The 142,084-nt window shown below is 43.1% G+C and overlaps 7 protein-coding genes across 12 annotated transcripts; 4 read left to right on the top strand and 3 right to left on the bottom strand.

The window, feature by feature from the left end:
• The first annotated feature begins 681 nt into the window (after positions 1-681).
• Positions 682-4,434, top strand: LOC147333186 (uncharacterized). 2 transcript variants are annotated; one of them, XM_086290755.1, is made up of 3 exons: positions 682-897; positions 2,837-2,992; positions 3,409-4,434. In XM_086290755.1, the coding sequence occupies exons 2-3, from the start codon at positions 2,867-2,869 to the stop codon at positions 3,640-3,642; spliced, it is 360 nt and encodes a 119-aa protein (XP_086146881.1). In that variant the 5' UTR covers positions 682-897; positions 2,837-2,866; the 3' UTR covers positions 3,643-4,434. The 2 variants fall into 2 exon arrangements, with proteins under 2 accessions (XP_086146881.1, XP_086146882.1); XM_086290756.1 differs by lacking the exon at positions 682-897 and adding an exon at positions 2,146-2,703.
• Positions 4,435-9,420: 4,986 nt separating this feature from the next.
• Positions 9,421-47,985, top strand: gsg1l (gsg1-like). 2 transcript variants are annotated; one of them, XM_086290177.1, is made up of 5 exons: positions 9,422-9,981; positions 27,435-27,482; positions 40,405-40,557; positions 43,533-43,644; positions 46,469-47,985. In XM_086290177.1, the coding sequence occupies exons 1-5, from the start codon at positions 9,645-9,647 to the stop codon at positions 46,827-46,829; spliced, it is 1,011 nt and encodes a 336-aa protein (XP_086146303.1). In that variant the 5' UTR covers positions 9,422-9,644; the 3' UTR covers positions 46,830-47,985. The 2 variants fall into 2 exon arrangements, with proteins under 2 accessions (XP_086146304.1, XP_086146303.1); XM_086290178.1 differs by lacking the exon at positions 27,435-27,482 and having other exon boundaries at positions 9,421-9,981.
• A 15,004-nt stretch (positions 47,986-62,989) lies between these two features.
• Positions 62,990-64,340, bottom strand: hoatz (HOATZ cilia and flagella associated protein). Its single transcript, XM_086290754.1, has 2 exons — positions 63,759-64,340; positions 62,990-63,327 (listed from the first exon to the last, which is right to left on the bottom strand). Exon 1 carries the CDS (start codon positions 64,250-64,252, stop codon positions 63,788-63,790), a length of 465 nt encoding a protein of 154 aa, XP_086146880.1. The 5' UTR covers positions 64,253-64,340; the 3' UTR covers positions 62,990-63,327; positions 63,759-63,787.
• A 4,245-nt stretch (positions 64,341-68,585) lies between these two features.
• On the top strand, positions 68,586-96,341 carry LOC147333183 (uncharacterized). 2 transcript variants are annotated; one of them, XM_086290173.1, is made up of 42 exons: positions 68,586-68,866; positions 69,507-69,677; positions 71,159-71,315; positions 73,342-73,369; positions 74,493-74,592; positions 75,119-75,145; positions 75,283-75,375; positions 75,464-75,527; positions 75,607-75,705; positions 76,715-76,858; positions 77,182-77,277; positions 77,364-77,482; positions 77,569-77,721; positions 78,805-78,978; positions 79,814-79,987; positions 80,629-80,743; positions 80,830-81,023; positions 82,136-82,257; positions 83,145-83,214; positions 83,322-83,482; positions 83,950-84,058; positions 84,179-84,310; positions 84,394-84,600; positions 84,855-84,992; positions 85,085-85,208; positions 85,600-85,771; positions 86,201-86,413; positions 86,868-87,012; positions 87,171-87,377; positions 88,265-88,369; positions 88,453-88,605; positions 88,722-88,970; positions 89,167-89,379; positions 89,469-89,681; positions 90,122-90,283; positions 90,482-90,610; positions 90,953-91,041; positions 91,392-91,515; positions 91,625-91,833; positions 91,925-92,033; positions 92,118-92,290; positions 93,927-96,341. In XM_086290173.1, exons 1-42 carry the CDS (start codon positions 68,711-68,713, stop codon positions 94,159-94,161), a joined length of 6,027 nt encoding a protein of 2,008 aa, XP_086146299.1. In that variant the 5' UTR covers positions 68,586-68,710; the 3' UTR covers positions 94,162-96,341. The 2 variants fall into 2 exon arrangements, with proteins under 2 accessions (XP_086146299.1, XP_086146298.1); XM_086290172.1 differs by lacking the exons at positions 68,586-68,866; positions 69,507-69,677 and adding an exon at positions 70,855-71,020 and having other exon boundaries at positions 93,927-96,339.
• Positions 96,276-110,214, bottom strand: LOC147333182 (nuclear distribution protein nudE homolog 1-B-like). Its single transcript, XM_086290174.1, has 9 exons — positions 109,791-110,214; positions 109,021-109,144; positions 107,172-107,325; positions 104,411-104,559; positions 102,029-102,165; positions 101,680-101,946; positions 100,551-100,636; positions 100,048-100,193; positions 96,276-99,698 (listed from the first exon to the last, which is right to left on the bottom strand). Exons 2-9 carry the CDS (start codon positions 109,104-109,106, stop codon positions 99,650-99,652), a joined length of 1,074 nt encoding a protein of 357 aa, XP_086146300.1. The 5' UTR covers positions 109,107-109,144; positions 109,791-110,214; the 3' UTR covers positions 96,276-99,649.
• Positions 110,215-111,463: 1,249 nt separating this feature from the next.
• On the bottom strand, positions 111,464-120,541 carry LOC147333181 (mpv17-like protein). Its single transcript, XM_086290176.1, has 4 exons — positions 119,490-120,541; positions 118,953-119,023; positions 117,744-117,773; positions 111,464-117,505 (listed from the first exon to the last, which is right to left on the bottom strand). The coding sequence occupies exons 1-4, from the start codon at positions 119,794-119,796 to the stop codon at positions 117,290-117,292; spliced, it is 624 nt and encodes a 207-aa protein (XP_086146302.1). The 5' UTR covers positions 119,797-120,541; the 3' UTR covers positions 111,464-117,289.
• Positions 120,542-120,952: 411 nt separating this feature from the next.
• crlf3 (cytokine receptor-like factor 3) lies at positions 120,953-140,777 on the top strand. 3 transcript variants are annotated; one of them, XM_086290169.1, is made up of 9 exons: positions 120,953-121,112; positions 131,008-131,136; positions 134,450-134,657; positions 134,803-134,890; positions 134,977-135,154; positions 135,842-136,070; positions 136,712-136,850; positions 136,972-137,084; positions 138,319-140,777. In XM_086290169.1, exons 2-9 carry the CDS (start codon positions 131,020-131,022, stop codon positions 138,582-138,584), a joined length of 1,338 nt encoding a protein of 445 aa, XP_086146295.1. In that variant the 5' UTR covers positions 120,953-121,112; positions 131,008-131,019; the 3' UTR covers positions 138,585-140,777. The 3 variants fall into 3 exon arrangements, with proteins under 3 accessions (XP_086146295.1, XP_086146296.1, XP_086146294.1); XM_086290170.1 differs by having other exon boundaries at positions 120,971-121,112; positions 131,011-131,136; XM_086290168.1 differs by lacking the exon at positions 120,953-121,112 and adding an exon at positions 130,757-130,775.
• Positions 140,778-142,084: the final 1,307 nt, after the last annotated feature.

Raw genomic sequence — 142,084 nt, 5'->3', positions numbered from 1 at the left:
CTGCTCAATCGTGTCTACACCCATCTGGACCAGCTGGCAAGCACTGGGAGAGTCATGTTTTTTCACTTCAACATTGTGTATCTGAGAAGGTGATCAGCAACACAAGGGCACCACAAGTTACCGTCCTCCCCCCCTGGACTGGGTTAAACTTCTTCAGGGTGGTGTCAGAGAGGCAGATGTTGTCCAAGATAAGAACAATGCTGAACAATACTGTCATGATACGCTGTGTGGCAGGCAGGAGAAGGACCCAAGATGCAGATTCACAGACACGGGGATAAACTCAAAAACACAGCTTTATTGCTGGCCACGAGAAGCAATACAAAATAAACTAAAATTGGGAAAACTAAAGCATGAGCTGTACAAGGAACCGAACCACGGGGAGAATAACACACAACATGAGGGAGAACGCGACGCCGAACAGAGGGAGACTCAGACAGAAATACACAGAGGGTAAACGAGGAAAGTGGGCACACACGGGGAACACAGGTGACACTGATAATCATAACGAGACAGGGCGGGGTGAACTGAACATGACATGTACAGGCACAGAGGTTCAGACAGGAGGAGAGAGAGCACGGGGAAAACACAGACATAACGGGCTGGGGAAACACACTGAAAAAAATACAATAGGGTGGTTGTTGAATTTGCATAGAATTACTTCATATATCCAGCATGACTAATTTAAATTTCACATCTAAACATATTTTTGTCTTTTAATTTTCACATATTCTTTAAGAATATTGATTCTTTTAGAACAAATCATGTTGAAAAGAAACAAGTTAGTCGTGTTTTATCCTCAAGCTCCGCCCCCTGGAAAGGAAAAATCGGCTGCGCTGTCCGCCATTTTTGTCTCTCGCTTTGGAAAATCTACTACCATCTGGAGTTTTACACTTGAAGGTAAATAAGATTTTAAAGCTTAACACACCAGTGAGAACGAGTGTAGACCCTTTATATATGTGGACTTTTACTGGGTGTTGTTATTTTACAGGTATGTGGGCTGTTTATCGAAAACCATGAGAGGCCAATGTTAGCTAGCTCCAGTTAGCTAATGGTAACCGAAATTATGCGATAAGCAAATTAGTAATTAACATATATAATGTGAGTTAATATTGTTTCTATATTCTTTCAGTCTAAATTAACAGACTATTACAAACTTGCATCGGTGTCTGTAGTAAGTGGTGGTACCTGCAGTGTCTTAACCATTAAACAAGCTAATGTAGGGCCGGGATATGACTAGTTTGTTGAAACATGTCTGCTGCCAATGTGACTTCTCACACATGGTAACATTACCAGCACATAGCCACAGCCGCTATAAACATGCTGAAAGGTCAATCTAGCTTCTGTAGTCAGCAGCTGGAAGACTCAACACAGACCCAAGATTCAGTGTAACGGTTATCTAAATGTTGTGTGTCCTGTTTGTAAGCCCAGAAAAAGAAATTAAATAAAATGACGACCTTGAGCTTCAAGCTAATGTAAGCGTAATGCTATAGCATAAAGCGACTAATGCAATGATGAGGTTGTTAAATTAGTAAAAATACAGTAAATATATCCAACATGAATCATTTATATTTTTGGTCTAAACATAATTAAGTCTCACGCCTTTCACTTGTTTTAGAAGGATGTTCAGTCTTTTAAAACCAGTCATATCAAAATAACAGAAAATAGTTATGTTTTCTGTTGAAACTCCACCCCCCGGGTGTGTTCTACGAGGGAAAATTCACTGTGGCGGTCCGCCATTTTTTGTCTTCCCCTCGTTTACGTTTGGTGCTGAGCTTTACTTTGTCAAGGTAAACTGAAAACTACATGTTTGAGAGGAAACGAAGAGAACATCCATTAGATGGGGAAGTTTTTCTCATGAATTGCTGTTGAGCAACATAATGTAAAAAACAAGTCATTCCTTAAGTTAACTAACGATAATGCTAGCTTAAGCTGCGGGACAATATTATGTGCATTAGCTTTTTTTCAGTGTGTGCCCAGTCACATCCGCTTGTTTTTTCTCAGTGAATACAGACTAACAAACTCGTGTCCATTTAGTTAACTGGTTGTACCTAAAATGTTTTAGTTAAACAGTTAAATAAGCTAGTTTGCCATGGGGTGGGCTCTGTGTGTGTGTGTTTGGGGGGGGGGGGGGGGGGGTGTCTTCACTAAAGTCGGTTTATTTAGGGCATGACACCTATGCAGTACTCATTAGGAGAGGAAGTGCATGACGTGGGGCTTTATTTCATGTTCTGGGGCAGTGAATGTAATCTACTGATAACATGTTAAAGACACACAAAAACCCAACAAATTGTTTTAACTGATTTATAGAGAGACTGAGAGGAGGGCTTAAAGAGATAAAAATAATGACAATATAAATATGTTAAATTTATTTTTTCTGTATCGATATATGGTGCTTATCCCTGCTGAAGGGCAGATTGGTGTTGCTTCAGAACAATTGTCTAGCACTGTTATGTAGAGGTGTTACAGTTAAGGTTTTAATAACATTATTTTATTTACTAGTGAAGATTTGCATATCTTATCTCACATTCTGTAAGGTAAATTTTCTGGAAAGGTCAAATTAACTAATTTAACTAAGTATTAATGAAAGACCTTGATGTGTATATGACAATATTAGATGTAGTTTCTGGGTCATTTGGCAGAACTGCAAAATGGCCAGAAGGAGGCAACTGCTGTGGTTGCAAACAGGCTTTGGGTGGTTTGGAAGTAAGGGCAACTATGGAACTGCTCAGCAACATGGGACCCATAGCTAATAAATAGTAATATAACTTTGTGTGGATGTAACCTTGTGAGATTTGAGATTTTGACAGCATTTTTATGTGACAACTTCTCTTTTTAGATAAATGCAGAGTTTAAGCACATTACCACCATGCCACTGCAGTCCAGATTACTCTCGCAGATAGATGTGCTATCTGACAAACTAATAAAGGTCTTCAAAAGGCGAGGAGGACAAATAGGAAGAAGACTTCAGAACATTCTGGAGCCCACAGCCCAGGTAAGAAAAAAATAATTTGTGTATACACTTTAGGGAAAATAATAATTTTAACAAAATGCTGCTTGTCACTCTATGCCAGGAGTATGTTGAAAATCACCTGGGATTTTCACAATTTACCATGGGTGCGTTTTTTTTCTTTTTCTTTTACCTGCATTAGAACTATGTGTGGAGTTGATAGTTGAACACCTCTCTGTGCTCTGACAGTATTCTGCTTCTTTGCATGGAGATTTCACTTCATTACCTTTTTAAGCATTCTGAGGACTCAAATCACATGCTGTAATGAATCCATTTTTGTTCACCTAATGTGTTAATGTTAACATTTTTTGGAATAGTGACACAGATTAAAATAAGATTTGGTATAATGTTCTTTGACCAGTGTTCTGTTTAATTAAATTTTGGAATTCTGCATTTTCTAGGCCACAGATGAAGCCATTATCCAACGATCTAATAAGGAAACAACCATGGGAATTTACATCATAAAGTCAAGAGATGCCAATGGCAGCCCTGAGGACATCGGGATAGTCCTTGAAGGCCAGAGAGTCTGGCAGGATTTGGATAACTATACCCTAGCAGCAGCAATGCTGTTTGGACTAATGTACACTTTGAACCTCACCTACCCACTGGAAAAGTATACCTTCGAGGTATTATAGAAACTGGTTATGGAGCTCAAAAGAAACAGCCTTTCAAAGAAGGCCCAGGTTTTCAGGACCAGACTGTACGATTGAACAGTTTTCCAGTTATGATGTGGGAACAATATGTTTACCTCTTCGAATATGTACCATCCTTTCCTTTAAGCCAGCACTGGTAAAGTTGCAGGACATAGTGAAACTTATTTTTCTGGCACTTTTCAACTTGGGGCCTTTATTCCTGCAGTTTTCACTTTTCAAGCCATGACTCTTTTAAAAAAATTCAAACTTTGAATGTCCATTTTTCTCAATGGAAATGGTGCCTTGCACCAATTTCACCAGTTTGCAATTTTTTCCCCAAGGTGCACCACTACAAACAGATTGCATCGTCTAGTATAGTGATTGTGATGTTGAGTGATAGAAGCAAGCCAATACTAATCAGTTTAGGTCTCTTGGTTGTGTGCCTGTGGGTTATAATGTTATTTTAAGTCTCTTCTTTGTGTCATTTTAATAATTACACCCCTGTTGCCATATTACCTCATGGCTCTTACATTTAAAAAACAATTTTTTACATAAGTGCGATGTCATAAGGCCCCACAATGTTGAATTCAGGTTCCAGCAGATAACTTTGAGGAATGTTATGGAATGTTTTTCAAGAGATGCATTGTACAAATATGACTCATGTATATTTTGGAAGCCTGAATTGAAAGTCCATTGTTACAACTGTGTAGTATTTTCAAAAATACAGGTCATTGTTCAAAAATGTTTTGCTTATTTCTTTGATTGAAGAGAAAGTGTACAGTACATACAGTAAGATCAGCCTTAATTTAGTTTTATTTATTGAACACTCAATTATATACTATATTATATATTAGAAATTTGTTATAAAATAAAATAAGCTTACCATAAAATAATCTTGTCAATATAACACATAGTAGTCCAATACAATTAACACAAAAAGTTCATGTCTGATAAACAAGTGGTTTCTATAAATATTTGACCGGAATGAAAAACATAACAACAACATAAAAAAGTCATGTTTGTGTTACCAGAAAAATGTGTGCAGGTATAACATAAAAAACTAAGGTTAACCAAACATAACTTAATTTCGTGCAACCGATTACAATAATTTTTTTACGTTTATACCACTGATTATTTTTTTCAGTGCATGAAACAACCACAAAGGGAGACGAGGGCTCATAAATACATAGAGGGCACACAGGGGGGAGAGAGAGCACGGGGAGAACTTAGACATAATGGGCAGGGGAAACATGGAATAAAACATAAGGAGAGACGAGGGCTCACAGATACACAGAGGGGCACACAGGGGGTAAAAGCCATGAAGGGAAAACACTTAGGGAACAACACAACAGGGCAACTCAGAAAACATGGCCTAAATAAGGAACGAAATACAAAAATACAAGGAACTAAGAATACTGGGCCCACATGGCCCAGGACCATGACAAATACACTGAAAATCATCCCTGCCTGTGGCTATCTCTGTACAACTCCTCCATCTGATGCACAGCACACACTGCAGTTGTAACACCCCTTTGCACATCCTCTACAGTAAAATAACAAATAACAATGCTTTACAGTTTAGAGTAAAATGTCAATCCTTGCAGGCAGCTTGCAGCTACAGCCACCATCCACCCGTCAGTAAAAGATGCCACACCCCTAATAACGCAAGCTTTAAGCAGGTGAATTATAAGAAAAGCCCTCCCCCTGTACAACTGTTATAATGGGGGAAATTATAGAGACCAAAACATTTCTGTCTATAGCAGGGGTCTGCAGCCTTTAACACCCAAAGAGCCATTTGGAGCAGGTTTCCACGCAAAAGAAAACACTGGGAGACGCAAATACTTTTTGACATCTAAAATGAAGATAACACTGTATATATTGTTTCTTACCTTTATGCTTTTTGTGAACAACTAAGGTGTGTTGCTTATGAAATCCATGAAGTGCTACAGAGAAAATTACATTTTATTTATGTAATGAGCACATTTTGAACTCTTAAAGAAATATAACAAAAGGAAAGCTGAACTTAAAATGATCCAGCAAACAAAAACTGCTGTGAGCCGCCATCCTTATATTGCCTTTGGGCTTTTGGAGCCTTCACCTGACTTTTAAAAAATAATTGAAGAAAAAAACATTCAGCCTAAATATGTATTTTACCTGGTTAACGTGTGTGTCGGGGCGTGGTCTGCAGCGGCGCTGCAGGGGAGGCGGACGCACCTGAGCGGCACCCGCAATCACGCCTCGCCGCCTTAACGTCTGTGCCATCTCGGGTACACCGGCGAGTGTGACGCTTATTTTGATCGATGAAAAAATAATAGAATATAATTTTATTTTTATATTTCAATATTACAATAATCTTCCAATTTAGAACTATTAAAAAAAGAACTAACATAAATAAAATACACTTCAGCTAAATACTTAATTTATTTTCCCAAACCACGCGGAGCCGCAGTATAAGGACTAAAGAGCCGCAGGTTGCCGACCCCTGGTCTATAGGGACTGACTTACTGCTGGAACCCCTAGTGGACATGCAAGGAACTGCAGGGTTTTTTGGCACTTCTGTGTTGGTTTAAGTTTTTTGCTGCTTGGATAAAAGTAAAATTTCCAGTCCTTGTTGCAGTTTCAAATCCCTCTGTGGTCTGGTGATGAAGTGAAGGGATGGCCCATTTTCATTCCCAAAGTGTTAAACTCTGCTGTACCATCGAAACTGTTGGTGTCTCAAAGTGTCCTTCTGTGTCCATGTGTCATGGCACCAACACTGAAAGCTTCTCATGCTCAGCTTGTCATGAGCATACTTAAAAGGGTATCACAGTACCCCAGGATCACATTTAGAAGCAACTGGTAAGCTTATTTTCTTGTTTAGTGCCTTTGAAGCCAAGCCAACATCTTTTTCTGAACATAACCAAGTAGTCTTTGGTGCCCAAACCTTACCAAGTTCATAAAGAACACACAGACTTACTTGACTGTCAGAACCAGAAAACCAAACACCTCCAAATTTATAATTAATCAATCCTTAAGAGGATTGTTCATTCTAATATTGCTTTAACCCAGTTCACTAACATCACAAAGCATCTTATACATGTCTCTCTGATGTCAGCAGCATCTTTCTCATTTCTGGCAGCCTGTGACTGATAAGGTGTGACGAGCAGTCCCAGCCAAAATACCCAAGTGTGCGCTATCTGCAGAGGGCATGGATGTGCATGTGGCCTCACGGCTTCACAGCTGTTACTGACTGGATTTAGGGATGTTTTTCTCAGATGGACAATTAAAGAAAAAGCACAAAAACCTGAGGTTTTTATTGCTGTTACCATGACGATGATGGTCCTGTAACCTTAGAAGGTAGTTATTTTAACCCTGGCTGTGATCGTTCTCTCAGTCTAATCAAGTTGTTTTTGTGTTTAAACCAAGTTTTCACCACTGCTCGGTCACATGGTGGCTGTTTATCTCCTGTAGCTGGTGTTTTTCCCCTCCAGCCTCTCTCTTCACGCCCTGCAGAATCAGAGCATCACTTTGAACTTTTTACTGCAAACATGGTCATTGTCCTCTCTTTCTCCTGTCTCAACTCAGAGAATCAAAGGGTTTTGTTTTACTTGAGCTGCTGCCAACAGTTTTTGTTTAACTGTGGAGATCAATCTGCATATAATGAGACACTGTGAGGAATTTCTAAAGCAACTAGTAGATGGATATGTAGATGTGGACACAAACTATCGTGCAAAAGGAGTAACTTTAAAGAACTTAGAAATAAAGAAAAACAGCAAAAACAAAATGAGAAACTAACAAATGGAAACAAAACCTTCTTAATTCAAGCAATTAACACACAATTAACACACAATGACTAAAGTAGGAGTGTCGTCACATGGACTTACCGGAGGTGCACACAATCATCAGCAGTAGGACTGAAACCAAGACAAATAATTTTACAAGTGAAACTGTCAAAAGAAATCATGAAGAATAATCAAAACTGAAGAAAGACTGAACTAAATGCTGGAATCACAAGAAGATCAATATCAATCAATATCAGTTTTCTTTATCACATTTAAAAGCAACAAAGTTGACCAAAGTGCTCACAATTAGTTAAGAACAAGAGGATCAATAGAAGTTAGATGAATCGAACTCTGTGATGTGTTTTTACTGTTTCTGGGTTTTTGATGTCTGACTGCGGCTCCTTGTGTTCTTGAACTGTTTGTCATCCTGTCTCTTTGGTGGATACATTTTTATTTGCAACAAACTCAAATGAAACTTTGCTGGTATTTGGTCATAAACTGGAACAATACAACCCGATGATGGTCCCAGTTATTAGAAGTCATCCTGAGTGAAACGAGTCAGGCTCGTCACTCTGGAGAAAAAGTCTGATCACCAAAGTCGCTGAGATTCTTCTTCCAGGGAAGGTTGTGACTGACGCTGTAAGGACTCAGTTAAACAGAAAGTAAGGTTAGAAGTTGAGTCTGGTATCCAAATGTAGGCAAAAAGCAGAGCTTTAATGTGCTCTAGAGCACATTAAAGCTCTGCTTTTTGCCGGGTGTCTGCTCAGAACATGTTAGACTAAGATGTTCTGAGCAGACATCCGCCCCACGAGGGAATCTTTAAGGTTTACCCAGAATACTCTTCTTGTTTTCTACAGTAAATGATCAGAAAACAGAGAAAATATCCAGGGTACCAATGCTTCCGCTTAGTGAAATTATAATATTTAATCTGATGCTGAAACTGATGTTCAGAGAAATGAGATTTTGCCTTTGCATTGTGACACGTGGAGAAAAACTGATTTGATGACATTCACAGTTTGTAACAGAGCCTAAAAGTGTTTTTCAGTCCTGGAAATTTCACGTGGGCATCTACTGTACTTAAAAAGCATCAAATTTTAACCTTGCAGATGTTTTTATGGGGGCTCTTACACTCATCATTTATATGCAGGTAAAACTTAACTTGGCTTCATTTGATATGCAAAAGTTTTTATAATAAAAAATCAGCTCATCTTTGGGTTTTTTCCATTTATGATGGATTTTGTTTTGGATTGACCCAGTAGCACTGTGTTTACATACACTCACTGCCTGACTGGGTCATTGTGTTAGTGGCTGTCACAGTTGGGTTCTCACTTCTATAACGTTACAGTAATACTAACTGTGAGTTGGTTGTCGAGCTGTTCCTGCGGCTGAGGTGGGAATCGGTGCCCTTTTGCCAAAACTTTTTTTAACCTCAAACCAAAGGCGCTTGTTAGAGCTTAAACCAAATGTTTACGCAGTTTTTACCTTCTAGTGTCAACCAGGAAGGTCAAGTCAAAGCAAAATGAATGAATAAATAAAATAATTTAAATAAATAAACAAAACAGATTAGATTAAACTAGGAGAGTAAATTAACAAAATAAGCCAAAGGAAAAAATTCACAAAAGTGCGAAACACAGTGGTCCCAAACTGGAGCCTCACCTCTCCAAGCTCCTAATGCACGTTGTCATTAAAAGTTTATCAGTTTATTGAGTCTGTTGGGATCTGTGACCCTTTGTCTCTGAAATGAGACTAAAATTAGATTTTTGACTTTCGCAGGACACCTTGAAGGTGGAGAGGAGATGCAGGTAGCATCAAACAAAATGATATCGTATTACCTGCTGTCATATTTGAGCTGGGTTTCTTTGTGATGGATTCAACACCCCCATAAAGAGTCACAGATTTAATACCAAAAGATCCAAAATGACTGATTTCTAAAAGGGAAAACGGGAGTAGGTGTGGCTGAGGTGTGAGCTGTCTGGGTGACCGGTCACTGTGATGACGCACACGCAGGGAGGGAGAGCAGGAGAGAGAGAGGTGCTCCGCTCTCAGCATCACGTCTCCTCAGTGAGCCTCCTGCTCTGTGACGGAGGAGCAGCTCCCCGTCTCCTCTCCGACGCCGGAAGCTCTGATGGAAGATTTAAATTCTGGGTCCGGAGCTCCTCACTGAGGACACGCGCGTAATTCTCTGTGCGTCCTCGCAGCGCCATGCCGCTCTTCCTCGTCTGACCTCCTCGCTCTCCTTCTTGGATGAACTTTCTCGCTGCCTGCGGGGACGCGGCCGCTCGCTCCGAGATCATGAAGACGACGCGGAAATGCCGCGCGCTGCTGTCGGTGGGTCTGAACCTGGTGGCCCTGTTCTTCTCCACCACCGCCTTCATCACCACGTACTGGTGCGAGGGCACCCAGCGCGTCCCCAAGCCCAACTGCAGCAAGCAGCGGCACCACAACTGCATCGACTACGGCGTGAACGAGACGGACCAGAACAAAGTGCACTACAGCTGGGAGACCGGGGACGACCGCTTCCTCTTCCGCCGCTTCCATACGGGCATCTGGTACTCCTGCGAGGAGAACATCCACGAGTCAGGTGGGTCCATCAGTCCGAGAGGCTGGGGAGATTCTGGGGTCGCTTAAAGTTGTTAAGAGAAAATAAAACTAGAGCAGTGTCGGCTTTAAGATGAGTGTGAAGTATGTGGAATACTTTTCCCTCTTCACTTCAGTTTTTATTTATTTTATTTTTTAGCTCACCTGCAGTAACAGGTCAGACAATGTCCCCCTGAAATTAAAGCTAACACGCCAGCCACGTCATTTTTACGCACAACCAAAGGAAAATGTTTGTGCGTAAAACCTGTTTTCACTTCGAGTTTGAGCCGCACTGATGTTTGTTTAGTCTTTGGACAGAATTTTAAAATGATAGGATGTGGTGCGTTCAGAGGACACTGCTCTCACTCATTGCACGCTGATCGATGTGGACAATTTAAGTCAATGCGCTCTCATTTTTCAAGCAGAAATTGAGCTTCTAAATCTCCGTTTCCCTCAATAAGAGGACAACAAATGAAACATTTTTAGATTTACATTGAAAATAAATATTTTTATGCTTTTTCTTCGGTCTGTGCTTCTTGTCATAAAGATAAAAGTTGACAGAATTCAGGGAATTTGTTAGTGCCAGAAAGGAGCACAAAATCTTCACTCCAAACCACGTCTGAAGTCAAGCAATCCTAGATGGAAATTCATCAGTTAGGACCAGAGAGTGTGGCTGCACTGAGACTTTAACCTTTCATGTGATGGTGGATGATGCTGGTGTGGGTCTGCTCTGTGCAAACATGATGTATTCACACTGTTTTGGATAAATGTGGAGAGCTGGGTGATGAATATGACTGAAGCTGGAACTCTGAAAAGAACGGCCCCGTTTACCTCCATACTCTTCTCTGCTCTGGTTAGTTCCTCAGAAAAGCAGAAAGATCTCAGCTTAAACACATTCAGCATACCTGCTGCTGAATTGAAAAGCATCATAAGGAGTGCAGTGAAGGAGATGTGAATGTTTTTCTTGTGAGGTCTCTGGTGGGTTTTGTTGTGGGTGTTTGTATTTTGTATAAATTGTTGTAAATCTTGAATTTTCTGTTGTACTTGGTGCATTTTTAGCATGTTTGCATCATGGCTGCTGTCTTGGCTGGGTTTCTTTGTGAACCTCCTGGTTAAATAAAGGTAAAAATAAATAAATAAATAACACATGAGGCTCTCTGCTCACATTTTCTCTTCCTGCTGATGAGACGTTTAATGGAAAACTCAAAAATTAAAAGTTCAGGTCTTCAAATCACTTATTTTCCCTCAGTCCACAGTGAGGAGGCGCTCAGGTGATGTGCTGGACGCCCTCACATAGAAGCTCATACCAGTGGGACTTTTTGCTGTAACTGTGTTATCCAAACGGTGTGTTGAGGAGGTGCTGCCCTCTCCAATCTCCTGGATTTCCTCTCCTGTGTTTTTGGATTTATAGTTCCAGCAGTTTGTTTCCTGAACTTTGTTATCAGCTGCTGAAGCTGGCTTCCTGTTGAATGGTAAATGGCCTGTATTTGTATAGCGCTTTACTTGGTCCAGTTCTGGTTAGTTCTAAAGCTGCCAAACAAAGTGCTTCACAGGGGAAACAAACTTCATAACAAGCAGGTTTTAATAACTCAAAGTTAACTTCTGGTCTTTTGAATGAAAGATGGCAGAGGATGAAAAACAGAGATCACTGATCAGATTGTTTTTGTGAATGCTCTGATGGTGGACGGCTTTGAACTGTGGGGTGGTGTCACCTCCTTACCTTTCAATAAAGGATGGTCTAATGTATCCTCTGCCAAAAGAGGCAATAACTCTGAAGCATTGTTCTTAGTATTTATATAATCCGGTGAGACTTATTGTGGCTCCCTCACAGACATTTCCACATCTGTCAGGACTCTTATTAAGAAAACTGTTTCTACCTCAGCCAGTGTCCCTTTACTTTCTGACTTTCCTTCTCTGTTTCCATCTTTGTGATGAACTTCCTAAAACTGCTCCACGGTGCAGTTTTTGACCAAACAGGAGAAACCTCTGCTTGTCAGGGACTACTTTCAGCTGCGGATTGATCCCCATTACTTGGAGCTTTAGCTGTGAAGTCTACAGTGAGCTTTGCCTCTGTGGGTCCTGTAAGTGTTTCTGATATTTTGTCCCATGTGAGAAGCTGTAGACAAACAAACAAACAGGATCTGTTCTGTGCAGAGACGAGTGGGAGTGAAGAGGACAAAACAGTCTGTGTGTGGATCTGTGCGCTGTAACTCTGTGAGAGTAAATAAACATCCCAGGGACACAGAGGTGTGTGTGTGTGTGTGTGTGTGTGTGTGTGTGTGTGTGTGTCCGTGCGTGTGTGTGTGTGTGTGTGTGTGTGTGTGTGTGTGTGTGTGTGTGTGTGTGTCTAACTGATATTATGAGCTTTCCTTCTTCTCCACATTTAAAGTCCACACCATGCAGGAGCAGCAGCATCTGTGAAGTTAAAGTGTAAAAAACCAGCAGATTTTCTAAAATCCTGTAAAGAATCATTATTTGCATCAGTGGCACGCGCCATTGTTCAGAATGTGAATGCATTTTTAACCTTATTTCTCTGTGAGAATTTTCACATCAGCGGCAAATAGGAAATAAAATGCTCAGCCTGAGGCCTTAAGTCCTGACTGATGACCACCAGTAACCCACATGGGAGGGATCCTTTAATTCTGCAGAAGCACAAACGAGAAACTCGTATTTAAGCTCTTGCTGTAGCGCCCACTTGTGTTTTTATTGTGGTCTTTTAGCTTTTATTGCGATAGGAAGGTGGAGGACAGGAAAGCTGAGACCAGGGGAGCATTTCTAAACATCACAGCACCTAAAAACTATTATTCATGTTTAATACATTAAACCATATTCATATATATTATGTAACTGAGACTTAAACGCTCATATCTCCTCAAGCATGACTTAAAATAAGTTATTTATGAGTTTATTTAGACACAAGCTTTTTTTTTAGTTAGTTTTAATTTTGAGCTCTTTCTTTGCATTATTTGATGTCAGAGGTCTCTCCTCTGTGACAGACTGGATATCTGGGGGCTGTGCTACAAACTTCAACATACCCAGGATAACTTTCTTATCTGGCTTCACTTATCCTAACATCTGCAGTCAGTTTGAGCTCCATCTAGTGGCTGTTTAGCGGCCTTGCACGGTGTGACCAGGAGTGTTGCAGATTCGGCCTCAGGAAGGTTGAATCTGTTGATCTGCTCTAAAGTTTCTGTTAATACATCGACTCAAACTGAGCTCTGACAGCTCAGATCTCAGTAAGTACAAAACTAAGAAAGTCTCCCGTCCAGCACATCAAGTATTGAACAAACACACATCCCGTCACGCCCCGAAGCTTAAGCTTGTTAAATTCCCCCCTCACATTCTGAAAGGATCGGTTTGTTCCAGCTCTTCATTAAATCTACAGGATGTTTACACTGAGACCAACACTGGAACAGAAGCTGCTGATGGAGCAGCACCTTTTTTGTTTAACAGGGTGTTTATATTTTTGCTCTCGGCCCTGCTCTCACCAACAGGAATGCACATTTTATTAGACTTAAACCCAAAGCTGCATTTTCATCAAAGATTTTATGCATTCATCTGTTTGTATTTTAGATCAATCCCAACATCCAGTCTAAATTATTTGTTGTCTTTGAAAACTTTGGGATTTGCACTAAGATTTCTCTTTGCTCTGCTTTGTTTTTCACTTTCTTTTTGCCTGATTAAATTTTGTTGCTATCGATACATGTGTATTTGCCAACTGCTCTGTTGCTGCTGGGTGAAACTGGTTGCAAAGAGTGTGGTGCACCAACCTCAGCAGGAGCTTGCAAGGAAACACTCCCCAGCGGACTCTCAATGAATAAGTTTCGAAAAACGCAGCTTTTATTTTGAAGGCGACAGTTTCCATTTCCAGCTTGCATCAGGTTTTTTTAGTCTCATTAACATTGTGCATGTAGTTGGTGTCACTGGAATCAGTTTGTAGTGTTTGGGTCTTGGGGTAAAGTCTGATTCCCACTTTGGTCTTGAAACTTACCTGAACTTGCTCACCTGTCTTCTCCGAGTCAATACTTCCCTGTTAAGGATTCTTTCAAGGAGTCTTACCTTCTTGCCTCACCTGCCTGCAGACCCTCCTTACAAACCTCAAACAGTTCCTGGAGAACAAACCAGCACCATTCTCTGAGATTACATTCACGATTCTTTTAAACTGTCTTCGAAGCAACTCTCTGTGAACCATCCAAACACCATCTGAACTGGGTCCTGCTTAAGTGTCCAGCTGCCTGGCCTGGCCTCCACGGCTTTCCAGGAAAGCTGGTGTCTTCCATGAAAACTGTGGGTAACCATGGCAACCTACAAGCAACCGAAACAATCGTGAGGAAGTTTTTTTGTCCAACACCGTGCACCGACCGGTCTGTAGGCCGGTGTGACTGAGGCGCTGGGCGCTAAAACTTCTTGGTTAGGTTGAGGAATGCCAGTTGAGGTGATTGGATTCAAACTGAGTTGAAGACCGCTGATAATTTGTATTTGCACTTTTTAAAAATGTTTACAGCGCCTGTCACTCTTACTAGTCCTGATGGCTGAACTGAGCGTGTGCCGACTTTAATCAAACCATGTAAACAATCCACATTAATATGCAGATATTATACATGTGCTGCAGAGGCTGAATAATGATGAAAGCAACTCCAAACACCAGCTGTTTAATTATCAGCTGATAAAGATTCAACATCATACCCGCCTCCTCATTTAACCTGATGCGTAACAGACCAAAGAGAGTGTTACCTGAGATCAGGTACGCAAACACCTGTGACAGCGCGGAGCTTTGGGAAGAGCCGGAGAGTGTGTGTGTGTGTGTGTGTGTGTGTGTGTGTGTGTGTGTGTGTGTGTGTGTGTGTGTGTGTGTGTGTGTGTGTGTGTGTGTGTGTGTGTGTGTGTGTGTTCTTCTGTCCCAGTGATGATGAACTCTACAGAAAAGCCCAGCAGCAAAAATATGGTGGATTTCCTGCCAAGCCCAATGTTTTATTCAGCTGTTTCCTCAGTTCTGGAACAAATTCAGAATACTGGAGATGCTGGCTGTCTCGACTGTGATAAAACAAGTATACGTATAGTTTATTTGTCTGGATGACTTCTTTGGCGTGACGCAGCACTTGCTGATTTGCAGCTTGGCCTGGATGATAAAGTTGATGTTTGGACCAAAGGGTTGTGGATTTTTGCCTTTTTTCCTCACAGATTCGAGCTGCTGATTGGTGATGCATATAAAACTAATCTTGGCTCATTCTTTGGCTCTCCCTGTGTTGTTAATGATAAAGAGGACTTAAACCTGTTAATGTGTGGTAGTACTGGGGGGCTGTGGATCATAATTCCTAAACCTAACATGTTTTCCCACCATGAAGGCTGCTGCAGTGATTCCAGACAGTTTAATGAAAAGGCTGGGATGAAGCTTTGCTGTGTGGCTGAGATGTGCTGCAGAACCTTTAGACTAAGTGCAATAACATCAGTGTCACTGGGTCATTATAACAAGCCTGCTCCGGTCCCTGAGAGGGAAAAGATTGCTGTACTTTATCCAAGTGTTTCCTGTTGTCTGCACGTGTAGCGCATTAGCTGTTGCTAACATCAGGTTAATGCTAACCAAAGCAGGAGTAAAAATCATTTCTTCTGTGTGGGTTCAAGGTGCATTGTTTTGGTATGAGGTGTTTGCACTTCTACAATTTCATTTGCACTTTGTGTATGTTAACATGAGTCCAGTGGGAACCTCCAGGCGGATGAATGGGGTTAAATGTAGAACTGTCACACGAGACTGAGGTTAGAGTCTAGTATGAAGTCAAACATCAGTAATGGCTCATTGTTTTTAGTACATCACAGCCGTACGGGGGAAATGTTTTTATAATGCATCTATTTGGATTTTGTTAAGGCATAAATTTAGGAGCATGGCAGCTCTGGTTAGTGGGTGGCGACACAGGCGGCTGTAGCTGCTAGCTGTCTGCTCGGCTTCACCTCAGCTAACTGGAGTCCCTGAACTGGACCTCTGGACTGTGTTTGTGCTGTCGGAGCACCGTCCAAGAAAATTAAAAGAGGACAAAAACTGTCTTTAAAAACACAAATCATCTGTAAAGTAGGGGTGGGCGATATAAACGATATACGATAGAAACGATATAAATTTGGCCAACAACAGAGATTTTGACTATACCGCTCTATCGCGATAGCGCATGTTGATGATGTCATCAAGCTGCACCTGTTTTGGTCAAAAGCATCGCAGCGGCTACAACCATTATCATCTGCAAATTATGGCGGGCGACAGTCATAACAAAGAGATGAAGCACTTTTGAAATATGGGGAAAGCCAAAAACTGCGCTTCCTCCACTTCGGTAACATTGATTCATTAATGTGGAATTCTCTCGCAGCTGCTCTGTTCCCATGTTGTTGCAGTATATTAATAACTAACCTCGTATTGTGGATGAATGATCTCAGTTGTTCTCCTGACTGAAGTTTGGCCCGTGTATAGCATCCTGCTATGCGATTGCATTTGTCCCTGACCACCAGAATCCCTCATGTTAACTTTTATCGAGTGGAAAAAAAGTTGGCGTTCATCCTCCAGCTTCACTGTGCTAATGTTATGCTAACATAGCTGTGTCGCTAGCAATCACGTAGCACAACATTATATACCAGGTAGTCCAACTTCAGTAACCCTACAAACGCCACTGCTGTTTAGTTTTCTGTCTTCATTTATGTTGGAAGTGGCAGCAGAGCTGTACGTTTGAATTAGTTTCAAAAATCTCAGTCAGAACATGATATGAAATGTTTAGGTGGAAGCTAGCGAGCTAACTTCCTGCTAACTTCTAACTCCGTTAAATTTAATAAATTCTGTTTTCATGGATGCCTGGATGTTAAACTTAATTGTTACACCTGGTAAAGCGTTGCTGCTTTACCAGGTGGAATTTAGACTGTTTTTAACTCTTAGTGTTCGTTTGACTTTGGGACCTGAAGCAGACGGAGTTTTGGACCCAGATTACTCCGCGAAGCTCCTCACTACAGCAGCCGTAATGCTCTGACAATCCATCAAGCAGTGCAGCTTACCAAAGTTGTACTAAAACATTTTTTAACAGATTTCTGCAGCCAAAATCGGTTCGAGGTCAGTAAGCACAACCAGAATTCATACATAAGGCACACTCGATTTTTGAGAAAATTAAAGGATTTTAAGTCCTTATAGTGTGGAAAACACGCTATACAGAAGAAAAGAATATATCGCGATATATATCGTTACCGCACATGCTTCAAATTATATCGCAATATGAATTTTAGGCCATATCGCCCAGCCCTATCGATTATTTCCCGGTCTGCACACAGACTGTGTTCACTGTGCTGTTGATGGGATATAACTCACTATGAATTGCCTGTTAGTAACTGGTAATTTCTCCTTTCAGTGTGATTGGTCTGCGAGCTAAAGGCCTGTATCTTTATTACAGTGTGGTTCGCCCAACAGTGCTGGATAAAAAGGCATTCTGGCATCGCTGAGCGGAGAGTTATGATAATAAAATTTTACAGTGTGACTCCCTCTCTCAGCCATCGATTCCTTTTTCTTCTCTGACTTCGCTCTGCTTGTTTGTTTTTACAGAAATAATTATTAGCATCACCTTTGAGGATTACGAATGAGATCATCCTGGGGAGGTGATGGAGACACCGAGAGCATCACTAATTAACATTGATTAACCTCCAAAGATGTTAGGACTTAAAATTACATGTACGTTATACATAATTACTGTATGAATATGACACTGTCTGTCACAGATTTAAGCAGACTCTCGGTTACCTTTGTTTGCAGTAATATTCTCTATAATATTTTGACACCACTTTTATCAGTTTTGGGCTCTGTGTTGCTGCTCGTGTTGTTCACTGAAAGCTCAAGAAGTCAACAGAGAAGCGCCAAAAGCTGCAGTACCTCTAGTGTCCAGCAGAGGTCAGTCCCCATAGACTCCCATGTTCAAATGTCCAACTTCACAGCAGAAATAAACACGTTTACAGCCTGATACAGAAACAGTTTTGGTCTCTACAGATAATTTCTCCATTTATAACAGCTGTACGAGGGTGAATTCCTCTGTATAAAGTTTGCATTATTATGGGCGTGGGCTTTTGGACTGACAGGTTAATGGTGACACAGGCAGCTGGAGCTGCTAGCTGTCTGATAGGCTTCACCTCAGCCAACTCAAGTGTTTGTTTTTGTTCTGTTGGAGCTTCCTGTTTGGGATTGAAGTTCTGCTTGCCTGTCTACAGCTTATGGATCCTGCTTTTAAGCTACTAGAGTCCACGATATAATATAATTCTACAAATGTATGTGAGTTATGCAACTTCCTGATGAAGCTGCACACAAAACACAAAAACAGCAGTATTTTATTTATTCATCGCAATGTCATGAATTTCTTAGAAGAAGTGTTTCAACATCTTTATCTGTTTTTTGCATTCAGCACACCTTGGACTTGAAAATAGGATCCACTTTTAAAATGATCACGCCGATCCTTATCTCTGATGATACTTTAACAGACATATGGGCCTTAAGTTCACCAGTACTGAATATGCTGTTGTGTGTTATTAGTATTACTTAGTAAAATAAAATTTTCTTTTAATATTTTCTTTTGTTCGAAAAAATATTTGTAATTGTTGTAAAGCGGACCCGCTGAGCTCAGTGTAGCTCTATTAGAAAGTGGGCCAATTCATCCTCTACCTGAAACAAGCCATTTCGGTGTGTTTGATGGCTGCACATACGCTGAGCCCATTATTGGAATACGTGGCCATCAGCCATTGGAGCTGGAGCTATATGTGACCTGTTGCACAGCTGGTCCGTATATTACAGCAGCTTATTATTAAAAATAGATTAATAATTGAATTAATGATTCAAGCTTTTCTGCTTGTGTGAAACTTATCCAAGCACTTCACAGTAATTATTTATCAGTCTGCTTTCCTATGAAAGGTCCGTACTTTGGAGCCACTGTGAAAAATGACACATGGAGGGAAATAAATGATTCAGTGGGATTTTTTCCTTTAAAAACAGCCATCGTCTCAGAGCTTTGGACTGCTTCAGAAGGGGCCAATCTCAGAGTTACTGAAGCCCGCTCGGGCTGATCGATGCGTACGACTTTACTGCTTCTCTTCATCAGTCTCACTGTGCTGCTCCTCACTGTCCCTGTTCTCTCCTCAAACACCCTGCTGGGAGACTCATGTTGGAGTCTCGCCGTCAATCCAGACTTCACTGAACTTTTAAACCTTCTTTGACTATGATTTGATATCGCATCTGAATCCAGACATGCTGTATTCCACCCAGGCAATAAGAGGTTAAGTGAAAGCATGCAGCCATGGCGTCATGAAAGCTTCAGCGAGGCTTATTCACTTCATTACATCACTTCAATCTGGCACGACTGGCAAACAGACTCCTAAGGAGCTCATCTCGCAGTGACAGCAGTAATGAGAACAGAGTCGGTCGCTCCAAAAAGAGGCTTTAATTTGCAAAAAAGTTCAATTTACATCGACGTGACCTTTCTGTGAAATCCTCACTGTCACTGTTTGAGCCTTTTAACAGCCTGTTTCATGTCTTTTCTCTTTTTATTATATTGTAGAAGGAAGAACCTGTTTCACCCCAAGACCAGAGTGCGTAATACTCAGAGAAACTGCAAACAAACCCAAGAGCTCCATCAAAGACTCTTCAGGCTAGGCTAATGGTTCAGGACAGCACAGTTAGAAAAAGACTGAACCCACATAGCAAAATTGGTATGGCCCGGATCTGGCCCACATAATGTGCTTACACATGGTCCACATACTGCAAAGAATGACGGCCCATGTGTGGCCCAGATCAGGTTTGCCAGATCTGGGCCACACGTGGGTCAGCACAAGGCCAGTTGAAGACACACTGGTGGTCCTGTGCTGGCCCATGTGTGGACTACCTCTGGCAAACCTGATCTGGGCCACCAAAGGGCCGTCATTCTTTGCAGTATGTGGACCATGTGTAAGTTGTGTGCTGGCCCAGAACAGTTTCAGCTCTGGCCCCAGATGTCAGCCTAATGTGTATCTTAATCAAGCCATGTAATAACAACATGTGCCAGAACATGCAAAACAGTGCAAAAGTAACATGATGAGACTCTGTTCAGACTGACTTTTATATAGCGCTTTTCTAGTCTCCCGGATTACTCAAAGTACTCTATACAACATACCACATTCACACACTTTCCCTACACGGAGTGCTTCCTAACTACATTCATACACATTCACACTCTTAACATGCAGACTGGAGGAGCCAGTGATCGAACCACTAACCTTCCGATCAGTAGGTGACCTGCTTTACCTCCTGAGCTACCGCCACCCACTGGCAAAGATGAGTAAACCGTCACTAGGTTTTGGATAAAGTGTACACAAACCTGTCAAACCTGCATTTGAAACGTTGGCTACCATAGCAGTATAGTATTGCAACATGGCATTTGGGTCTTTTAACAAAAATAGGAACATAAACAATGGCATCATTGCGGTTAGAAGTGCCAGCTTGATGCCGGATCTGGGGAAGACCTGTTTTCTATGGGCCTGGGCCACATACACTAAACCACAATCGGGCCAGATATGGCATGCCATCACATAAGCAGTGGCATCATTGCCAGACCTGGCCCATATCTGGTCGACATACACTCTGCCATGACAGTGGTCAATCAGAAGTGCCAGCTTGATGCCAGGCCTGGCCCATATCTGGATGACATATGTCTTTACATGCCAGAATTCAGCCAGCAGTGCCGGCTTGATTCCAGATCCGGGCTAGACCTGCTTGCTATGTGGGAACAAGTATGGCTGTGTGGAAGGGATGCAGGAGAAAACCTCTTCTCTCTATAAACAGCATGGCAGCATCTGAACTACCAACAAGACATCAGGACCAATGAAGTTCAAACCCAGCCTTCACCACAGCGGTGGACCGATCATGATTTGGGCACCTTGCAGTCACTGAGTGTACTGTGACCTCACCAAAGTGTTCTAGAGCCAAATGTGAGGCTGTGTCCCACAGCTAAAGCAAACTGGGTCATCAACAGGACGACGATCCCGAGCACAGCAGCACATTTCCAACTTAAAAAAAGGAGGAGCTGCAGTGATCCAGACCTCAGCCTGACTGAGATCTTTTCAGTCTTTTCTGTGCATAAATGAATGTTGCAAACCTCAATGATCTGATCGACGCTATAAAGAAGAGTGGGCCAAAACTCCTCCACAGTGATGTGACAGACTGATGAAGTCACACAGGAAACCATCACTGCTGAAGGAGGTTGCATTTGAAAATGATTAGGCACATTATCAAAGATGCACAGCAGAGGTTTGTGCAGACATATTTACTCATTATTGTAGTGACGGTGAAGGTAAAAGTACCGTTCTTCCTTCCCGGACCCATAACGTGAATCAGACTATTAGTTGTGCTCTGGTGGGCGGAGCTGGAGATGCTGATTGTGTTGTTGCCGTGGATGGAGCCTTCAGTGAAGCTGTGTGACTGTGACGTAGAAGTATAACCTGTAGAACAAAAAAGTCTTTAAAATGTTGCTTTGAGGCAAATCCACCAAACCTTTGGAGCTGATGTGACTGATGATGTTTTCATATCTGTGAGCACAAAAGTTATTCAGTTACAAGCGAGACGGCTCAGGATGGCTGCTGAGGACTCTGGCATGGAGCAATGTGTGAAATACTGATGTTCTGTCAGATGCTGCAGGCGTCTCACCATTGCAGACAAAGTGTCCTGACTCTTGGGTTTATTTGTGTAACCTTGTGTTTTCCTTTTGCTCCTGATTTCGGTGCTCACAGTTAGTTAATTAGGTTTAGGTAGAAGTTGTAGTTTCAGTTCAAAGCACCGTCCTTCACAACATTAAGCTTGCACACTGCCACTCACCAGTCAACACAGACAGCCAGTCAGTCACACCCTATGGGTACTTTAGAGTCACCAGTTAACCTAAACCCACTAAATGTATGTCTTTGGACTGGGAGGACGTCGGAGTACCCGCAGAGCAAACACTGGAAAAAGTGAACACAGCCACATGGTTGATGTTCTTGCTGTGAGGCAACGGAGTTAACCACCATGCTGCAACTCCTCGGGCTTCCACTGGTCCGTTGCCTCGCTCTGTGGGCCCAGTAAACACTTTCCTGATGGGTTTATGGTCTCAGTCGCTGGTTTGAAGTCTTGTTGAATAAAACGTGGTGTTAATTTAGAAATTTATGATCCAATTAGAGATAGAGGAGGACGTGCTTTAACGCAAGTCATAATTGTGTGACTGTGCAGCGTTCCTCAGTTTCTCAATCACGTCCATCGATCACTCTGCACGTCCAGTTTTGAACTGCGGTGTTGGATCAGCACAAATGAGACTGGAGCCTTTATGTTCTTCAAGTTCATTCTCAATCTGACGTTTTATACGGTCTGTTTTAAATGTAGAAGTAATGGCACATTAGGTGTTGTTTCACAAAAGCATTCATACTCATTACAGCTGCAATTAACCCCCAAATGACATCGGATCATTGATTAAACAGTCTGCAGAGCTGCAGGAAGGGAGAATAATGAAAGAGTGGTGCAAAAGTGAGAGCCGGGACTGTGAACCAAAATTACAAGAGAAGACACCTGAAGCTTCTTTAAATGGATCTGTTTCATTACAGCCTGATAGACTGCGAGCGTGATTTTCTCTCTTTTTTTTTTGATAATTGACATTTTAGAGCAGCGCGGGCTTCTGTGTGCAGCAGGAAGGCGTAGGAATACTGATTGTGCTGTTAGTCCTGTCATCAGGTCACAGACGAGCCCGCTCACTCTTTAATTACATTTTAGATTCATGTCCTAATCAGACGCTGAGACGCTCACCTTTTGGCTGCATCACAGCTTCACTTCAGTTCACCAAGGTGTGAGCAAATTCACATTTAACCTTGAAAAGATGAAATATGACCATCCTCTTCAGATTCTGTCAAACAGGCGCTTGGAGGAAACAATCAAAGAGCTGATTTTAGCTACAGTCATACATTTATTCTTATTTCAGTTTAGTTCCCAACAGGAAGCCAGGGGAGAACAGAGGAAGGAAGGATACAAGCACCAGGTGGAGAACAGGTAACAGGAAGGAGTGGGTTAAGGGTCATTCGGCTCATTTCCAGCAGCGTTTTCACTCTGTTATAGGAGAAGCGGAAATGGCCCATCAGTCATGAGATGGGGTAAGTGTTTCATGGTTAAGAGGTGACCCAGTTGCCAAAGAACACCTGAAATTTGGTCCATGTGAGCTGAAGCTATGGATAAATTTAGTCAGCCAGACCGACCCTGAATCATAGCTGTCAGCCAAGTCTGAATGCAGCCCACATTTAGGCCAAACACCGATTGCTCTCTAGGTTAGAATAACTGCCCATAGGTGATGCAACAGTAGATTAACAGGAATCATGTGAGCTGAAACTGTAGAATAAAAGTACCAATTAGACATAAAAGCTATTCTTCTGAATGCACTGTTGAGCTAACGAGACTTCCAGAATCTCAGAGAGTTTCTGCAGGACTGACGTTGAGTTTCTGTTCTTTTTCTTTCACCACAGGAAACCTAAATCGTCCTCAGCATCAGTGTGATCAGAGTGTGTCTTCATCTGCTGTTCAGCGAGTATGGCTCTGTGCGTGTGTGGGCGTCGGTGTTTGGGCTGGTTATAGATGGGCCCGCCTGCTGCCCGTGACACTGCACGGGCTGAATTATAGCTCGTGTTGTGGCTGCTGATCTGTGACCTGCAGGGTCCCGTGAGCTCTGATGAACTCACCGAGGCCCGAGTGTGCCAGGAAGAAATATAATGAAGCCAAGAGGACACTCGAAACTAGAACAATCTGAGAAAGAGTCACACTTTTTCTTTTTTTACACATTCAGTATCGCTCCACATCACAAAGTTATGAAGGTTAGCAACCACGAGCAAGAGAAGTTTAATCACATGACAAACTTGTAATTGACAATTAGTCAGCCAATGACCGTTCCCACTTCTTTCTGACTCTCAATAATCCCAGAACATCCCATGGAGCCCAACCTGTCCAAAATCCTCACTCTGATCTAAATACAGTGGGGCAAAAAAGTATTTAGTCAGCCACCGATTGTGCAAGTTCCCCCACTTAAAATGATGACAGAGGTCAGTAATTTGCACCAGAGGTACACTTCAACTGTGAGAGACAGAATGTGAAAAAAAAATCCATGAATTCACATGGTAGGATTTGTAAAGAATTTATTCGTAAATTAGGGTGGAAAATAAGTATTTGGTCACCTCAAACAAGGAAAATCTCTGGCTCTCACAGACCTGTAATGTCTTCTGTAAGAAGCTTTTCTGTCCCCCACTCGTTACCTGTATGAATGGCACCTGTTTGAACTCATCATCTGTATAAAAGACACCTGTCCACAGCCTCAAACAGTCAGACTCCAAACGCCGCCATGGCCAAGACCAAAGAGCTTTCGAAGGACACCAGGAAAAGTATTGTAGACCTGCACCAGACTGGGAAGAGTGAATCTACAATAGGCAAGCAGCTTGGTGTGAAAAAATCAACTGTGGGAGCAATCATCAGAAAATGGAAGACATACAAGACCACTGATAATCTCCCTCGATCTGGGGCTCCACGCAAGATCTCATCCCGTGGGGTCAAAATGATCATGAGAACGGTGAGCAAAGATCCCAGAACCACACGGGGGGACCTGGTGAATGACCTGCAGAGAGCTGGGACCAAAGTAACAAAGGTCACCATCAGTAACACACTACAACGGCAGGGAATCAAATCCCGCAGTGCCAGACGTGTTCCGCTGCTGAAGCCAGTGCATGTCCAGGCCCGTCTGAAGTTTGCCAGAGAGCACATGGATGATACAGCAGAGGATTGGGAGAATGTCATGTGGTCAGATGAAACCAAAGTAGAACTTTTTGGTATAAACTCAACTCGTCGTGTTTGGAGGAAGAAGAATACTGAGTTGCATCCCAAGAACACCATACCTACTGTGAAGCATGGGGGTGGAAACATCATGCTATGGGGCTGTTTTTCTGCCAAGGGGACAGGACGACTGATCCGTGTTAAGGACAGAATGAATGGGGCCATGTATCGTGAGATTTTGAGCCAAAACCTCCTTCCATCAGTGAGAACTTTGAAGATGAAACGAGGCTGGGTCTTCCAACATGACAATGATCCAAAACACACTGCCCGGGCAACAAAGGAGTGGCTCCGTAAGAAGCATTTGAAAGTCCTGGAGTGGCCTAGCCAGTCTCCAGACCTCAACCCCATAGAAAATCTGTGGCGGGAGTTGAAAGTCCGTGTTGCTCGGCGACAGCCCCAAAACATCACTGCTCTCGAGAAGATCTGCATGGAGGAATGGGCCAAAATACCTGCTACTGTGTGTGCAAACCTGGTAAAGACCTATAGTAAACGTTTGACCTCTGTTATTGCCAACAAAGGTTATGTTACAAAGTATTGAGTTGTATTTTTGTTATTGACCAAATACTTATTTTCCACCCTGATTTACGAATAAATTCTTTACAAATCCTACCATGTGGATTCATGGATTTTTTTTTTCACATTCTGTCTCTCACAGTTGAAGTGTACCTCTGGTGCAAATTACTGACCTCTGTCATCATTTTAGGTGGGGGAACTTGCACAATCGGTGGCTGACTAAATACTTTTTTGCCCCACTGTACAAGAGAAAGCGAAGCACTTCCTTAAAAACTGTACTCAAAAACACATAAACTAAAAATGCTGTTGGATATAAATTGCTAATGCTACCCAGTCATATGCAAAGTGTTAAGGCTAATATGTGACCCACCTGCCACTGAGACAAACCTTAATACAAGAGCAGTAAATCTAGGTCAGAGCAATGAGTAATATCACAAACTAACCACCTGCTGTTACCAGTTTTAAGTCATGATAAGAGGCAACGAGTCTTTTACAGCTGTGGAGGAATTTTGGCCCATTCAGCTTTGCAGAATTGTTATAGTTCAGCCACACGAGCCGCCTTCAAAGGTCATGTCACAGCATCTCAATCGGATTCGGGTCAGGACTTTGAGTGGCTTAAGAAAAGCAAAATGAAGACTCTGGATCGGCCTAGTCAGAGGTGGACTTGCTGGTGTATTATGGTTTGGTGTAATGGGACACACACCTTCCAAAAACTTCAGCTTTTGTCTCGTCAGTCTACAGAATATTTTCCCAAAAGTTTTGGGGATCATCCAGATATTTTTCTTTATGTTCCTTTTGCTCAGCATTGGTTTTCTGCCATGCAGGCCATTTTTGCCAGGTCTCTTTCTTACGGTGGAGTCATGAACTCTGGCCTGCAGTTCTTTTGTCACCTCTTGGATGAGTCGTCGCTGCGCTCTTAGGGTAATTCTCTTCAGCTGGCCAATCCTGGGAAGGTTCACCACTGTTCCATGTTCTTGCCATTTGTGGAAATTGGCTCTCACTGCGGTTTGCTGGAGTCCCTCTGCTTTAGAAATGGCTTTATAACCTTTTCCAGTCTGAGAAATCTCAGTTACTTTGTTTCTCATTTGTACCTGAATTTCCTTGGATCCCGGCGTGATGTCTGGCTTTTGAGGATCTTTTGGTCTGCTCCACCTCGTCAGGCAGGTCCTATTTAAGTGATTTCTTGATTGTGAACAGGTATGACAGTGATCAGGCCTGGGTGTGGCTAGAAACTGAATTCAGCTTTCCAAAGATGTGATACATCACAGCTAATTTATGTAATGATGGGTCGGTGACAATCGGTTTTTCACACAGGGACACGTAGGTTTGGATTATTTTCCTTTTAATAACAAACACCATAATTTAGAAACTGCATTTTGTGTTTACATTTGTTATCTTTGTCTAATATTTGAATTTGTTTGATGATCTGAAACTGTGACAAACATACATTCGAAAAACCCCATGACATAACACAACAATGGAGGACATCTAGGCGATGTTTTGTCAGACTGCCGGAGAGATCGGGTGTCTTGGCGACACCTTGGTGTCCCCTTAGAAATGGTGGAGGAGGTGACTGTGGAGATGGGTGGATGTCTCTGCCCTCGTGACCATGACTCAGATTTTTGTCAGAGAATGGATCAACAGATCGTTCTAATCATTTAACTGAGTTCTCTGCTTTGGGATTTTCATCCTGACTCCAGCTCTGTGCTGTAAACATCTTTTGTTTAATGCGATGGAACAAAAGCAAATGAATGTGACTAATACAGCTTTTAAAACAACTTAATAATGCCTGGCAGTGTGCAGCAGTGTGCAGAGGATCATCTTGAGTCACTGTGTCTTTATTTGTGAGCCTGACGTGGTTTCAGTTCGTATCAGTCCGCCACACTAACGTTCATTTTATCCTTTTCTCTCCCCCCTATGCATTCATTTCCATCCTTGTCTCCTGTCCACTAATCGCCTCATCCTCTGCACCTGCTCCCCCCCCCCCTTTATTCCCAACTCGATTCACCTTGTTTCCTCCACCTCTTCTTCCCTCTTTACATCTACACCTCCCTCTCTCCTTCCTCTCCCTTTCTCTCTCCTCTCAGGTGAGAAGTGTCGGAGCTTCATTGATTTGGCCCCGGCATCGGAGAGAGGTGAGTGATGATGGTCATTAGGCAGCTTCGCCACTCCCTGCCGCTCCCCACCTGTTCACTGGGCCAAGGGAAAAAAACCAAACACACACACACACACACACACACACACACACACACACACACACACACACACACTTTTGTTTTTGGACTCTTTCACTGTTTCAGAGGGTTTTCACCTGTGGTGCACTAAGAAAAATGTGAATTCTGGGCTCTCAGAGTTTTTTATTACCTCTCACCTCCTGGACGACTGTAGTGCTGTGCCCTTGTGTGTTATGAGTTCACATCTAAAATGACAATAACAAGCGTGTTTGTGTGGGACACGTCACCAACGCTGCATGGTCGTTTTGACATATCAAACTTGAAATAAACTCACAGTGGAGGTTACAGGTTTGGTGTTTACCTTGTGATTTTAATCTGAAGGAGACTTTTCCAACTCTCTCTGGAGATAAAAGCTGAAGTTTCTTTCTTCTTCCTGCATATACTCTTTATTCCCTTTTTATATCACTGAAACTGTTAAACTTCTTTTAACTACTAAGTAGTAAGTAAGTAAAATTTATTTAGTAGTTAGTTAGTAGTTAGTATTTATTTATTGTCATTGTCAAGAACAATGAAATTGCGTTTGGGGCTTCAATACAACCCAAAAAAAAAAAAAAAAAAAGAAGAAGAAAATAATAAATACCCCTTAAAACCCAAGTGTACATATTTAACCCAGTGTGACTCCAATGCAATAAGACAATCCTTAACAATAACATGAGAACATGACAAGTAGTGTTTGTAGAAATTCAGACAAAGACCTGAGAAACATGACAAAGTACAACAATGCAACCCATTCAATATTATTGTACTGTGAGATATGATATCAGATATGATAGTTATCTATTTAAGAAAGAGGGGGGGGGGGCAGGAGGGGGAAGAGAATAAAGATATGATGCACCAATGCAGACCAGTTCATTGCTATTAAGAAGTTGGATATGGTTATTGTCCGTGAGAGGGGGGCAGAGAGTTCAGGAGCCTCACAGCCTGTGGATACAGGCTGTTGGCCAGTCTGGATGTTCTGGCCTGTATAGACCTGTACCTTCTCCCTGAGGGCAGCAGATGGAAAAGGTGGCGCGCAGGGTGATGTTGGTCCCGCAGGATACTGTGCACCCTCCTCAGACAGCGAGTGGGGAAGATATTACTGATCTCTGGCAGACTTGTTCCAATAATTCTGCCAGCTTCTTTCACCACCCGCTGGAGTGCTTGCTGATCGGCCTTGGTGCAGCTGGGGAACCACACTAGAAATCCATACGTCAGAACGCTGCTGATAGCACAGTTGTAGAAGTTCAACATCAGAGATCTGGGAATGTGTGCGCTCCGCAGTCTCCTCAGGTAGTAGAGGCGCTGTTGGGCCTTCCGTACAACTGAGGTGATATGGTTGCCCCAGGACAGGTCCTCGGTCACAGTTACCCCCAAGAATTTAAAACTGCTCACCCTCTCCACCGCCTCACTGCCAATGAAGAGAGGCAGATGGTTATTATGACCCTTCTTCCGGAAATCTACAATGATCTCCTTGGTCTTTTTGGTGTTTAAGACCAAGTTATTGTCGTGGCACCATGACTCTAGTTGTTGCACCTCTGTCCTATAGTTTGTCTCATCGTTGTTGGATATAAGTCCGAGCACTGTAGTGTCATCTGCAAACTTAACAATGAGATTGGACGCGCAGGAGGAAATACAGTCATGGGTGAAGAGAGTGTATAGCAGAGGGCTCAGAACACACCCCTGAGGGGCACCGGTGTTGACCACAAGGGTGGAAGAGGTGTTCTTACCCACTCTGACACTCTGTCTACGGTTAGTGAGGAAGTCCACAATCCAGTTGCACAGAGAGGAGTTAAGTCCCAGTTGGTGGAGTTTGGGACGGAGTTTGTATGGCCGGATGGTATTAAAAGCCGAGCTGTAGTCTACAAAGAGGAGCCGTGCATAGGTGTTCCTGTGTTCCAAGTGCTTCAGTAATGTGTGCAGCACTGTGGCGATCGCATCCTCGGTTGACCGGTTCTCCCTGTATGCAAACTGGTGCGAGTCCAGGGATGGTGGAAAAGCAGCTCTGATGTGTTTAATGACCAGTCTCTCCAGGCATTTGGCGGGAATGGGGGTGAGTGCCACAGGTCTGAAATCGTTCAGACATGTGACATTTGACTGTTTTGGGATGGGAACGATGGTTGCTGCTTTGAAACAGGATGGTACCAGTGAACAGGACTACGAGGTGTTATATATAGAGGTGAAGACGTCCGCCAGGTCTGCAGCACAGTCTTTTAGCACCCGGCCCAGCACTCCATCCGGCCCGGCCGCCTTCCTGGTGTTAATGCTCCGGAACACACGCCTCAGCTCATGAGTGCTCAGGACTGGAGCAGGATCGGTTGAGGGGACAGGACAGGGTCGGTGTTCTCCCTATCAAAACGGGCATAAAAGAGATTTAGATCCTCAGCCAGAGTAGAACTGTCGGCTGAGGGTGATGGTGTTCTTCTTTTGTAGTCCGTGATAGCCCTGATGCCCTCCCAGACCTGCCTTGGGTTTGTGTTGTTCTCAAACCTGGCCTCGATACGCCTCCTGTGCTGCTGCTTGGCAGTCTTGATGCCTCTTCTCAGGTTGGCCCTGGCAGCACTGTATGCCTCCTGGTCCCCGGATTTGAAAGCGTTGTTCCTTGTTCGAATAAGTTGTTGAACTCCATGTGTCATCCAGGGTGGATTATTAGGGAACACACGGAATCGTTTCCAAGTTGTTACATTGTCCACACAGAAACAGATGTAGTCCAAGACAGTGGAGGTGTAACTATCCAATGCGACACGATTGTCAGTGTCCTGCACCTTGAATACATCCCAGTCTGTGCAGTGGAAACAGTCCTGAAGCATCGGAATAGCATCCTGCGGCCATGTTCTCACGGTTTTGGTTGTAATCCCAGTGCTCTTGATCTTTTGTGTGTATATTGGGTGTAGCAGAAGGGAGAGATGGTCTGACAGACCCAGGTGGGGATAAGCCTGGGCTCTGTACGCATTCGCCATGTTGGTGTACACCTGGTCCAACGTTCTATCTCCTCTGGTAGCACACTTCACATTACGGTGGAAATTGTGAAGTACAGATTTCAGGTCCGCGTGGTTAAAATCCCCAGCCGCAATAAAGACACTGTCCGGGTGTGCTACCAGGCTGTTATTGATGCTGCTGCGCAATTGTGCTAACGCTAGCTTAGCATTAGCATCTGGTGGAATGTAAACAGCGCAGATGTAAACGGCAGAAAATTCCAGAGGGAGATAGAATGGACGGCACTTTAACACCAACAGTTCTACCTCTGTACTGCACAGTTTTTCCGTTACCGTGACGTTCGTGCACCAAAGGTTGTTAATATAGATGCACAGCCCCCCGCCAGTCTTCTTACCCGAGTCCGCAGACCTGTCGGCTCGATAGGCGGTGCGGCCTGCTAGATCAATAGCCGCATCGGGAATGGCGCTGTCCAGCCAGGTTTCAGTGAAAATCATGCACGAACAGTTATTAAAAGTCCGTCGAGTGGCGATCTGCAGTCGTATTTCATCCAGTTTGTAACGGATTGAACGGGCGTTGGAGAGGAATATGATCGGGAGTGGTGGTTTAAACGGACTAGTCTTTAGCCGTGCCCACAGGCCTCCCCGCCTGCCTCTCTTCTGCCTCCGCTCGCAACGTCTCCTCCTGCGGCTTGCTGTTGCGGGTAGCCCCGGGGGTTGCTTAACGATCTCCGGGGGGATGAGATACTCGGATGTTAGTTGAAGATCTCCACGGCTTAGTTGTAGTAGATCATCTCTGTTGTATTGAAGTAACCCCAGACTGTGTGAAATAATACACAGTACCACCAAAAGTACAAAAGTGTAGGAGCTCCGGGCCGCTGCGTCTGTGCGCGCCGCCATCTTGCCAATAGAATTATATAGCATATTTCACAGATAAAAATCACAAAGTGCTTCAGAATAAATTCAGAAATACAAATAAAATAATATAAAACAGTGAAAAAAAATGTTTGCATAAAAATGTCTTCAGCTGCTTTTTAAAGGAGTCGATGGAGTCTAGACCGCGTAACGACAACAGCAGGGAGTCCCACAGCCTGAAAAGCCCGATCCCCACGTGTTTTAAACCTAGTACCAGTAGCCTCTGACCTGACGACCTAAGTGCTCGGGATGAAGCATGAGGTTTCAGCAGGTCAGAGATATACTGGGGAGCTTCACCGTGCAGAGCTCTAAAAGTTACAACTAAAATTTTAAAATGACCCCTAAAATTTACAGGCAACCAATGAAGAGAAGCCAAAACTGGAGCAATGTGTGACCTCTTGTTTGTGCCAGTTAAAAGTCTTGCCGCTGCATTCTGTACAGACTGAAGGCGATCCAGAGCTGATTTGTTGAGACAAGTAAAAAGACCGTTACAATAATCCAAACGTGAAGAGATAAAAGCATGAATCATCTCAAGTTCTGCCTTTGACACACGTCTGAGTTTAGAAATGTTTCTTAGATGATAAAAACAGTTCCGGACAAGTTGTTTAGTGTTTCTCAAGAGACATTGAACTGTCAAATATACGTTTCTGAGACGCGACTGAAATGAAGGGTCTAAAAAAACTGAAGTGCTGCTTATTTTCTGAGAGCATGTGATCAGGTGCAATAATCAAGGTTTCTGTTTTATCTGCATTTAACTGGAGGAAACTGTCATTTAACCACTGTTTGATCTCAGACAGACAATTATTTAAAGACGACAATTTATAAAACTCAGAAGCTTTGAAAGAACAGTATAACTGAATGTCATCAGCATAGAGATGATAAGAAATATGTAACGTCTGATAATTTGGCCTAGAGGGAGGATATACAGCAAAAAGAGAATCGGACCTAAAACGGATCCTTGAGGTGCCCCAGAAGGCAGAACTGATGTTTCAGACAACACATTATTCATACAGACAGTAAAGGATCTCTCAGATAGATACGACATAAACCATTTAAAACAACACCAGTGATCCCAAACGAGTCCTTCAGCCTATTTATCAGGATGCTGTGATCAACAGTATCAAAAGCAGAGCTGAGATCCAACAGAACCAGAACGCTGTACTCTCCTGACTCTGCTGCCATCAGAGACACTTTAAGCAAAGCGGTTTCAGTGGAGTGTAATTTGCAGAACCCGGACTGGAAAATACCTGTAACTGCTTGGAAGAGATGGGTCCAAATTAGGTTTCTTTAACATTAGTTCAACAATAGCTTGTTTAAAATAGCTGGAAACTGAGCCAGTATAAAGAGAAGTATTAATTATTTCCAGAATGCAGGAGCCAATAGAGTTAAACACACTAACGAAGAAGTACATCAAGGTGGCTTGAAGTCAGTTTCATCTGACCAAGCAGACACTGATGTCTTGTAAGGTAACAGGAGTAAAAGAGGAGCAGGTATCAGAGGTAAGCACGTGTGATACTGAGAGGATGATGGAGAAATATTCGACCTGACGGCAGCGACCTTATTAACAAAATAGTTTAAAAAGTCATTACAATCAGATTTAGTATAGACTGGTACATGAGGAATATCAGGAGAGACAATGTTCTTAATCGTATCAAACAATACTCTGGGATTTTTCTTTTTTTAAGCTATTAGATTAGCAAAATATTCATTTCTGCCATTTTTTTATCCTGTCGTTAAGTGAGAAAATTGATTCCTTGAGATGTACCCTATGGACCTCAAGCTTGGAAGCCTTCCATAAATGTTCTAACGGCCATCTCCTGCTTCCAATTATCTCTGTCAGGTCAGCGGACAAAACTCAGTGTCTCAGTATTCCTGCTCACTTGACTGTCTTTGTGGTATCTTCCATCGTATCCATCTGGAATCATGGTGATCTGCAACTTTCACTGTTAAGCTGCAAAACCCAGGTTAACTTCTACTTTACTGCTTCCTTCACATCCATCAGGAAATAAAACTCACTGCAGGAAAGTGAAATTCCTTTGAAGCCGATCAAAATGTGGGACATCGGCTGAATACATCAGACAAGGAGGCTGAATAAAAATGTCCCACATAAACTGTGACATCTGCTCGGCCAGACTGTAGAGCTGCAACTGCCTTTCCAAAGCTCGTTCTACAGGAAGTATGCGGAGAGTTGGGACATGCTACCTTAAATAAGGTCACGTGGACTAACCTTTGACCCCTTTCTGTAATTACAACTGGTGCTGAAGTTTGTGGTACCATGCAGGTAAGATTGATGCAATCTTCCAAAAGTAACATAGCTGCATTTTTGTTTTGCTTTTTAAACTGCATTTACCACAAACCCCTCTGTCTAATTATAAAAACAACTCAAAGCACTTTAAAACTTGTGATTAGAAGATTCCAGTCATTACCGCCGTCATTGCAGAGGAAAGAGTGTGTATTTATTTATATGTTCAGTTTACCAAACGTAGCAGGAGATGACAGTTAAATATATAGACTGTATATAAAGGTTGGACTTTAGTCCTTGGATACTTTTAAACTTCATCTTTCACATTTTCCCCGAACAATTTAATATTTTTCTGTTTTTAAAATACCGAAGTTCTGTATTTGGACCAGAGGGTGGCTAATGTTAGCTGTCGTGAGTAGCGTGTCAGATCCTTGGACGTATGGGTGCAGCAAATAGACACAGATACCTGCTACCTGGTGCTAATCAACATCCAGTCAAATTCATGAAATTTTACTCACTATAACTGGAGCTCAGACTCCTTGGACAGCCTGTTAGTCACCTCACAGCGGCCATATTATTGGACAGATGATGTCATTAAAAATGCTCCAAAAGGCTCCAACAGCACAAACACGGTCCAGAGGTCCAGTTCAGGGTCTCGCCAAGAGGCCGCACCCCTAAAAAAGGAAAGAAATTTAAGAAATGAACTAAAGTGACTAAAACAGTTTTTGCAGATTTACTGCTGGAGCCTCTAGTGGACATTAAAGGAACTGCAGTATTTGGTAGATCAAAATAAAAGTTATGTCTCTTTTCTCCAAATATTTAGACAAGAGCTTCTAAATAACTGTCAAACTGCAGCCATGATGCGATACCAAGAGGCTTCTAGAAGCACTTTAGTTAAACCAGCAATACCAGCACCATTACAGCACTGATTAGTTAGAAACTGGGACCAGTGTAAGACCAGTTCCCACCACCGAAAAATGCAATGAGAAGTTTGCTGTCACAGCTGGAATTGAAATATAATGGAGCACATCTGTAGATAGTATATATCTAAGGAAAGTCATAGTTGATCTATGAGTTGAAGAAAGAAATGGGAAAATGAGGAAAATGGTGGAATACATCTCTAAACTGGGTGTTCGGATTTTAAGATTCTGAGATTCATTCGAAGCATCCTGAGGCCGTCATCGTTATTATATTGACAAAGGAGGGGGAAGAGGCAAAGTGACACTTATTAATTGATATGAAACAGGCTGAGTCTTTTCCTGTGTGGTGTCACTGGTGATTTATGGAAGTTATTGGAGCCTGTCGCCTAACAAAGGTGAGGATGTGGCCGTATGTTCACATCAAAATTTTAGACAGATTTTAAGCAACGTTTCCAAAGTTTGCTTTTGCCGACTGTAACCTGACCAGAACATGAAAGGCTTACCTCATGAGAAGGTCCTCTTGTATAACGTTAAACTCTTTTTAAACCCAAATGAAGTGCAGAATATATTAAGAAGAGGATGCTGAATAATGAGGGAATATTGCAGCTCATCAAGATTCATCCTAACTGCAGATAAGAGCAGATTATTTCATGTTGTTTATATCCTGCAGCGAATGAAAGGAATATTTGAGCATCCAGAAGAAAGGGAATATTTTGGTGCATGTGGGGCGTTGCCTCTAATTCTCTGCTTCATGCAGAGCAGGTAGTTAATAATGAAAGTTCTGCGATGGTTTCATCTGTTAATGCCATCTGGAAGAGCAGGAGTGATGCATGGAGCAGAGGTGGATGATATGATGTATTGAGCGGGGTGACCTTGCTTCCCACACAAGGATACGATATGTTAATCTGCCTTCCTTTGGGCCCGACATGCCTGCTGCTGGGTTTTATAACACGCAGCTGCTCCTCAGTCAGATCCAAGTCTGCTCTTAATGAAAAGTGAAACAAAAAAAACAACTCTTAATTTGATTAGACGGAAAGAGTCAGCGAGAGCGAATCGAAGCCAGGATTCAAGTCCCGCCCACTCCAGCAGAACCAGACCCACTTGAGAGATGACATGACAAACGCCATTTATTTTTCTTTACATCTGTGTGTGTCATTAAGATCAAACATACAGATGATGCGCGAACATGTAGCTGGCTATCAGTGGTGACTGCATGGGTGCTGTAAACTAATATAAACTCTTTGGAACAGGGAATTATGAAAACTGTGACTGGGACTCAGACGTGCGTACCATAGGAAAAGATTACAGCAGGGGTGTCAAACATGAGGCTCGGGGTCCAGAATCAACCCAGCAAAGACTCCAGTTCAGCCTCACTGGACATCGAAAGGAATAAGCTTTGGACTCTAACTGTATTTTTATGCTACACAAAAGTTATTCGATTATAGATTAAAATGTTTTTTTTCTATCTGCTATAGAAATGTTTTATATTAAAATATCTGAAGGATCAAATGTGTAGCTAAACTTCTTTAAACTGACACTTAACATCAAAGTGTGCTGCATCTGATCCACGATGTAAGATGAGTCTGACATCCTGGAGTTTAAAGAGGTTCAGCTGTTGGGCCACTTCTGTTTATTTTCATATGCAAACAGACTTTTAACTTTTCATGAGACCCTTCGTTGTCTGCTCTCATCTTATTTGCCAAGTTACATTTGTCAGAAAGGTGTGGGTAGTTATCGTCTTTGGTCCCAAGACTTATTTTGTGTGAACATTTGCACTAAATTCCAAAAAAAAATGTAAATTTGCAGCCTTAGCTGCTGCATCTTTTTGCGTCTCTCAGCTTTCAGTTTTGTAACTAATAACTGAAAAGCTGGTGGGTTGAGATCAGGAAGCTAACTGGGCCATCAAATCTCATTTCGTTTCCTTGGGAAAGTCTTGAGTTGCTTTTGCAGTTTGCTTTGGGTAATTATCTGCACTGTGAGGCTCTGCCTGATCAGCTTTGGCTGAATCTGAACAGGAAGTTGAGCTCTGCTGCTTCTATCAGCAGTCGGTGATCAATAGGCACCAGTGACCCGGTGCCATTGGCAGCCACACAGTCCAGTGCCATAACACTACCTCCGCCATATGATGTGCTCTGCTTCAGATGATGTTCTCCGTTCTCTTCTTGTTCCATCATTCTGCTATAATTTCATCATAATTTCTTCATCTTTCCAAAGATTTCTTTCATTTTTCCAGAACTCTGCCGACTCTTTAGATGTTTTCTGACTTGCCTGATCTTGAGTCTAATCCATGGTTTGCATGTTGTTGTAAAAGTTTTTTCTTTTCAGTATGAGCTGACTAATGCATTTTATTTTTATTTTTAAGAATTAACCAGTTTGTTGAGTGTGTCACATCTAAAGGTTTTCCTGCATCTTTGAGAGACTTATTTTTGTTCTTTCAGCTTACTAATGGCCTTGTTTTCTTCCACTGATATCTCTTTGGACGTTGGATTCAGAGTTCCGGTGAACACTTGAAGCCAGCTCCAGATCTTTAATCTGCTTAATTTGTCATGGAATAATGAGGGACTTGGTCTCGCTTGGCAGTGAAACTGCTTGGCTATTGTCCAATTACTTTTGGTCCTCTAAAAATGGGGACTTGTTTATAAAAACGGCTACAATGCCCGAACAGGTAGTGGAGCACTTTGGGTAAATGTCTTGAATGAAAGCTGAAAGTCTGCACTGAGGCAAAATAGGGAAAAAATGTCATTTTCCAAAACCTGGATACATTTAATAAATGAACCTAAATATTAGCCAAATTAGAGGTAATATGATTAGATAACTGGTCAGAAACTCAGTCACTGGTCAGTCTCCACCAATGGCAGAAACAGATATTTTTACACCCTTGTACAAAAGGTCATTAAATGTTTACATTAAATGTTTGGTCATTACTGATAATTTTACCGTTCGTGGAAACTCGATGCTTGAAATAAAGGGCATGGCCTTAATGGCTGACAGCTGGATGGTGAAGCGGGTGGTTATAGTTGTAGCTGGTCCTGGTACTGTGCTCACAGGCCATCCAAAAGTCTCCAGTTTCTAGGAATTTCAGGAATTAATTTGGAAGTTACTGAGCAGGCCTGTCTGTCTGTGTCCTGCTCCCATACAGTCTATGGATAACTAAGCTAGTTAGTGTTGGCCGAACACTTAGCACTCCACCCTCTCATCCAAATTTGGACACTTTCAACTCCTAAAATGTGATAAAACTGAAACCCAGTTTGATCCCAGGAGAAGACACAAATCCCTTTGGAACACTCAAACCTACCTGCTGGGGTGACAGCAGGTAAAACCAAGTATCGAGTATCAGGTTAAACTGTTACAGCAGCATTAATTCATCAGAATTTGCATTTGATGACATGAAAATGTTTTTTAAAACTCTAAAACCCAAAAAATGAAATGTATTAACCCAAGAAACTGTTGACTTCACACACCACTGACAAGCTCAGGAAAACACACACACTCGCGCGCACAGAGTAATTAAAGGTGTAATTATATCATTTACATGAGACTTGGTCTGATGAGCTGCTTCCTTCCTGTTATCAGGAAGTGTTGGTTTAGTCCTTCACAGCACATTTTATTTTCTGCCTTCAGTCTAATGAAGTCTGCTCAGTCTACTGGTGCATATTCAATAAGACAGAAACAGGGGAGAAAATTGTTTTTGGTCAATATTGTTGCACTCTGAATTCCCCCGCAGGCGGTTATACCTCTGGAATTTGTTTGTATCGACTGTGTGGAAATTACAGCGGCGGCTAATAAGAAATCAGAGAGCGTGGAGTCAAATTCGTGCGACCTGCGGGGTCACACCGGTTACAGGGTTTCGAGTCAGAGCAGCGTCTCTTGTCATCTTTCATCTCTCGCTGGGAGTTTGATGTGATTAAATAAGCGGATTGATGCAGGACGAGCTCGGAAGCATCTGAATAAAATCTGCTCGTGTGGCTGATGAGAGAGAAAGTTTCCGAGCTGCTTCTTTGTGTCAGCGTTGGGCTGTCGCTGCACATGTGCTTCATTTTCCTCCTCTCAGCACTTACACTTCACATTGGGAGAAACTCACATGAGTAGAAGACACTTTGTGCGCTGAACTGATAACTGACACAGGGCACGCTGGCCTTGCTCGTACTGGGAGATATTCATCCTGTTCGCATTTCCGGGGTGTCAGATTCTGCTGAGCCGTCAAACCTGCTCGTATCTCCACAAGCACAAGGCGTCCTTCGGCATCTGTGCCCAACGAGTCTCGCAGCACCAGCTCGTGACATATAAAGCACCGGTGCATTTAGGTTCAATTTATTCTTTATATATTTTATTATATTTTCAGGTAATAACATCTTTAGATGCTTAATAAAGTTGGCTAGATTCTGGTTTCCGCTTCAATAGCAGATGTCATATGAGTCAGTCAGGTGCTCTTTTAGTTTGACCATCAGGTATTTTTATTCATGCGTTCATGCATCCCTCCACCTTTTCCACCTGTCTGTCTACCCTAGCCATCCATCCATCCTTTACCAATTATCAGGTCCCCATTGCAGCAGAGACGTCCTGGGTCTGTCCCAGGACCTCCTCCCAGGAACACTTGACCTAGGAGGCATCCAGGAGGCACTTTAGTCAGATGCCCACGCCACCTCCTTCCTTTTGATGTGGATTGATTTAGTCTGAGATCATTCCACATGACTGAGCTCCACCTTATCTGTGTCACTGCTCGTGTGAACTGTGATGTCAGTGCACCCGATAACTGTTGTTTACTTCTAAACAACAAAACAAACAAACTAAATTTGTTGTGCTGGAATGCGAACAGGTTTCTCCTGCTTATCTGACAGCAGTCTAAGCAGAGACACACAGACTCTTCCTCTTTATCTCCATGGTGCCAATATTCAAATGATCTGTATTGGCTAAAGTGGATGGAAGTGTCGTTCCCTGACTTTAAAGCAGTGCTACCACATGAAATACACAGTCTGGCTTCTCCTTTGCAGTTGTTTGAAGTTAAAGATGCTCGTTAAGATTCATTAAGGAGTCGGAAATGATTTTTAGACCGTTTGGAAGAAATATGTCCACGTGGAGACGATGACATGGATGAAAGGTTAGCATCCTGATGCAGAGGAAACAGTAGTTGGTTGCCACCTTGCCTAGAGAAAAGAGCAAAGACAAAATTAGTGATCAATATTCCCAGTTTGGGGGTTTTGAAGCGCCGCACCAAAACTCACTGACATTCAAATTGAAAATTCAGCCTGGAGGTTGTAATTTTACCTCCTCTTCATCCTCAGCAGAGCAGAGCGGAGAGGAGCAGATAATCCTGTTTAATTCTGTGTCGTGAGGAGCTTTTTGCCTTTTTAGAAATAATACGTGTGGAGAAAAGAAGCGTGGTAGTGAGAGCGGACCCCAAGGGCAGCTTCTGCTACAGGATGACATCTCTTCTGTGCTTTAAAAATGTCATACGGTACAGCGGGGTTGTAACAGCTGTTCATCATCCTTTATAATGTCTCTCTGAGCTCTGCAGGGTTTTTTTCCCTGTCTATGACCAGAGGGCTCAAACACCTTCCTGTCCTCCTCTGGGATGATGAGAAACAAATAACCTCACCTTGTTTTGAGCTCTAAGTGCATTGTCCTCACTACAGAGGAGAGATGTGTCATTATCCGAGAATTCATCAAAGTTTCATCACAGGTTTGTGGCTTATTGGACAGCAGATGAATGAATGGCTGAAGTTGGAACAAATGGGAGACAAAGTTTCTCTCCAGCGTTTTGAGCCCTCGTAGCTTCAGAAGTCCGGGACGCATCTATGTGAGGTCTGTCTGACTGAGCGGTCTGTTGGTGTCTGTAGGCGTGCTGTGGTTGTCCGTGGTGTCCGAGGTGCTCTACATCCTGCTGCTGGTGGTCGGCTTCAGCCTCATGTGTCTCGAGCTTTTCCACTCCAGCAACGTCATCGACGGACTCAAACTCAACGCCTTCGCCGCCGTTTTCACCGTGCTGTCCGGTAAGATGCAAGTTTCCTTTCCTATTCTTCTTCTTGCGTTTCTTCTTCTTCTTCTGCTTCTTCTTCTTCTGCTTCTTCTTCTGCTTCTTCCTCCTCCGTTCTAATTCTTCTTCTGCTTCCTCTTCCTGCTTTTTCTCTTTTCCCTCATCTAACTCTTTAGTTTTTTGTCTCTTAGTCCCTCTCCTCATTTTTTCTCTTTTTTTTATTCTTCACTTCTTCTTCTCTGTTGATTTTCCTGGCAAAAGATAATTCGTGTCCAGTGAAATTTGGCATCAGGAACATCCTTTAAACACCACTGGGCATCATTTACATATATTCTGAGTATTGCTGTGAGAATCAGCAGCAGAGCGGACAGAGCCTGAGGCAGATTTGTGAGGTCGTCCAGGGTCAGAGGTTATCCCATGGCAGCCTCGGATGTGGCGGTGCCAGGGATTTTTTCCCCAATTTACGTTAAACCTCTTACACAAGAAGCTGGCGATGCGTCCGTCACTCTGCTCCTCTCAGAGGACAGCGGCACATTTTACAGCATTTATGCAGCAAACCTCTGAAGCACGCTCCCTTAATCACTTCATATCACAAGTGACACTTCTGCTCTGAATTATGTAAAAACCTCATGCTCATTCTCCACCAGGGAAAGGTAATTGACATTTTGAAAACTATTACACAGCAGAGATAAAAATCCAGGCCTTCCCTCTGCTCACGTACTCCAAAAACCAGGCGTAGCCAGCGAGGGCCGGATCTGTCTGTGGAGCTGTCAATCACACATCATTAGCTCTGATCATTTACAAAAGACACTTGATGATTTGTTCAGTTTGACCTAAAATAAGCAACAGAGGTCACAGAGAAAAGAAGCCAGGGTCATTTTGCCTCAGACTTTTTACAGCCACAGAGGTCGCCCCCTGGTGGGCACTAAATGGAATGCAGGTTTAAAGCACTTTTACATCGGCTTCACTTTTCAGACCTGCAGCTACATCTAAGGAGACCAACGTGTATACTCCACACCTGAGCCCTGCATTCTCAGGAGCCCAAAACAAACTTCTGCAAAGAGCCCCCACCCCACTGTGAGCCACATAAACTATTTATCACTGCCACAAATTAAGTTTCCCTAAAAAGTTTTCCACTTCTTCGTGCTAAATGCAATACATAATCTCACCAGCAAGTTGTGGCTCTACCCAAAGGCCTACTCGCTGTCTGAGAGCACCCAGGTGGCGTCCTGATTAGATGCCACCTATAGCGGTTGGCCTGAACCCAGCCACCTGATGAGGGCTCCCGCCTGTTTTACCAGGCTCCGCCTTTCCCCTCCCACCCAGCCAACCTTCTTCTTCAACCTTCTTCGTATACAAGGGCCAGCCAATCAGAGGAAGCTGAAAATTTAAACTGTGACTCGTGCAAATCTGCTCCAGTGGAGTTCAGGAATACAAATATGGAGTATTAAAAGTGAAGACATCAACAAACAGCTTTGATTTACTAATAAATAAATAAAAAGTAATGGTGGGTGTCTTAAAGCTGATGAATATGGAGCATAAACCCCCCCACACACACACACACACACACACACACACACACACACACACACACACGTGATTGTGATGTATAACGCCTTTGTTAATGTCACATCGACTCGTTTGCGCCGCGGCGTTTTGACTTTGTTGTAATTCTGCTGACTGATTGTGTCGCTCTCTGTAATTGATTGGATGTTTCCGAGCGCGCCCATTGATTCAATTGATTCTGTATAATGACTAATTATGATCATTACATGTGTTCTGATTCATTACTGTTGGGCTGCAGTGATTTACTGTTGTTTTTGCTTTGTGGTAATTATGGTGGCAGACTGTCTCGTGCTGAGGGTTTCTGTTGTTATGTAAGAGCAAGAAAACACACTAATGTGTCTCCAAGCCGTCCTCACAGGGTTTGAACTGACCTGGGACTAAAGAGGACTCATTAAAACAGGAATATTTAATGTGTTAAAGACATTTTGTCTAATGGTGATGCTTAAATGTGTTTATGCGTCCAGAAAAGTTTTTAAAAACTCAATTAGCCCCCCCAGAAAAAGCCTTAGAATAAATCATGCTGTTACTTGATTTACTGATGGATAAATGTGAAGCGCCTGTCTGACCCTCATTTCGTCATTTATAAAGTTCCTGAACATTAAAGTCAAACACTGGACATTAGATTGTTATTTTCTGTCCTTAACAAGAGCACTTTTATGATCATTTAGTCCCCAGTATGGAAGGACGGAGACAGCACTTATGTCACAGGTTTATTATCAGCTTAGAATAAAGTCTGTAGTGTTCATTTGTCTGACTCTGTGGGCAGTGATGCAGCTGACACACAGTCGTTCTCCTGCTCCTGATCCTGTAAAGCTTTAGACACATAACACACTGATCAGTGATCAATCATTGGTCGTGTTGTAATCAATCACAGGGATGGAAAAATGTCTGTCACAGCTGAACCTCAGAGATGAGTATCTGAGTGAAGATGAGGCTGAAATGACTTTGAGACTCTAAAACTGAACTAAAATGTACCTACTGATTGTAATCAGATTACATTTAATGTTGAAATGTGTTTACAGACTGAGATTCAGTCATTAAAAATTAAGGTCTCCACATTTCACCGAAATCAGTCTCAGCGGCTTCACAGAACCAGATCCGCCTGAACGCATTCTTCCTGCTCAAAGGGAGTTTTTCCTCCCCACTGTCACCAAGAGCCTGCTCAGAGGGGGTTGTTACAGCACATGCAGATCGGTTTCATATTATATTTAAGCAACAGTATCAGGCTGCTACCATGGCTGCACAGGGGCACTGACTGTGCTGTACGGTGTGTAAATTTGGCTCCAATATTATGTTTTGATCGGTTTGTGTCTTAAAAGCCCTTTTTAATGGTTTCCATAATGAATTTGTTCGTGTGTGTGTGTGTGTGTGTGTGTGTGTGTGTGTGTGTGTGTGTGTGTGTGTGTGTGTGTGTGCGCGCTGCAGGTCTTCTGGGTATGGTGGCCCACATGATGTACACCCAGGTGTTCCAGATCACAGTCAGTCTGGGTCCTGAAGACTGGAGGCCTCACAGCTGGGACTATGGATGGTCCTTCTGGTCAGTCCACAGCCCCCCACACACATTAACCCCTAACTAGCGTCACCCCAACATTAAACCTGTGTCCATAATAACGTTTAATGACTGTCTGTCAAAGATGTTAAAGTTCTTCATGTTATGGCTGCCAAATATTTGATATGAAGAATGGAATGTGTCTGACAGGCCACAGAGTCCATATTTATGTAAGAATTCAACAAAATGACACATAGATGTTCACAGACAGACGCATCACGTCTCCAAATACCTCGTTGTAATGACTGTTGGTGGAGGTGTGCAGCAGCCTGTCAGCAGGTGGTCTGCAGGTACGCAGGGAGCTGCTGTTAATAATTGTCTTTGCTCTCTGCTGAAAGCTGAGCTGCAGCTGCTGAGTTCCAACAAAGTCCTTTTTTGAACAGAGAGAAGAAGCGACTGTGCCTTTATAAAGAGGTGCATAAGTGATACAGATGAGCAGAAATAAAGAAGCACAAACATGGATTTCATCCAAACACGAGTAAAGCAGGACAGAAGGAGGGAAACACCTGGAACGAGAACACCTGCTCCTGTTAATAGAAAGATTTTCAGTGTTAGTCATTTAAGCGAAAGCCTCCATTTACCGCCACGAGGGAGCCATTCAGGATCGTTAAAGTGGAAAGGAGGATTAACCTCTGCTGGAACAGAAGGCCAAAACGCTCCTTCAGGATGAATGAAACGATGATGGACGCTTGATGTGCACTCAAACTTTCTGCTTAAAGCTCCACTGAAAGCAATAACCTTAATTTGATTTTAGCACGAGCAGTGTTATAGAAATAAGAGAAAACGCTTAATATGAAGACGGGAAAAAAACACAAACAAAGCAGCTCTTCATCTGCTGGCAGGAGGTCGCTGGCAGGTTTTCTAGCTCTGTGCTTTTAGAACAGTTTGTGCTGAAGACACAGAAAAGGCCGAGTGTATTTTCACGGGGAAACAACCTCTGTGTCACGTTCAGACAAACTCATCAGGACTGAGCGTAACCCCTGTTACGCCTCTACTGTGAGGATCTTCTTTATGCTTTGCAGTAAGAGGAGTCTGTTTCATTTATGTTGTTAAAGACATTATAGTCCAAATTATTTTGGATATTTTTTAATAACCCCACCACATCTACCTCTGGTTCTTTGGTTTTCATTTGAATCATATTTAAAGACAAAGAAAAATCCCCTGAGAAAAGGCAGCGGAGCTTGTGGAGGTACGGTGTGTGGCTGACGGAGCAGACATGCTCAGGAGGGATTTAGTGAGAAACAAAACTCAGGGAGGCAGTAAAAACTGCAGTTCCTCTAGTGCCCAGCAGGGGCTTTAGGAGCAAGTCCCCATAGACTCCCATGTTAAAATGTCCAACTACAGCGAAACAAACATGTTTACAGTCTGATTTAAAACAAAAAAACAAACACAGACACACACACAAAACAAAAACAAAATTGTTGAGGCTTAAAGTTGGGGGCGTGGCCTTTTTGACTGACAGGTGCTAGCTGGATGTAAAGCGATGTCCTTTTAAAACGCTTAAAAATAAACGTCTGGTGCTTGGTGTGAAAATTCAATTTCGTTTCAGTTAGTTTCTACAGAGGTTTCAAATTCATTTTTATTAGTTCAGTGTTAGTTTTAGTCTTTTTAATGATTACTGTGTTTGGAGGACATATGCCAAATATTCATTTTATACTTAATAAACATATCAAAGATTTGTCAGACTGTAATATTAAATGTTAACGAACTAAAACGTTGACTATAATAAGCTTGTAGCTCCAACAGTAATCGGGTGTAAAACTGAAATGTAATCAGTAAACAAAAGAAATAAAGAAACGGTGTCATCGACTGAGGGTAATTTATATGTTTTACGTTGCGGTGACTTGTTATATGCTTCACTGCGGTGCTATACGTGAAGATTTATTGCTGTAATTTCATATTGTTTATTTGGTTTTGCCTTTAAACAGTTTCTCTGCTTCCTCTGAGGAACAGTAATGGTTCAGTTATAAACATAATCCTACAAAAGAGAAGGAAAAGTGATTGAGTTTATAGTGTATTATCCAAATTACATCACACTATGGATTCCTGTTGTCCCAAGATAAAAAGTGATGGATTTTATGCGTCATTTTGTTTTATCTCGTGGTTTTCTTGCTCAGCGTGTTTAAAGACCTCTGCCTGTTTTTTTTGTGCTGTAGAGCATTTATTTCCCACACTGTTTGCTCAACATTAGGCTCTCCAGAGTCACCACACACTCTGAGGTAGCTGAGCATCGATCATCGTCCTGCTAACATTTGAAGGAATGAAGATGAAAAACTCAGAATTACATTTCGCGGTCGATTTGGGAACACATCGGTGTTCCCCAGCAGACCTGGAGGCTGGGGGACTGAGCTTTGATGAACAAACGATGCCCTTATTTGTTTGTGCTGAATCGAAAGATTATTTTATTTTAAATAGGAGCAAAAAAATCTATAAGTGTGCAAGTTCTCAGTCATTCGGTTCATGGTAGTTTGTGTTGGTAGAAGGTGAAGATGTTTCACCTCTCATCCAAGACGGTTCTTTAGACACAAAAGGTCAAGGGTTCCTATCGACTCCTAGTGGGCGTTGTTTCTGTCTATGTGGTCCAGATGATGGTTGGCCCACTCCTGACTATGCGAGTCGTCACATAACCCACGGTTTGAAAAGGGGTGTGGGTAGTTACCGTCACTGGAGGTTAAGGGTAAAACCACAGGCCCAATCTATGTGACCTACATAAGTCCCGTTGCCTTCTTCTTTCAAGCTTTCAAAATTCTAATTACATTGTTCCAAAGATATATTTCATACTTATTGATTTCTTCTCTCTTATTCCACTCAGCATGGCGTGGGGATCCTTCACCTGCTGCATGGCCGCCTCCGTCACCACCCTCAACTCCTACACCAAGACTGTGATCGAGTTCAGACACAAGCGGAAGCTCTTCGAGCAGGGCCTGCGTGAGGAGCAGAACTACCTGGACCAGGAAGCTTTCCACTACTTCCGGGACCGTTCACTCCAGTCCATCTCCAGCACCGTGGAGGTCTACCCCGGCCACAGCGGCACCAGAGCCGGGCTTGTTGTCGGGGGGCCCGGTGCGGGCCCCGGTCCAGGTCCCGGACCGGGACGCGGGAAGATGAGAGCGGGGTCTGCCTCAATAGACTTGGGGGAGAACACGGACTCACTGGGGGAGGAGCAGTGCTGAGTCACACATTGGAATGAGGGGATTGACTGGGTTGTGGGCGTGGCTACACGATGAGGTGAACTGCACCTTCACATGTGGACCCGGCCGCTAGTTTGTCCACTGTAACTGAAAGCAGAGGCAGAACTTATTTTCTGTTTTAAGAGGACAACTAAAAGGCAGATTAAACATGGATTACAAAAAGAAAATACAAATGTTCTCGCTGTGTGTGAAGTGAAAGTCAGTGTAAAGTGTGAGAAATAGACTGTGGGTGAAAGTAGGCGTTCTCCTGCTTATTTTGAGGTGCTGTGTGTAGTATTTTAACATCAATACATCGTCACAGTTTTGAAAAATGGTGAAAGCCTTTGCTGAATAGCGACCCTTGTAGCAAGAAGCGGAAATTACTGTGGCCCTGAAGTCCAAAACACAGAAGTATTTCAGAAAATACAAGAATGTTTTCATTAAGGTTTCTTCTTTGTTACCAGCAAACACCCTTGAACATCCTTCTTGGACTTTCTGGCAAACACAATTATGTGTCCGCCAACTGTTTAATATTATCCATGTAAAATAAAATAAAATAAAAAATATATATTTATTTATTTATTTATTAAATAAAAGATTCTTGGGAGGAATTAAAGAATTACATTAAAATTATAATAATTAAAAAAACATCATGAATAATTTATTAATCATTTATATCAAATTAATTAAGAATCAAATGTAATTGTGTTTAAAACTAGATTTCTGATTACGCCGCATCCCTCCTGAAGGAGATGGTCAAACATGACTGTTCGTGGAACTTTTTTTTTTAAAAAATCCAAGAAAAATGAATATTATCAAACTGTTGCTATGAAATGTATGAACAGCTGCATACCCTGTTATTGGACTATACACAGTATAAACGTTATTTGTGGTTTGTTCAGCAGTAACGATAATTTATTCACAGTTAATTTTTGTGTGTGTATGTGTGTGTTTTGCACCTCAGGGCCACCGCAGAGGAACATCAATATCTAATTTAGCTAACATTAGCCACATATGCTACTTGTCATATCAGACCGAGTTGTACTGCTGACGTGCTCGAGCATGTTTGTCCCCCGAGTCCACTTCGATGGAGTGCGATCGCTTTGCAGTTGGGATGGTCGTGATTTTTAAATATTCAAATAGTCATTAAAATATTTTAAAAAACGCAAATATGTTACACAACTTTCTTGTCTTAAAATTGTTTTCAACAGACACAACTGATGCAGTTTTAGAATAATTACTACTCATTATTTGTTACATTTTTTTAAAAATGTAACAAATATGTTACTTAATTACTGATTTCTTATCACTTTCTTTGTTGTGGGTGCTGGGCTGTGAACACACTTTACACCACAGGCAGTATAAAGATGAACGTAGTTACTGTGACACCACCTGTTGGTTTTTGAAGACAGAGAGGAGGTATTCCTAATACAGAAGCCCCGCCCACCTGTTGTTCAAATCTTCTTTTTTTGGTTTAAAAGTTTGTTTCAGATCTATGATGGGCGGGGCTGAGTCATGCAAAGCTGCTGTAGTAGGGTCCAATGAGCAGAAACAGCCACGCTAAATATGCAAAACATAATATTTTGAGTTCACTCCTTCCTGCGTTAACAGATGATAAATCATTAAACTACATCATCCCAGCCACATTTATTTGGCCCAGTAGTGAACAAGCCTGCAGTAGACATGCTATTAGATTAACACACTGGCTTTGTAGCTCATGTGAACTCTCGATTTTCCAGGTCAAATCAGTCCCTGGAGAATCTCCCGGGCAAGCAAGACTGCCAACCAATCAAGCATGCTCCAAGACATGCTTCTTTGTGAGCCTTGGTATCTCTTATCTGATGTAGTCTGCAGAAAGATGAGGCGAAGTTTAGCGAGAGAGAAACACAGAAACTGTGGGAAATCAAGAAAAGCTGGCCTCAGGACAGGAAGCAACAGAGATTATGATTATTTTTGGCCTGAGTCAGATTAAAATGAAATACCACACGTTGCACTTTTACAGGTCGTGTTCAGGCCACATCCTGTTGCTGATGCTGAATGTGGGGCTGGTGTTTAAACTAAAATCTTGAGCGCTGAGGGTTCAGTCCAGTCTTCTCTTTCATTTCTTTGCCTCCATCAACCACCAGCTTCCAGGACTGACAAAAGAAGCCACTGAAGAAGACCTGCAGTTTCTTGAGTCAGTGTTTGCAGATACATATGTTAAAATCTCCAACTTTACTGCAGTAATGCACATGTAACCCAGGCTTTAGGCTGATAAATTAGTCCTCCACCATCTGATCCAAATGCGGCAACTTCTGGTCCCCAAAACAGTCCACGAGTTGCCGACATTCACCTTTTTTCGATACACATGATTTTAAAAAAAAGGTGCTTTATTTTACTTGTGTGAATGAATGCACTCTATTATTTTTACTAATTACATTTATTTTTCCAAAGAAATTCTCAGTTGAATGTTAACATGTTAAATTTCACTAGGAAACACTTTATGGATAAAGATCTACTGGGTAAAAGAAGCAAGGAAACACGATGAAAACACCTCGGTACACATAAAACTGTAATATTGGAAAGTTGTGCATAAAATATCAAAGGTAACAATGTTTCTTCTGCAGAATAATGTCCATAAATTAAAGGTAGAGTGTTGATAAAACAGCTGGATAAACATTTTAGATTCAGTCATTTGCACGGATGCTAATCCGAGACTGCATCCGCTCAACTTGCCTGTTTTATAGACATGGTGAGCGCTACCGTCCTTCATCATCATCACAGCTTTCCTAACTAATGAATGTATCAAAGGAGTTATTAACAACTTTTAAAACTCCATCTTCCCTACATCACAAAAGTTAGCCAAGGTGGTTAGCAAGAAGCTCGTTTACCTGCTAATGCTAGCTGTGTGTCCATACAGCACGATCTGATATCGTCGTGTTGGTGTTGTTCCCAGATCAACATAGTAAATGTTGTTCCAGGATCAACATTGCAAGTGACCAATCAGAATGTTGTGATGTCATACTTTTGCGACTTCGGGAAAAACCGCCGTAAAACAAAAAACTGTAGTTAAGCTGCGAGAAAGCTCCTCTGTCCGCCGATCAATGGACCCTCACCCTAACCCTAACCGTAACCCTTTAATAAACGGTAAGCAGAACTGATATTGTCCTTGCAACATTGGAATTTCATAAATGCACACATGGCTTGGCGCGCCAAATAATAACGTCACAACAATGTGATTGGTCACTTGCAATGTTGAACCTGGAACAACATTTTCATGATGATCTGGGAACAACACCAACACGACGATATCAGATCATCCATACATACAAAGTGCAGGTGGTTACTGATCTCAGAGCAGAGCAGCCAGAGGCAGTTTGCTCTCCCATCAGTTTACAGTAAAAACCAGCAATGTGCAAACCACAAAAAGCTGCTGGAGACCAGTCCAATCACCACTGAGACAGATCAGTTGGTGGAACTACTCAGTGCAATCACCAAGCAGCTGTGATTTTTCAGAGTTCAAAGTAAGTTAGCGTCCTATTTTTAATAAGTGTAACTGACCCATAATACACATACCATACATAAAAAGTGCTGATAAAGGCTGTGGAGACCTTACCTGTTTCCTTCAACGTGTGTCTGACTGGGAGGTTAATAATCTCTCTCTCTCTGGGACTCCATTTATCCTGATTTAACCCGCTCAGCTAATCCTCCCTCTCTGCATGTCTGCCGGCCATCACGCTCCACAGAGTCCATTCATCACATCAGATGTTATGGATCAAAGCGAGTCTAATCAACACGTCTGTAAGATGTGGGCAGGAGAGAAATCCATAAATGCAGGTCGGCGTGGCGGAACAAATCAAAACAGTTCAGGTAATAATGCTAATTAGTTTTTAAAATTGGAACTCGGGATTTCATGCACTCGGATTAGTAAATTTGCCCTCATATTATTTAATTTTCTCCCTTGAATGAATCATTAGAGTGCACATGAACAGTCTGTGTAAAGAGATATTAAAAGACTTATAACAGCTGAAGGTCTAAAAAACAGATTTTAATGTCAGTCAGTGAATTAAACAATGGAGATAAAATTCATTGATTTAAAACAAATTCAATATAAATGATACATTGTACTTAATATTTAATTAAAAGATGATATAAATATTTAAGTAAATACATTCAATGCTAATGTTTTTTTTTAACAGACACCGGTGTACAGAGGACTCACGACCTTCCACAAACCGACCGTTTTCAGTCAGGCAGCTTTAGACGTTCTGTTTGGATTACGTTGGCCCCAAAATCTCAGCCAAAACAATCCTCGCTGTTTCCAATCCATGCGCTTACATAAAACACACACTGGGCATCTTCAGGCAGCGCTACACTGTTAGTGACTGTTCTCGTCTGTTCAGGTGACTAACAGATTATTTGTTTTTTTCTCAGTTTTCTTATCTTGGTTGAGTCATTTCATCAGATTTTTACATTACACATATACCAATAAAATCCAGAGACTGTATAAAGAAGATGGACAGAGCCACCATGATGTCATGATGTCTGTGGGGAAATTCCTGAAGGCCAGAAAGAGATTTATGGTCCTACGGAAGTCTGCGGTTAGAGGGCAGCTCTGGTTCTCTGTGACATGACTTTATGGGCTGAATCCCAGGTCTCAGAACAAACTGAATAAAACATGAACTAATATCAGAAAATCATCACGGAATATGGAGCTGCCAGACAGGAGGAAAAGAGTGAAGATTCATAGATGTAGTCAAGGAGGACATGGAGAAGATTGGTGTGGCAGAGGAGGATGCTGGGATACTTCTTCACTTCTCAGTAGTACATGGGGGGTGTGATAGGCTCGGGAGCCGCCACCAGTACCCTCCTAGGCTTTCCTCAATTTATGTTCAAGCCATTCACCTTTATCTACTAAAAAAACACTGTCAACCCTAAACCCTGTTGGTAATTGACGTCATCATGCGACGATCAGTTGACCCAGCTGACATCGGTGTGCCCTGGCACGAAGCGCGGAATCTCACTGACTTGGACTTCGCAGATGACGTCGCCCTGCCGGGCTCGACTCAGGAAGATCTCCAAAGGTTGACCACGGCCCTGCAGAGGGAGGCGGCGAAAGTTGGATTAAGAATCAGCGCCAAAAAAACCAAGGTACTCCGAGTTGGCTCTGCACATGCCCGCATTCCTGTCATGATCAACCAACAACGTGCTGAAGAGGTGGAGAATTTTACATATCTTGGCAGCATCATCTCGAATGACGGGGTCTCTGATCGGGATGTCGACGCCAGAGTAGGGAAGGCAGTTGGTGTCCTGCGACGTCTCCAGCCTATTTGGAACTCGACCTCCCTGAATGTCAGGGTCAAGATCAGACTACTGAACTCTATCGTCTTCCCTACTGCACTTTACGCTAGTGAAACCTGGCGCTCAACAAGTGCAATTATTCAACACCTGAACGTGCTTCAACAACGTGGCCTGCGGCGAATCCTGAGAATTTCCTACCGGGACCGAATAACAAATGAGGAGGTCCTACGAAGAGCAGGCACCCGCCCATTAGTTGCAGAAAGGCGCTTCCGCTTTGCGGGCCATATTTTACGCCTACCCCCTCATCGCCCAGCTAAGATTGCCATGACATGGCGTCCACGCACTGGCAAGCGAAAGCAAGGCCAACCAAAGACCACATGGCGTCGAACATTCATGGACGATCTGAGAACTGTCGACATTGCCTGGGACGAAGCTGAAGCAGTCGCTGCTGACCGACATCGATGGAGATCACTAGCTGCCCGATGCGCCGCCCGGCGTAGGAGGAACTAAGTCTAAGACTAACCCTAAAATGAAGACGTGGGCACAGCTAGTGAATCACAAGTTGTGGGGAAAAATGTGGCTGGTGAGTGGTTTCTGGCTGTCATGGGTGAAAACATTGGGTGGTTATAAAGAGTGTGCTGCACCAATCCGGTCTTCAAGTCTGACGTCATTAGCCGTGCCTGGGCCCAAACACTGCTGCAGGTCCCTGAGTCAAATAATCACTGCAGCATTACCGAGAGTTGAAAAACTGTCTGAATTCTTTCATCTGTAATCATGGGTATCCTTCACTCTCATTGGTAGCTGCTTCAGTCCTCACCTAAAGTTTACAAAAGTTTATTTCACCCATAGTCGCTTATCAGGCTTTATGATTGGATGATGTATTTTGAGATATAGGCCATTTCAAACAGCAGCATCATCTAAAAAAAATTAGATTTAATAAACTGCTGACAACTCGGCTGCCCAGCGACCATTACTGAGAGGAAAACATCCAGTGATATATAATCTCACCGACACACTGATAGAATCATGGAGCTACCCACACAGTCCAAATATTTAAACATTTACTCACTTTTTTATTAAAAATGTCTAAAACCTTGGAAGCATTTTATTTGCTGGAGTCTTACGGATGCTTAGTATCTGCCTCCTGGATAAAAGGAAAGTTATTAAACTTCTGTTCTGCTGTGTGTCTCCTCTTCTTCCTCAGTGGGAATCTGCTGCTGCTGAGCTGTTTTCTTAAAATGGTTGTTTGGTTCAGCTAATTAACTAAATTGGCTAATTAAGATTTTTAAACTCTGCACAGCTTTACTCTCAGAAAAACATCCAGTCTCATTCACCCAAACATTGCATGAATGCAGCAAACATAGCTGTTAATAAAAGGTGTGCCTGCTGGAACAGGCGGTCTGTGAAACCAGCAGGTACTTCTATAATCAATAGGGTGGCGTAATCAATACTGCTCAGTGCAATCACCTGTTTCTGACATCTTCACCACTCAGAGACATGCAGAAAATAATAAGGAGGAGACAAGCGCTTCATTTCCAAACCGTCACTTCAACAATGGAGCTGTGATTAAAATGAATGGCTGGTGCTGTTTTTGTGTTTGTGTGCAGCAATCAGTCTCTTTGGTGTGTTCAGCAGATTAATCTAGCGCTGAAAGAAGGTGATTCATTCACTAATGTCACAGCAAGAATTCCTTTCTGCTTTGTCCACTCAGATATAATGGCGCATGGGAAATTCATCTAAATATTAAAGTGTTTCTGCACCGCGGACGCAGTCTAAATATACTCCAGGAAAGGTGAACTCAAGCAGATAATAATTACAGCAGACAGTAAAGAACAAGGGAAGGAAGTAAAAAAATGGAAAGCAGCATGAGGACACAACCTTCAAAATTAAACCTGAAATAACTGAAAGAGGCCAAATATGTCCACACAAGCATTTTAGCAGCAACTGGGGCAACACAGAAAGCAAACAAAAGAAGGAAACACACAAGTCCCAAAGTGCTGCAAGATGCAACAATAAATAAATCTAAATTGAAGTGAGCCTGTACAGGTGGGTCTTAATGTAACAGAGACTCTGTTACATTAAGACCCACTCATCTACGAGTGAAACCTTTACACTCTGTTACAGAGTGTAAAGGTTTCACTCGTAGATGCCAGTAGATTTCATGTAAACAGTTTTGTACAGACTATATTTTTAATAAAATTAGCATTTAGCAATGAATTAGATCAACTTAAAACGAGATACTCTCGCCATTCACCTGTAGTGAGTGTACGCAGATAGCAAAGTGACTCCGGACTATGTCGGCCCCAGAGGTTTGTCACTATCTGTGGAAGGCTGTCAGTCCACTGTTTACTGTGAAACGAGTCTGATATGTGTCGATGAGTCAGTGAAGCCTCTTACTTTTGTCCAATGACGGCAACACTGAGGTGAGTTGTTGAGCTCATGCTAAACTTTTATGTCGGTAAGTGCTACTGTTTTGCCTCTGTTAGCCGCTGTTAGCCAAAGTTAGTTGCTATGAGCCCTTTTAGCTGTTGTTAGCTGACACTGGTGGCTGTCAGCCAGTGTTAGTGAAACTATCTTTGAAGTGGATGTAACTTGTTGGACTCTGACACCTAGTGAATAAACTCTCACACAGAAACAGGACGGTTATGTGTCTAATCTGCTGCATCTTAGTAATTAATATCATATCTTGAGTCTGCAGGTCTGAATACTACAAAAGTGTTTTTTTCTATCAAATAACCTAAAAAATTAGACAGCTGTACCTTTAAGCTTTTTTTAAAGGTATCAAAGTCCACAGATCTTAAATCCAGTCAGAGTGAGTTCCTCAAAAGCCTCATTTGTCTTAGTCCTTAACCTGGACCGAGGTGCTGCTAACGAGCAGTGATCAGCTGACCACAGAGACCCCACTGTTTTGTATCACTGTAGAAATTTAGAAAAAAACCTGACCATGAAAGCAATCACCAAAATCTTAAACTGAACCCGAAACTTAAGGCGTTTAAGACAGCGTCAGTGTCACCTGGGACCTTACAACAGCACTGCAGACCGTTTGAAAGTGATCCAGGGAGGATTTATCAGTGAAAAATGAAAATAATCAAGGCATGACAAAAATAAGCATGTATGACAATTTCCATTTCAAATTGAGACTCAGCATATTTAAGACAGGTGATACTGAACAGGTGATAAAAACAGTTTTTTTCAAGATGGCTGACGTGCCTCATCAGAATTACCACCAGATGTCTCACAGCTGGGAGAACCGAAGGTGAAACGGTCCGAGATTCAGAGAAGAACTTTAGTGTTTTGTGCTTTTCAACACAGACAATTGGCTGCCACCCAGTTCTTTAAAACATCCTGAAAGATAATTTGACACATACAGCTGGATATACTGACCTAACAGATGTATGAGATATCTTCAAAATCATTCCTGTATGCAGCACGTCACATCTGCAAAATGATGCAAGGTGTAGTCATTTCAGAGGTGTATACAACAACAACAAACTTTATTTATAGAGCACATTTTAAAACCAGCGGTATACCAAAGTGCTTAACATAAGAGAAGTAACACGAGTATTATAAGGCTTTAGCAAAGTATCAAATATACTCACAGGAAGTGAGTTGCAGTAATCCAGCCTTGAGGTCACAAAGGCGTGGATGAGCTTTTCCAGGTCCTTATGCAGAACATATGCCTAGCCTTAGAGATGAGACGGAGTTGGTAGAAACTAGATCTAACTACAGCAGACACTTGTTTATCGAGTTTGAACGAGCTGTCAAGCAACATGCCCAGATTGCTAACAGTATAAACCTATCCGCGATTATAAGATCAAACCAGATTACTTTGGTTTGATGTTATAACCTGCCATGTGTGCCTGGAAAACAATATTTACTGCCAAGAAAGGTCAATATTGGACTTACAGTGTTCTTCTGTATCTACTGGATGTTGTAATAAAATGTTTAAATGTCACCATCTGCTGGCTGTAAAAAGTGGCATTTCTGCCCCCTAATGGTCAAAAATTGCTACTTTTATCTTTAGGAATTAATTTTCTGTTGTTTTTATCTGCATAAAAATTAAAGTAAGTACACTTTGCCTATTGTTGTGAGGTTTTTGTAAGCCTGCACGCCTACCTTTTGTTACCTCTTGATTTGTAGAGTCCTGTTTTTAGTTTTGTTGTTGTTGCTGCTGCTGCTGTGGTTTGATGAGCAGGTGTGGACAGAGGAGAATATTTTTCTAAATAATAAGTATAATTATTATAAGCTGATGTTCTGAATAGCCACAAAGCTTCTGTTGTGTGATCAGACCTGCATATGCTGACACTGAAGTGCTTCATTTGCTCTGTTAGAGAAGAGCATTGATGACGTTCATGTTTGTGTAATACAAGACCAGAGCACGCATAAAAAATACATAAATAAACCTCACGGTCAGTAAACTGTAGAGCCACACAAATCACAGCGACACAGCGCTGGCTTTCCAAAGCCACGTCCCTGAGTTTGAGCTGGAAATGAAGTGACACACAGCTGCCTCCTCTCCAATAAAGGTTACACAGCCGGTGGGATGTTTTACAGTTGATAAGTAGCAGGCTTGTAAACTAGTCCCACTTTTAAAGAACATAACACGCGGCTGTTCTCTGACTTTCAGATGTCTTTTGGGATTCACCTGATTCGTCTCAGAGCTGCACTAAACTGCTTCGCTGCTCAGGGATGTTTGATCGGCTGTAGTTTCAGATGGATGAGACAAACTGTAAAACACTGCTGATGTGGCTCAAACGTTACTAAAGCTCTTCAGCTAAATGTGTTTTACATCAGCCCGGTCAACATTTAATCCAGTTAAATAACTTTAACCAACCACTTAAACATAAAGTGGCCACAACTGACAGTGAACGCAACAGCGTCAGATCTCAGGGCAGCTAATCACAGTGATGCTCCAAAGAATTATCGCCTGGGTTTTTCACTGTTCGTGTCTTTGTTTTCAGCTGCAGTGGGCAGCGGTTTACACAGAAAGCTGCTGTAAACGACCTGCTCAACATAGCTAAATGTAAGGTAATGAACAGCTGGAGGAGTTAGCAGCTAAATAGTCGCAGATAGAAGATGGTGGAGACCAAAACTGAGCTAAAAAAAGGCTGAATATTGGACTTTAGTTCATTACACACTTAAATGTGCCACCTTGCTCTCTGGATTTCAAGTATTAAAGCACCTACATGCTTGGAAAATGTTAGCTTTTATGTAACAGTGTATTACAACAGCACTGAATGAAAACTTTGAAAGCCAGTTTCCTCCTTTGTCTCTGTTTGATCTCATCTCAAAAGGAGGAAGCTGTCTGAAGAAGGTAGTTGTTCACAGTGTTTATTGCCACAGTGAGAACACTTCAGTCTCCTGACTCATGCCACAGGAAGGGATGAGCAATTGGACTGAACTGAACTCTGAAATCCAAGAAGACATGCAGTCTAATCCGTTTTCTGTGAAAGCTCGAGGTCCAAACACAGATCCACTGGGTGACCTCACAGACAAGGTCACTGTCAATAGGAAGGATATTGATCACTCCCTGGAAATCCCAGAGTGAGACTGAGTCCAGGCCAAGATGAATTCATGAGAATACAGGGCATCGATCACCGGGGTAGACCTCGCTGAAAATAAATTGTCTCATTATGAGTCCTCCTTGTTTCTAATGGAAACAAATAACCTACTTCCAGCTCATCTGCAGCTAATTTATTTGTATTACTTATGCCCACAACACAACACCCACTGATGTATATCCAACCTCGCTGCAGTGTTTAAAAGCTCTTATGCAATGCTGCGCTGTCATTAACAGAGAAGGTCACACAGTCAGCTTGTTTGTACGCACTTAAAAATGCAGGTCCTCCTTGAGATGAAGCATTACTATCATCAAGCCCCATTAGGCCCAGGGGCAGCACAGAAATATGCATCTAATGTACGATATCCTCCAAGGACTGACACTGTGCTGTACCTCACTTAGTGCCAAACAAGAGGTTTATGTCACCATTTGGAGGCTGCATGAGCACAGCATGCATCACCGACAGTGGAGGAGGTCTGAGGAGAACTCAAAGTTCTTTTTCTTCTTCCCAAATATGCAAATATGTCACATTTTAAGATGCATAGATCAATAATTTCATATTTGCAGTGGCTCAAATGACTAAATGTCAAGTGAGAGGGCTCAGTGAAGACATAAGCCAAAGAACTTGATGAAGATTTTTAGCATCTTTCAGCTTTGTTTTGGTTTAACAGCTTGTAATTTTGCTGTTTCTGAATCCCTGCCTCTCCTGCCGTGTCGATCAGGTAGACTTTGCTTAAAGCCGCACACAGTGACCGACTAAAGGAGGACAGGGTGATGGCTCACGAGCTGGATGAGCTACTACATCACCAGGATGAATGTATGTAAACTTTACATGCAATGGTTTTTTCATCACAAGAATTTATCTGCCAATAAAAACAGACCACAATATAACAGTAAGAATATATAATACTTTCTTTTAGCAGTTTTAACAACTGTAATCTTCAGTAGGAACACCAGACTCATATAAAAGGTGAGATAGTCAGAAAGTTGTTGAACTACCACAGTGATGGGTGACATCACAGAGGGTGGGTTCGCCCTGAGTTCCTAAAGGTTCTGGTTGTTGTAGGGCCGTCCTGGTTGACGCGCCTCTACAACACGGAGATCTGGGGCGGTGCCTCTGGATTGGCAGACTGGGGTAGTGTTCCCATCCCACTACAGGAGGGGGTTACATTCCTCAGGCTCCTCTCTACGCCAGGGTACTGGAGAGGAGAGAGAGCTGAGCATAAAAGCTAAGCTGTCAAATTATCGGTCGATCTACGTCCCTGCCCTCACCCATGGTCACGAGCTCTGGGTAGACACCGAAAAAACAAGAGCATGAGCAGTGGAAATAGAGCTGCTATTCCTCCACCTCAAAAGGAGCCAGTTGAGGTGTTTCGGGCATCTGAAAATGAGGAGGCCCCGAGGCACACTCAGGACATGCTAAAGAGATTACAACTCTCAGCTGGCCTGGGAACGCTTCGGTGTTCCCTTGGATAAGCTGGAGAAGGTGGCTGAGAAAAGGGAGGTCTGGGAATTCTTGCTCAGGTGACCAGGTCAGGATAAGAGAAAATAAGAGAAAGTGGATGGATGGATAAAGGACTGAGATGGAGTAACAAATGTTTATTTGCATCATTTAATGGGGTTTATTATAGTAGTATTAAGTATTTATGGGAAATATGTTTAAAGAAAGGAAATGACATCAGGGAATAAAACATCATTGATTCAGATCATCAGAAAATATTTACAAAGAAGGTTTAACATTTGATTCGCCCACAGATCCTGTTTACAGCATTTAAGAATTTATGAAAGCTTCATGTATTTTTAAAGAAGTTTCTCCTGACAGAGAAGAAGTTGGATTTTCAGCAACATGTTTCCCACACCGGGCTTCAGCAGATCAGCTCCCAGAGTCTCCTGGCTCTGTGTGAAATGTCAGGTAAATATCAGGAACATCAGTTTCCACTGACCGTAATACTCCCTCAGAGAGCTGCGTCTCATAAGAGCGGTGATGAAGCGCATGCAGCAAACAGAGCGGGCAACAGCTGGCGGGCAGATATTACAGCGATCTGTTTTCCAGCCCTGAGAGAGGAGAGACTGCTGAGCCGAGATATCACCCACCGGGCAGCCTCGGAGCTGCAGGGTGCCGTGATAAATTATTTGGGTGAAAGTAGTCTGAGCAAACTAATAACCATCGGAGGGATTGCAGTGCGGAAAATAAACAGCTTCATCTCAGGAGATTTCCCACAAATGAACTTTTACTGACATCTTATGGTGAATTGTCGTCACTGCAACCACCTCTAAAATCATCTTTAAATCGTCAGCTGCTGAAATCTTTTCAAGTTAAAGATCACATTTGAAACCATTGCCTAAATCAAGTTTCCAAGTATTAAACTTTAAAGAAGAATCTCTGAAAAAACAATTATTTGAGCTGTAGGAAAGAAAAACAAGAAAAGATAAGTGCAAGTCCCACACAGATGCACTTACTTTCACAGTTTATGATTCTCGTTCACAGATTTATTTAATTTTCATTCAATGTTTGGCACCAACACTGTTCAACTGCAACTATAGTGGCTATTGCTCACATTCAAACTGAAAAACCACCATTTAAAAGGACACTGATGCATGATGAGCAAATAATGTATGCAGGAAAAAGAACTCAAATAAAATCAGGGGAATTTATGGTTTATTTCATCCTTTGCACTGCTTAAAAAATGGATTCTTTAGTGCATGCTGGTCCTGTACCTCTCTACCTTCTCAAAAACAACTAAACAACCAAAAGAAAAATAAGACTAAATAACAAGCTAAATAAAAATAACCTAATCAAAACGCATAAACGTGTATAAATACTTAAACCTTTAACATATTCTAATCATTCAGCTACAAACTCCTACAGCAGCAGCTGCCTTGTTTTTTAAAGCTCTGAGGTGGTTTGAAAACAGACGTGCTGCAGACTCGTGGCGTACTGAAGGTTAAAAACCAAAGTAAAACATGTCAGTTTATGCACACATTACTTTTACGCGACTGTTTCATGCTTTGTCAGGAGACAGAGATCCACCGAGATAACCACTTCTAGCATGAGCTGATAACTCGACAGCTCTAAGCTTTTATTCAAATACCAAGATGACGATGACAAAGGCTTCAAAAAGGTAGTCTTATAGACCAGGGGTGGGGAACTGTCCTGGGCCGGTGTCCTGCTGGTTTTAGATCTCACCCTGGGTCAACACACCTGAATCAAATGATTAGTTCATTAGCAGGCCTCTGGAGAACCTCAGGACATGTTGACGAGGTCATTTAGCCATTTCAACTAGCTGTGTTGGATCAAGGACACATCTAAAACCTGCAGAACACCGGCCCTCAAGCCCAAGAGTTCCTCCACCCATGTTATAGACTGTACATAAAAGATGGACACAGCCACTATGCCATCAAGCACGGGTTTGGAGAAGTTCTATTTTGAACCTCCAGGTGAGTATCACAGTGTTTTCAGACCACGATGATGACAGGAGACAGATCTGAGTGCAATTACCGACGTAACTGCGCTCTCAGACAGGCCACGGCTGAACGGGACAAACTGGCAGGTGTTCCAAATTAAGGCTGTCCAAATCTCAAGGAGGAAGATGTCGGACCGTTCACAGAGTCGCAGCCCAAAGTAGGTCTGATTGGATGGTCACGGCATTATCACTCATAATCCAAATGGGATTGGTTCTCTCAATTTACAGCACACTATAAGGCTACGTTCACTCTGCAGGTCTTAATGCTCAATTCCGATTTTTTGATCAAATCCGATTTTTTTGTCTGCTCGTTCACACTACAGATAAAATGCGAACGTGCTCTAGTGTGAACGCTCAAAGCGGCCCGCATGCGCAAAAGAAGACGTCACACACAACGCGCTCTGTTTAGACCCAGAGCAAACAGTATTGTTTGACTGATGGCCCTTAATATAAAGACTTCGGACTTTACGTTTCCCAATTTTTGCTTTAAGTTATTTTGTTATCTACATAATAATGTAAATAACCTAATAATAATCCTTATTGCTGTTTTAGAGGAGCGCTGCTTCAAAGGATAGCTGCAGATTTCTGTCAGAATCTGCAGATTATACAGTACAAATAAAATGTTCACGTTGTCTTCCCAACAGTTTCACTGGATGGCCAGAAAGCGTTCACGACGTCTTCTCCGGTGCTGATAATTGGCGTCTGTCTTGTGTCAGTGACGTAAAAGACGGATTTAATGCGACTTGACCATCAAACAGCAGTCGCTTTCTAAAACATCGGATATGTATCGGATTCAGTACCACATATGAAAGTGAACCAGATCGGATTTGAAAATATCGGATTTGTGCCGTTCACACTGTCATACCATGATCGGATATGGGTCGCATAGGGTCAAAAAAATCGGATTTGATGCGCTTTCACCTGCAGTGTGAACGTAGCCTAAGAGGAGAAGTGTTTTTGAAACCTCACATATCTAATATAAACTCTGTGTGAGCTATTATACAGAGCCTGTTGATGTTCATAATGGTCTCTTTGATAAATAATGAATCATACTTGTAAGCACCTTTCAAGCAGGTTGGTGAACTTCAAAGTACTTCACAGATGACTGACAATCCAATAATAGGACATAAGAAGAAGTAATAAAGCAATAAAGCCCTTACCGAACTTCTGTCAAAGGTTATGGTAAGATTGGGTCACATTAGGATCTCCACAGCATCCAATATTAAAGTTTCAACAATGCCATAAAAGAAATGATCATTAGGAGAGGTACTAGTGACGTTCTTATTATAGCCAGCGCTGAAGGGCATTATTGATACTTGGATACTTGGATTTTGAGTGGAGGATCACTTTAGAGTCACTTAAGAGTGACTTACTCTCACAATCTGGATTTGAGAGGTTAAAGAGTGTTTGTAGGCGATGGGCTTCTGTGCGCTTTGAAAACTTTAACCAAATTAGCTCAAGTCAACAGTCAGCAGGACTCTTCTTATCCTATTATGGTCGGCCCTTCTCCACTGGACATTTGGAATTTGAATATCCACACAGGCTTCACATCACATTATGTAATGCTGTTTGAAGCAAACTGCTGTGTACGCTGTGTCTGACACCAGTATCAGTCTAACACTCCAAACACAATCAGATCATTCTTATTTACATAAAAAATCAGATTAAAACTACAAAACACGCCTCATCTGTTCTCTGTGTGAAGCTAATTAGCAGATATAGTTTCTTATGACCCAGCAGCTCATCAGCAGAATAAATGGGTTTTATTTTTGTCCGTGACATTTAGGAATATTTTTAGAAAGCAGAGGTTGTTACCTTTCCAATAAAGAGTGTGTTTTAAATTTTAAATAAAACCTGGTAAGACTTAGATCATACAAGCTTATAAAACTTGTAAAAGTGTGTGGTATGGCATGTCTCTTCAATGAAAGTGATGCTGTTGGGTGGAAATATCTATATTCTTCAAAATTCTTCAAACAGCAGTGGATGTTAATCGAACACTCACCCCCTAAACTTAGATGGGCTGCTGGTGACTACTCAAAAATATTGTGGCCTATAAAGCATCGTCTTTGCATATAAATGTAATGTGGTTCATTTTTTTAGTTAAACAAAAAAGAAACATTTTAATGGCCAGATATACTTTAAAATGTTATCAGCCCAGTGAATTAACGAGGTCCCAGAATGGATCCCTGAGGAACACCTGTAATAGAACAGAAGACATGACCTGAACCATTTAATTAGGATAGCAGCTTTTATTGCATAATGTAATGTTATTTAATATTATATAACTATATTTACAGAAGTGCATTCTTTAGAAAAAGAAACAGGAAACTGGTCTCCCTCATTTAATTTTTAACCACTTTAGTCCCATTTTTTGTGACTTCCGGTTGTTCTACAGGATCATCAGCAGATCAGTATTTAAAATATTATTTAGTCGCCACCAGAGCTGTTTGGCTCCCCTTTATAATACTTTTTTTTTACACTGCTTTACATATCTGTTTTTCCCACAGTGTGCCCATACTGAAGCAGTCATATGGATAAACTGGTTTTGATATATTAAGGCAGTGTGTGTGAGAGACGTTTTGTTGTCTGAACACTTTAAACTAATCCTGCAGTTTATCTCAAACACACCTGCTCCTCTCTACACTCCCAGTTCCCTCCTACTGAAGCTGCCTGACCAGCTCCCTGTCCTCCTCAGAGTTCTCCTCAGGCTTTTCTTTTCCTATGTTTTCTCTGCCGACTTTCCCTTTGGGCTTGAAGGCCACAGAGAGCAGCTCCTTCTGGATCCTCCGCTCCCTCTGCCTCCTCAGCAGAGCCAGGATCTCCTTCCTCTGGTCCCCCATGGCCGCGTACCGCTGCCTCTCCTCCTGCCTCTGCCGGGGATCGGGGACTCTTTGCGGCTCCGGAGCGGGACCGGCGGCGGTGCTGCCGCTGCGCTGCGGCCGAGACACCGGCAGCCTCTGGCGGATATCCGCCGACACCAGCCGCGACTCCAGCGGCGGCAGCAGGGACAGGGAGCTCCACAGCTGCCTGGCGTGGGACACATCCTCCGGGGAGGATCCTTCAAACACGATGAAGAGCAGATCAGTCTCCTCCTGCTCCGGAGGATCCGCCTGAACGGACATTTGAGCCTTCGGGCCAGAAACAGAGAAACAGAGAAACTTTTAATTTAAACAGATAACGGCGCTCTTGTTTACTGTTGTCACCATGGAAATAGACTACGGCAAGCCAGCAGGAGTCAAGATTTTCTTGACGCGCGTAAGCCTTCAAAATAAATTCAAAAGCAGGATTAATGTAATCATTTCAGTCGCTTTTGTCTGTCAGTGCCAATTTTTAGAAGAGGAAAAAACACAGTGACAGCCCATCACTTAATCTCATGGATTTAAGCTTTTATCGAGTAAAATTCACAAAACTGTTTCAGTTGCTGCAGACTAGAGTTGACTGTGCACATAAACCTTCCTGATCACATACAGTAGCCTAATTATTATTATGTTTTGGCGCTCTCTTTTGAGCCATTCTTAATGTTTCTGACCATCTGATAAACAAAAATGTCAATTAAGCTTAATTAAATGAAACCCCAGTTAATAAAACTGGTTAAAAATAGGGCTTGCCAAAGGATGGATATCCAGGAAAAATCCAGGAATTTGTCTTTTTCATAAAGTGGATTTCCTTAAACTATAATCATAATGAAAATAAATGATCTAAATAAATGAATAAGAACTGAAATAGTCTGGCAAGGATTGAATTTGGACTTTCATGAAGCAAAGAAAAAGCAAAGAAAAGTAAAATGATGGCATTATTGAGAAACAGATTCGGACACAATAATCATTTTATTTTAGTTGTTTTGTTTTAAGAACAAAGATGGAGACTTGTTTTTTATGTCTGCACGTCCGGGTCACACTACGATTGCTGTAACCCGTAGTTATTCTCTCCTCGTGACCTTTGACACTTGTCTGGACTACATGACATGTAACTGAGCCATCAGTGCTAAAACTAGCCCAGATGTGTCTGCTATTTAAATTTGAGACACTGTTTAAAACGTCAATAAAACTTAATGATTTGCATGATTTTAAACTGTGTGAATGACCTAAGTTTACACAGAGAAGGGTTTCAGGTGTGGAGCCAGTTTAAAATATTTTATGGACTTTTATTCAGTTTGATCTAATAAGGTGTTTTTAAATTTGTGATTCTCATAAAAGCTTAATCTCGGAGTTTCTGACAAAAAGAGTGGGATGAAAACATTGTTTTTTTTAAGAAGACGAAACCTGCAGTTCCTCTAATGTCCACTGGAGACTCCTGAGTTCCTGCAGACTCATGTGTTGAAACTTTACAGCAGAAATAAAAATGTTTACTGCCTGAAATAAAAAATTTTGGTCTCTATCTTAACCGATATACAAGGAAGAATGTTTGTATAACTCACCTGCTTAAATTGCATGAAGGTTTAAAGTTTGCATTATTGGGGGCGTGGCCTATCTGTGACATGAAGGAGTTCCAAACCAATGGGTGAAGCAGAGGCGGAGGCAGACATTTGACACACCCGGGCTTCTGAAAAAACAACCCAGGCGTCATAGAGACCATGTCCATCTTTTATGTACAGTCAGTGTAAAAGAAGCCTGTCACGTACAAGAAAATGCAGGTAGAGGAGCAGAGTTTGAGGATCATTTAATAACACTGGTTATTGGTCATGTGTGCAACATACTAATGTGAAGCCAAGTTTCTATACTTTCTATATTGTTAGTTTTAACAGCTTAATTTATGGATTCCCAGTGTGTTGTCGGCACAAAACAAGGAAGTGCTGAAAAATCCTGAAATGTAGGCACTTTCCAGCACCTCTGTGTAATAACCAACTCAATTTTGTTATCACTTTAGCAGATACATGTCATCAAGCTGAGCCAGAACAACCGTGGGCTCTTAATTTGAAGGCAGACTGACTGAACCTCGTTTGATTGGCTGAATGAAGACCTGCTGCTAACTTTGGATAGGAGGTAGGCAGGAGCCCAAGGGCTCCACCCCCAGGTATCGCGGCTGATTTAAATGCCAGGGGAGGAGGAAGGACATCATCTTCATCTTCATCCTCATCATCACCATCACTTCATTTACCTGACATGAGAGTCTCATTTCCCTGGAGCTCAGCCTGCATCCTGCACTGAGGACTGAAGCCCTGAACGGTGAGTACAGCGCTTTAATTTTAATTTTAATACTCCCACAGTTTTGATGCCAACCTACAGCTGCTGCCTTGCTCAGTGAGTTAGAGCCTGTGTGGATGCATCTAAACTTGCAGAAATGTGTAATGTTCAGTAGATGAATCTCCAACAGGTGGCTATTTTGTGTCAAGACAAAAGAAATGTTCTATTTTATGAGGTGTAATTAGGAACTAATGGCCTTCTGCATGACCCTGAATCCGTTATTCGTCATTAACAATAATTCCAGGCTGACCTGTTCTCAGTTTAAACTGTGAAAAGTGTCAGAAATGATGCAGGATGCTGATTTCACCTGCTCTGCATAGCCCGTGTGCCAGTAGCCACACATGGATGCTCCCCCCTGACATGTCACCATTTTGGTGTAAACGGTAAGCTTGGCTGGACACATGAGCTGCACCTTATAAGGTAGTATGCCTGCTAAGTCCCTAGCATCCCTCTTTGGGCTACCAAGCTACCAGGAGCAAATGGTTAGCCAAACATGGGCATTCCAGCATGGCAGCTCACTTGTTTGATACTCGGGGTTATCTGTGTGCTGCTTTTCATATTTTATTGCCTGCTGTTCAATGGGAGGTCAAAGCAGCCTTGTGACCTGCACGCAGAGGCACAGACGAGGATAAGTGAGTAAGTAGCTGTATGCAAACTTTAGGGAAATATGGCATTTATTTATCAGATGTAATCTGTGAGACAGTTCACTGAAAGTGGATGTAAATGAGCTGTGAGATGCAAAGGCAGCAGTTGGAGGCACAGATGGAGGAAGTGTGAGGCAGAAAAATGAGCTAATGAGTCAGTTTTATTGATGCTGGCGCATCTTCATCACTTCTTAGCCTTTATGTGCCCCTGAAAGGTTTCAGAAGTCTGTGAGAAAGATGCTTTTATTTCTCCTCCTCTGCTTGATGCTGTGTGAGACTGTGCTACAAAATAGTTTGGTCTTTAAATCAAGTTGCGCTGAAGGCGTAGGCGTAGTTTTTTCCTTCAGAAAACTGAACAAGTTATGCATTTGTCCTGTTCAGTAAAGGCATGAAAAAAACAAAAACACATCAACAGTAGTCCGTATGGGAAAAAATGCCTCCAACAAGGTCTTTTTCTTTAAAAATTGGTCTTTTTTACTCCCAAAATATAAAATATGAATCTTGTGTTGGAAACATAATTATCTGCAACGCACACACTGCTGTGAGTCCTGGTGCTGGCAGGTGGAAAACTATGGAGAAACCAGGAGATGGATTTATAAATTTTTTTTTTAAGTTGTGAGCTGCTGTTTTTGAATTTGGGAGTTTGAAACTCATTTTTCTTTTATAGAGCACCAGTTCTTTATGCTATGACTCTGGGCTGTTAGTGGGATGCACTGGGCTCAACAAAACCACCAGATTAGCCTCTATATGCAAAATAATTCACTCTAATTACAGTTTTATAAGATTCCACACAAGCCTGTATATGACAGCTACTCATCATCTGATGTAATAAAACCAAGAGCATCCTGATATAAAAACAAAAATAATGAGCTCAGGGGGTGTGTAGGAAGTTTCAGGGAAACAAAATAAATAATTTACATGTACTAAACTGTCCAACCTTCTGGGATGAAACTGGATGCCGATAAAAGCTTTCCTTTAGAGTGTCGTAACACTGACTTTGGGCTCGATTGAAGACAATCTCAGTTATGGGTGAGTGGATACACAGAACTCTACTGAAACTGTTTTCAGCATCAGCTTTTCCTTTTTTTCTGTAATGCATTAGATAGCTTGTTGGCATGCAGGTGAGCACAGGTACGATCCTGTAAGCAAAGTGCAGAATGGAATAAAATTTGCAAAAGGCCAATGATATGAAGCATGTGCTGTAAGGTAAGTACCATGTAATATTACAGAGAAAACTCCAGCAATTAGATCAACCCCTTATGAGCAGCACTTGGCAACTGCGGGAAAGAAGAACTTCTTTTTAACAGGAAGACACTTCCAGCAGAACCAGGCTCAGGGAGGGGTCTGAGAAGAGGAACAGAGAGACACAGAAACAATTATGGGAGCAAAGACATAAGCTAATAGATATAAAAATGTGAACACGTGGGGAGTGAAAAGAGGTCCTCAGTGCATCATGGGAAATCATCCTGCAGCCTGAACCTGTAGCAGCATAAAAATAGATAAATGGCAGGTTTATGAGTACAATAAGGCAAAATTAAAACTGCAGTGAATATAAAAAAGCAGAGAAAGAAAAAGTGTCTTTTTTAATTCACATTTTTGATTTGTCAGCAGGTCAGAGGTCAAATCAACTCACATATCAGAGGCTGAGCCGGTCCCAATCGACGATTCAAACGTCAGCGTCACTGCCTCCGAACCACCAGCGTTAGACTCCGATCCCGCCGCTGCTGACCCGCAGGTCGATCCGACCGCCAACATGGCCGACACCGACGACAAGTACCTCTTCCTGGAAAACGACTTCCGCAACAGCGGCGTGGCCCAGGCCGACTGGGCAGCTAAAAAGATGGTGTGGGTGCCATCAGAGAGGGAGGGCTTCGAGCCGGCGAGCATCAAGGAGGAGAAGGGTGACCAGGTATGCATGGAAACAAGAATGATTGACAGGAGCCATCAGGAAACACAAATATGATGTTGATTAAGTCAGAAACAGCGTGAAAAGAAGGAGCTGAAGCAGAGTGGGGTTGCAAAGCAGCTTGCAGACAAACATTTACACCAACTGTTTGTCTTTGTTACTTTGTTACTTTATGAAGAGAGTAACAGTGATTCTGGTCTTTTAACAGAGTTTTACCCTTAAACTCTTTAATTAAATTTAACCTGGCACTTCAGTACGGGACCGCTTTCTGCAAACTGAGTAAACACAAGAACAAATGGAAAAGCTTCCATATATTCCAGAATACTCTATGGGAATTGTTTTGTTATGGACGAACATGAGACGCAGCGGTTACAGACATTACTTCCTCGCGTGTAAAACTTCAGAAATTACTTTTCAAAGATTAAAAAATAAACTTGAGATAAATTAAATGTAGAATTTCAACATTTTTAATTTTCTTGTGAGATTTTCTTCTCTTCGTTGTCTTTTTTAGTTTTCTCTCACCTGTTCTCAAACCTGTTTCCCCTGAATGACACAGATGTGCAGGACACCAACACGGTTGTTTGGTTTGTCAGGCGATGTGATATTTGAATTTTTGTGCTGAATACCTGCCGCTGCTCTGCAGGTGCTGGTGGAGCTCTCCAACGGTCAGAAGGTGACGGTGAACAAAGACGACATCCAGAAGATGAACCCGCCCAAATTCAGCAAGGTGGAGGACATGGCTGCCCTCACCTTCCTCAACGAAGCCTCCGTCCTGCACAACCTGCGCGAGAGATACTTCTCCAGCCTGATCTATGTGAGGAAAACACTCAATGATCACCTGGCGCCTGATTTATCTGGTGCTCAAGTCAAACTTACACCCATGATTTTAAGTCTCTTTGTTAGAAACTGTGTTTAAATTACATTAAAAAGGAAGTTTGTTCTATAAAAACCACACAGGTCTGTGTTTATAGAACTAAAGTGAAAACTTTGCCCCCCTATGTTGAAGACAAATTGAAAGAATCAGGTGTTAACCTGAATGTGCTGTAAGGTTTTACGTAAAGAAAACTGCAGTAAAGACAAAGTCAGCGGGAGACAGGAGAGCTGAGGGCCCCTCATAAATTCAGAGGCTGAAGAGACTTAACGTTCAGGTGGAAAGTCCTCGTTTAAGGACTGATGTACTGGAAAGATCAGCAGCTTATGTTTGTATTATTTTAGTCAGTCTTTCAAAGACTAATAAGGTACTGCATGTAAAAATTTGAATCCGAGCTCATGCATCTCATACAGACCACTGTGCAGATCCCCGAGAGTTAGGAGGTCCAGTTCCTCCAGTCCTTATATGAGCAGAGGACTTCAGAGCAGCTAAAACCATCTCTGACGTTAACTCGAGCCACCGCTATTCTTCAACCTAAAGTTGGATTATTAAGAGAACGAGCTGCAGGGCCTGTGCAGTTTGAATTAATGCAGCAATGTGAAGTTTTCTCTATAATGTTGTGGTTAGAAAGGAAGCGTGTGATTAGGTTTAAATATATTCAGAAGCAAAATAATCTTGTTTTAATCATTAAAGCCATCAGATTAGACAAAACAGGGCATTGATTCACACAGATTACATTCATTCTTACCATGTATCAATATAATTAATCCCATCATTTGACTCTAAGGCTGCTTTATTATTTTGTCTCTATTTGCTGTAAAACAAACTGAATGAAACTTTATTGTTATAAAAGACGAAGCAGCAACAAGAAGCAGTCAGGAAACAGTTTATAACGAAAATTAATTTATAGTCTTGACTTTTAAACATGTCAACGAGGTGGAAGTTCTTATAGTCACAGGTTAATAAAGCACATGAACCTGCTCGTGCATGAAAAGAGCGAGGCGCCAGTTCAACAGTTCACACTGTTTTGATCTTGAATGCACCCAGTCGAGGTGTGGCCAGTCCCTTAAGAAGGTGGGAGGAGTCAAACAATCAGACAGGAGCTGGAAGAAGGAAGCAGAACACACCTGAAACTGAGCCACAGCTGAAACAACACTTTTACTTTGGAAGTGTGACCTGTCAAACACGATGACTCCCATTATTAGGAGCACACACCTGTTCATGAACTATTACAGGAGTACTAAAATCTGCATGTACAGCATAAGATAACCTTCCTTATTCCTGCTGTGCGTGAGTAATCAGATATCAAAGCACCAGTTTACTGGGCGATGTCTTAACATTTTAAAAACTCGAGTAGAAAACAGACGTCAGAATGAGCTGGCAGCTCCGGCGTGGTGATAAAGTGATGTTTCGTCCCTCCACAGACGTACTCGGGCCTCTTCTGCGTGGTGGTGAACCCCTACAAGATGCTGCCCATCTACTCTGAGAAGATCATCGAGATGTACAAGGGCAAGAAACGCCACGAGGTTCCACCGCACATCTACTCCATCACGGACAACGCCTACAGGAACATGATGCAGGGTAACTGTCTGCATGCACAGACAACAGATCACACGGTAAAACGCACACGACTGTTGTTCTTATCAAGAGTCCAAGAAAAGCAGCTACAAACTTTGTGTTTGATACAGAAAGTATTTAAATACTTTTTTTTAATCTCAAACCAACAAACATGTCCATCAGCATCACTGGAAATATCAAAGATGTTCCCAGATGACTGAAAATCAAAGAATTTAGTCAAGTTTATATGTACAGACGGATTAAAGTTAGACCATCGAGAAGTAAACGACAGGTGGGAAATGCACTCAGGTAAATAAATGACAATATTTCACATCGTAGAAAACTTTTTTTTAACCAAAATTACCTTTAAAATTTGTAAATAAGATGCTGAATTATGAATATTTCAATATTTTAGCACATAAGTGACCAGTTTTATAGTAAATATAAAGATACAGATCTCCTTAGAGGCTCTGTGACGATAACAAAAACATTTTTATCCATCCAACTGTTCTTCACCTGTCCCAACAACCGTTAACCTGAGCCACTTCAAACCTGGAAGGTGTTTCACTGCTGGTGACCTGAACAGGTGCACCAGTGAGTCCAAAGCACATATTTTGAGCCAAGTCCAGGTGTGCCACGGGACTTTAGGAGGCATGGAAACTGTAAGCAAAGAGAGAGATGAGGGTGAAAGTAAAGCTGAGGATCCATCTTCTTGCCTTCACCTGTGAGCAGGACCTCTGTGTCGTGACTAAAAGAATGAGATCACAGATATAAGATGTAAGCAGCACTTGCAAAGGAATCAGATGAGGTGGTTTGGGCGTGTGACCAGAAGAGTGTGAGGAAGTTGGGGACCTGCAGACAATGTGTGGATGGCACTCCCCCTGTTTACCTGTGCATCGCACTGATAAACGGTGTGTTATAGAGCTCTGTCCATGCTCTCTCATATGATATATTACTTGATAAGATTTCTTGAAATTTTTTACAAGGTCAACTTTCTGCATGTTTGGCACCCCCAGTCTGAAGCACTGGGAGTCAGCAGCACTGAGAAAGCCCACCTGGCTTCACCTGGCTTCACCTGGCTTCACCTGGACCGGGGAAGTCAGAGGAGCTGGATCATGCTAACATGCTTTCTTTGAAACACTTGTCAGATTCAGAAGCGTGCTGGTTTGAGCCTGTGGGCCTCTCTGTGTCCAGAGACGTGACTTTTGATTGGGTGTAAATGTGAGAGTGTGTGGTTGGTTTCACATCTGGGATGTACAACACCTTTTACCCTGTGGCACCTGGGATAGGCACCATCCCACCCCCATGACCCCGAGTTGGATAAGCGGATAAGTCCTGCTCATCCACTCTGCATCATCAGCCAACACACAAACTGACTTTTAAATCGCAGCACGCTGGTCAGACGTTTGACTCCCGGGCAGACCTCTCACAGGATTTTGCACGGCCACCCTTTTCTCTAATGACATACTCTCTCCACTAAATGGTGCATTTATCATGTGTTTTATGACTTTTGATGTAAGAGTGTTTATGTTTTCAAGACACATGAGGCTGGTGTGTATCAGATGAATACACAAACACTCATCCTGTCCCCTCAGATCGACCATCACTATCCCCAGATGCCCCCATCTCCCCCCACAAATATGAAAACACATTCAGTCCCATAAGTCCTGCTGCTTCTGACGCTGCTGTACAAAACATGAAGCAGCCACAAACAGTCACATCACAGCTCTTTCTCAGAGGTGAGCGATGGCGTTGAGCAACCTCGACTGAAGCCTCGGAGCGTGCCGTCTGGCCTCCGTTTGGTCCGCCGGTGACCTCAGAGCAGCTCCATACTTTCCACTGAGCTCCAGGATGGCCATACATGGAGCAGTGAGACGAGATTACAGTGACGGAGTCCTGCATCCACCTGCTATTTTTAGAGGATATGAGTGATGGAGGCTAATCTCCCAGTGAGCGAGATCTCTTTCGCTCTCGTGTCCAAGTGTTTGGAGTTTGACGAGTTCAGTGTCACATTATGTCTCTCTCTCTCTCTCTCTCTCTCTCTCCACAGACCGCGAGGATCAGTCTATTCTCTGCACGTGAGTCAAAACAGACAGCACTTGACCTTTTCACAGACACATACCACCAGTTTGTTACCCAAACCTTTAACTGGACCAGTTCACCTCATTTCCAGCTCCATCTATTTAGACCAGAGCAGCTTTGCATGACTCAGAGTTCAAAATAAGCTTAATTATTCTTACACTGGGCCTCAGTGATGCTGTCAGATCAGATATTCTGTCTGAAACAAGCTGTTTAAGCTTCTTATCTTTTCTCCTGATTGGCTGCCCCTCGCAAGCAAAGTTTAAACGGCAGGTGGGCGGGGCCTCTGTGCCAGAGATGGCCGTTTTAGGGATGTCATAAAGGTCCACTTTACACTAAGAAAAACAAATCAAACGACGATGCCCTGTTTAATATTCTCACTATTTTCTTGTTTACCGTTTTAATTTTGGGGGCCCATAAAACATTATCAGAATAGGAGTTTCAAAATGTCATTTATTTACACAAAGACAAAGAAAACAACAGGTATTTACATCTGAGAGGGTGGTTCTGGTCAAAAATGGGATCTTTTGCTGTAAAACAATGTAAAAACATAAAAATGGGGAGTCTAAGGAGCTTGGAAAGAAAAGCATCTGGATGTCTTTAGACATGCTCTGAGAGCACTCCCGTCGGGCTTAAAGTCTGTGACTCTCCACCAATCGCTCTTAGAACTGAAAAAGCTTCTTGGACGAAAGGTGAAACATCTTCAAGTAACCTAAAGACATCCAGATGCTTTTCTTTCCAAGCTCCTTAGACTACGATGACCTGGATATCTAAGAACCTTCACAGAACTTTTATTTTACGATCCCTGCTTTTAATCGACTTAGTTTCATTTACTCCAAAACATGTGTCCACTTTGGTGCCTGCTTTTAAAAGAGAAGCACTTTTTTATTTTACATGTAAATAATAACACGACCGATGGGAATATTCATCATAAATCTTTTATAATCTTTAATTGATTATCGCTAGTGTTCAAATATTGTGTTACTTAATCCAAGTTTATCATTTTAAAAGAGCTGCAGCTGAAAACTCTCTTTAAAGAAGCGTTACAGCTGACTAGCAGGCTAATGCTAAAACTAGCAGCTGGGTGTTAGGAGGTTAATCAGTCTCTGCTGCGTCACCCAGAGGTGAGTCTGGAGCCGGGAAGACAGAAAACACCAAGAAGGTGATTCAGTACCTCGCCGTCATCGCCTCCTCGCACAAGGGCAAGAACCCCGTCAACCCTGTGAGTACCAGCGCCTCAAGCTTTCTGACTCTTAAAGAAAATAAAGCCCAAAGCAGCCAAATAATCAGACAAAAGCTAAAAGTTTTATAAGGTTTCAGGATCCAGACTGAAAGTTCAGACATTATGAAATCAGAATGAGCTTTAAGTTTGAAAAAACTGCTATAAAAAAGTGCAAACTCTGCTGTGTACGACAGGATTCAGTCGCTGGCGCCGTGGCCAAGGTGAGGACAGATTACTGCTGTTTGCTGCTGGGGGCGGGGCTTTTAATTCTTTATCTTTGATGATTTAAAAGAAAAATCAAAGAAAAGTCTCCATGATTCTCACGATCCTCCATAACTAACCTGAACGTTACATCTGCTCTTCGCTCCGCTGCATTTAATCCAGTCATGAACCATCTTTGGTTTGTTTAGTCAGGATTTATCAGTGCTTGACCTCTGACCCCTGCTGCTCCGCTGCTGCGTTTCAGGCCAATTTTGGGGAAAATGCAAATATTTTATGATTTCTAACCGGCGTGTTTCTCTTGCAGCAGCAGCAGGCGGGATCTTTGGCCTACGTGAGTATAAAATCTCATAAAGACTCGTTTTTACTTCAGTATCAATGTAACAGGAAAGCTTTGTGAGCCTTACATCATGACCTGTTCTGTTTAAAAGCAGAGATGTTTTTAGCTGTTTAACCTCATTTTTGCTGCAGGGGGAGCTGGAAAAGCAGCTGCTGCAGGCGAACCCGATCCTGGAGGCCTTTGGAAACGCCAAAACCATCAAGAACGACAACTCTTCGCGATTTGTAAGAACTTCATTCAGTCTGTCAACGCAGAGATGGAAAAATACCTGTGATATAAAGTTAAAGCTGCTGTCGTCCTCTCTGCTCGCAGGGAAAGTTCATCAAACTCAACTTTGATGTGACCGGCTACATCGTCGGGGCGAATATCGACACCTGTATCCTACTTTGAGTTAAATTTTTCCTTTTTTAATGTAAGCATTAAATAAGTGGGTCATTCTTCTTAATCCTGGTCAGACCTGCTGGAGAAGTCTCGCTGTATTCGACAGGCACACACCGAGAGAGCCTTTCACATCTTCTACTACATGGTGGCTGGAGCCAAAGACAAGATGAGAGGTGAGCACCTCAAACCACAGGAAAAAATCCTTCATTTAAAGGGACAAGCTGACATTTTTAAACCATCCTGGGGTCAGATGGGAGCTGTCATAACATAGTAATAACTATAATTTATTGGTAAATATGAATTTTAAGCTCATGCTGCAAAACAGATGCTGCAGATCAGAGCCTGACTGAGAAAGTCATAACAGATGTTTTTGTTAAATTGCGAGTCATGTCTCAGTCAAATGAGACTGTGTATAAATGATGGCCACCGTGACATTATCCATCAGCTTTTGGTGTTTTGAAGGGTGAAGTTCGGTGCTGCTTTTGAGGAGCTACAAGCAGCAAGAGTGCAGAGTAGATCTACAGACTGTATGATTCAGATACTTGATCATCTCTGAAAGACTGTGAAAACATCCTATTACGTTTCAAGTTTACTATCCAACGACTGAGACAGAGTTTGCATGCAGATAAACATAAATGAATCTGTGTAGGTGGACAGTGTGTTCAAGTTAGCTGTTAGTCAAAAAGAAAGATGCCTTCATTCATTTCCTTCAGTCAATAATATCATCAGCAATCAAATGTTGTAGCTGGACCATCTTTGTCCACTCTGCAGTTTTTACCCATCGTAGCACGACGACAGGCAGATGTGATGTCACCGTTGTAACCATGTTTGGACTCTGTGTCTGCACAGTTGGCCATCAAAGCAGCCACACCCCAAACTTTAGGCCTCAGTAAAATCCAGATGGATCAGTTATTTAAAAATATATACTCCTGGAGATGTTATAAAAGAGGAAACTATCCATAGAGGCCAAAACTGTTTTTATATTAGGATGTAAACGTGTTTATTTCTGCTGTAAAGATGAACATTTTAACATGGAACAGCAGTTTTTGCTTCATTTTCAGCCCTATTGATGTCAGCGTAGATATGAAATTATGTGAATGATGCTGGAAACCAGCTGCTTCCTCTGTAGCAACTGCACGGATTACACTCAGTCAGCGTAACGTCTTCTCTCTCTGTTTGTAGAGGAGCTGCTGCTGGAGGACTTCAGCAGCTATCGTTTCCTGATAGAGGGTCACGTGGAGATCCCCGGGCAGGAGGACAACGAGATGTTTGATGAAACGCTGGAGGCCATGGACATCATGGGTTTCACTGAGGAGGAGCGATTAGGTACAGAGACCACGTAATGACAAGATTCCCAACGATTTATGCAAGACTTCCTATTCAAGCCTACAAAATAAAAGGACTGAAATTATACTTTAGGATATTTTTAAATGAGGAAAAGTTGGGGTTTGGGGGTATTTTTATAAGAAAGTAGACAGAAATCACCTCCAAATTTAATTCTGAGGTGTTGGGGCAACCCAGGTTCATGCTTCTGATGCCCCTTTTTAGTTAAAGAAGTACCCTACTTATCAAAGAATAAGTGGAACATAAGAAGTTATATTTGATCTGAATCAGTTTGATGCTCCTGCTCTTCCTTTTCCTGTCTGCAGGCATGTTGAAGGTGGTGTCCAGTGTGCTCCAGCTGGGTAACATCAAGTTTGAGAAGGAGAGGAACAACGAGCAGGCGACGATGCCCGACAACACCGGTAACTTTAAAACAAAAAAGCACCATCACCAGTTCTGTAAATGAGCATCTTCACCTGTCTGACCTCCTCTCTGCCTCGACTCACAGCTGCGCAGAAGGTGTGTCACCTGCAGGGCATCAATGTGACCGACTTCACCCGCGCCATCCTCACGCCCAGGATCAAAGTGGGCAGGGAGGTGGTGCAGAAGGCTCAGACCAAGCAGCAGGTACCCGAGAAGCAAACCAAACCTCGTTAATTAAACACAGAAGACGGCAGCCTTCAATCTCATGTCCTTTCGATCTCCCTTCCTAGGCTGATTTCGCCATCGAGGCTCTGGCTAAAGCCATGTACGAGCGTCTGTTTCGCTGGATCCTCGCCAGAGTCAACAAGACTCTGGACAAGAGTAAGAGGCAGTCGTCATCCTTCCTCGGCATCCTGGACATCGCCGGCTTTGAGATTTTTGAGGTAACTGATTCCTAAAAACTAACTTTTAGTGTGTGTCATAGGAATGACATGAAACATTTCACTGTTTCATGTCATTCCTATGAGTCAGTCGAACTAATCTTTCAAGAAGAACAGCCAGGTTTGCAGTTGCGTAAAAGTGGACCGGCTCTTTATCCTGTTAAGGATATTTGAGGGTATGCATCCCTCGAGGTCCATTGCCGAGAGCACCTCAGGCCCTGTTGATACGTTTTTCGGAGTAATGTAAGCTGGAAGTCACTGTTTCATTTAGCTGGTTTTCAGTCAACTGAGAAGTGGTGGAAATGAGAATTAAGACCTCTGTCTGTGGGTCTTAGCCAGATAAGGGTGGAGAGCCCACTCCTGGTGGAGGACTAAGGAGAAACAATGAGATTTTCGTTCTGTGGAACGCCGGTCCAGCTCTCTATCTTCTCGAGGAAATTCAGTCGTGTTTTATAGACTTGGAGAAGTCCCGTGTCCCCTTCTATGGGTGTTTTAGTGTGTGCACAACCATAATGAGGCCCCACCCTGTCACGTGTCCTCTTCATAATGAAAGACGAAGAGAAGAGGGTTGGTTGGCCTCTGGTTCTTCTGGCTTCAAGCTCCAAGCAGCCTCCTTTGTAGTGGCCAAAATGAGATATAGCATTTCTATCGCTGGTTCTTAACTGGAAAATGGTGGATTGACCACACTGGTTGGGAATGAGCTTCAGAGTCTTGGGGTCTTTTTTCCCCAGTTACCTGGATCGTTGTGCAGACTCACTGGTCTGTTCTACAAAATCGAGGGCTGAGGGTGACAAGTTTTTCTGATAGAACTTTCTGGAGTCAACAGGGCGTTTGCAAAAAAAAAAAAAAGAATCATTGTGTCATCATCATCGTTCTCGAAAATCATCCTCCGTATTGAAAGAAGACAGTTGAGATGGTTCAGGCATCTGACATTATGCCGGTTTACTTGGGACTGCCCCCAGAAGCACCTGAGGGAGTCTCTCCTTAGACTGAAGCACTTGTGACCTGGATAAGTTGGGAAAATGGATGTATGAAAGTTTAATTGTGTTTTTTGTCAGTTTTTAATCATGAATTTCGATCCCACAGGACAACTCATTCGAGCAGCTCTGCATCAACTACACCAACGAACGTTTGCAGCAGCTCTTCAACCACACCATGTTCATCCTGGAGCAGGAGGAGTATAAGAGGGAGGGCATCGAGTGGAACTTCATCGACTTCGGCCTCGACCTGCAGCCCTGCATCGAGCTCATCGAGAGGCCGGTCAGACAGCTACACACACAAGCAACTTAACATGTATAACAATAAAGTCTACGCCGGTGTTGCACAACTGATAAATGCAAAAGAAGAAAATATGGCATCTAAGTTAACGAAGGATTAATTGAAAGATAACTCAAAGTTTGCCTTTATTTTATGAACAGGACAAAAGCAATTTGATGAATTAAGATAACATTCACGGTCTTTAACAAATGAAGAGTGAGCAAAGAGATCTTTCTGTAAGATTGTTAACAGATCAATTTCAAGAAGGTTTAAATTTAACAAGATTATCTAATTAAGATTATTCTGGACAGATAAAACAAAATGATAAGAGAAGATTTGGACCAAGAAAGTATGTGTTTTAAATGCCCTTAAAATATTTTTCCATCATGTTATTCCCAAACATCCAACAATAACCCATATGGAAAAGATATATATAAATTTTATAAAGTTTGTATCTGTCTTGTGTGAAACTTGTATGAAAAGCATATAAGTGTGAAAAAAGATATAAGATCCCTTGAAAAATTATATAATGAAACTTGTATGTTTTGGATACTTACTAAAACAATATATGAAAGTAATGAGAAAGTGGCCACTTTCACGAGTAATCACATATAAGTTTTTACTATTTCTTTTCCATATGGGGATAATTTTAGGTTCATTTTTCGAGGTCTTTGAGGAAGGGACTGCGTTCTCTTTGCTCCTATCAGGACTGCTATAAAGGATGTTTGCCTGTATAGGAATGACTTTTAAACATCCCTGTACTCGACACTGATCAAAAAGTAACTGTTTGTAAAAATGTTCTCCTAAACTGAGCCGTGGATCCGACACTCTCTTCCAGAACAACCCTCCGGGTATCCTGGCCCTGCTGGACGAGGAGTGCTGGTTCCCCAAAGCCACTGATATTTCTTTCGTGGACAAGCTGCTGAACACCCACACTGGTCACGTTAAATTCTCCAAACCCAAACAGCACAAAGACAAACTGATGTTCACTGTCCTGCACTACGCTGGAAAGGTGAGGACAGCTTCCCGAGACGGACAGTCATCTGTAAAACTTTGCATTTGTGAAAAATATTTAAACACTTAAGAAAAAATGACTCACAGTGAAACAGAGGGTCTGTTTGGTTCTGTTGCTCTTGATTGATGTGATTTTAATTTCTCTCATGCAATTTTTCTGAAAACAACAACCAATTCAATGGTCTAGATCAGCGGTCCCCAACCCCCGGGCCTCGGACCAGTACCGGTCCGTGAGTCGTTTGGTACCGGGCCGCGAGAGTTGAGGCTCAGGTGTGAAATGTCTGGTTTTCAGGGTTTTTATCGGTTTTCAGCGTTATTTTGTTATCGTTTTTATCGTTTACTCTGTTTTCCTTGGTCTTTTCACGTGTTATGAATAAATTTTCTTTTTTTCGGTACGGTACTAGTTTTATTTTGTTGTATTTATCCGCGACACCTTAAAGGCCGGTCCATGAAAATATTGTCGGGCATAAACCGGTCCGTGGCGCAAAAAAGGTTGGGGACCGCTGGTCTAGATCCAGGGAAGTACTGTGTATATTTGTGAGGTGTATGATAAATGCTGAGTGGAAACCAATGGACTCTATGATTTTGGGCACGGTGATTTAAATATTTTGAGATTTCTTTTAAAAATTGTGACTCCAGGTTGACTATAATGCCGCCAACTGGTTGACAAAGAACATGGACCCTCTGAATGACAACGTAACAGCTCTGCTCAACAACTCCTCCAGTGCCTTCATTCAGGATCTGTGGAAAGACGGTGAGTCGTCATCACAGTAGAGCAATAACATAAAGCAGGGCATTAAAAGTCGTCATAAATCTTTCCTGTTTTATTCTCCATGTCAGTGGATCGAGTTGTAGGTCTGGAGACCATGACCAAGATGTCTGAGAGCTCAGCGCCCAGTTCCACCAAATCCAAGAAGGGCATGTTTCGCACTGTGGGTCAGCTGTACAAAGAGTCTTTGGGCAAACTGATGACCACGTTACACAACACCCAGCCCAACTTCGTCCGCTGCATCATTCCAAACCACGAGAAGCGGGTAGGTTATTATAGCTGACTCTAGGGCTGCCACGATTAGTCGACTAGTCACGATTACGTCGCCCTATCAAAATCGTCGACGACGAATTTAATAATCGACGCGTCGTTTGAAGCTTTGTAAGATCCCAAAGACGCAGGAATAAGTAGCAGGATTTAAGAGTGTAAAAACGGACTGAAACAGAAGATGGCAGCACTGCATGTACAAGGATGCCAGCTGCCGTTAAACCCCGAAGAAGAAGAAGCAGCTGTATCCCAGAATTCATAGCGCAGCCCAGCTCAGTTTCCAACAATGGCGGCAGCTAGTTAGTTTTAATGTTACTCTTATTATTCTTTCTGGGTCACAAAACGTTTAACATATTTTCAGGCGAGAATGTAGCTGTGTAAACCTCAAATATCTGCTCAGTTTATCAAGACACCGCATATTTTCAAAAGCGCTCTGACGTTTTCGGAGACGTCTGTTACCCACTAGCTCGATAGCTAGCCGGGGGCTAGGTCACTAGCGCCGTGAGAACACCGGACTCCCGGCAGATCGTTTTCAAACCCACCGCTGTCTTTCGCTACTCAGGTTAAACATGATATATGAGTCACTTAGATAACTTAAAATGTTATTGTTTGGCTTTTTTTTTTTTTAGTATTTTATTTGTTCCTGAGTAAATCGGTTTGTCTGAGATTAAAGTTATAGTTTTTACACAGCTGAATAAACTTCAAGCAGACAGCTGATTATCAGAAGTGTGAGATGCTCCAGAATTTACTCCGGTGTCCTGTTATATTTTAGATAGCAAGGAGTTTATTAAACTTCACCAAAACAATCTGCAAACTTCATTAAAATTTAAACTATCATCTTGTCTTTATTTTTAGTTAGCACAGACCTTAAACACTTAAAGCTGTAAGCTAATGATAGTTATATAAGAGCAGATGCTGCTGGTGCAATAAGCTGTACGTTTTACGTCCAATGGATGATGATCTGATTAGTCGACTAATCGCAAAAATAATCGGTGACTAGTCGACTATCAAAATAATCGTTTGTGGCAGCCCTAGCTGACTCTAACCCCGAGATAAAAGACAGAGTCTGTTAATTCATTGAGGAGTTGTTGGCTTTTTGCTGTGGTGCAGGCTGGAAAGATGGATTCCAACCTGGTGCTGGAGCAGCTGAGGTGTAACGGAGTGTTGGAGGGGATTCGAATCTGCAGGCAGGGATTTCCAAACCGGATTGTGTTCCAGGAGTTCAGGCAGAGGTGAGGGAGATGTCTGAGATCATTTATACTGATAACAGTATCATAGTTCCTTTATAATAATACTAAGTTTGAATGCTAACGACTTTAAAGATTTTTGCTTCCACTGTATGCAGATGATGTTCAATTCTGTATCTCACTTGAGACTAAAACATTGTTTCTTCAGAATGTTTTTATTTCTGTAAAAGTTTGATGGGAGATGCTACCAACTGTGAGCCTTAAGTGTCATGTAAATGCTTTTGTTTAAAAATACTTGTCAGCTGTGGAATATTATTAGCTGCTGTGTAAAGTTGGCATGTCAAAAGAATTCCTGCATAAAAAAGTTACTCATGCAGCTGCAGTGAGAGCCCACAGCAGACACACATCTCACAAACCCACAGCTACCTGCATGTACCTATGGCTATTACTAAATATTCAAATAAGTCCATGGACACCTGCCCACAGTCTGAGGCCCTGTGATCAGGTTTCGTTGGTTGTTCCTCACTCTGGACTGAAGGCAGATGCTTCTTCCTCTTTTAGAAAAGTTCCTTCAGATCAAAAATTGGATGAGTTTAAAACACAAGAGTTTTTTCTATTTCTTTATCTTATTTTGTTTTTCTTCATTGCTAGCTTATTGCTATATTTTGCAGTTACGTGAAGGTGATCTGCATCTAAACTAAATTTTAATGGGCTTGCCCCTTACCCACGAGAAAGGAAATGAATAAGCTTGGTACGGGAATAAAGTGTCAAGCAGATTGTGTTTGAGATTAGAGTGAATTGGGACCTCATATCTTCCAATTTAGAATATTCTTTGACCGCTTTGCAATTATACTTCGATCGATAACCCATTTAAGGAACGAGTACTTCATGTAGTAGTAGGTTTGGTCTCACCGGTAATGTGCTGTTTGCAGGTACGAGATCCTGGCTGCCAATGCCATCCCTAAAGGCTTCATGGATGGAAAACAGGCCTGCAGTTTAATGGTGAGCTCGATGGAGTAAAACGTTTAATGCTTACAAATTTATGCTATTTGAATATTAATTTACTGTGAAAAGGAAGAAGCAGGGTTCATTCCTCTGCTCGTCTCCAGGTAAAGCACCTGGATCTGGACCCTAACTTGTATCGCATCGGTCAAAGCAAAATGTTCTTCAGGACAGGAGTTTTGGCTCAGCTGGAAGAGGAGCGAGACCTCAAACTGACTGTCGTCATCATCGCCTTCCAGGCGCAAGCAAGAGGCTTCCTGGGCCGCAAGTAGGTGGAGCATTAAGACCCAGAAGTCATTTCCTCTACTTTTCGGGGCCCATGATAGACGCAGTCATCAGGAAATAACAGAGAAGTCCTGTTGGAAGCTTCAAGTTTGATGTTTTGCCACAATCTTTGTTTGGTTTAAACAACAGAAGGCTCCGTGCCCTAAAGCATGACCAGTTTTATTATTTGACTCTAAATGGGACCAGAATTTTTTTAAGAAACCTTATGTCATATTAAAGAAGACTCTAAACTAGTGATTAAGATCATAAACTCATCAGGAAAATGTTTTTCAAAGTCATAAATCCAGTGAGCAGTAGGGTCATTATCCCATAGACTTTGAAAGGCAGTGCCCCCTGCTGGCCATTAGAAAGAATACGTGTGTAGGCTGCTTCCACGTTGTCTTCTGTTATGCATCATTTCTTTACAGTCTGTGATCTCTGCAGGTCTGATTCTTCTTCATGTGTTTTCAGGGCTTTCAGCAAACGTCAGCAGCAGCTCACCGCCATGAAGGTCATCCAGAGGAACTGCGCCTGCTACCTCAAGCTCAAGAACTGGCAGTGGTGGAGGCTTTTCACTAAGGTGATTCAAACAGTTCACACCACCATCCAACCAGAGGACATATTTGTTCTTAAATGTCTCTCAAATACATTTTTATTTAGGTCAGATGAACAAACTTTGCTTCATCTGTCTGTGGTTCAGGTCAAGCCGCTGCTGCAGGTGACCAGACAAGAGGAGGAGATGGGTCAGAAAGAGGAGGAGCTGAAGGCCGCCAAAGAGGTGGCGGCCAAAACTGAGGCTGAACTGAAGGACATTACCCAGAAGCACACCCAGGTGACACAAACTCGGGTTTTTATCTGGGTTTTATCTGAGCGTTAAGTCATTTTGAGTAAATGTTCTCGCTGTGGTGTTTATAGCTGCTGGAGGAGCGGGCGCAGCTGGAGTTGAAGCTTCAGGCGGAGACGGAGCTGTGCGCTGAGGCAGAGGAGATAAGGGTGCGACTGGAGGCCAAGAAGCAGGAGCTGGAGGAGGTGCTGCACGAGATGGAGGCCCGGCTGGAGGAAGAGGAGGACCGCAGTAACGCCCTGCAGCAGGAGAAGAAGGAGATGGAGCAGCAGCTACAGGTTTGTCTCGTTATCATTACAAAAACAAGACATGCAACGCTTTTTGTATCGCCAATGTAAGGCACAGACACGTATGGTTAGTTTATCTTGTTGTTAATTAAAATACTATCTTTCAAGTCCAGCAAATAAGAAGAGATTACAGGTATAAACTTACTCAATGATGGATAATAACTCTGGTCTTACACTGAAAGCTTGTCCTCCTACTGCATCCTTATATTTTCTGTCCGTTAACTTTGCGTCGTCTTTTCCTGCAGCTGATGGAGGCCCACATAGCACAGGAAGAAGACGCCAAGCAGACGCTGCAGCTGGAGAAAGCGGCTGTGGAGGGAAAGGTGAAGAAGCTGGAGGAGGACATTCTGCTGATGGAGGACCAGAACAACAAGCTGCAGAAGGTATGAAGAGGCAGCTTCACGCTCTGCTCTAAGAGAGCGCTTCATTCAGCGTGAACGCTGCACTGCACGCGCTCACATGCGTCTGTTTTTAGGAGCGAAAGCTGCTGGAGGAGAGGATGGCTGACATGAGCTCCAACCTGGCCGAGGAGGAGGAGAAGTCTAAGAATCTAACCAAACTCAAGGCCAAGCACGAGTCCATGATCTCTGACCTCGAAGGTCAGTCAGCACTTTGTCTTTGTTTGTTTGGCTCATGAGCTGAATACAAATCTGTGGTGCATGTTCAGTTTACAGCACGGTGCAGACGTTGCAGCAATCACATGTTGGACCGAGGAAATGTTTAAAGCTTTAAACCTGGGGGAAGATTTCAGCTGTTACAGTAAATTTCAACTCACAGTGTGAAGTTGGAGTTAAAGGAGTTATTTCAGGAGTGATAACTGACCTTGCAGTCAGTACAGAGAGCAAATGTCTCTTTATTGCATTATATCATATTTCATCTCAAGATTAAAATAATATAACAACCCGAATATCAACTATTTCATTCTGCTGCTTTAGTATGGAGTAACTCGTGTCTGTAACATCTAAAGAAATTTGGTTTTTTTGTGTCCAGTGCGTCTGAAGAAGGAAGAGAAGAGTCGCCAAGATGTGGAAAAGGCGAAGAGGAAGGTGGAGGCGGAGCTTGCTGAACTGCACGAGCAGCACGCCGACCTGCAGGCGCAGTTAGCTGAGCTGCGGGCCCAGCTTGCTGCCAAGGAGGAGGAGCTGCAGGCCACACAGGAGCGGTGAGGACTAACATGAACAGACGATGCATTATGAATGCTGAAGATGTCCTGACAGGTCGAAGCTTGAAGCGAGGCCATCAAACATGGCTTGATATGATCCAGGAGGGAACCAGTGCATCCAGTTTTGAACTTTATGAATGTAGCTGTTTAGAGAACTTAATCGTACCAGGTCAGATGATCTAAAGGGGAAGGGTTTGTGTTTTATTAGCATAAACTTGAAAAGAGACATCATGAATTATGTGGCTAAGCACATATAAAGGAAATCAAATGGGTCTCAAAAATGATCCCTGTGGGACACCATACCCAAGAGATGCAGATACAGAGTTGTTTAAATTCTCTCCTAATTGAACAGTGTGAATGAAACCATAGAAAAACTGTAACATTTCTCCAACCTTCATGATTTCCTTTCCAACAAATTTGTGTCCACAGCCTGGAGGAGGAGAGCAGTCAGCGTGGGGCGGCGGTGAAACGCATTCGGGAGTTGGAGGCTTTGCTCTCAGAGCTGCAGGAGGACTTAGAGGCTGAAAGGGCGGCGAGAGGGAAGGCTGAGGCAGCACGACGGGACCTCGGGGAGGAGCTTAATGCTCTACGTACCGAGCTGGAGGACAGTCTGGACACGACTGCTGCCCAGCAGGAATTACGGTCCGTGTCGTCCATATACATCCTCGAAATGAACCACATAATTTGATAAGCAAGCTCATTTTTCCGTTATTCATATTCTGTAGGACAAAATTAATGAATCACAAATTGAATGTTTTTCATTTAATTTTACTTTTAGCATGAGACTAGCCCTAATCTGTGTCTGGGAAAATATATATACAGCAATTCTTCATCCCTGGAATTAGATAATCCAAAGAAAGATACCCAAAAGATGAGAAAAGAAATTGGTCCGGCGTTTAAAAAAATGCTTAAATCTTTTCCAGTTACATAAGAATGAGCTTCAGGTATCGGTTAAACATCCATAACAGTTAATGCGACACAAATCTGAAACGTTGCAGTAAATAAGAGTATCATCTGCATAGAAGAGCAGCTTTTAAGTTGTTTTAATCAGGCCTCTGCACCATCTTACCGGATGTTTTGTGTTTATGGTTGGCAGGGCGAAACGTGAGCAGGAAGTGGCCATGTTGAAGAGAGCCATGGAGGAAGAGGGGCGGAGCCATGAGGCCCAAATCCAGGAACTGAGACAGAAACACAGTCAGGCTGTGGAGGAGCTGAATGAGCACCTGGAGCAGGCCAAGCGGGTCAGTTCACCAAAGTCAGACACTTTCATTCATACGAGGTGCAGATATACTTTTGTTTAATATTAGGTACATGGATATTGCTACTGGCACGTCCTTATAAGAACAGTGAGACAGAGGTGGATATTTTCACTCATTCAGCATCTGTTCCTTCTGTCCAGGTAAGAGCTGGTCTTGAGAAAGCCAAGCAAGGTCTGGAGAAGGAGTCAGCAGACCTGAGTGCTGACCTGCGTTCCCTCACCAGCGCCAAACAGGACGTTGAGCACAAAAAGAAGAAGTTGGAGGGTCAGCTGAATGATCTAAATTCTCGCTTCAATGAGAGCGAGCGGCAGAAGAACGAGCTGTCGGAGCGAGTCTCAAAGATGACGGTGAGCCATACAAACAATGACAGAAGTGAGTCAGATAGGAAGATATCAGTCGGCTATTTATAATTACAAGTTGGCTTTTTTCTACTCTTTTCCATCTTCATGTTTTAATTCTGAGATTTCTCCAAATTAGCTTTGAATGCCTGAGAGTACAAGTCCCCGAGTCTGTCCTCTGAAACAAGCTCGTCATCTTCCTTTAAAGGCCACTGTCCTCTGATTAGCTACCAGATTGCTTTACTTACACAAACGCAGTCAATAAATGGGAAGCTCCGCCTCCTATGAGGAGTGACTGTGGGTGTTTCTTATGACCATATAAGGAAATCAGTGACAAACTGAAATAAAAGTGCCTGAAACATAATTCAAATATTGACCTAAATCATAATAGTTCCTCTTTAAATGTGATTAAGTAACTAATTGGAAATGTTTTAGATCCTAATTACAGATAAATGAGAAACTAGTACATCTAAAATGCACAAAACAGATATTGATTTATAAACTGGTTATTAAAGCAAAGATAAAGCATTGTAAACAAACATATTTAGAAGTCAAAGAATATTTTGAGGTAAAAATAAATTATAATCTGAGTTACCACCATGTCTCTGGGTTTAAAGGATAAAGGCTCATCAGGAGCACAGTATGTGAACAGAGTCTTAAATATCCAGGCTGTGTTTGTGTTAGCTGGTTCAACAAGACCTAAACTCCAATCAGAGATAAAGAGGTTGGCAGCAGTAGCTGTAAGCTTTCTCAGTTAACTTTAAACTTTCTGCTTCTTCTACTTAAAGAGAACAAATGGATCTTCATGAAAAGTCACACTCAGATTTAAAGAGACACGTATCTGCGCTTGACTTTAGCCTTTGTGTTTACAGTTCTCGTCTCTTCTTCTCTGTTAGTTGGAGCTGGACAGCGTGACGGGTCTGCTGAACGAGGCCGAGGGAAAGAACATCAAGCTGGGTAAAGACGTCTCCAGCCTGTCCTCTCAGCTGCACGACACACAGGTGAGGAGCACCCTGACTGCTAAATGCTGTGATGCATGAAGCCAGGTTTCTAAACAGCGTCCTCCTCCCCCCAACTCTTTCAGGAGCTGCTGTCAGAGGAGACGCGTCAGAAGCTGAATCTGTCTGGGCGTCTGCGTCAGATGGAGGACGACAGGAACAGCCTCATGGAGCAGCTGGAGGAGGAGACTGAGGTCAAACGGGCCGTGGAGAGGCAGGTGTCCAGCCTCAACATGCAGGTCAGCTCTGCTCCGGGTCTCCGAAGCAATCGTTTCAAAGGCCGACTGGGATTTTTCCTAATGCTTAAGCTCATCCTCTCTCACACTGAAGTTCTCATTCTTCTGACTTTTCTCAGCTGTCCGACTACAAGAAGAAGCTGGACGAGATGTCGGGGACGGTGGAGCTGCTGGAGGAAGGGAAGAAGCGTCTGCAGCGTGAGCTGGAGGCGACCAACACAGAGTACGAGGAGAAGGCCTCCGCTTACGACAAGCTGGAGAAGAGCCGGAGCCGGCTGCAGCAGGAGCTGGAGGACGTCCTCATGGACCTGGACAGCCAGCGGCAGCTCGTCTCCAACCTGGAGAAGAAGCAGAAGAAGTTCGATCAGGTCTGGCAGCTCCACAATGACTGCTTCAGTTACCTACCCACTGATCAGTTTTTCAGATTTTCCAGTTTTGTTTCCACACGTATTAAAGACGGGAGAGTTTGTCCCAGGAACCAGATGTTCCACAAAAGCTTCTCTCAGTGCTTTTTTTTTGAGCCTGCAATGATCTGTGATCTCTAATGTCCTCCATGTCCATCAGATGCTGGCCGAGGAGCGCACTGTGTCCTGTAAGTATGCGGAGGAGCGGGATCGAGCGGAGGCAGAGGTGCGGGACAAGGAGACAAAGGTGCTGGCTCTTACCCGAGGGCTGGAAGAAAGCCACGAGGCTCTGGAGGAGGCGGAGAAGACGGTGAAGGCGCTCCGAGCCGAGATGGAAGATCTCATCAGCTCCAAGGACGACGTGGGAAAGAATGTAAAACACTGAACCTGGACACGAGCGACTCCTACTATCCGTGGTCAGTATTTCCGATGAAGGTGGATGTGTTTCTGGTTATATTTCAGGTGCATGACCTGGAGAAGGCGAAGCGCGGCCTGGAGGCCATCGTGGAGGAGATGAGGACGCAGATGGAGGAGCTGGAGGACGAGCTGCAGGTGGCCGAGGATGCCAAGCTGCGTCTGGAGGTCAACAGTCAGGCTCTGAAAGCTCAGCACGAGAGGGAGCTGCAGGCCCGCGACGAGCTGGGAGAGGAGAAGAGGAAGCAGCTCCTGAAACAGGTCGGGAAACCTCGCCACCGCTGGTTTTTACTTCATCTCATTTTGTAAACACTCGCACCTCGTCACAGTTTTAGAATTTATCATCATAATTTAGGTCCTTTAAGAGTTGAGAAGGAGAAGAAGTTTGAATTCTCTGAACTGGCTTCCTCCTTAAACTTGATGATGTTTCTCCACTTTGAGGTCTTCCTGCTTTTTGCTTTAGTGGTGCAGACTTCTCTCTCCCGAATACTGTGAGGTTTATCTGTTTCCTTATCTGGAGAAATAGACCTGGTGGGATGGAGACTGCAGGTAGTGGTTTAGAAAGATTCCGATTTGCTATCATTGATGTAACAGTAAGAACAAAACTGGCCAGTGCACTTACTGAGAACATTTCTAAGCACATGTTAGGAAAAAAGCGCAAGTTTTCAGACAGCTAATGTTTTCCTCTTGGCGTCCGTCAGGTCAGAGAGCTGGAGTCAGAGCTGGAGGAGGAGAAGAAGCAGCGAAGTCAGGCTTCAGCCGGGAAGAAGAAGCTGGAGGGGGAGCTGAAGGACGCGGAGGATCAGCTGGAGGCCAGCAGCAGGGGGCGTGACGAGGCGCTCAAACAGCTCCGCAAAATCCAGGTCAGCAAACTCTTTTATTGACTTCTTATTTCTCTGAACTCGTCGTTTCTGAAGCTGAGTTGTCCTAACAAAGTCCTAAACATAACCACGTTTGATGTATTTTCACATTTTGCCTGAGCAGGTTTGGGTAACTATAAGAGCTGAAGTATTTAGAAACCAGTTCAAAACCCCACATGAGCCTCCTTGCTCTCCTCACAGGGCCAGATGAAAGATCTCCAGAGGGAGCTGGAGGACTCCCGTGCAGCCCAGAAGGAGGTCCTTGCCTCAGCCAGAGAGTCTGAGCGCAGGTCCAAGGCCATGGAGGCCGACATCATGCATCTGAATGAGGTAAGGCCGTAGGAGCTGCCTGCTCTAAACGTTGAATTTTTAGTCTTTAGTTTGTATGAAATCACAGAGAGGTGGATCGACCCAATATGGCCACCTGAGGAGGGGCGGTCAGAAGAAATGTGGTTTAAAGGGCGTGCCTGGAGAGCTAAAGCTGATTTTATACAGCGAGTTCAATCAGTCAGACGCAGATACTCATTATCGTTATGCGATTAATCCACAGAATCAGTTTCTTCCAAGTGTTTTTTAGCACTTTTTGGAACGATAAAGGTTTCAGGCTTCACCAGCATTGCACAGGTTGTCCTCTGGAAATCGTTTCTTACACTGCTGTCTCCATCTGTCCAGGCGTTGGCAGCTGCCGAGAGAGCTCGTAAGCAGGCGGAGACGGAGAGAGACGAGCTGTCCGAGGAACTGGCCAGTAACTCATCTGGAAAGTAGGTGTCTTACATTATTGATGCATTTAAAATGAGGAGCATGAGTCTCATCAAGCTTCAACTTCACTTCCTGGAATTTTAGTCTTTACTTTGGGAGGGGAAAACCCAAGAGATCAATAAATTCACTGGAATTTGTCATCTAGGGATCATTAACATCCACTAAAGGTCGTCCCAGCTGGCTGTCACTGAGATTTTAAGGTTAAATGAAAACATTTCTGAATGTAAATGAATTAATCAGGAATCGGCAAGAACACTGATCACGTTTTCAGATTTAGTTAAATATCTGAGTCATTTATATCTCTAGTCTTCTGATGGCGAAATCTAACTCTGACTTGAATGTCCTCGCTCAGGTCACTGCTGTCCGATGAAAAACGTCGTCTGGAGACTAAGATCAGCCAGTTGGAGGAGGAGCTGGAGGAGGAGCAGGCCAACATGGAGGGCCTCAACGACCGGCTGAGGAAGAGCCAGCAGCTGGTAGGTTCATGATCGTCTCTAATCTCATTTCATTACAGCAGGCCTGACCAGTGAAGCTGATGCTCAAGTTCAGTTCCTCTAACAGCCACTGAAACTGATTTTCCTACAGGTGGATCAGCTCGGAGCAGAGCTGGCCACGGAGAGGTCTTCTGCTCAGAGCAGGGAGGGATCCAGGCAGCAGCTGGAGAGGCAGAACCGAGAGCTGAAGGCCAAGCTGCAGGAGCTGGAGGACCAGGGCCGCTCCAAACTCAAGTCCTCCATCACTGCTCTGGAGGCCAAACTCCGAGAGGCCGAGGAGCAGCTGGAGGTGGAGAGCAGGTGAGGGCGCACGGTGGGACGAGGAGTGTTGATCCCAACTCAACGTGTGTCGAGCACTGAGGAGATGACTTTGTGCCACTTTGTTGTGCAGAGAGCGGCAGGCCAACGCTAAGAATCTGCGCCAGAAAGAGAAGAAACTGAAAGATTTAACGATCCAGATGGAGGACGAGAGGAAGCAGGCGCAGCAGTACAAAGATCAGGTGACGCAAGATCAAAGGATGAATGACAGTTCAGAGTTTTGGTCATTTACAAACTGTAAATAAAACCATGTCTGCCCCCTGCAGGTGGAGAAGAGCAACGTGCGGGTGAAGCAGCTGAAGCATCAGCTGGAGGAAGCGGAGGAGGAGGCGCAGCGCGTGGTGGCAGCCCGCAGGAAGCTGCAGAGGGAGCTGGAAGAGGCGACAGAGTCCAACGACGCCCTGAACAGAGAGGTTGCTTCGCTCAGGAGCAAACTCAGGTAACGAAGGTCTCGAGCACAGAGACGTTCGATAAATACGTCACACCCACCGCGAAGCAAAACTAGAACAATGTGAGCAAAGGTCACCTCAGCGCCTCTTCTGCTCTGGAGTTTGAAACAAGACAAATGACAATTGTTTCCTCTCGTATCTGCTGTTCCACAGTGGGCGGGCATAATAAGCATTGCTGCATTTTCTTATGGTGCGATGAGTACACACCAATCAGGCGTGACATCATAAACACCTGTTTGATATTGCGTTGGTCGCCTTTTCCTGCCAGAACAGCCCTGAGGCTGTGCTGTGGTAGCTGCACCATCAACACAGTCCTGTAAGCTCTGAGGCGGGGCCTTCATGGAGCAGACGTCTTTGTCCAGCACATCCCACAAACCCTCGATTGGATTGAGATCTGGGGAATTCGATGGCCAGGTCAACACCTCAAACCATTCCTGAACCATTTCTGCAGCTTTAGCCTGCTGAGAGAGACCACAGCCCTCAGGGAGTATCGCCTCCATGAAAGGCTGTACATGGTCTGCAACGATGCTTTAGTAGGTGTAACATCCACGCGGATGGTAGGGCTCCATGTTCTGGTCTGCAGCTCTGCAAAAAGGACAAAATGTTCACCTGCTCTCTGATATATCCCGCCCACTAACAGCTGGCGCCATGAAGAGAATCAGTGTTACTCCTCTCACCTGTGTGTGGTCATAACCTTGTGCCTGATCAGTGTATGAACAGCAATCCCTCAGTTACTGTTTTGTCCTCTCTTGAATCTGAATGTCGTCACAGAGAGAGGATCTCGCTAATATGGTCACACGGCACAGAAGCCCCGCCCACCTTCTGGTTAAACCTCGTCTTTAAGATAGACAGCCAATCAGAAGAAAGGTGGAGGAGAGTTCGTAACAGACAAATTTGGACGCATTAGCTACTCTAGCAGAAAAACTACCTGTCGAGGTGTAGTCATTAAAATCTTCCTGCTTAGGTGGAGATGCCAAAAGTTACTTGACCAAATTAAATGCTGGAAACTAGTTGGTTATATTTGGTAAGTTAATAACTCTGCTTTAAAACACTGATGGAGTCACCACAGCAGGTACGCCAACTAGTTTTTTCACTGGATGCCCCAAACAGATGTGTGTCCTCCGGGTGTTAAGGTGGGGCTCTTTGGTTAATCCGGCGCTCTGACAGGCTGGAAGCGTCGGCTCCCTCTCAGTAACCAATCAGAGCTCAGCTTTAACAGGACACTTCCCTCATAAATGAGCCTCAGTGACAGTCTCCACAAATCAAAGTGTTTTGTTGTTGAATGTATCGAACGCTCTCGTGTTTGTAGCGGCTGAGTGTCGAAGACGAGCTCACTTGTGATTTTAAATTTCCTTTTGCTCCTTTCATGTCTCGCTGCTCTTGTTTCACGCTCGTCTTCAGGCGCCTCTGATCTGCAAACTCAAAGCCTTCTGGGAATGGTTCTCCTCTTCCTCAGCGGGCTTTTTTCCCCCCCCTCACTGCTCTGCCTCCAGTTTACTCCTGCTTCAGGATTTCAGGCCCTACCTCTTAATTATTTTGCTTTGCAGAAAGCCATTTCCTCTTCCTCTGCCGCCTTTCCTCTCTTTCTGACCCTCCTCTTCCTCCCGATGTGTCGGGTGTTCCCAGGCGTGGCGGCAGCGGTGCTGGTGGGGAGATGTTGTACAGCAGCTCCACTCCTCGCAGCAGTGGTGGCGGCAGCATGAGGAGTTTGGGGCTCGGAGGGAGCATCAACCGGAGGAGCAACATCAAAGAGAACTCGGTGGAGCTGCACGAGGAAGAGCCTCCCTCACCTTCCTCACCCGCCCGCACCCCACCTCTGGAGCCCCGTGCCGAGGTCTACACCTGCTCCCCCAATGAGTAGACGACCAGGAGCAGATAAAGAAGTGTTTTAGGAAACAACCAAGCGTAGAGTCACAGGAGGAGCTGGATATTTAATCAATACTATGGATTTATGTTTGAAGCAAATAGTTTTGTTTTTAAGTTATTCCAAACACACTGAGGGACAAACTGTGGACGGACCAAATTTATCCCCAACAAAACAAGAAAAAAAGTCATTTAATAGCCTGAAGCTACAATTTAATGTCCCAAATATTAGAAATATTAGCGCAAGTATTTCATACTTCATCCATACAATGCTACCAACCTGTTAGTCTGATCATTTATTTATTTTTAATTATTTCTGACACTAAAAGTCAGTAAAATGTTATTTTACGAGCAAAAACTCTCCAAATGTTCCACTTTCACTTCCTCAGTGTGAGAATTTGTTTTACCGTCACATCTGAGAGCATTTTAAAGCCTCTGTGCCTACGCTTTTACATTTTATACATAATCTGTTTCTATAGGAAATAATCTGTGAGATTTGAGACCAATTTAATTAATTTATGATTCTTTGTGGATGAATTTCCCTTCTTTTGTTGTTCCATAAATATGCACATATCTCCAATTATTTTAAAAAACATTTTATCCCTGCAAATACATGTAAAACACCACAGTAAGGTTCCTAAATTCACCCAAGAACTCTTAAAGCTGATTTTAATGAGTTTCAGATTTTGGGTCCCATTAGTCCCGCCAAAGTCTGCCGCTCTAGTTTATAGAAATATAGAAATTAATTTCATTGAATTGGTAAAATTTAATTGGCATCTCCTGTCCAAATAACCTCCCACCACATGCTGGAGTTAAAAACAAACATGAACTTCAGTTCCAGAGCTCCACAAATATCTGCAGCTTTGCATCTGAGCCTGTTCATCCCTGTCCTGACAGCAGCTCCACAGGAGAAGAATTATTAATAATTAACTGGTGGAAAACATTTAAATCTTCTCACTGTTCCAGCAGTCTACGCTCATATAGGGTTTCTAATAATGAGATGATTATGTACAAGAGTCCCTGTGAGCCCAGAGCTCCGGCTGCTCTAAACGCTGTTTATCACAGTTTGCTCATCTCGGGCACACAAGCCACACACACCTGAAGATAGGTGGACAAATGGGACATGAATCATGCAAAGCTCCTCAGGTGGAGTCTAAGAATCATAACGTGGAGACAAACATGAGCAGGATGTGTCTACAGTGCAACACTGCAGCAGTTTTTAGACCAACAAAGAAGCTTTAAGATGAATAAATTAGCTCAATAGTTCTCCTTTAAAGTGCTGTTAGGAGCATTCCTAACCAGCAGATGGCAGCATCACCCTTTATTAAAGGTCTACTCAGCCAATCAGATGCAGTGAAACTGCACAAACCCAAAAACCAAACCTAGCAGTTTTGGAATATCTTCATTTACAGTAAACTGTGTTCTAAACTGTACAACAGGTGGATAAAAGCAGTTTTTAAAACCATCCGTGTACCTGTGGGGAGGATCCTGGCTTCACAATGTCAAACTGAATAAAACGAGGTTCAGACAACAGCTGAAGAGCTGCCAGCTCCAGCCCTGCCGTCACACTTTAACAATCTGTGCTGCTTTAACACAGGAGGAATTTAGGCTGCACACTTTAGATGAACGTTTGCCGTTTCAGCTTTTGTTACGTGGAGTGTTATTAAGCTAAATAACTCTTATATAAGAAGTCGGCCTTGCTCGCCTCGGTTTGTGTCATCAGTGTGATTTTCCTGTCAAAATATTACCTGTAGATCTTTTGTTTTGTCTAAACAACCTTCTGGCTTTGCCAGGATTCAGGAGATCATATGCAACTCTTCAGCGCACAAACTGAGGCGATCCTTTCTGGACTTTCTTTGAGGGTTTCAGGAATATTTAGAGAAAATCTGTATGTATCCAACCGGGTCCACATTAATTCCTGACACACTTGGTTTTAAATCTCACAGATACGAACGCCAAGGCTCAAAGTCCCCCACACTTGGCGAAGGGTGAAGCAGGAGTCTGTGCTCTGTAAACCACAGAAATGATATCAGACTGAAACCAAACTCTTACAAATGTTTTCTGTTTCCACTTCCTGTGATAAATAAAAATGAAAAAGGACAATCCTTCTGTGCGTTTCAAGTTTTATTGCTTTTTCAGAAGCAGCGCTGAAGGTAAAAAACAACAAAGGCCAGAACAGGTCTTCAGCACTTCATGTGAGCATGCAAGCACTTCATTTTACAGAGTCACATAAGGCAAAAGAAAAACACCAGAGCCTGTTGCTTTACTCCCACCCTGAGCGGCTACTTATAACAGGTCCTGACTCAAGGCTTGAGCAACCCAACCTACACATCCTCATCCTACATTTTAGTGACCCTACAGTGAGTAGACAACACTACGACATACTTTTTTTAACATAAAACACGAGTAGCCTTCACTGAAGTAATCGAATCTCCTCAGAAACAGAAGATGTTTCAGATTTCACTCCTGGAAAGACAGAAGTAGCCCTGCAGAGGGATCTAACAAACGTCTCCACAGACTAAAAAGTGCCTAAACTACCCGTCTGCCACACAGATCTCACAAATCTCCATCATTAGAATCATCTAACATCTACACGTTAGCTATAACATCAAACTTTTGGACGGAACAAATATTTTTATAAGCATAAAAGCTCATCTGAAATATCCTGAGGGTCGCCAGAGGTACTTTTTGTAACTACCGTTTGCAATCTTTAACCAGCAGGGGGCAGTGTTTCACCAGATGTTGCGGCTGCTTTCCCAGACCTGCTGCACTGTATCCTGGTACAATTTGGGCACAAATTTATAGCAGTTATTTACATTCTGTTGGTAGCTTTGGTTCGTTTTGGAAGGTTAAAAAGTTTTGTTTCTTGTTTGTTTAAATGCAGGAATTTACAATAAGTTATAAAGTTTCACCCTGTTAGAGGCATTAATGTTACCTGTAAATTTCACGTCAAGCTGGTGATTTAAGTGAAACATTTTAAGTATAAAACTGAACTTTGGTCTGAAGGGAAGTCTCCAGAATCATTAGTAATCATCATCCAGGAACGATGAATATCCACGGCTAATCTTTCCTAATGTTTCCACCACACAGAGAAATAAAACCGGTTTTATCGGGTTCATCTTCTTCACCTGAGCGTTATGGTGCGTTCACAGAAAAAAGAATCAAAGTTTATGCAAAGAAGGAGACTAAATTTTGAGCTGGTGACATGAATGGAGGTAAAAATATTTCAGGCGATCAGCTGAGATTCTCCTGACACCCGTCGCTGTTTGAATCTCGAGGCATTACTCAAGTTAACTTGGAGAACGTGGAGAAAAGGAAGACTTCCTGCGAAACTCTGAAAATATGCTACTGAAACGTTATTCCAGCTGTGGGCTGGACTCTTCCTCGTCTCGTTGGCTGTCACGATTGAATAATTGTGGATTTTCATATGACGATTCTTCGATTCTTTAGTGTGAACGCACCAAACGAGGTGGACAATGCTTTCGCTCTGATTTTGAAAGAAATCATTCAGCTGCTTCTTCAGAAAGTTTCATCCTGCAGTCGGACTGCGAGTTAAAAACAGCAAAGTGGTGAAGAGCTGGTTTACGCTGCACTACACTGAGAACAAAGACTACCAGTTACAATCCAGGAGGGCGGAGTCAGACCAGCTCATTATGTCCATCGGTTAGTCTTCGTGAAATAATTGTAGATGACAGAATTATGAACGCCACGTGTGGACGGACAGCCACAAACTTAAACTGTGAGAAAGCCTCCTTCCTCTACAATCAGGTTATTGATGACAAACTGAGCTGAACTCCATAATTAAGACAATAACACTAATAAACCCAAACAAAACCGTTTACTGTGTTCGGCCCACCTCAATCTAGGTTTTAGCCTGACTTTGACAAACTAAAATGAAATTCATGGAGAACTGCCCGAGAACCAGAAGGCAAAGAGTGAACCACAGAACGAGGCCAAAGGGCCACATGGAGCTGCAGAGGAGCCAACTTCTCACATTCAATTAATCATTATAAACACATTTAGACACCTTTGACAGATACATCCCAAAATGGTCACCTGGTGTCGCAGGATCCTTCAAAAATTGTCACAGACAGCGCGTCACCTTTCCGTGACCGTGCTGTCTGTGACTTCCTTATAAAAGGTCAAAGGTAACAACACTATTTCTTCTGAGCTTTGCTGCCTCAGCAGTAAAATCTTCGGTCATGTTAGAGCTGGGCGATATAGACAAAAACATTAATACACATTACATCCTGAGCGGTCACGTGACCGCTCACCAACAGTCTGCGTCCACCTTTCGTTCTGCTGTTGAACATAAACGCTGCTTGTTTGAGGTTCAGTCACTGCGGGTTTAAGTGGAAGCTCTGTTTCAAAGACTTTTCACAGTTGCTCTTTGTGGTAAAACAAGAAGCTGCAACGCTCCACCAGACTCCATTCACAAAAACAGGAAGTTTACCTGCCAGAGCAGAAGCTGCTCATCATTAGTTCGTGTTACTGCACGGCGGTGGTTACTGGCAGAGTTAGTCGTTCAATAGTTTCGGTTGGTTCTAATAAACGTGGTGGCGTGGAAGTTTGGGAAACACCTCTGGGGTATTTCCTGGCTCAAGATGGGCCTTTAGTAGTTGACTTGCCACGCCGCCCTTTTAGTTTAGCTTTAGTTACTATGATAAAGGTGGTTACAGAGGTTTTGCTAGGAAAAGCCATTAATCCCAGCAGCTTGGGGCAGGGTTGTAGCACAGCGGCAGAAACCCTGCAGTCAGTTTGGATCTGAAGTGACGGGTAAATCCGGCTTCCTGCGAGGTAAAAATGTGTTTTTGTTAACGAAGTCCGATTCCCTCTCCTCAAGTTTTCTGCTACCACAGACATCAAGTTAACATGTACCGTTACATTTCAAGTCATTATTCACGCTACACGTAGAAGTAAACCATGTGGATTTTTTGAAAATATATCGACGTATTTACCAAATCGACACATTGCCCAGCCCTAAGTAACGTAGTCAAAGTCTCTGCTCAGTCTGTAAGAATGTGTAAACATATCGTCTTTCTAGGCCACCACGTGTGCTCATCATCTCCTCTCTGTGTGAACTCAGAGACACTCCTGACGGTGGAAGCTTCTTGACTGTCAGGAGGTTTAAAGGCAGTTTTACCCCCCAGTGTGTGCATAAAGGTGCCCGTCCAGTGCTCAGCCATCAGACGTCTCTCAAGCTCACTTTGTGTTTAATCTGAACAAAACTTTTAGAGGGAGAGGGGAAAACAAGAAGATCCAAACAAAAGGAGCTGAGAGGGTCCAGTAGATCAGTTCAAAGCCAAGTGCGAGTGCTGAAAAGAGTCCTGTTAACGAACAAACAAAAACATCCCGACGTGTCTGGAGTAACGTGTCCTCAGAGCTTCGGTAGTCTGTGTCCTGAAGAGGCGACAAGGGCGATACCTGTGTCACGTTCGGGAGACCCGGGGTGGACGGAGACGACGGGCCCAGCAGCACTTTTACTTTCACAGCAGCAGCTTGGATCCAGCTCCTAAATCCAACCTCTTAACGAGCCTGGAAACAACAAGTAAACAGTCACAACCTCCGAACGTCTTTCAGTGCCATCTCTGATCAGACAACAGAGTGAGTATTTCCACTTCACAGGACGGACTTTAATAAAGATCAGTAAATCTGCAGAACAACCCGGGGCTGCAGCATCGTACGTTACAGCAAGAAAATCAGTCGTTCATCTCACTAATGCGCTCGATGCTGACCGGCGAGGAAAGCAACAGTGGAAAGTTTAGATGACCAAACACATGCATCCAAATTTTTAGGCCTCTCTCAGTAATATGAAGGTTCCCCTGATAAGCAGGAGACTTACAGTGAGTCTTACGCTGCCTTTCATGGCTGCACAGAAGCTCACCCCTTGTTGTAGAGGCCGTTGGTTGGATGGCTCTCTGAGGAGCTGCTCTGACCCGCTGCTGCCCCCTGTCCACCAGCGTGGGCTCTGCGATTCACCGCCTGCTCTTGGACATATTCCCGACACGATGCCAGCCTGGACTCCAGACTCTGAACGGAGAAGAAAAAACGAAAGGTTCAAATCTCTGATTTAATGAGTGTCACAAACCACCGGCCATAACGGACCACATGTTCCTGTCATGTGACACCAAGTACCTTTTGTATAATTTTTAAGGCTTTTCTTGCTTTGCTCCCATCTTACTATTGTTTATCTAAAAATATGCCAAGTTACTGTCTTCACTCTGTACCGGTGATTTAAAAACAGAAAGAAAGAAAAATCACTGGCTGTGTTATTCTTCCCAAAAGTCAAAGATAAGTCTGTGTAATGTTTAATGGACTCTGAGAAACTGCCTGCAGCATCACATGACGGTAAGTCAGATGATGAAAAACACGAGCCGAGCTTCTTACCCCGACTTTCCTCAGCAGCTCTCCGACAATGTTCAAAGCAGAGATCCTCGCCGACGTGGTGAGCGGGGTCCCAGACAGGCTTTCACCTGAGAAACAGACACGCAGCTCACAGTGATAACGAAAACAGACGAGCAGGATGACCGATTTACACTCGATAAAGCAGTTAGTTAAAGAAAACATTCACAAATAATCAGATTCATGAATATGATCATCATCTGTAGCCAATTCAAACTTATCAACAATCATCACACTCTTATTGTGAAAGTTCACTGTTGGCGAGTCCGCTCCGTCCTTTCCTGCCTCGTGTTTCTCTGGTGGAAGGGTCGCCCGTCGACAGAGTTGGACTCCACCGGTGATGTCAGGCTAACCAGAACCTGCAGCAGGATGAGACCCGACTCACGGACCCACACGGACCTAAACTGAAGCTGCAGAACTGAGACTACTGCTGCAAAACCCACTCCACAGGATCAGGGTAACCCATGCAGGACAGCTGACACATACAAATAAAGTAAAATAAAAGCTGAACACTGAGCTCGACCCGTTTCTCCTTCAGGATCCACAGAAAATAAACACCAAAGGGGATTTTCTATATTAAAAGTGCTGCTGCAGCCTTTCCACTGGCGGTTTTTGTTCAGAAAAGACAAACAAAAAACATCATATTTTTTCTTTCTTCCTGGATACTGTTGCCAACTACAAAATGAGCCCCCAGTATTTTCGGTGTAGTTTCCACCACGGGGCAGCTCAGCAACCAATCAGGATCGGCGCTGATCCTTTCCCAGCAGCAGTAAACACGGGCAGTTTGGTTGGATTTCAGCCGAGCAGTTTGAGCGCTTATCGCGGGCAAATCCATAATTAGCAGCAAGAAAAGAACAGCATTGTTTTTTATGATGCCAGAAGCTTTTATAGTTGTTTTAGTGTCACTAAAGAGAGTTTATCTGTAGGGATCTGAAACTTTTTGGAGCTTTTTCTTGAATCAGGCATAAAGCATGTTCTTGGAATCGCTGTGGCTCAGATACGACTGATTATAGAAGAGCTCAGGTTGTGTTTCAAGCACATTTTGAGAAAGTCACACTTCATAAACAGAGCTGGATGGTAAAAAGGTTAACACCACCACAGAACATAGACTGACCTCTGCTGACGGGGGGCTGCGGGGTGCTGAAGGGCTCTGCGGAGGCGGGGGGTCTGGGCGGCGTGGCGGCGGAGGGAAGGGGCTGGTTAGAGGACGAAGACGCGGGTTTGTCTTCTGTTCTTTTGTCTAACGGGGTGAGAGGAGGGGTGGGCAGCCCAGCCGAGGACGACGACGCTGATGAAGAAGGCTCTTTGGCTGCACTGCTGAAGGACGGTTTCCTCTCCTGTACCTGCTGTTTTTGCTGCACGGCGAGCTCCTGCCTCAGGTCTGTGCAGACACACAAAGAAGTGATGAAGACGAGCAAAAGCAAACACGAACGAAACTGCCGAAGAAAAAGATCTCGCTGCACCTCTGGCTTCGTCCTTCAGTCTCTGGACGGACTCTAACAGGTTCTCCTTCTCGTCCAGCTCGCTCTCGAGGAAGGCGTTCCTCTCTATGACCTGATTCATCCTCTGCTCGAAGTCCTCCAGTGACATGATCGTCGCCCTGAAAGGCACCGAACCAGAAACGTCACAAAACAGACCGTTTACAGGGTCACTGCATTAAAATCAGCGAGTCTGTCCTGTAAGAAGAGAGACCAGGAAAGAGGACAGCAAAGCAGACATGGAGATGAGCAGACACCAGAGCCGCTGCAGTTTTGCTGTTGAAACTATGAAAGGTGTTTTTCATGTTTCTCCTGAACTTCTGGAGTTATGAAGGATCAAAACTGAAAAACTGAATAAAATCTGAATCCACCTGTTACTCAGAAAAGATTCATTTATGAAGGTAAAATTGTACTAAAAGTGTCTTTAAGTCAAAAAAATGTCCGGATGTCTGACCGGCCTGGATGTGACAACCAAGGCTTTTTGCCTCCCTATCTGGAACCAGTACCACCGTACTGGCGTTCCCTACCACTGTCACTGGATTTGCGGAAGCGACGCAGGAGACGGGGTCACCGTGGAGGTCGTCTTGTCAAGCTGAAATCCTGGATTTCTCATTTTCCCTATGAGCTCCGCTCCATCCGTGACTTTTGGTTGCATTGCGTGCCGTGGACTCCTGGTTGGTTCCCGTTGCATCTCTCGAAAATGGTCCTGCAACTCTCTGTCCTCTACGACATTTGTGCTGGCGTGGAGTTGGCAAAAAAACAAACAAAAAAAACAAAACAACCTTCGACCGGTGGATCTGCTTGCTAATGCCTCGGAAGTTTTGGGCCCAGTTCCTCTCAGGCTGGGTCTAATAAATACCAGGTCGGTGGCAAACAAGACCTTCATACTGAAGGAATTCTTTGGCTGTGTCCCAATTCAGGGTCTGCAGCCTTAAAGTACGCATTTCAAGGCCGATTACGTCACAGCGGCGCGCCGAAGGCTGTCCCAATTCAAAGGCTGCTCGAAATGCGGCCCTGAAATGCGTCCTTCATTTCCCTGAATTTTAAGGCTGTGGCGGTGTAGACTTCGTGGCCCAACATATCCCAGAATGCATAGCGCGGCGGTGGGTGTGGACAAAATTGCCGAAAAAAAAAAAACTGCGGATGAGGGGCTCCCGAAGAGTAAACTTTAAGTACTGAATATTACGTCACTTATGTGCAAATGTTTAATAACGAAGAACATTAAACATTACTGTTGGCCACATGTCGGCAAAGTCATGTGACATTAGTGACGTTTGTACTAACTTGGTTTTAAAGCCTTTACTTTAAAATATACGGCGTTCAATAGCTGAGCTTAATCCTACAGAGAATGATCAAAGCTCATGTAGCAACAAACAAATGAACAAAAGATTTTCTCCTTCATCTCTGTCAAACACAGCTGTATGACACGTTTCCAGCTGTTAGTATCATGGTTGCTAGGCAACCTGGGCATCGCAACGGAGGCTAGACCGTCCCATTTCACAAGCCTCGCACTTCCGGCATTAGCGGTCTTTGAGTACGCGGCCCTTGAGGATCGTTGAGGCTGCGTACTTTAACGCTGCAGACCCTGAATTGGGAGACAGCCCTTGTATCTCGTGTTCTGGATTTGCTCTTCCTGACTGAAACCTGGATTTCTCCCGCTGAGTTAAGCACCTTCATTGAGCTAGTGCCGGCTGAACCTTTTTTAATGTTCTGAGAGCTTCTGGTCGTGGAGGAGGGCTTGCTGCTGTTTTTAAGGCTCATTTCATTTTTACCAGCTGGTTAGTGCATGTTTAAAAAAAAAAAAAAAAAAAAAAAAAAAAAAAGGATTTATTTTACTAATTCATTTATGAATGTTTGGAGTTTTTCCTTATTACATTTACCGGTGTATGTATGTATGTATATATATATATATTTTTTTTTTTTTATTCTCCCCCAATTATTTCAATTATTTTCACTGTTTCTTCTTCTAATTTATTTAATAGGTTATAAAAACATACATTGTTCATATTTTATCAATGTTTTATTTCTGTATATTTAATATTTTGTTTTTGAAAAATATCTTAAGGCTCATTTTTATATTTTAACTGGACAATATCAAAGAACTGATTGGGCGCTGTGATTTAAGGTGGTACCACAATCATCTGATTTAAGAGCATGCATGTTCAAAATGTCATTTATTTAATAAATCAGTAAACCTGGAGCCCTGCAGCTTTTTGTTGTCGTTTCTCTACATTTGTCTTCTGCTGGTTTCGAGCCCGTTTTGGTGGACAGATGTACAATTTTCCAGTTTCTTTTACCTCCACTTAACTTAAATTTCTTCATTTATTTCTGGAAATTCAATAAAACCATGCTCATGCTCCTCCTGACCTCTTGGCCCTCTCCAGGTCGTCGTTGGCCTGCTCCAGCTCTCTGATGTATTTGTGAAGCTGGTCTCGGACGGCAGTGGTTTCAGCCAGGTCTCCCTCCAGGCTGGAGATCTGCCGACAGGCCTCAGAGTGCTGCGTCTCATACTTATCCTGGCAGGAGGGACGAAAATACAAGAAAAATACAGTCAGAGAGAGAATGAGAAGCAAAATAAAGACAGACCTCGGCGGCTGGAGTGGAGCAGATCTTCAGGAACTCGGCTTAAACCTCAACAAATATTCAAGAGGATTGATTTCAGCTTTAAAGGCAGAAATAAATGAATAAACTTTTAGTAAAAACAAACCGTTTCAAGAATCAAATTCACCAGAGAACCTTTCAAATGCCTCACAAATGAAGAAACCACGACTGAAGGCATAATATTCAACCTTTATAAACAAATGTCAGACTTGAAGAGCTTTTTTCGCTCGTTTTCAATCCAGCCTTTAGACCCGAGCTCTGTCAGAACCTTTTGTTTGTCAAGCTGCTTCACACCGACCTACGAATCATTCAAGCATAAAAGGCTCCAAAGCTAAAGCGACGAGTCAGTCAGACAATTTAGCAAAGAACCAAATTTCATTTGTATCTTCGGGCACTTGGTTGCACCCAGTCTGTCACAAAAACACTTCACATGTTCACATTTCTTTAGTCGAATCTTTTATGCCAGGTTGAAAGTTTGGGCTCAAATGTTTGATTCAGCAAAGTGTCGCCATGTTTCAGTTCTTCAAAGTCTGGTCCTTCGCTTACTTTACTGCAGTTATTTTGGCCTTGTCAGAAAATAAATAAATAAATTCTCATCCAGCACAGCAAAAATCCTTCCAAGATGAAGCCTTTTCTGTGCCGCGAGACCATCTGAACTCTGTCTCTTATTTCGTACACCTGGAAGGTTTTTTGTGGCAGGGTTCGCCTCCAGGACGTCAACATTTTCTCATATTTCTTGTGAACGACAGAGCAGCCAGTGTTCAGCATTTATTTCAAAACCTTAGTCATGAATCGTGCTGCATATTTAGATATTAATATAAAAAACAACATCTAAAAGTAAATTATTCTGCATTTCTCTCTCCAACGTTTTGGTGACACCACCGTCCCCATCGATGCTGCTCACACAGGCAGCAACGCCGGAGCCGTCTGCACAGACGCTCCACAGAAGTCTGGGTCCAGCGTCAGGCTGCTGCGTTCTGTATGACGAGGAGAAAACGGCACCGTCATCATTACAAGCAAGCGTCAGGGTTGATGTTGGCTCTGAGCAGTGAGCGCAACAGCAGATACAGCTGTTAACCGTCTTATCACTGCAGCGTGTGGGGACAGTTCACCATCAAACACAATGGCATGATGTCATTTTCACTGTGCCTGGCACCGGGGGCGCGGCGCCCACCATGAACAAACTCTGCGCCATTGTCCCCTTTTTGCTTTTTAACCGAGCTCCTCAAAATGCCGGCGCACACCCGGCTCTGTGCACAGCAGCGGGACAAACTAATGAGATTTGTACCAAGGATCTTCTGGAGGTACTGCCATCCCCTCCAGACACAGATGGAGCGCAGGAGGCGTCAGCTGCCTCTCTCTGGCCTGAATCGATCCTCTGTGAGAGCGAAGAGCGCGCTGCTTACGCTGAGCAGCGGCTCCTCTTCACTGCAGGCAAACCAGAGCCAGAAAACCCGACTCGCAATCAGCTGAGCGATATGAAAATCCTCATCAAAGCCGCTTCAACGGTCAGTCGGCTGAATGCAAATTCAAAGACGGCTGAACACTTTAGTTCAAGTTTAGATACGGACTTGCGTCACAGAAGCTCCTTTCAGAGTTTCTGCAGGATCTTAAAAGACAACATTTATGCTTTTTAAACATCAAACACTGAAAAATTAGCCATATATCCGAGCCTAATACAGGTTCGGTCACCAGTGCAATAACCCTTTCAACATTTACTTTGTGTGAATAAAGTAAACAGAAAACTGAGGAAAGACTGAATTGAACAGAACTGTCTTTTTCTTTATAAATGATGAAACTGACTCCTATAGCATGGCAGCTCAGAGTAAAGCTACTGCTATTCCACATCAAGATGAGCCAGGTGAGGTGGTGCAGGTATTTGATTAGGTGGAGATTCTCTTCATTTTGCTTCGTCAAAGATTCTCATATTTGAAATCTGCCCATTATTTTCTGTGTTTGAAGCGCTGCATTTCCTCAGCACATTAACATATTCACTTTGACTAAAAAATGATGTGCATGTCTGGAAAATAAGCAAATGATCCTGCAGCAACTACGTCACTATTTGTGGAGGAATTTTGAATCGAAAGGACTCTGAAAGCTAGTTGTTAATGTGAATCTCGGTGTACACGGCTCCAGATTTGCACTTTTTGCTGATGTTCCATCTCGTTCAGCTGCACGCTGGTAGCAGACTGACTGTCTTGTTGCTACAGTTACGCACCAAAGTCACTTTGAAGATCGTAAATGTCTGCAGCTGGTCGCAGACCTGCTTCCTGTGCTGAAGTTCATTGCACACAGTTGCAATAATTTTGGTCATGCTGTGGTCTCCCACCACCGTTTCCCCCACTGTGACTGTAGCTTCAGAGAATCAAAGGGAGTATCTTGAAAATCAGGGCTCTGTTGGAGGTCTTCTCTGCTGCTGAATGCTGGAAAGTTTCATTTCTTCATTGGTGGAGTGTCAGTTTTCAGTCTTGAGTTAGCTTGGAGAGCTGAGATGCAGAATACTGAGAACTCCTTGCGTCTCCCGTACCTTATAGTTTTCCAGTTCCATGCGCAGCCGGTTGTTGGCAGTCAGAAGCTCGCGGTTTCGCGTCTCATACTGCTTCAGCTCCGTCTCCAGCTCCACCTCGTAGTCCCGACTCATCTGCTGGAACTCCTGCAATTCCTCCTGAGCTTCCTCTGCACTGAAAACACAGAACATGCCCCGCATGTTTGTTACCGTTGGATATTTTCACTGCAAATCAATCCCAACTCATAAATGAATACAGCTCGGGTTGTGAGTTTGGTTCTTCCAGTGAAAACAATCAGACCAAGACGATGTTTAAGACAAAGATCTGGATCAATTTAAACCAGATGCAGCTGGACCCAACTTGACCAACATAACCACAGTCAGCATTATGGGAAGCTGTTTAACTGGGGGAGGGGGTACAAGCATGTTGGGATGCTGTGTAAAATAAAAATAAAAAGAAGGCGGCCTTCATTTGCAGACCTCCCTAATTACAAATAAATGTTTAGTCTTTGACAAATCTATTTTCACTTTTCATTTGATTACAGCAACATGTGTCATGTATCAGTAAACTGCAAGAAGACCTGCATCAGCGATGGTCTGGCGGAGCATCAGTGCATGTTAGATTGGTAATATGAACATCTGTGAAGGCCCCACTAATGCTGAACGACATATGCCCCGAACCCTAACTCAGGCTGCAGAGAAACATACAACCTGTTATTATTTGCGTGTTGCTCAGACTCCAACACACAGTTCCAGATTAAACCATCCCGCCTGCAGTCTGAAAGCTCGTACTAGCAGGCAGCTTTAGGACCCAGGGACGCAGTATTACACATGCGGTTCACCACCATGGTAACTTACGCTCCAGACCTAACCTGCTCAGAAGCGAGAACACAAATCAACAGGTATTAAATCACTTTCTACTGGCCAATCAGCTCTCTGGAAATGTGCATCAGCATTGCTTGAAGACAAACAAGGCCTCAGCACCCAGATAGTAAGAGCGTCTGAAGTTTATAAGAGCACCAGTAACAAACAAAGATCCACTGAAGCAACGTCACTGCTGCTTTTCGTTCCGTTATGTACGATTTAAAAACCATTTTATTGTTCTATGAGCCTAAACATGTAAACTTCAAACGGCGTTCTTACTTATTGATAACCCAAATTTGAATTTTGCTTTTGTGTTCTTTGCTTTCAGAGCGTTAAAAACTCCTAACGATGGAGCAGAAATGATACAAAATAAAAATACAGTGAGATTAACAGAAGACTTAACTTATACAGTCATGCTTTTAGTCAGCTTTCCTTCTGGGCTTCAAATAAACTTTATGAACATAGCAACAGTTTTCCAGCCCGACTGAATAAACCTCGTAAAGCCAACTCTCATTCACACGTGTCCACATGCCCTAAAAATCAGCTGCTGCCAGCAGACCTCTCAGTGTTTCTGCTTGGTCAGATGCTGCAAACCCTGCCTCGGCTACGCTGTTAGACCCCAGGTTGATTTATTTGTGGATGTTCGAGTGAAGCCAGATAAGGAAAAAATATCCGGGGTATGTTAAACGTGCTTTAGCGGCCCCTGACCGATCACCTGTCGAAAACATTTGGCACATTATGAAACAAAAACCTACGACAGCTGGGAGTGCTGAAATCCAATATCCACTGAGAACGGAGAAACATTTGGTTTTCTAAACACTCTGAGCGCTGATAAAAGAAGAACGTGATGCAACACAGTGATAAACATGTCTCACTCCCAACTATTTTTAAACACGCCACCAGCGGTGAATTTAACGTGAGATTAAGATACACATCCACTTCATTCTATATACAGCTTAGGGTTTATAAATTAATAAAATTATAAGAAGATCACCAGGGGCCATACCTCTGTTGGTGCTTGGCAGCCTGTTCCTTCCAGTACTCCAGCTCTTCCTCCAGGGACCCAAACACTGGAGGCTCCCGGTCCCCCATCTCTAGGGCAGGCTCTTCTCTCACACACCAACACTAGTCTGTGGGCAATTTCAATAAAGAGCTGAACTACTGTTTGAAAGCGGCCAGTTTATCTTCATTGTTACACAGGCTTGTGAAAAAACAGGACCTGAAGTAGGAAATAAATTGAGATGATTCTTGTGAGTTTTCGCAATAATCCGGCACGAAAAGAAGCAGAATTTATACAAAATAAATCTGAACTTTCAGAGTTCGCTCGTCGCAGCTATCCGTGGTGTAAGGGCGTGCTTGGAGAACATCGTTCAGTTTTAAGTGCAGTTTATCGAACACCTGAGTGTATGCCGAATTAAGGAGCATACCGTGTTGCGTCCAAGAACGTAATAATATTTCCAACTTCCACAAATAGTGTAAGCAATTGAACTAATGTAAACGATTTTAAATGAAAAACTTACATGGAGTCTGGTCACACTGTGAGCGAGACCAAAAAAGGGAACTTAATGAGCTGTAAGACTTGCATCAAAACCTAGAACTTAGTTTATCTTTTTTTTCATACTAGTAACACATTCCTTTAGAGTCGTATTGGTTTTTAACTCGTATACAACAAAGTTAGATGACTGCAAACAAGCCACCGCTAGCCACCTAGTTGGGCTAACGGAGTTTAACCATTTAAATCCCCGCTGAGACTAACATATGACTTCAGCTACTTACGCTCAACAGTTGTCTCCGTTCGACGACAAATTAACCAGATTGAACACTTCTCTAAATCTTCTCCATGTCTTCTTTAACTTGTGGCGCTTTGACGATGAAATTTCAAGCAGAATCGTTCAAACAAACCAATTTAACGGACTCGCCTTAAGTTGGAGAACCGCAAAGTTGCTGCTCTTTGGGAAGACGTCGAACAATACACTTTGCCATTCATATTGTCCAGACCAATCCACCAATCAGAGGTTACAAGGGAGCCTCGTTGCCTCTCGCTATTGGTGAACTGTCTGTCAATCAAGGACTGGCAGGCGGGGTTTATAATTATTGTCCAATCACAGTAATGATATCAATGAAGAATGGGGGAATCTACCAAAAGGGATCTTAACAGTCCCAAGAGTCTAGACGTTTTTGATGGATTACCAGAGGATGCTGCCTTTAAGTGCTGTTGGAAATGTGTCGAAAAAACAAATATTAAAAAGTTCTAGAATATAGGCATGTAAAAGTTATTAACAAGACCATTATTATTTTTAATTGCAAAATAAAAACATATATAAATATATTTATGTTTATATTTATTTAACAATTTTTTTTGTTTCATAAATAGCTGCCAGCCATAAAGAAAAGTGATAAATTCAGATAGATTTTGTTTGTTTTTTGAAAGGGTGGTAAATTATTTTTGCAAAAAAGTTCAGGAAAGCTTTTATTTTATTTACTTGTTGTTTATTTTGTGTGTGCGTTCTACTTTAAAGAGCCCCTGCTCACGACAGTCCTGTGTTTGTATTGCATATTGTTAAACGATGGCATTTAAATTATTTTTGTATTCTCTTGGAGTGCACCTTAAGTTTTCTTATTGTTAAAGAAAAAAGTACATTCATAAGAAATAATATTGTTTGGAGAAGATAATAATGTACCATCCATCCGGCATTTGTCCAAGGCATCCTGGTCAGATGTTGAGCCAATACTGAAGGATGCAGCTGTCACTTTTAGAAGATGCTTATTTCTGCTACTGGTATCTTGGTTCTTATTCTTTCAGTCACTACCAATAATGACGAGGATACTGGTGAGGTCACAAATGTAGCTCAGCTCAGAATCTGTAAAACAAAGGGCTGGTGTGACAGGACAGGATGGTAGTAACAGGGTGAGACAGAAGCCAGACGGCTAAAGGAAGATTCGTTCATGCTTATACTTTTTTGCAAATGTATATGTGCATGTTTTTTTTGTTTTGTTTTTTAGTAGAGCTATTCATTTATTTATGACCTCATTATTTTGGCAGTGCTGGTCCCCCCTAGTTGCCTTTGCAGCTTCGGTCTCCCTTCATCTGTCTGCAGGCATCCCTGGCTCTGTGGCCAATAAGACCACAGGACGAGTGTTGTCACCAAGTACTTGCTCAAAAGAAACCTCAGGGTTTCTCAGTGGAAAAAAACCACTTGTTGTTTTCACATAACCAGACAAGGAGCTGTGTGATAAAGCTGAAACTGTGTGGATGTGTGATTTAAAAAGAGATCAAGAAGCATGTTAAATATTCAACTTCTTTGTCTGCTTACTTCAAGTTACTTTTATTTCTGCCAACCCAAATGTGAGTTTCAGCTTTTTAAAACAATTTTATAAAAACCAAAATCACTTTCCAACACTGGGTGGCAACAGAAGCTTCATCATGTGATCACTTTTTTACTGAGATGACGTCATTAATGGTTATTTATATTAACCATTGTGTTTTTTTTTGTATCAGTTACTAAACCTGTGCTTAAATTTAAGTCCTCTGCAGCCGCCCCCTCACAGTCTGTCGCTTATGTTTCCCAGGGTTAGAAAAGAAGGGCACTTGGCAGCGTCCTTCACTCTGATTGGGTAAAAATTTCACTTCCTGTTGATGGGGTCAGAGGTCGGAATGACTGGGTCAACTCTGTCCTTTTGCAAAGGGATTAAGGAGGCCTATCTGATCCTGGTTAATCCACCCGCACATCACTGGAGCATAAAGCTTTTATACACACACACACACACACACACACACACACACACACACACTGTACCCTTGCTTCATATCTGTGCTGCATGTTTTGAGTCCACACACTGACAGCAGATTATAAACATGAACATGTGACCGTCACTGACATTAGCGGCAGTCTGGTTAAAGTGATACATCTCTGTTTTAAGAAATACTTTTATTTGCTTTTAGAATGAAATCTATTAAAAGACTGATGTCAGTACTGTGTGTTGGTAAAATCTAACTTTAATTTTATTCACACTTGTTTTTGGAGTTTACTTACTTATATTAGTATTAGTTGTCTGTGCTGAGCAGTAGAGTTGACTAAACTCATTTAAAGGTAATAATTTGTATTAAGAATACTTCCTCTGTGGTGAGAACAAAGACTCACTGGGCTGTTGATGTTTCACCTCAGATCTTTGATTTAGTCTTCACTTCACTATGATGTGTTTAGACGACCACGTTTGAGACTTCTGCAGTGATCAGTAACTTTAATAAATCCAGCTTTCCTGTTGTCTCTGCAGCGTATGGGTCACAGAAAACAGAGAACCCTGTCTCTGAATCGTAAATATTGTGTGCATGCTATAAAGTAAATATCCAGCCCATTTATAATGATGCTTTCTTACGTCAGCATGAATTTCTTCACTATAATTTAGCTAAAAAATATATTTATCTGCCCTGCGACAGACTGGCGACCTGTCCAGGGTGTACCCCGCCTCTCGCCCTATGACAGCTGGGAAAGGATAAGCGGAAGCGAATGGATGGATGGATGGATAATATTTAGCTCTTCCACTCTTGTTTACCGGTACATTAAGTGACTTATCCTGTTATGCACACTAAAAACAAAACAATGCATCAATCCTAATTTAAGGTTAGCTAATGTTTTAAGACTCTTTTTAAGAGTTTGTATTAAAGGTTTTAATTAAAGCCAGTCTGTCGATTTTTACAGGATAGCTCGATCTGGTTAGACAAACTAGTTGCCAGAAATTGGAAAACAAAACAAAAACATAAACTTAGAGTGATGTACTTAAGAGTCAAATCTTAGAGAATACTTAGACTAAGTTAAAGTGTTTATTTAATCATTTTAGTTTTCATTTTTGAGCACTGCTGGGAAAAGACTTTGAGCATCAGATTCCAGAAACTGGCCTGAAACACCTCCTCATGGTGCTGCAGTATAAATAGACAGCGACTCTTTAAGATTCCTATATTTAACTGTTAACTGTGGGATGATTCTGAGACTAACACAGAAAAATTCATCAGAATGTATTAACTGTTTTTCATTTAACTTATATAAAAAGTAAAACCTCTTATTGGACGATAAATTCTAGAAGAATTGGTGCGTATCCTCGTGAGAACCTCGTGAGATTCTAGTCGCTGAGGAAAAAAGTATCTTCCAGATTAACTTTTTTGTGATTTCCTGCCCTTTTGGAGCTAAACAAGATCACCAAAACACATGAAATATCACTGGAAAGGCCACAATGTCCTCTTTTTAGCACATCAGTACTTAGTGGGGTTGCTCAAATAACTCAAAAGATAGAGACCTAAAAGAAATGTCCATTACAGAGGACATAAGTGAACAGGCTGGGTCTCAGGAGGGTGGAAACAACATTTACTCCACCCCTGTGACCGTGCCGCTAACTGTGGTCTTTATCTGCTCCGGGAACCTGTTTAATGCTCAACAGTCCAACAGCCTCACTGTTCATGGCTTAACTGGGACACAATTTTCCCATCGCATCTCATTCGAATCAGGACAATAACCCCGTCCACTGGAGACAACAGGAGAGAGCTGTTTGACCGGTTTATTGGTGTCAGGTTTACTCTGTGAACACGTGTCAAAAGGACGCACAAAGACGTGGCCTCATTGTGAAAATATTAAAGTGATGGAACAACAGAACAGCTGAGGTCATCACAGCTGCTGTAAACTAGTCGCTGTAAGATCCTAGTGATAACTTTTATAAACCACTTTGCAAAATAAATGAACATTTGTTGAGGTTTAATGTTCTAAACATGGAAAACAGGATTTCTAGGTTTATCCACTGAAGGGCTGTTTTTCATTTGATACATGATCTCATCTGATAACACCAAAACCAAAAGTCTTACAGAATCAGTAAATCTAAACTCGTGTAACTCAGGTAAGTGATGTGAACACAGTAAGGTTTCTGGGCTGATGGCAAAATACAGAACAGTGACAAATTAAATAAAAACCAGTGAAACCTGCGAGGGAAGGCTCGCTGCCTCCTGCTTCATCCTGTGAAGGAACGCTTCCCTCTGCTGTTTCGGGGCCTAGCAGGGCGTTGGGATGAAGATGACATTCATCACTAGCTCTGGCCTTCACAGTCACATGATCTCAACCCAGCTGACCACAGGTGGGAGATTTTGGTTCAGCACTTTACTTTTCCTTTAATTTGTCACTCACCTGTATTGGATGGTTCAAGTAACAGAACAGGATTCAAATGTTGTAACTTCACATTTCAAACTACCAAACACAGCAGAAGTGGGATGCACTGATACGTATCCTGCTCTAATAACTTATAATGAGCCCTCTGGGTTCCCTCCAGGCCTTCAGTGAAGTAAAGTAACCTTCTAGTAATGGTCTAACTCTTCTTCTTGTGTATCTGTATTGATACAGATGTTTTCTGGTAACACCGCATCTCAGGAAACAGGACATCAGGTCAGTCGCTTCTTCTCCACATAAACGTGAGGTTTAGGTTACGTTTGCACGCTTGTAGGGGCAGGAAGGGAGGAGGTAAGGAGGAAACATCTGTAATTCTACTTGTGCATCAATCCATTTATGATCTCCCACCAATCCAAAGTTGTGTCCAACTAGCAGCAGGCTGCCCAGGCCAGGTGTTCTTAGACCAAATGAGCTATATAATCTCTCCAAGAAGGTCTAGGTCTAGACCAGGGTCTCATCCCAGTTGGGTGTGTCCTGAAATCGGCCAAAAGGAGGTGCCCAGGACACATTCTAGCTGGATGCCCAAACCATCTCAACTGCCTCCTTTAAAAAGGTCCCCACCACATTTCTAAGCCACCTGATGCAAGTAACTGACAGTCATCTATCTTTACTGTCTAACTGCTCACCTGCCTGCTCGATCCTTCATGTATATTTATTTTTAATATTACTTATCTAGTGGCATTAGCGGGTATTCTTTTAAATTCTCAAGTTTGATTACTTTGACATTTACTGAGCACAATCACACAGAGTGAACCTTTCTGAGTTTTTATCCTGCAGATACGTCAGTGCATCCCAGCGCAACTACGTTTTTAATTGTACATACACACATAAATATACAGCAACACACATCTTTCGTAGTATTGATTGTAACTGATGGCAGTCACCAGTCAGCCAAACACATCTGCAGACTTGTTGTCAACAGAAAAAGGCACGACTGGTATAAAGCAGAAATATCAGCCCTTGAAACTGGTCTCAGGAGCTCCGCTGAGCTGCAGGCTCAGATCAGATCAGGAACCAGTAGCTGTGGCTCGATATGTCAGATAAAACGTCCCCGTTTATTTCAAGTGAAACCTGCGATGTTTGAAGTCGAGACGTCACCACAGCTGCAAACATCTGCTGTTCAGCTTTAGCCCTGCAGCTGCTTTAGTGCTGATTCATCGCTGTTTGCTTCACTTTGGTCCAGAGCAAAAATAGACTATATTGCCAAAAGTGTTCACTCACCCATCCAGATCATTGAATTCAGGCGTTGCATCACTTCCATGAGCACAGGCGTGTACAGCCAAGCACCTAGACATGCAGACTGCTTCTACAAGCATTAGTGAGAGGATGAGTCGCTCTCAGGAGCTCGGTGAATTTCACCGTGGTACCGTGATAGGATGCCACCTGTGCAACAAGACCAGGCATGAAATATCTTCGCTACTAAATATTCCACAGTCAGCTGTTAGTGGTTTTATAAAAAAGAAACGTGGAAGTGAGTGAGAAAGAGAGCAACTCAGCTACAAAGAGGTAGACCGACCTGAAATCACAGGTCAGCGGATGCAGAGGTGCATAGTGAGCAGAGGTTGATCGCTGGTTTCCATGGCAACCAAGCCTTGCATCACCAAGTGCAATGCAAAGGGTCAGATGCAGTGTGTAAAGCATCTAGAGCAGCAGAGATGTGTTCTCTGAAGTGATGAATCAAACTTCTCCATCTGGCAATCTGATGGACGAGTCTGGGTTTGGTGGTTGCCAGGACAACAGTACTTCTCTCACTGTATTGCGCCAAGTGTAAAGTTTGGTGGAGCGGGGATTATGGTGTGGGGTTGTTTTCAGGAGCTGAGCTTGGCCCTCAGTTCCAATGGAAGGAATTCTTCATGCTTCAGCATACCAAGACATTTTGGACATTTTCATGTTCCCAATGTTGTGGGAACAGTTTGGGGATGGCTCCTTCCTGTTCCAACATGACTGCACACCAGTGCACAAAGCAGGGTCCATAAAGACGTGAATGAGTCAGTTTGGTGTGGAAGAACTTGACTGGCCTGCAGAGTCCTGACCTCAACCTGATAAGAGACATTTGGGGTGAATTAGAGCCGAGTCTGTGAGGCAGGCCTTCTCATCCAACATCAGTGTCTGACCTCACAAAGGTGCTTGTGGATGAATGGTCAAAGGAAGGAAGAAGAGCAAATACTTTTGGCAGTATAGTGCATCTCAGCAGCTTCTTGGTGTGTTTCTAAGCTCCCTGAGGTTGAATGGTGATGACCAGCAGCCTCATTTGACCCAAAAAAAGTCTCAGCTACACATTAAATAACCTGATCTAATGAGTTTAAATGAGCCTTCATGCTTGCCTGAGCAGGAACCAGTTTAATGACCTTGACCTTGACTCACAGTGTACTCGAAGTAAATATAATAACAAGTTTTCACACCGAATGAACCTTTGCAACGAGAAATGAAGGACAAGCTTCATGTTGTCGCTTGTGCACAGCTAAATCGTATGATTTACCATTGCTTTATATAAAGATGCAAAATAAGGGAGAGGGTTTAAAGAAAAGTGAGCAGAGCTGCGGGACTTTTACCTATGGTTGCTCCAAAAAGATTAAAAATGCATGAAAAAGGACGGACGCTTACTGAACCCTGAGGCTGACCCTTGTGGATGTTACCAGACTGATCTAACCAAAACTGACTAAAGAGTTCTGGGTACCAGCTGGAGTACTGCATTAATGTGTAGCTTTAGAAGATTCTCCTGTAGCTGTGAGAGCCTTTAAATTGGTACGCAAACAACATCATATTTTCATAAATCCTAAAAACGTTCATCGCCATAAAAAGAATCAATAAAACACGCTGGACTCATAAACTTCCTTGACAGACTCCTGCCTGTCAATCAATGCCCTTAATTTAAAAACTCGCCTTCAAAATCCACATCAGTCAAACCTTGTGACAGACAGTGAGAGTATTCAGTGATTTTGCTTTCATTCGCTCCTCAGCTCTCATCGTGCTGGTTTAAGTGGAGGTAACGAACTCTCGGTCTTTCCTCCACGGCTCAACAACCTGAATGACTGAAGCGGCTTCCTCTTCCATTCCTTCCTCCTCGCTTTAGTTTTCCCGTTGGGTCTTTTGCTTCTTCCGGGCCAGCCGGGCCTCACGCATCTCCTCCAGAGTTTTACGTGGGTCCATGATGAACGCAAAAGCCACTCCGGCCGTGCCATCGCCGTTCTGCCGAGAGAAGCACAGGAAGGTGGCCCAGAGGAAGGCGCAGCAGCCCATGAAGGCAGTCCGCATGTACAACGGCATCAGGACGAAGTTGAGGAACTAGAAAAGTAGAAGCAGAGAAGAGGACCATCATGGAAAAGGGTCTTCTGAGAGGTTTTCCTGTCAGTGAGGTGCACACTGTGATTCTGAATCTACACACTTCATGTGAAAAAACAACAACATTTACCAGTAAATAATATCAGACAGCACAGCAGCAAAATCTCTGATTTTTAGTTCCACTCCTCTGAGATTTTTATTTTTTCTGACTTTAAACAAATAAAAATGAAAACAGGCTCACCTGCATGAATGGCCAGTACATGAGTCCAGTCTGAAAGAGAAAACAAGACACGATCAGAGTTTCCATCTCCATGCACACCTGAGAGGATCCCAGGGAGAGGCCAGGGATGAGTGTAGAACTGAGGCGAAGGTGCTGTGATTGGGATGCTTCCGTTCATTAAAACATCGCACACAGAGCTGCCAAACTGCACGCAGCAACATCTGTTGCTTTACTATTTAAAACATTGGTCACTGTGGATCCTTCTAAGGTTAGAAAAGAGGACATATCTCACTCGCAGTTTCAATCCACTCACTTAACGCAGCTTGAAATGGAGAGTCAGCAGCAACGCCTGCACAACTGCACTTCAATTAGTGTGTGCAAATTATTATACTCCTTAGAGTATAATTTACACAAAGGTGATAAAGCAGAAAAGATCTGAATAAGACAGAGATAGAAGGGAGACACGCCAATCTCAGAAAAACAGTGAAGCATGGCCACCAAACATGGTTAGAGCTCAGCACTGAAGCTAAAAGACTGGGGTTAGAAAACGTTACATGAAAGAGAAGTTAGGTTTAGGTGTGGGTTACAAGTTAACAGAGGGGGAAGTGCAGCAGCAGCATCCTCCTCTGTCACACTGATCCTCTGCATCTCCTCCTTCACTACATCCATGAACCTCCTCTGAGGTCTTCCTCTTCTCCTCCTGCCTGGCAGCTCCATCATACTTTGTCCAGTAGATCCTCCCTCCCACCTCTGCACATACTCAGACCACCTCAGCCTCTCGAACTCTGAGCTGTCCCTCTGATGGACTGATTTCTAATGGTGCTCACTTTTGTTGTTTAGTGTGTGTGTGTGTGTGTGTTTAGTCACTGTTTTTCAAGATATTGTATTATGCATAACTGTTGTCTGCGTGTGAGGATGGATGACTCACGACTGCAAGTACAAATAAAGCAACCCGAAGCTGTTTTACTGTAATCACAGCAACATGACACTATGAGTCACACTTGGCAGGACGTCAGCTCCTGAACGTCCTGAAACCCACTGACATTTTTATCCTCTGGCTGAATTACCCCGCGTGCTCTCCTCCGGGCGCCGAGCCCACTGCGCAAAAGCAGAAGTGCCGGTGGCGTAATCTACATTAATCCGGTTGTGAGCTGGCAGCGGCAGAAGCTACCGTGTGTGAAAGAAAGGCGACTTTCCTTCGTTTCGCGCCGCTGCTGAAGCGCTTCTCACCTTCCAGGTGTTGAAGAACTTCTCCCTCCAGTCCTCAAAGACGTCCTCCTTTCCCTCCAAGAAGCTCACCCCTGCGAAACAGAGAGCAGGTTTAAGGCACGGCTTGGGACGTGCGTCTTTACGCACAAATGTAAAAACTATGGAACAAGACCTCACCTTGAACACTTTAGTATTTGACTGAGAGACAACCTTGACCGGAAACCACTTCACCTTCACACTCATTTAAGATGTTAGAGTTTCATTCACAAACTGACACTCTTTAGATTTTATAGTAATGGTTTGTCCCGATTGTCCAATTATCACTCATTATTCTGCGTCTGCGCTCTGGCTCCGATGGCTGGTTGACATTTATAGTTGGAAAAATAATCAATAACTCTCATATTTGATGTTCCGACTAAAGATAATATTTGCTGGCTTCAAACAAAAGCGCACTGAAGGGGGGGGGGGGGGGTGTACTCACGCGCTTTGCTTTAACACGAAGAAAACTCTCAGTTCTGTAACCCTTAACGTGGATAAAATGAAAGCTGCCCATCTTACCGGTGTAGAAGACACTGGTGGCCAAAGGCGACGCGAAGCTTTGGTCCAGCAGCAGTTTGCGGAAAACCATCCCGGCGGACTTTCCAGGGAAGCGCCTCTCCAGGGCGCGTAGCCAGAAGTAGTTAAAGTTTCCCTGGAAGCTGATTGCCACGATGGCGACATTGCGAGTGTGTTTCCAGTCCATGTGCTCCTTCTGAGCGATGAGCTGGTGGACTAGGTCACCGCCGGCGAATAAGCATCCGTACAAGGTGACATTAGCCAGCCAGGGGAATCGCTTGGCGGCTTCTTTGAGTACAGCTCTCCTCATCGTCTTTGGCACCGACGGGGACGCAGGTGCCTACAGAATGACCTGCCCTGAGTGGTTTCACCTCAGCAGTCAGGATGCAGGCATACCGGTTGGATTCGTTTGGCTAGGCCCTAGTGCCAGCCTACTGGACGACAGGACGCAATCCATCAGTGCGCCGTAATCTGGGAGGGATTACACGTTTCCGCTGGCAGCAGGAATATCGCACATCATCAGATCTCAGATGAGAAATGCCCAAAAAACTCCCCGAAAAATGCAATGCATAAAACCTGCCATGGCTTCGCTTTGGTCACGGCAAATTTAAATCCAGATCATTCTTTCTACTTCCCGTGAATCAGGTGCGTCTCCAGCAACAAATCCTGCAGGTCAAGCGCTAATCTGCTCAGGTGTACATCCCGTCCAACTGCGTCACCAACACAGCAGCACAATTAATTTAATTTGACCAGATTCCATTAAATGTAACATTTTACACGCCAAATATTTAACAAAATTACTCGGGAAATTTACATGTAATTAAATTATGTAAAAGTTAAGAGTTTGGGCAGAATCTTTCTGAGTGTACAGCCAGGTAAAGACTTCAAATACTATGGAGAAAAATGTAGATCTCTCATTCTGAGGATCCTTAAATAGATTATCCTCTGTCTTTTCTTAAAGGCCTGTACAGCCAAAGGTTTTCCCTAATACTGCAACTAAATCAAATAAAACCAGGAGTTGTCTGGAAAGACATCACGAAAACTTGAATGATGGAAGGTTGTGATCCAAATGCCATATCCATTACAGAGCACTAGAGGGCGACATCTCTCCACACTGGGGCTGTTTTCCTTTTCTTGCTTGTGAAGTACAAAATTAGAAAATATATACGATAATATATATATATATATATATATATATATATATATATATATATATATATATATATATATATATATATATATATATATGACATTTTAATGTAGGAAAAGGCTAAATTGTATACATAACTATTTAGAAAATATACAGTTTATTTATTGATGTATTTAGTCAGTTTAGTTTTGGCCTAAGGGGCATTCCATACTAAGTCGGTCGCTTAACTTCCATCAGTTCCACTTCGATTAGAAGGTTAGTCTGATTAGGGTGGGGAAAAGAGAGAATATCTTACTCCTATTGGTTGATTGTCTTGTCGTTCGAAGCGACTTCCTCTGTGATTGGCTGCTGCCCTTAAAGCCTCGGAAGTGTCATTTTTGGACTTGAGTGAAAACTTGGGCATATCGGTGTGGCGGCGGCTTCGAGCTGATTCATAACTCTCGGGAAGAAATGGCCACCAGAAAGCACTAAAACAGGTACGGCTGGGGTTTTTACCGCCGCATGTTAAGAAGGGCTGTTGATTTAGTCGATGTGTCGGTTGTCTTGTTGTCGTGATTAATGTGTGTGTTGTGTTTGTTCTCTCAAGCGTGCTCCGATTTCATTGTCTTTTTTCCACAACAAGCAAGCTTCAACTTTTTCTCAGGTTTCCGACCTTATTCTGAGAAGCTGACGACAAACTAGTCTCAACACCAACTCGTGTATATCTACTCTTTGTCGTCCCTCTTCATCACCTCTTTATTACCAGTTTACGCCTCATACTTTACAACTTTCTCGGCAGTTGGTCGAACGCTCTCCTCATCCTCTTAAATTCAGCCTGACAAGCAGCACGAAGCATCCATTAAGTTTGGGTTTTCATGGAAAAAGTTGCTACCTGCTAAAAATATTCCATGCCGATTTGTTTTTAACACGTTGTAAATCTTTTCAAAGTAAATAATATTTTACTATGATTGATCGTTTTTGCTGCCACTCGCGTAAACTTGGAAAACTGGTGATTTTCTAACGGAGTTCGGCTCAACCCGACTTTAAAAGACATCCCAGGACCAAAAATGTGAGAAATTATGCGGCGTGACTTACCTTATTAAACATTTTATGTATTCTTGATTTTTTAAAGACGACAAGAGCAGCTCTATATTTTCAATTCTTCTGTCATTATCGTATTATCGCCGTCCTCTTTCACTTACACGAACAGCACGTACTGTCCTTTAGGTTAGACTTTCAGTCAAGAGTGTTATTACTTTTAAATAGTTTTCATGCCGAATTATTTTAAACAACTTATTTATAATAAAAAACAATGTACTGTTTTGTTATGACTTATTATTGTTTGCCGACACCAGCACAAACTTAAAAATGGGAGTTTTTCCAGCAGAGTTCGGCTCAACTCAACTGTTGGAGCTCCAGAGCATGAGAAACCACGCAGAGTGAGCTATGCAGTCACACATTTTATGCATTCTCGAGCACTTTTAAAAAGACTGGAGAAGCCCCTGCAGTTGGTGGTGGGCGGGAGTTTATCTAGAAAATAACTGCAAAATACGGAAGTAACAGAAGCGAGCCACGACATGTCTGATGCCTCCTGCGCTGTTAATAATAATAATAGCGTGGGTTTGCACTTGAGTGCCTGTCATAGCTTTCCTGTTGCATGTGCAGCTTGCTCAGAGGAGCTGCCTCAGGCCTCTTTAGGGACCTTCTAGCTGGGCTTTATCAACTTTACATTCAAATCCACACATTTTGGGGCATTTAAATGCAACACTGAGGTTGATTTTAATATATATTCAGAACACTTTTGATGTAGAGGATATGTTTGTGCCTTCTGACATGCAATGTGTCATCTTTATTGTTTTTATTGTTGGCATACCGTATTTTAACCTCTTAGCATCCAAACATTTTATTGACTCTTCACCCAAATGAGACTTCATTTGAAAGGTTGCATCTTCTAGTTTCTTCTTGGAAACTTGTGCTTGTTTAGCATGAAGCTAAAATCCGAACTAAGGTCATGAAAAATGACCTATTTACAGCCTCAACAGCTTAATTTCCCGTTCACGAAACAGTATGTAGTACACAGTACACACTATAACCATCGTGATACAAATTCAGTGTTTTCTTTCTCCGTCTAGGGCAGCATTAGATAAGTGTTTACAGCCCTGCTCCCTGATGTGTATTGAAGCAAAGACTGTTGCACAAGTAGAGCATGAGTGGAGATGCACATTTTAGGATGTCTCAACAATGCACAAAAAGTTGTTGTGGGTAAGGCGGAAGTATTCCTTGTGGAGGAAATCTTGTATAATAATGAGAAAAAGTGAGAAACACCCTGCGTCTGTGGCTAAAATACTTGTGCTTAGACAGTAAAACAGCTTAATAGTCCAAAAATTCACAAGAGATTGACTCAACTGTCATGTGTGGCAAAGAGAAGCATGCCTTTGTTGATTGGATAATTGCATACCCAACTTGTAGTTAGAGCTTGTTTATAAAAGCTGAACTATAAGGCCTATTTTTGACACACTGTAGGCTTCATTTAATTACACACAGATCTTAAAAAGCATTGATTTTTGACTGCTAAAGTGTCACAGGAGCCCCGCTGCAGCACACATATATTTGTGAGACTGTAAACGGTGTGGGGGAGCTTGAAAGCAGGACAGCGGGTCATGGCTCCATGCAGGTTGACCTAAATATCCCAGAGACACAGACGGCTGAACTCTTTAGAGAATAAATAAAAAGTAGGAGGAGAAATTCCTGTTCATTTGTTTCTATCCACACCCGTGTCATCTAAACAGAGAGGGAAACCAAGTCGACCTGGCTGAGCGCTCAGAGAGAGGGATTATAAGCCACAGGATTACAGAGACAGAGGGAGAGAGGGCCTGCACCCCTCTCTTTGAAGGATGTAAAACAATGTCTGGGCTGTTAAAGGAGCGTGAGAGTCGAGGAGCAGTGTTAGCAGTGGGCGCTGTTTAAGTCAAAGTGACTGCATGCCTGCATACTTATTTGCATTCATGTGTATAAATATATATATACTGGGGTTTTGTTTGGAGGCATGACACTGGATCTCTGGTCGGTTGTCTGTCTGTGCATCAACAGAAAACGTCCTGTTTAGTTTGATTCAGGTGATTGGTATGGCAGGACTGTGCGAAAATCTTGAGCCACCCCTAATTTCTTTGTTTTATTTCAAATGAGCCAGATTTTAGTGTAATAGTTTTTTGAAGTGCTCGTCAAAAGTTCTCCAGCTCTCTGAAGGTCTTTCAAAGTTCTTCACTGGCTGTGTTTTCACTCATTTTCAGTCCAGTCCTTGTACCTGACCATTTTCACAGGTTTACTGGTTTTAAACACTGACCTATTAACCATTCGGATATAAAAAGTACGCAGCTGAAGGGAGAACCAGTGTTGTGTCTACACAGCAAAGATCCATCTTCAAATTGTATCTTTGCATTTTGTTACTAGCAGCCTGTCACAAAAGCACAGCCTGTTCTCATTTCTTTAGATGAATGTATTAAAAATGCTAAAGGTAAAAGTTTGACAGGAATAACAGCAGCAAAGTGATTCCCAAAGAGAGCTATTAGCCAAAAACTTGGCATATTTTGGCATGTTGTGCAGTGTATCCTTAAAACTGAACAAGTGGAGGACAAAAAATATCTACAGCAGATGAACAGCATGTGAAAGTCATTAAGAAACGAGAAAAAGGAAAAGAGCAAAGAGAGATGCATCTGTACCGTCAGCTGATCCATCTACTGCTCACTGAAGCCTCATCAGAGATGGTCTCAGTGGAAGGGCGGCTGTTGAGACGCCATTCTTACGAAGGGAAACAGAAAGAAAAGGCTGACGTATAAAAATTACACAAGAACTGGACTGAAAATCAGCAAAACAGGTGTTACAGACGAATCTGGATTTGAAATGTCTCGTTCTAATCATGTCCAGTGTTTATGGACGAAGTCAGCAGAGAGCTACAGCAGTGAGTCTGCAGCCGTCTGGAAAACATGGCGGAGGCTCTGCCATTGTTGGGAGCTGCATTTCAGCACGTGCTGTTGGACATCCCGTTTTGTTCCACCATGCTGTACCATCTGGAAATCCTCTGAATGCAATGATCTCAAACACACTGCCAATGCAGTAAAAACGTACCTGGATAGAAAAACACACAAACAGCATCAGTCATGGATCAGACCGGACCTCAACGTGACTGAAGCAGCGTGGGATCGTCCTGACAGAGAGCAGAAACATCCAGAGAGCTTTGAATGTCCTTCAAGAATCTGGAGAACAGATACTTAAATCACAGAAAGCTGCCTGAGAGTTCAGGCTGTGCTGAAAAATACCAAATGCATTTATTTGGTAAATGTTTTCTCTTACACACTGTGTTTCTATGCATGATTGCACGTTTCGATACATCGCTGCACCTTTTTCTTATTTTCCTCGGAGCACTAAGGGGTGGCTCAAGACTTTTGCACAGTAGCAAAACTCCACTGAAGTAATTTTAACTTTAGTTTTTGAGGGTTTTTTTAAATCACACTGGAGTTTACAGTATAAATTATTCGACTTATCTCCAAGTTTCACTTTAATCACCAGGACTCATTAGCAGGGGTTAAAGGTTAAAAAAGCATTTGCTGTGCTGGATTTCTTGTATAGATTATGCCTTTCCTCCATAACCTGCAGCAGCGGACCACATGTGACACTTTGCATACTGTATGTGGCGGGAGCGTGATGCATTTTAGTAACTTCCTCTTTAGATGCTTTAAAGGAAGCGTGGCCGACCGCAGCAGGTAGCGGCATTACTTTCAGCTTTGAGAAGGACTTGGCTCAGACTTAACGCACCTGCTTCACATAGAGACAAAACTCGCGATCCAGCGCGTCACTGAATGTTGCCGAAGCATCGGAAGGTACATGAAGGTCCAAGCCAGATATTCTGTAGCATGAAGATCATTTAATCCAGCGTTTTTGTGATATATTTCATTGTTCTATGTCAACAAAAAGATATTTTTTCCAACATTGCCTTCACCAAAATAGATTCAGAACTGGAGTATTTATACTCCTCCGAGACCTCCTTCCAGGGTCCTAAATTCACTCAACAAGCACCAAATGTAGGTGAATATTAGCCCCAAAGCAGTGGTGTAAAAGCTGTGCTCAGAGGAGTTATTATCATGCAAAAAAGACTCTAAATATATAATTTCTTACTATATATAATGAGTCATTTTTAATGTTTTTTTTTATTTTGTTATCTCACATTCACCCCAAAAATAAAGAAGAATACAAAGAAACCTTTAAATGTGGTTTTAAATACAAGCACAGGAACTATCAGATCACATGAGTTTAAAGGATTAGGTATGAATGTTTGTCGGGTAAACATTGAGAGAAAATAAACACCACAATTTCTGGGAAACCTGTGAAATAAACAGATTAATCGATGAGATAAAGGATCGGTTTTAAACGTGTAACCTGTCAGCGGACACCTCTGACAGGAAGACGTTGAAGGCTGGTGGTAATTCACCTCACCTTCACTTTCATTCTGTCTACAGAGATTTCCGTGCTGCTTTTATCCCCTTTGTGAGGACACAAAGTTGCTGCTTCTCTCAGAGGTTTGTGGCTGAATTTGGTATTTGTTTTATGGTATTAATTTTCAAACTTACATTAAAATAATTATTAAAGTGGAGGCTGTTACAGTACTTTGACATTACACTGCTCATGTTCACTTATCTCAGAGTACTTTGAATAATTGAACTCAGGTGATGCTTTCCATCATGCAGGTAAGATTAGATATGTTCCTGTGACTAATGTCTTGTCTGTTCGTGGGCTTTGAGTGTCCAGATCCATCCAATAAGAGTCCAGCTACGCTCCTGCAGCTGATTGGTGCTCCTAGGAAAAATCCAGGAAAAAAAACCACATTACATAAAAGTTAAAAAAGGATTTGCATGCTACTGGGAGAAAGAAGTATTTGATCCCCTACAACCCAGCAGGAATAACTGCTTCTCCTGTTCGCAACTCGGTGTGTGTTCAAAGCTTACCTGTCCACAGAAAATGTTCCAGCCTCTCCAGCAAGGTTGGGAAAGACCAACATGCAAAGGCTGTCAGGGGAAAATGGACGGCCCATCAGGAAGACGCTGATAAAAAGACTATCAGTCACCATCGGTCTGGAGCTCCGTGCAAGATCTTTGCTTGTGGGGTGAGGATGATCATGAGAAAGGTGGAAGATCAGCCCAAAATCACACGGGAGGAGCTCATTATCAAACTGAAGGCAGTCGGGACCACGGTCACCAAGAACACCGCTGATAGCACACTGCAGTGCACTGAAATCTTGCAGGTCCCCCTGCTCAAGAGTGCGCATGTACAGGCACGTCGTAAGTTTGCCACTGAACGTCTAAAGCATCAACTCGACCCGCCATGTTTGGCGTAATAGATATGCTGAGCATGACCAAAAGAACACCATCCCCAGTCGAGCACAGAGGTGGAGACGTTATGCTTTGGGGCTGTTTTTTAGGGCTACTGGATGACTTCATCGCATTGAGGGGCCAGTGCATGGGGCCGTTTCCATAATATCTTTGTACTGGTCTTCAAGCATGACAGTAACCCAAAACATAGACAAGTGGCCTAGCCAGACCTCAGTCCAGTCTGAAAATTTGCGGAGTGAGCTGAAGCTTTGAGAAGAAGAAACCCAAAAGATTACAGAGTTTCTGCAAAGAGGAGTGGGTGTAAATGTGTGCAAACGTCTTACACTAATCAGGGTTTCTTCACCAAGCACTAAGTCATGTTTGTCTTATTTTACTCAGTGACATGCAAATCAAGTGAGGTGGAAGTGATGAAACGATTATTTCCAACGCTGTATCCTGAACATAAAACGAAGCAGCACAGAGCTGAGAGCACAGCTAAATAAAGAAGTAGGGCTGCTCGATTATGGCAAAAATGATAATCACGATTATTTTCACTGAAATTGAGATCACGATTATTTGACGATATTTATTTAACCCTTTAAGACCTACTATAGAACCAAGTCCACCAGAGCTTATATTATTTTTTTTACATGCTGTAGTGCCATTTGTAGGAGCATTTCAAGTTGCTATACATCAATACAACTGTTATAGCCCATATTTTAATAATATGTATGCATTAAGTGCATAGTAATTACATAAATTGCAAAAAAGTGCAATAAACTACAAAAAAAATTGAAAATCGCTTTTGTTTTGTTTACATATATTTCTACTTGGAGAAATTTAAGAGGTTTATCCCTCAAAACTTTAAATACAATAAAGTTGCAAAAAATAGTTTACAACAACAGGAAATTTATTTTGAGTGTCTTCATAGTTTTATTTTGGAGATACAGCAATTTTTATATACTGCAGGAAAAACAAAAAACAATCCTATGATGCAAATTTGCAAAGAAAACAGCAGGTGCATCATTTCACTGTGGGAAGTGTTACGAACAGCTGATAGGAACGGCAAAGCGTGTTTCTGGAATATTATGTTTTTGTTCCTGCAAGCGCTTTTTATGCAATTTTTGCAAAGCTATATGTGGAACGAAACCGTGACCGAGGACAAGCTGATGGCATCAGATGTAAGTACAACTCCTCCGGTTTCATATGCAAAACAAATTATTGCGATAGCTTACACGGTTCAGGTTCTACAGGGATTTAAAAATAGTTACGCAAAACGGAGCGTGCTGCTCTGACCGGCTTTAAAGGGTTAACAATGACTTTAGAAAAATAATATAAAATAGTGTGCAACACCACTGAAGTTTTTTTTTTAAACTCTCTTTTCAACCAACGGCAGTCACTCTCCAAATAACTTCTGCTTAGCTTTCCGAGCTTCCCTCGGGTCCTCTTAATCAGCGGTCTCCAACCTTTTTTGCGCCACGGACCGGTTTATGCCCGACAATATTTTCACGGACCGGCCTTTAAGGTGTCGCGGATAAATGAGGGAGGGGCTAATAATCGGCTCAGTCATTTTTAATGATCGTTGAAAGCCCAGATCGTAATCGTGATTAAAATTCGATTAATTGAGCAGCCCTATAAAGAAGAAGCTAAAATATGCAGACTTCTTGTAAAGCTTTGTGCCAAAGCCTTTACTCTACTACATTTTGAAGCCTTGGTTACTTGTGAGAGCTTGATCCACATTGTGTCAGTAAATCAGGAATATTTCCAGTGCATGTTGGCCAGACCTGCTGTGTGATCTCCTCTTTTGGTGGAAGAAGAGGCTCTGCTGGCCTCGTTACGAGGTAACCTCCAACTTCTGCTGGGATGCTTTGCAGCTGGGATGAGAATCGGCACCTCAAGGTCCGAGGCCAGATTAGGGTGGATTTAAAACTAGTTGCTGCCTCATGTGGAGAATTTCAAGTATCTCTGGGTTTTTGTCATGGTGAGAGGGAGGCTGGAGCAGGTTGATTAGTGATGTAGACCCTTTAACAGCCTGTTGTGCTAAAGAAAGAACTGAGAGTGAAGCTGTTGGTTTAACTGTCAATCTACATTCCTCATCTGTGGCCACGAGCTATGGGTCTGAAGGAATAAGATCATAGATGAAAGAGGCAGAAATGAGACATCTGGGTTCTGCTTTAGACAGAGAGTGAAGACATCAGAGTAGAGCTTAGAAAGAAAGTGACTGGATTTCTTTAATTCCCGTGAATTTCACCTCTGATCCGAGAAGCTTCTCCAGTTCTGAAACCAAATCCAGGTGGAGAGTCCCAGGAATTTAAACCTTAGTGGGGGTTTTCCTTTATCTTGTCATTTGATGAGAGGTGAAACATCCTCACAAAACTTAAAGGAGTCCAGTCAGTTTCTTTCCAAGCTCCTAAGACTACCATGACCCGGATGACTGAGACCCTACACTGACATATCAGAGTGGAGCTGCTCCTCCAAACTGAAAGGAGCCAGCTGAGATGCCTCCTGGGCCCCTCCTAGCTGAGGTGTTTCAGGAATGTCCAGCTGGGAGAAGGCTCTGGAGTGGACCCAGGACACTCTGGAGTGATCTCTGCTGGTTTGGGAACGCTTCGAGGAAAGCATCGATTCACACGATTCCTCTCGGATTCGAGTCCAATGAATAAACTAAATGACTCAAAGTGAAGTGAACGGTTTAGCCGTGAGGGAACTGGATTTTTAGGGAGGATAAAGTTAAAATAAATAAAATCCAGAATACCATAATAATGTTTTTATTTGGATGTTCTAGGTTTAATAGTCTGTGGATGCTAAAACTGTAGCTTCCTTTAAACGATCGACAAAAACGAGGTCCACAAAAATCATTTGAGGGCTAAAAAATGTCTAAAAATTAAACTTGCTGCTTTAAAACACTAAAGAGCTCAGGGACCCTCCAGCCTTGATTACTCTGATAAACCTGAGTGTCTGCTGTTGTAAAAGTGGTCTTAGAGGTCATTTGGCTCCCGGTGCAGAGACGTGAAGACGGACAGAGCTGCAGTTTTAAAACTAGACGAACTCCATGCTATCAGTTTTCCAGTCGTTGCTTTTGACATTAAAATGAAGCCAAAATCAGTAACAAAGCATTATGTTACTGATGTTTGATAATCATATTAAGGTCACAGGAAGAGGCTCATTAAAGCGTGTTTATGATCATTGTGGGGTTTTATTTTCGTAGTTATGTGAGGCCGGTGGACCACACTGAGCATTGTACGTAAAGGTCGTGAAGAATGTGGTCCCACGCCGCTGCAATGAAACCAGAAGTCCTGTGTTTTCGCCGTGTCGTAAAGCGGCTGGTACTGCGGCTGGCTGGCAGCAGAGGAAGTGGTTTACTTGTTTTCTCATTTCCTCTGTCACTGAAAATGCTCAACGCACTTGGTTGACTTGTAGTTTTTCTAGCAGAAGATCGAGTCTTACTCTGTTATTGGTTATTAGCCACAGCAGCGCCTCTGCAGAGGTGAATTATGAAGAACGCTGTGGGCCGTTTGTCCAATGAGACGTCTGCATCGATGAGTCACGACCAGCTACAGGACACGCTGGTGTCCGCTCAGTCACTCTGAGTCACTCGCTTTGTGCCGTAAACAGTTAATTCAATGCAAAGGTGCCTTAAGCCTGTGTCCTTTCTAATGGCCAGCAGGGGGCGACTCCTGTGGTCTGAATGTAGAGAAACCTGAAACACTTTACAGCCAGGTTATGGTCCCAGTCTTTAGTTTGCAGGCTTTGTGATACAACTCGATGTTCATGTTGTAAATTATGGTCACACTCGAGGTAAAACAGAAGATGAAGCAGGGCATTCGGGACACCGTGTGCCTCTCAGGGACAACACGTTTCTGTTTTGTCTGTGATTTAAAAACAACATGATTACTGAGGCCTGATTCTGTTTGCTGGAGTCATTTTTCAGCCTCTGTCATCTGTGCAAATACATCTTCTAAGTGCTTAGTTTCAGGTTACGCTGCGTTCTGGGTGTGTTTAGTAAGTATCCCTCCCTCGTGTGTGACAGCAGGCCGGGAGGATGTCTGTGGAGGTGGACGTGTTGCTGCAGGAGGCGAAGGAAAGCATCGAGGCGGCGCAGAACTACCGCAGCGAACTCCAGCAGCGCCTGCATGGCCTCAACCAGGCCCGTAAACAGGTACTGCATCCTGATTTGTGATCTGTTGTGAAGCTCAGGCCTCGTGTTTCCCTCCTCCTGTGATGCGCTTCACTCCCTCAGTGCTTTCTTTGTCGGTTTCACTGCACCCGCTCACTCTGAAAGACTCGTGCAGGCCCAGGCGGTGTGATTTGTCTTCGCTCCTGACTCAGAAGAATCCCGGGAGAGTAAATTCTCCCCCCTCCCTCCCTCTCTGCTATCTCTTCCTTCCCCCTGCTGTCTAGTTTTACCCCTCCAGCTGCTCGCAGTAAACAATGCTGCTGTTTCCTGTCGCTGTGGACGGACAGCGATCCTTAGAGGAGAGATTAAAAAAGGAGAGCGGGAGAGAAACGAGGCAGATTTTGGTCCAAGAACATAAAATATGGGATTGTTGTTTTTTCATTCAGAATAAGCAGCAACTGCAGTTCCTCTAATCTCCACAGGGGGCTCCAACAGTGAGTTGGTCTGGTTAAAATGACGGACATAGACGTGTGCACATGGTGGTATAAAAATGGGTATCTATAGATTATTGAGGGGAAGGCATAGAGTTGGCGGGGGAGGTTATTTTACCATAAAGACCATCTTCCAATGAAAATGGAGCGACAGAAAAGCTGAGGGACGAGAGCGCCGACTAACCAGGACAGGATGGCAGCCATTAAATTCAAAATATACCTAAAAATGCCGCCACCAGGGGGCAGTAGTGGATGATTCTGGGTTCAAACATCTCTTCTTTTAGTGATTCTTAATTGGCTGTAGGTGTGGGTGTGAGAGTGTGTCGCGTCTCTCTGATTGGATGTGTTTAGCTGTACCCCGCCTCTCTGGCAGCGAGGACAGGCTCCAGCCCTGTGCAGCTGATAATCACCTACACTGTTCAGGGTTATATTTGAAGTTGACCCCACCCCCCTTTCAGCCTAAGCTTGTTAGGTTACTTACACATAAAGTGGCTAAAAACACTAATAAAGAAGTTAAAAAGGAGATTTCCTGGTAAGCAGATAAGGATAAGCAGAAGGGGATGGATGGAAGGAACTGTAAGTGCTTTTATTGCAAACTAAATGTTCAGAAGTCGCTGACGCTCTGATGACTTGATGGCACGGCTGAGCTGCTCCCGTAGGTGTAATATGTAGGTGACCTGGGGCATAATCATGTATTCCTTTGCTCCACGAGCGACTTCCAGTTGGTAAATCTGCCTTTTTTTTCCAGTTTTTATCTTTCTCTGACATGATCTCTATCAGAGGGTTGCTGCTGGTGCTGCTGTCTGTGATCCGGTTACTTTGAATTCCTGTCTGCCTTTCCATCAGTATTTTGTCTCCTGCAAGAGTCGCCACGCTAACTGAATCAGTGCGGTCCAGAGCACATAATGTATCACAAAGCAAACCTGAGCCCCTCCAGCTGATCCACACACACGTACAGTTTGCCTCATCCAGAGAAACAATCTGCAGACTTATTAGACTTGTTAGTAAAATTCGATGTGGGATGTGTTTCATTTGTTTTGTTAGTGCAGCTGAGACTCCCTCCACCTCCCTCAGCTGTTCCATCGAACGTTATCCTGGATCGAGATGTGCTTTCTTTTCTTTCCCATGACCCCCCGATTTCCCACAGAGGGAGACGGCTCCCCACCAGATTATAGTCCAGGAAACAACACACACACACACACACACACACACACACACACACACACACACACACACACACACACACACACACACACACACACACACACACACACACACACACACAGAGCGAATAAGGGATACCAAAGTGTGTGTTTGAGATCTGAGACAATGCTATCACTGCAGCATCTCTCTTCTTGTAAGAGGAAAACTATTTCTGTCCTGCCTCGTGTTTGGATCATATCTTTAGTCTTATTTTACTTTTCAAATCCCAAAATATTGATAATTGCTCATCTGTGTCCAGCTGATAATCCTCAGGATATGATGCCTCTGCTGGAGAACTGCTCACACACACAAAAAGATCCGAGTGTACTCTGGCAGAGCGGCTTTCCGTCGTCATACAGTCCCTGCTTTATCAGTGCAGCAGTTGTCAATCAGCCTTCCGTTTCCTGCCGTCGCTCTCCGTGTACTCATTGTGAAATCTCACTCTGTGTGTTCTGCAAAGAGGAACTGAAACATGACCTCCGCCGCTGCAGATGACGAGTAAGTCAGCTTCCTGATGAGCTGCTGGTGTGTGCAGACGGTCCGCACCGCCTCTGTGTGAGGTGTAACCTGTCATAGCGCTAACTGCGGCGTAACTGTGGCTGGTCATTCAATGAAACTCTATCGGTTCCTCCCAAACGAAACCCCAGAATCAACCGACTGTGTTTTTAATGTATAATAACTTCAGTACGTGTGATGAAGCCCTGCAGAACTTTACCTTTATACTCTGAATGTTTCCTGATTTATAAGCGCTTAAAGTACAACCCCACAACAGCTGGGACGCTGTGTGCACCGTAAATAAATACAGAAGGTGATGATTTGTGCATCTCAGCACAGACTGTGGGTCTCTGTGGCTGCTGGAGACGGGCAAAGTAAACGTTTCTACAACCAACTCAATATAATCTCATCAAAAGGCTCTGAGATGAGGCAGGTACCCGTGATCTTCAGGCACTCAGGCAGCGCTGCATTAAAAACAGGCACGATTCTGGGATGGAAACGAGTGCACGGGCTCAAAAACACTTCCAGAAATCACCGTCTGTGCGACCTTTCACCGGATGAGCTCATCTGGAGCTTCACGAACCCACAACAGGACAAAGAAGAGCCAGGACTGCTGAGCAGCGACAATCCTCCATCAGGCATTTGTCTCCCAACAGTGCAGCAGCTGCTCAGCTCACAGATGTTTACAGATGTTGAAGGAGAGAAGATGCTCCTCAGTGGGAAACACGACCCCGACCCGACTTTTAGAAACGTGTTTTCACATCAGATTCCAGATGAACTCATTTTTTTCCTTGATGGTCTTGAGACTGAGCGCTCAGACGACACTGGCAGGTCGAAATTTGGTACTTTTGAATTTGCATTATTATTGTTGTTATTTTTCAGCTTATGTTACAATTAGTGTGCTGACGATCTGCCACACTGCCTTTAAATGTTATATTTTCCCTTCACGCAGCCCCTTTATGTTTATTTCAGAGCTCACTCTTTGGCTAAAATCTGTTCAGGAGCTGAAACGAGCAAAGACAAAAGAAAACACAAAACAGCAACAATTAGCACCAATAAAGCTAACGAGGAGACGTCTGATGACAGAAACACTCGGTTATGTCGTTCTCTCTCGGAGTCGCGTCCTCACCTGTTTTTACCTTCTTCCTCTTTGATTGGTGGCTCAGATTCGAGGCAGCTCGGGTCAGGCCCGCGAGACCCTCCGGAAGCACTTTGCCGAGCTGCAGGCGGCGGCTACTCGACTGCTGGCGGAGCGGCTGGCTAACCTCCTGACCGAGGTCGACACCATCGAGGCCGACAGCATCAAGCCGTTGGACGACTGTCAGAGCCTGATCGAGCACGGCGTGGGCCAGGCCGACGAGCTGCTGAGAGAGGGTGGGTCGCACAAACGCTGCCACGAACACAGCTGCAAACTATTATTTTCAAGAAGGAGAGACGATGATTTACAGCCACCACAGTTTTCACAATTATTCAGAGCAAAAGCAAGCCCAGAAAGATGATCCATGCTTATTCTCTGCAGGAGAAGCAGCTCTGCGATGTGGTCTTGGAGAAAAGGAGGACAAACTGGGCAGCTTCACGAAGAAGGCCATGCACATCCAGCTGGACAGGTGATACGGGCGAAGGTGTTTCGCTGCAGGTGTTTAAAGGAAAAAGTTAATCAGCTGCTGTTTAGAACTGTGTGCGTGTTTTCCAGCCTGCCAGAGGTTCCAGCGTTGGTGGACGTGCCGTGTGTCTCAGCCCAGTTTGATGACTCCCTGCTGAGCCTGCTGAGGGACCGGGTGGCTCGCCACGGCGCCGTCTCCTCCCACCCGCCCGTCCAGATAGAGGAGCTGCAGGAGAGACCAGGCAGCATCCTGGTTCGCTGGTGTAAGGTCAGCAGGGGTAAACGGGACACACACGGTGCTTTTCCAGGTGAAGAGACTGAGCAGGAAGCTTGTTGGAGTTTGCAGAGCGTAACAAAAGACCTTATCAAGCCCACGATCTGAGATAATGCTGAGCCTATTGTTTAAAGTCCCATCGCACCACACAGAGGTGGGTAGGAAGATCCAGTCAGCTTTCAAAATAAAAGTTCCCAGGCAGGCTGCTCACTCGCTCTGTAAAACGCTCGTAGTGGTGTGACTTTTAATGTTGTGGACGAAAACCAGACTACTCGACTCAAACAGTGAAAGTTAAGGTCGGTGTAATGAGGAGGTTAAACTGCCAGTGTAATTAAGGGCTCTTTGAACTTACTACTGACATTTCTTGATCATAAATGGACTTCAGAAGTTCAGAGAAGTCCTTTAAGTTTGAGTTTTCACAGCATTTAAACTTCACCTGAGTGTCAGCCTCTGCAGTGAAGTCTTCTCTGCACCAAAATCCTTCGAGCACGTCTGTTTGTATGGATAAAATCATGAAGTTAATTTAGTCTCTGGTGGAAACACACGTGTTCCTTTAAGTTTGTGCCGAGGAATCGCAGCTCAAATATGGACATTTGTTGTTACAATGTAAAACTTGGTGAAATGAGGAAGTACATTATTCTGCATCTTAATTAAAACTGGACATTATCGTTGGTGCTTCAGGTGGACGAGGACTTCGCGGCTGCAGATTATCGGCTGCAGTACCGGCGCTCCGGCAGTGGGGGAAGCCAGTATGAGGACGCCTACATCGGGCGGGAATCGGAGTTCCTGGTTCTCCACTTGGACCCTCACACGGATTATTTGTTCAGGGTCTGCGCCCGCGGGGAGGGTCGCACCGAGTGGAGCCCCTGGAGCATCCCGCAGACGGGCTACACCACGCTGGCACCGCACGGTAGGTGGAGACATCCGAGAGAGGGAAACCCTGTAGCAGCAAACGGTGAAGTTCACTCGTGTCTGAGTTACTAAAGCAAATCAAAGACCTGCATCTCTTCCCAAAAGCCTTCCAGGCTTTTAAGCCACTAAAATCAGATGCTCCAGTAAGAAACAGAGATTTCACCTCCTGTTGGCTACAGATAACTTTAAAGCAATAATATTATTACTCTATCGTCCTTCAAGGACCTCTGTCTCGTGTTTGTGACCTTTCTCTAAAATATTTGCCAGTTTTCATTCTGTTTTTAACTCTCAGACCCTTTAACGCCTCCCGGGTTGCAGCTGAAATAACAGAGCTGTGAATGCAGTCGCGTTGGTAATTGTTTGCAGGAACCGTGACATCATCACAGGCCTGTAAGCATTTATGTGCGCAGGACTCGCTGCAGCCTTCTCATGCAGTCACTAGCCAATCAGTGCACCTCTAACAGGAAGGCAGCATCTAATGGAAACATCAGCATGACCTCTGTGTTTCTGTACTATCAGCAGAGACCGTCTCTGTCTCCACTGCAGTATGGAGCCGTGTTAATATATAGAAACCTGAAAGTTTAAACTGAAGCAGATCAGGTCCGCTAACGAACGCTGTGTGTTTGTTTTATCTTCCAGAGTGGCGTTCAGGGACCGAGGGCTACATCCTGAGCAGCAGGAAGAACATCGCTTTGCGCAATGACTCCTCCCAATCGCGCTGCCCTGTCCTCTACTCCAAAGCGCCCACCTACTTCTGCGGCCAGACGCTCACGTTCAAGTACGCCCACAACAAAGCTTTAAAGATGGAGATCTTTCCATTTCTCTCCTGGACGTCACGTACAGATCATATGTAAATCCACAGTTAGATGCTAACGGCGTGTTTTTGTGTGTCTGTGCAGGATCTCTGCAGCGGGTCAGATGGATCGGAGGGACAGTCTGGGCGTGTGCATAGACAGCGAGAGTGAGGAGGAGTCACTACAGCGGGACCAGGCTGTCTGCATTTCCACCAATGGTATGCCGCCTCAGATAGACTTGAAAAACTCAGCTTGTACAGGGCGAGTCTGCGTGGCTCACAGCTGAGGATTCGAGCCTGAAAGTCGTTAGTCTCCTTGAAAATGTTTGTTTTTTGGCAGATAAGAAAGGCTCTCACCCCCAGCCGGTTTCTTCCTGTTAAAGGGGAGTTTTTCCTTCCCACAGTCGCCAAGTGCTTTCTCAAAGGGGGTCGTTTGATTGTTGGGATTTCTCTGTATTAATCCAAGCACCTTGAGGCGACTGCAGTTGTGAATCGGTGAAATACAAACAAAACTGAATTACACCAGAGACAATAGTGCACTTGTCAGGGACTATTTTCAGTGGCGGATTCATTTCTAATGGGTCCTTTTCAAAGACTGTAAATAAATGATGAGGCCAGTGCAAATTGTTCTTGTTTAGACACATTTAAACACAATGTTTAAAGTCGAGGCTTTAAAATGGGAGGAGTCACTATCAGATGGCGGATCCACAGGGTCTAACCACCACGCTACTGTTTTCCTACAGCGGCACTTTAAGCTTCATTGAAGTATAAAAACAGGCTGCAGACTGTTTAGATTCCATTATTCCAAAAACTGCTCTTGAAGTCTCTAATTTCTGTTGATCAGATCTGAAAAGTCATTTCCTTCAAGTTCTGATGCTCTGATACTTTGAAAGGTTGCTCTTGATGAGGCTTTCTGTGTGGACGCCATGTTTTAGATCAATGGTTTCCCTCCTGGTGGGAGATGGAGCCATTATAGGGATTAGATTTCCGGGCAGGATTGTGAGTATGGACCATAATTTAATTTATTCCCAGTTATGGGATGTATAATGTTTGAAGCCACTCACTGAAAGGTGGAGCCAAAATTAAATTAAAAAGAACCCCACCAGATGTCGAAGAAGAAGAACTGGTGATGCTGCAAAGATGAAGAAACAGTCTGGAGACGAGTTTCAGGCAAATCAACTCAGACTGTTTCTGTGGTGCTGACGTGTTGATGCAGAAGCAAAGAGCAGAGCATCGTCGGAGACGAGGAGACAAAGAGACTTAAAGCAAAATCACCGAAGCTGAAAACAGGAGAGTGGAAAAACCTCCTGAAGTGTAGAATTCCTCTGTGGGAAGCATTTAAACGAGATGCTTGAAAATTAAACTTCAAACTTCAATTTAACTAAAGTTCAGCTTCGATTCTTTTTTATGATAAATAACAAATGTTGAATTCTCTCAAACTTCTTCTCCTCAGGTGCCGTTTTCGTCAACGGGAAAGAGATGACCAACCAGCTGCCTGCTGTCACCGTTGGCTCCGCCGTCACCTTTGACATGGAGGTGGTGAGCCTGTTCCCCATCAGCAACAACAACACGAGCGAGGGCGGCAACTTCAAGCTGAGGGTGACGATCGGCTCGGGGAACCGCGAGGTGGTGTTCGATTGGCTGGTGGACCAGCCGGTGGACTGCCTCTTCTTCGGCTGCTCCTTCGTCCACTCCGGCTGGAAGGTGCTCGTGTTTTAAGACGCCAGCTCCTCTGGCGTCCCAGTCCAAACATTTCTGCTCCTCTTTTTTTCACCTCACACACACAAAAAAGCCGCTCGCACGTCTGTTGGGTTGAAGCTCAAACAGGAGCCTTTCTCTTCTGGAGTTTCCTCGCTGGAGCGAGTTTTCAACCGGCGGCGTCTGCCGACGTTTCCTTCTGCTTGTCACAAACTGCAGCTCCTGTCTTCGGCTCGGTTCTGCAGTGACGGTTTCTGCTGTTTGTAATCGAGGCCGTGGACAGAGTTTCAGTCTGAGGACTAACTGTCCCCTCTCCTGCAGTCCTCTCACTTTCTGAGTAACACTGATTGAGCTCAGCCGTCCTCCATCTGCACATTTACCCAGTGAGGTCTCATGTGTTCACACCAAATGGAGGGTGAACCACTTTGCAGCCGCTCAGAACCCCACAGCATTCACCCTGATATCACGTTACATGGTTTACCCTTCACTTTTAGAAACCTCGTCCTGCATTTCTGAGTGGCAGCCATGACCTCTGCAAAGCCTTTGTTTGATGTGGACGCACTATTAAGTCATCAGAGATAATGAGAAGTAGCTCGAGCCCCTAACCCTGAGGTTTGGACATGATTAAAAGGACTGTGTCGTTTTTGGCGTTTGACTTCTGAGAAAATCGCATAATTTCATAGCACAGGGTTACTATGGTTACTACAGGTTAGGGTTACTTGGACTTCACGGGTTATAGAGGAGGATAAAACCAAAACCAGTAAAAGTCCTGAGGAATCAGATTTTATCCATAAACCGCCACGTGGCGTTTGGGAACAGCAACCCACACACATGTCGGCATCATATAAAAATGGCTCGTTCAGAATGCTCTGACCAATCGGATCCTTCAGGGCTGCAGCACAGAAATATCTGAGGTGAAGCGCTCCATTTCAGGACCTTTACATGTTAGCCTGCGGTTAGAGTCCTGCATGAAATCAGACGTCTACAGTGGCTGAAAGTGATGATTATCAGGGCTAAAAAAGTGCCACGAGCTGCAGTTCCTCCAACGTCCACTAGTTGTCTCCAAAAGTCCCCATAGACTCCCATGTTAAAAATGTGCAACTTTAAAGCGGAAATAAACATGTTTACAGCCTGATACAGACGCTGTTTTGGTCTCAGTGCACAATTTTTCCTTCATAACATTTTTTTGAACTCATTTAGATTTTGTTGAGGCTTAAAAACTGACACACAGCAGGCTGTAAACACGTCTTTCTGCTGTACAGATGGGAGTCTATGGGGACTTTTGATTTGATCTTGACTCTAACCTCGGTCACCTATGTGACCTGGATCAACATGTAGAAATCCAAAATGTGACGCTGAGGCTTTAAAATGAAATCTGAATCATGCGTCCCAATTTCACAGCTGATGACTGATTTCTGGCTGACAGGTGGCGCTCTGAGCGTTTCATTCTGTTTTTGCTTTTTTATTTTTTTTAGTTACATGGTTACTTTTAAGCTTGCTGACAGTATTTAAAGCAGGAGGAGGGCGTCAAACGGCAAATGATCCGTTATCATTTCTTTCAGTAGCGAACCGGCAGCCATTTTAACAAAACAGTCAACTAAACGGAGTAAAGTCTGTGGTAATGTACAGGAAGTTTCCCCATGGTTTTTCCTGCCCTGCCAATTTTTTTCATGCTCATGTTTGCACTCTGGTGGAGCAGAGGGCCTGATGTGGTTTAAAAATGTCTTCAGATGTCTTAACATTGCGAGTTTTCCTGCGTAGCTTTTTGTTTTTACATACGTGTTCTGCACACACACTGTCATAGGATTTATCTGCTGCAACTGCTCACTTGTCTTGCTTTTATTACACGTCTGGACACATTTCAGCCGCCTGGCGTAATCTGTTATCAGCTGATACAAAGACAGGCCGGGACAGCTTGTTGCTCACAGATGTTCTCCTGTTTTTCTGAAGAACTGAGCACAGTGTTTCGTGTTTTTAGAGAACTGTGGGACTCTGGATTTGGTCCAGTTGATGGTACAAAAGTCCGGAAACCAGCAACCTCAAAAAACCCTTTTATTTTATTTTTCGTCTGAAGGTGGAGGAAACAAACCTGTTTGTGTCAAAGTCACATCAGTGACACCTGCTGGTCAAACCTTTGTATTGCATGTGTGTTCACTGCTGGTCTCTTCACATTGTGTTCAATAAAGATCATCATGTGATTCTCAGTTTTAAAAATATGATGTATTGGCTTATTAATGACATCAATGCAAGTTTAATTTGCCTGTTTAAGGGGCAAATGTATTCTAATCTGTGCTGCCCCCAGTGGTCACGACAGGAACCACAACATCAGTTTGTTAAACCTCTATAAAGACGTCTGTGCATCTTCACCGTCTTGAGTGGATGACAGCTGTTCATGAAGATGTTTCACCTCATGTGGGGAGTCACTAAGGTCACATGTGGGACAGCATCTGGATTATAGTTGGCAGATATCAATGATCAAGATCATCAGTGTGCGTTTTAGTGTTGATCAGTGTTTGAAGTCTTCACTATGGCAACGAGATCAGCTTATTTCACTTCTATAGGTCGCTGTATTTTAGAAATGCTGCTGCCTGCATTTGTGTTGTAGTTCCTCACTGCAGACACGAGAGGGCAGTAAAAGTAGTTACCAACTGTTGTGTGAGCAGTTAACGTTCATACTTGGAAGATTTGAAAACCCAGCATGCAGATTGCTTTGATTTTTTTGTCTTTGCAAAAAGTTGTACAATATTATATTGGAACAATCATGCGGGGAATGCTCCAGCCATAATATAATTTATAGAAAATATAAATCAACATTTGTCTATAAATGAAAGGTACCAGATCAGACACAACAGCCTTTATCAAAAAAACCAAACAACAGCTTTAAAGTCAGAGCTCTCAATCCAGCAACATGAGAGGGAAGAGCCACGTGCAATCAACCTGTGCAATCTCTTTGTGATCAAAAGTCACCCAGAGGTTTGGGATGTTGCAGCTCTGAGCGATCAGCTGGTCGCAGCAAGTACTTGCAATCAGTCTCAGACAGCAAATGAAATCAGTGCAATCCTGAAACGACGACACTTAGTCACTGTGGTCCTATTTTGAACCTAGTGTGACCGAGCTGTGAGTGACGTGTACTTTGGTGAAAGAAATGGAGCATGATGCCAATATTATTACAAAATTGTCCTTTTTAATAGAAAACCATTGTGACTCGAACTAGTTTTACATTATTGTTAAAGAAAAGTCTCGTTTGGCCGACACGGCTCCTCCCGTATTGTGCAAAACGCTGCTGGGTCTCGTGAACAAAGACAAGGTTTCAGATCTGCAGATTTCAGCAGGCTGGATCAGTCACCAGCAGGCATAAAGCTTTTTAAAACAACACAAAAAAGATCGATAAGCTCTAAATACATCCAAATGATCATGTCTGACGTTATGCTCCCATGGCCTCACAGCTGCCCACATCTGGAGGCTCGTACTGCATTTAGGCTAAAATGGCACGGGTAAAACATCAGCACCTGGACTGCCTG

The sequence above is a fragment of the Aulonocara sp. 'chitande type north' Nkhata Bay genome, linkage group LG4 (genome assembly GCF_057382095.1).
Source record: "Aulonocara sp. 'chitande type north' Nkhata Bay isolate Kocher_YH1m ecotype deep benthic linkage group LG4, A_spYH_male_GT1.1, whole genome shotgun sequence".
NCBI lineage: Eukaryota > Metazoa > Chordata > Actinopteri > Cichliformes > Cichlidae > Aulonocara > Aulonocara sp. 'chitande type north' Nkhata Bay.
This window is presented reverse-complemented; position numbering and strand designations above follow the sequence as displayed.

Bases quoted from the DNA above. Each gene is read 5' to 3' on its own strand.
- gsg1l (XM_086290177.1), top strand. From the start codon at position 9,645: ATGAACTTTCTCGCTGCCTGCGGGGACGCGGCCGCTCGCTCCGAGATC. The intron at 27,483-40,404 runs GTGAGTGATGAT...TGGTGTCTGTAG, and splicing joins GGCCCCGGCATCGGAGAGAG to GCGTGCTGTGGTTGTCCGTG. The intron at 43,645-46,468 runs GTCAGTCCACAG...TATTCCACTCAG, and splicing joins GACTATGGATGGTCCTTCTG to CATGGCGTGGGGATCCTTCA.
- crlf3 (XM_086290168.1), top strand. The intron at 134,891-134,976 runs GTGATACGGGCG...CGTGTTTTCCAG, and splicing joins ATGCACATCCAGCTGGACAG to CCTGCCAGAGGTTCCAGCGT. The intron at 135,155-135,841 runs GTCAGCAGGGGT...TTGGTGCTTCAG, and splicing joins TCCTGGTTCGCTGGTGTAAG to GTGGACGAGGACTTCGCGGC.
- LOC147333181 (XM_086290176.1), bottom strand. From the start codon at position 119,796: ATGAGGAGAGCTGTACTCAAAGAAGCCGCCAAGCGATTCCCCTGGCTG. The intron at 117,774-118,952 runs GTGAGAAGCGCT...TTTCTCTTTCAG, and splicing joins AGTTCTTCAACACCTGGAAG to ACTGGACTCATGTACTGGCC. The intron at 117,506-117,743 runs GTGAGCCTGTTT...CTACTTTTCTAG, and splicing joins TGTACTGGCCATTCATGCAG to TTCCTCAACTTCGTCCTGAT.
- LOC147333182 (XM_086290174.1), bottom strand. From the start codon at position 109,106: ATGGGGGACCGGGAGCCTCCAGTGTTTGGGTCCCTGGAGGAAGAGCTG. The intron at 104,560-107,171 runs GTACGGGAGACG...CCCTCCTGCCAG, and splicing joins TGGAACTGGAAAACTATAAG to GATAAGTATGAGACGCAGCA. The intron at 99,699-100,047 runs GTGAGCTTCTGT...TGTTGTTTCCAG, and splicing joins AACGGCCTCTACAACAAGGG to GCTCGTTAAGAGGTTGGATT.
- LOC147333186 (XM_086290756.1), top strand. From the start codon at position 2,581: ATGAAAGACCTTGATGTGTATATGACAATATTAGATGTAGTTTCTGGG. The intron at 2,704-2,836 runs GTAAGGGCAACT...TTCTCTTTTTAG, and splicing joins AGGCTTTGGGTGGTTTGGAA to ATAAATGCAGAGTTTAAGCA. The intron at 2,993-3,408 runs GTAAGAAAAAAA...TGCATTTTCTAG, and splicing joins TTCTGGAGCCCACAGCCCAG to GCCACAGATGAAGCCATTAT.
- LOC147333183 (XM_086290173.1), top strand. From the start codon at position 68,711: ATGGCCGACACCGACGACAAGTACCTCTTCCTGGAAAACGACTTCCGC. The intron at 91,042-91,391 runs GTAGGTGTCTTA...GTCCTCGCTCAG, and splicing joins GCCAGTAACTCATCTGGAAA to GTCACTGCTGTCCGATGAAA. The intron at 92,291-93,926 runs GTAACGAAGGTC...GGGTGTTCCCAG, and splicing joins TCGCTCAGGAGCAAACTCAG to GCGTGGCGGCAGCGGTGCTG.
- hoatz (XM_086290754.1), bottom strand. From the start codon at position 64,252: ATGTCCGTTCAGGCGGATCCTCCGGAGCAGGAGGAGACTGATCTGCTC.